This window comes from Poecilia mexicana, unplaced genomic scaffold, assembly GCF_051168715.1.
Source record: "Poecilia mexicana isolate PSO_F unplaced genomic scaffold, ASM5116871v1 scaffold_10, whole genome shotgun sequence".
NCBI classification, from domain to species: Eukaryota; Metazoa; Chordata; class Actinopteri; order Cyprinodontiformes; family Poeciliidae; genus Poecilia; species Poecilia mexicana.
The window spans coordinates 22,891,871-23,008,063 of NW_028263379.1; the positions used below are offsets into that span (position 1 = coordinate 22,891,871).

The following is a 116,193-nucleotide window of genomic DNA, read 5'->3' on the forward strand; positions in this document are numbered from 1 at the left end:
AGCGCTGCTCAGTATGAAGAGAGCGTGGAACAACTGCAAACAGTCCATCCAAACCGACAGCAGGGCAAGGAGAGACGTAAATAGAGAAGCAGCCAATGAACAAATTATAACGCTCGAGCTCCTCTTGAGATCCACTAGTCAACAGGTTTTGAAAAGTTTTCAACTGAGTAACTATTAGTGGTGTACTCCAAAAATCTAGTGTTTATGTAAGAGAAGCAGGAAGGAAAACCAAAATACATAGACAGGGCAAAAAAGGAAGAAAATCTCTTAGATGCTGCAAAAGACTTTAGACTGGGATGGAGGTTCACTTTCCAGGAAGATAATGACCATAAGCATACAGCCAAAAAATATGTTTACATTAATATTTGAGAATGGGACAATCCGAGTCCAGGCCTAAATCCAGTAAAAAAAAATTCTCACAGTATTTAACATAGATTTTCAGGCTTAAATCAAATCTGACCCAGCTTGAGCTATTTTTCAAATACAAATTTACAAAGAGTCTCTAGATGTGCAAAGATGTAGAGAACCAACAAAAGACTTGCAGCTGGACGTTACAGTAGAGGTGGTTGTATGCCAAACATTTGAGATTTTTATTTGCCAAAGATTTTTTTAAAGCCATTTGTTACTTTGTTTTATTTATATTATTTTAGGGATCTTAAAAAGTTATAGTTTTACTTCTTGTCTTGAGCTAAAATTAAATAATAAAACTCATTTCCTATATCTAAAAAGATAGGTATTTAATTTGATACATTAATCTAACACTGTATGCAAAGGCTATGTTGTATACTGGTTCTGCAGAAACATCTACGATTATTCGGATTTTGTTTTGTTTGACTGAATCAGATGTCGTTAAAGCCAGAGTATTCCTGAAATGAGACCTTTTATATTTTTCACTCTATTTACCAACACACATCTCAGAGCGGTCATGTCCAAAGTTAAAGGACATCATGTACTACGATGATGCTTTAAAGGTTTGTTATGTGTAACGTCAGATGAGCTGCAAAGATCCTGAATACAGGAAATAAAAAGGGAGGTAGTTAGAAAAGGTTTTAAACTGATGATGGGCCGAGGCATTTCTGTGTGTCGCTCCTCTAAATGCTGATGTGGGTTTTCACTTTGTGCTCAATGTTTCACACAGTCCAACAACATGTATGAGAAGAAACTGGTGACTAACCTGGCAGTATGTGTGAGTGACAGCATGACAGGTTCAGTGTCAGTCTGTGTTTAACTGATGGACACATACTGCAGTAAAGGAAAACAAAGGTAGAATCTGATGCCATTACAGGTTAAAATATTGTGCTAGGTTAAGACTGTTAAGGACAAGATGATAGACTAAATAGGAACTAACATTCCTGTAACTGGCTAAAGTGTCAGAATGGGCGTAAAATAAACGAATAACTCGGCAGCAATAAGGTTTAGGAAAAAAATGTTTTTGTAAAAGAGTTCATTGTGGGCTCAACCACAGACTTTCTGGACATACTGAAACATTCTGCCTCATAAATGTTACAACTTCAGTGCCAAACTGTACATGGCACAGTTATGCATAACTGCATGAGCTACTCGCACGTGGCAGCGATCGCAACAATACTTAATCGTGTGCTATAATATGCAGACACTCCGTCTCTACTAATGAAGATTCCCTCATGTCTGCTATGAATGCTTAAAGAAGCTGCAGATGATTACGGATCGACCTGTTTTCTGATTGAGCTTATATTTATTTGATCATTGACCATTTTAGTTTTATCCTCCGACTGTCTTTAAATCATCTGAGTTACTGTTTGCTGGGAAGCATTTTAGTCTTGCACTTGTACAGTTGTAGGTATAATTCCAGTTTCTTAATGGCACAGGTTGATGTGTTACTAGGCAAAACACTTCACTCCAATTTGCATGCCAATCTGTGTATTGGAATAAGGAGGTGTGCACATTTTTAAATCAAACTGGGTGCATGAGTCAGTTTGTGTGGACAGGGTTACTGTTAAAATGCTGTAGAAATCAAACCTATTTGCAAAATCTAGAAAGAAAATAAGTTTAATGTCCGGTTGTGATTTATATCAGTCTATTTTCTTTAGCAGCAGCCTCAGTTCTCGACAAACAGCAAAGAGAGCCATGTGTTTATCCTTTACAAATATTGTCTGTCGCAAGAAAACATAAATACCTACCGATGCGTTACAATTTACTATTGCAGGAATTTTTTTCTTAAGCAACAAATTGATTTTGCAGGCTTGGAAACTGTTTAAATGATACATATGGGATCAATAACAACTGATTAGATATTGGCTTCTTTACTACGACATGTCAGATTAGAGTAATTCAAACACAAACAAAGTCAGAGGTAAAAGGCCAGGGGTCGGTATAACAAAGAAATGGGATTGATTAAATGCCATGATAAAGGGAATGTATTTTACATACAGGACAATGCTAGAGCTCATGCTACAGTAAGATCTGTGCTGATGAGGATCGATAGATTGATAGATAATTCCTCCCAATCATATATATATATGTATCACGTTCACTCTCGGTTGTGGTCACCCCTGACAACCATCGTTTTCTGATGCCGTTTCTGAGGGGGAATCTTGCAAGCTGGCGATCAGACCTGAGACAAACACGAGACGGGCAAAAACGACAGCAATAAACTGAAGGTGTTACTAGAGTGATAAATATTTAAGTAACTACAATTATATTAATTGGTCTTCTGTGCCAGCAGATTTATGTTTCATGGGAGAGCAATGCCATGGGGAGTTTTTGCTTAACTTGGCCAAAATCCCAAATAATCAACGGGGGGGAAAAAAAGGAAAAATAAGAGAACACAAATTTGAAGTGAATCCAAACGATAAATTTACTATTTGAAAACTAGATTGTACAAGCTGTGGGTGTGTGTTTTGGTCAGCTGTCGTCGGCCACATTTAGCAAAACAGTCTGTGTTTTTTACAAAAGTGTAACCACACTTTAACTTAGCTGCAAACTGTCCCTGGCTAATAGACAACAACTTCACACCATCTCTACAGCCTTCCCTGATACCCAGCCAGGAACATTTCTACCTCAACAACACGCAGAGCACAGGTACATTAGATACTAATGAGACGTAGCATGGTGCTGGAGAATCATTTTGAAAATCACTCGATGGTGTGAAGCCTCATCAAAAACTACCAGAAAAATGACTTCCCTTTGAAGGTTTGCTGACTCATTAATCCAGTTTTGATACCCAAAACTTTGTCATTGAACATTCAACGTCATCTGTTGCGTTGGAAAAATATGTGCAAACCTCCGTTTGGTCTTTAAAGGTATTTCACCTCCTCCACTTACAGCACTTGTTACATCATTGTCTGTAAGAACCACCAGAGCTCCAGAACTCAATTTCAAAGAAAGCTTCGAATGGAATAAAATACCAAAAAGTGTAATAACATACAAGCATTTTAAATAATTTTCTACTGAAAAGTATGGCTCCTAGATAATCAAAGTGCAGGTACTGATCATGTGATTATTATTTTTATTCTGCTTATTTTATGTATCGTTTTTAACATGATAAGCTTTTGCACTATACGGCTATTTATTCTTTTTAAATTTGTAGCTTGACTTTTTAGATAAAAATGCTTTTTATTTATTATCATCATTCTCTTTTCTTTTGGAAGAAGCTTGTTCATTTGTTTGCAATGTGCTGTAATACATTACATTTATATTGATTGCACGTTGAGGGACTACAGATGAAAACTAGTCATTATGACCAACTCTGGCATATTATGTGATGTGCAGTGTCCCTTCTGAAATAAATGAACAACAGTAGGAATCTATAGCTTCTCTGCATGCATCATAAATACTAAATCCGCCTCAAGATGTTTATGTTTTAGCACAGCCATATGTCTCTCTCAAACTCCCATAAAAATTTCTTATACTTAGCTGCACTTTTATGTCAACCGAGTCCTCCTCCTATGACTTAGGTTTGGGATTATGCGTGTGCTGAGAGGAGCAGCCGTCAGCCAGTTTGAGTTGCGCCACTCCTTGTGTTGTAATGTAAAAAAAAAAAAAAAACAGTAACATTATGATGGCTCTGAGTATCTGTATGTTGAATATAAAGTCTTGACAATTGTCAAACATTGATCCGGATTTGGACATAGACCCAATTCACACCTTATGTCTGGGCTGGAACTCTGCTATTTGGAAGAAACTGGACCATGTATATAGCAAACCTATAACATCGATCAATTATAGACAACATTTAAAGCAAAGGGTTCGCAGTCATATTAAATAAATTATGATTTGTTCCGATGATGCTCAAATTAAAAGCATTTTTTGAAAAAGCAGAAATTCAACATGCTTTTCATTGAGCTCATATTTCTGTATAGTTTTTTTTTTAATTGGTCTAACATAATATTGTAATCAAATATAAGTTTTCAGTAGCTGCACACGGAAAATCATCATTAATACAAAACAAGGGCTTGAGATCAGTCTGTGTGTAATTAATCTATATAATGACTTTCATTTAGTGAATATAGTTAATGAAACATATACATTTTTCAGTATTATTCTAATTTATTGAATATGACTGTAGTTTGGCCCCCACATGATTAATTAGAACAGCAAAGAAAAAAAAAACACGAGCCAAATTATTAGGACAGCTACAAACTTCTTGTACAAACTTCAGAAATAAATAATGCAGCTACACATATTTTTAGTAAAGTGTTGTTTTAACATTATAGTTAAACAATGATGGAGTGGAGAAGACAGTCGAGAAACGTTCAGGAGACAAAGCCTCGGTCACTGTCAACAGGAACAACATCATCCTCATTATTCAATGCGCCATTATTGTGGAGTGAAGTAGAGCACACAGCAATTGCTGTTATACAATACTAATTAAGTGTAACATGAATTTCAAGTGACCATCACAATTTAAAGGTAAATTAAATTAATACATTTTGCAAAATCAAACTTTGATTAGATACTAATCTGTAAAATGAAATGCTGAATATCAAAGGAAGAATAAAATGAAAATTTAAAAAATGGACTTGGATGTGCAGTTTATGCAGTTTGCAGAAGATAGACCGTCTATCTTTTAACACACGTGTTCTGATATTGCAGTCATGTTTGTTAGCTTGAGTCCATTAAGTTTAAGTTACTTTGGGTATAAAAAAATGAATAAAGTTTAAAATGTGGTTGTAGAAAATGCATCCTAGGTATTGGAGTAAATAGGTTTAGTTTGTATCTGTTATTTATTACTTTAATATCTGTGTACTACGATGGAGTCCTTGTTCAGTCTTATTGTAAGTTAATAACTCAGCCAATGCACACCGAAGCAGAGGAAAGAACATGTCTGTGCCTTCCTTACTGATATATTCCAGGGCTTTTACACTGTAAAGTGTGTGTTTAAGTAGGTGACTTGGAATGTAGAGGAAAAGCACTTAAAGTGGTCAACAAGATTCGAAAAGTGCTACAAAAATTCAGTTTATTCACCATTTAACCCTCGGAGCACAAAGTGGGAAGGGGATGCATAAATTACGATGAACCCTCATCGACAAAAAGCTTTTCTACAGCATCTACAAAATTCTCTTGCCAAAACTATATGGCTGAACATCCATCAAAGATAAAATGCAATGTGCTGTGAAAGACTCAGGGTCAGCAGCCATTTTGGGGGATGTACGCCATTCTCTGTGAGAGATGTGGGCATAACCAGCAACACTAGCATTGATGAACTCCCGGAATATTCACTGATGAAGCAACCATCTGTTTGCTTAATAACCATTTTATTTCAGCATTGTAACATTGCATTCTGTAATAATTAGGCATGAGCAGGTTACAGGTTTGAAGGTGTATTGTGATGTTAAAAAGTCACGGTTTAAAAGCACAAAAATTTTCTGTCATGCTCTTCCTGCTGTATAAGCATTTTTTTTATGTCTGATCAGAGACATAAATTGCCTGAATTCTGCAAGTTCAGGCAAGTCGCCTCCTATCATCCCCATCTAAAATGAGTGAAGTCTGCTATGTGGAAATACTTCGGCTACTGTAAGATGACAGATGGTAACTTGGAGGAAGAACATGCAAAATGTGCTTATGGACATTTTTAGGTGGTGGCATCTCAAACATCAAAGCACGTGCAGGGGCACACCACCCGTCCCTATTTGCTAAATTAAATTAAAGTTCATGCTGTCTTGAAATGAACTATCTACCGTTAGCATCTGGCATTCGTAAAACAAATATCACCATGTAACCGTGGCATATTATGCTGGTCACAAGTTCTCTGCGTGAGTGTTTCTAGAGTTGCTGGGTTGTGTTTTGGATTAATTTTAAATGGAAGGCGAAATTACCGAGTGTTTCACCGATTTAGCGTTCGTTAATTTTAATTACCACAAGTTCTTCAGCTGAAAGCGCATTTTGTACATGCATTCATTCTTATGGTTTGTTGTTTCTACGTGCTTATAATTTATATAAACAAACTGATTTACGTCGAACTCCATCTCGAATCTCAACAATAAAAACTCCCACTGTCTTGATTAAAGTATGTTTTAGAACTACATTCACTGCTATGATAATCTTAGAGGCTTCACATTTTTACAGTTTTTAGCTGATTCAGTCTGTTTCCAAGGCTTGGATTAAGTTCCGGTCCCTGACGAAAAGAAACATTCAGTGAAGATCTTCACTGGCACAAGCTTTTTGAATATGAGTAGGCTTAATCCATGCCTGGGAAACAGAGCCTTTGAATATTGACTAGAGCTTAAGACTTTTATTTGAGTATGTGCAAACATGTTTCACTGTACACTGCATAAATCTTTCACAAATACTCCACAAAGCAACTGAGATCTTACCTTTAAACACTTTCATCAACTCAATCTGTTGTCTGACATCCTTCCATCAGACAAAAAGCCTATTGATTACATTTTTTCCCCTAGCAGAGGGACACATGCTTAAGCTTTCTAATAAACAAAACAATCTGGCCTTACTTCAGGGATTGCTAAACCTTCCCAAAGCCTCTTGTTACATTTAATTGTCTAGCAGGTGAAAACTCTAAATATGTTGTGGATACAGATCTCTGCAGAATTCTCTAACAAGCTGTCAAACACTAGATTGCATCAGACTTAAATCAGACGTGGCTCTGTGAAGTAGAACCACCACAGCCACTGCAGAAAGTGAAGCTCCTCCAGACTCCCCTATATCAAAGCTTTCAGTGACCCTGCTGGTGGTTGACTCACATGGCACAGATTTTAATAAAATCCTAGAAGCATGGTATGACACAGTACTTTATGTCTGGTCTTTTCTTCTTTTTCTACAAAAGATTTAAAACTGGTTTTTGTGTGTGTGTGTGTGTGTGTGTGTGTGTGTGTGTGTGTGTGTGTGCGCGTGCGTGTGTGTGTGTGTGCGTGGGGTGTGTGTGCGTGTGTGTGTGTGTGTGTGTGCGTGTGTGTGTGGATTTCTCTGTTCAGAGGATCAAACGTATGGTATATTTTATGTAAACTTTAACAAGCAGGTAGATGAAAGAGAAGTTGGGTATCTGTGCTGCTTTTCCAGCAATGCAACCCACTGCAAAGTAAATTCCATTTTAATTAAAAAAAAAAAAAAAAAAACATTTAATCTTGTCTTTTACACAAGTTTTGATCACAAGACTTCCTTGAACAAATAATGTCCAATAGTTTTCTGTTCTGACCACAGGAAAGTTACTCTAATTATGTCCTATTTGAAACAGAAAACTGCATTATTCTCTAACCTTTAAAATGATGCATAGCGCCCACATTTCCCACCAAGGTTGCGAGCATTATGTCACAATCAATCAAGTCCAGAAAGACAGAAAAAATAAACACTGAAAGCAAAGTGACAAGTATGAGGTGAACTCCTCAAATCACGACTTATTTTATGCTTTTTTTTTTTTTCATGTGTAGCAGTGTTTCAAATGTTTACTCTCTCTCTGCATAGTAAGAGAGACGGGGTAGTCAGCTGCTTTAGCATTTTAAACACGGCTTAAGTGCAGTGGTACTACATAAGTATGCAGCGGGCATTCACAGTTAGGTATTGCACACACAAACACCAGGACAATACACCAGAACATAAAAAACACAGTCACCCAAACTGAGGTGACAGCAAGATCTAGCTGTTTCAGGCTGTTACACGACATAATTAACATCATCTGTCTTCATGACACCAATATAAACTTTTATGGCAAAAACAGATTTTTTTACCTTTTTTATATGCTTTTGTTGTCCTGTGCCCATTTATACAACCATGGATTGCTGCAACTGTATTTCGCCTTTTACAACGGAAGGTGCAATAGAAAGAAAATCATCATGATAAAAGTTATCAAATATCTTACAACAAAAATCTGCTGACTTGCATGTGGGTATGTTATTCAGAAGTGAGTCAGGCTAGATCGCATCACTTAAAGGTTTAAAACAACTCAAAAACAAAATTATCATGTGGAGTCTACTTAGGCATTTCATTTTTTTTTGTTTCCAAAATTTATTACATAAACACTTGTGTTCATGTGTGGTGATTAAATACAAATCTATCCTTTTTTCTTTTTACACTACCGTTTCCACTGCATGTGTAAAGTTCATTTCCCCCAGACCCTGTGTCTTTGTATAAGATATAATTTAAACTCAGCTTTATGTTCTCCTTCAGCTCTTCCATATTCCGTAGTCAGACTTGCCTTTTTCACATCTAGCAATTTCTCCTCTCTGCCCAAAAACTGCAGCCACATTCAGTCAATGTCAGAATGTCCCATTGCATTAAGTTCCTCTGGAGTTCTGTGTGGGGTTGTTGTGTTGATTGGTCTTTGGTTATTTTATCAAAGACACATAGTTACAGTTTTAACATTGAGACTGCATGTACACCACATTCAAGCATGAGTAATTTATCTTGTTAAGTTAAAAATTATGTCTTAATAATTTAGAGATGTATTTAACCTTTTTATGCTTTCAATCTATCCTAAAATAGGTCCGTTTAACTTCCTGTTACAAATCTACAAACTGAATTAAAACAGTAAACTTTTAAACCATATACATTATTTCAGTCAAAACATATATGGACAAAGAACATATTGTTTGACATATTGCTTTGAATTAAAAACGCTAATTGAGAATAACTAGCTGTGGATATTGGCTAATTAGCTTGAGAAAGCTAACACTAGCATTAGCAATTCTTAGACTATAATTTGAGTATGTTTGTCAAGCATGGGAGAGCTAGCACTTTTGTTTTTAGCATGCTTACAGAATCCTCTGTTAATCATAATTTACACAAAACATTACACAGATCTGCTATTAATTATAAAAGAGACTGTCTTGGTGTAAACTATATGGCTAATTTATTATTGTACTGTGACATTTTATTCTTTGTTTTGGGGGGTGACTCACTAAAATTTGGACATTAATGATGTTGTAAAACAGTAAGGTAAAGTAAGGTTATTTTATTTATATAGCACATTTTCAGCAACAAGGCAATTCATAGTACAAGAGGACAATAACCCACTTGTCAGTGATATACTACTGGGTCTTGCACCAGAACTTTGAAAAGATACATTTGTGAGCAGTAAAACAAATTAGCATACATTAAACACTGAAATCTTTATCTGTGGTTTGCTGCTCACATCGTTTTTACTGTTGCCTTGACACGCTCATAAAATCTTCTTCAGCAAAACAGGCTGCAACACCATCTGTAATAATCATCTTAAACCTGGTAATTCTTTAAATATTTAATTCATATTTAAGTGGATTCATTAAACACATGGTCCACTGTGTGCTTTTATACTTATTGGTGTTAACATTTCATTGTATCTTGCTAAAGTAGTGCTACAATATAAGAAAGTTAAAACCAGCCAAATTGAAAACAAATCCATGCTACCACGGTGTTGCCTCAAAGAAAAGCTGCTTTTCAGACAGGAAACTCTTGGTACCTTTGATTTGTTGGAGTAAATAAGGCTGAGGATTCCTCTCAATCTGGTGCTGGAGTCTCTCTGCTGAGATCTGTGAGGTTCTTTGATGTGCACGTTGCTCGCTCCCTGAAGCAGTACAAACCGAAGATAAAGCTTTTGCACATGATACAGCCCTTCACTTCAAAGGTCTAAAAATTAATGCACAGGTGTGCTCAAATGTTGCGATAAGTCTACACATTTTAATGCAACTGTTAGTAAAAACACTTCTGTTCTTTTTTCAAAGAACATGTAGATTAATTGAAAATACTTGTCAATACTGTAAATACTACTGACACATTTGAAGTATTTGAGTTTCTACTGACAGAGTATTTCTAATGCTGTCAAGTAGGATGTGAGGAAATGCCTAGTTTTCAAAATCATAGATTTAATTTGTTTTTATCTTTTGTAGACGTTGTTGCCATCAAATTGTTTTTATAAAACTGAGAAATAGGACATTTAATGTAGGCGGTTTATGAAATACACACTGAATTTGATTAACACCTAAAAAAATAAATAAATACATTTTAGTGTTTACATTCTTATTTATTCTTCTATACAGAAGGCCGATAATAATTAAGGTTAAAACCTTTTTTTATTTTTTAAGAAGATGCAACAGTGCATTAAGGAGTGTCCTTTGTGCAGAATGACAGTGAGCAACAGTTCAAAGTTAGACAGTAAAGCCTTTTTTAAGCCACATCCACACAGATCAGATTTTACAGCATGTACTTCATTATTACCAATATCCATACAAACTAAGCAGATCTCAGGAAAAAATCTCATCTGAGCATTAAGACCTGCTGTGTGAACAAGTCTAAAGAGTGCAACATTATCAATATTATCAACGGTGTTGTATTTCAGTGCTTCATCCTATCAAACACTTAACCGATGTCACTCTTGGCGTTATTTTTTGCCAAGTAATTATGTCCATGTGTGTCCAGGTTATTGCGGAGACTTTCTCTCATTATTACATCAGTCCAGTCAGGTGATGAGCTCTTACAAAAGTCAGTCCTTATGGGTGGGGTAACCTTGCTTAGCAACTCAGAAACGTAACAGTGTTGGGTTTACATTTCCAGCCACTAAAGTCCTTCTAATAATTAAAAAGATGGTTTAGACTATTGAGGCAGTTTTCTGTTGATATTTGTCTGTTTATGTCTCTACCCATTGAAGAAATTCAGCTCATGGCAAAACATCAGACTAAAAACAACAATGCCGTTTCAAACAAGCCATCATCTCATCACTTGTGGATGATGACACTGTGCCCATTAAAAAGCTGATTCGTTTAATCCAACAGAATTCAAAGCAGCTGTTTGCCACTACTTGGATTCAGCTCATGCAAATAATGTGCCAGTTTTGTCTCAGACATGACTTGCGTATTTCTTCTCATGGGCAGGAGTGGCCGATGTCTCTGCTTATTTAATTCTATCGAAAGAGAAAGCAGAAATATTGAACGTTATTTTGCTGTAAAGCTCCGTGTGGTGCGAGCCACTTGAAAAACATGACACTTCATTTTAAAACCATTTATCTTCTGTGTTCTGTTAGCACAATGAAACATCTTTAAAACGAGGCTTTCACCTTGTTTTAGGAACACCGTCATAAGTCTCTTTATTCCATCTTCAAAAGGAATGGATTTCTTATTGAGCTGCAGTCCTTTGAACATCTCGTCATACTGGGCCACACCTTTGATAAATCCTTAATATTGACAACGATCCGTTTCTTTTACCTTACCCCGTCTAGGTGCACCAAGTTTGATATTCTTTCTGCTGACTCTTTGCTCTGCTTTACAATTTAACCTGCTTGCTTGTTTGTTTTACAGATCTGCCAGTGTATTGGATTTAGGATTGTTTATGTTTGTTCTAAAATCAAATTATATATTTTTTTGCTCGTTTTTTTTTTTTTTTTTTTATCTTTACCTAGAATCGATTTCACTCTGAATTCAGGAGAAGTGTCTTGGCACAACGGAGGTCATCAAAGCCATTGGAACATTTATAATGGAGACTGAATGTAATTTTTTCCCCCCACTGGGTCAGTCTAGCTTGACTTTAGCTGCTTCCTGGTAGAGCAAACTTTTCCTCAGTAAGAAATTCAGCTGCAAGGTTGAGATAACCGTGAACCATCATTAAGGTGGGTCACGGCTCAAGAGCTTTTGTATTTTCACCCATTATCTTTGACACCTTTGCATTGTTATGCCTTACTTTTTCTTTTTTTTTTTTTAAGATTTATATTTACAAATTTGAATTTAGCTTTTGTTTCTACAAGCTCCACCACCCAAGACAGTCAACTAGAACTGCTTTGGAATAACAAATTCTGCCCAGATGATTTATTTAAATCAGACAGCATACATTTCATACGTTTGTGAGGCGTTATGAAATCTTTGAGACAGCCTGAAACAAGATGTTGCGCTTCTTTTATCCCGATGGTCATATACATCCTTTACTCACTGGTAAACAAGCAAAAAAAAAAAAAAAACCTGTATTGGCACTTAGAGAAAGACAGATGAAACACTTTTATCTCCAACTGGGAATGCTCCCAGAGCTCTGCTGTTTTAGGAAGCCATTTTGTTGCAGGGTCTTTTTTATTATTTAGTTTGTTTCTGTCTTATCTCATTTACCTAGGTGATAAAAATCCACTGCTTCTTTCAGGCTGCTGCCTGGCAGTGAAGGCTGTCTGTAAAGGATTCTCTGCACCCAGTAAAATTAGGTGCGTTCCTTTATAATTTATCTACTTTTAAGCAGGGTTTTTGTAATTTTTATTTCGTTGCCTGATTTTGTGAAACAGGGACTGGGAAGATCTGTAAGGTATGTTGTGAGAAGTGCTTCTTTGACGCCTACTGAATTTAAAGTAGTTTTGTTCAAGGTTGAGTAAGTCCATTTTTGTGTAGCAGGAGCCATTTTGACACCATTTGGTCCATTGTGTCCAGACCAAGATGTTTGATTTTTGCTTCACAGATGTGTTTGGATATGTGCACAGTAATTTTAGGTAATTAGATACGTTTACTGCATCAAATTAACTCACTTATGGTGATTCATTTGCCAATATTAACAACTAGGCCATGCTTGGTTATTTTTTTCTGTGCACAGTGTAAACAATACATGGGAGAGTGATTGTGGTTATCTTTGGTTTCCCTCTGTTGGGAAGGGCAACGAGCAGGATGATTTGGAGGCACATTTTCTACATATATGTGCAAATCTTCAATATGACAATTTAACTTGGAATTTTTGCTTGAACCCTTTCATGCATGAATTATGATCCTTTGTGTCAGGATTTTTTTTTCATTTTTTTATTTTCTTAAGGCATAAAAAAGGTAGGAAAAAAATGTAAAAACAATGTTTTTTTTACTTTTTAGGTGATCATTTGTAATTTTCTCCAAATACAAAGTTGTTATTTGAAAATACATCAGTAGTATTGTTCTTTAGGGGTTATCAGATGTCACAATATTTTTTATTCCACTACTGCTTTTCTTGTCTGTCGGCCATATTGGATTTAACAAAAATTATTTCTTCCATTTGCAGCTGATGGCCAGTAGTTGATGGTGTATTTTATGATGCATTAGTGTCCACTTCAGTGGTCTGTGTGCATTTATACCATAAAAATCCACAAGAAGCACAAGAAAATGGCTTTTAGACAGCTGTCCACTATAGTAATCACTATGCATGAAATGGTTAAGTTGATATTTTGGACAAATATTGGACTCTTTCTATATTTCTTTCAGTAATTAGAAATGGTGAAGGACTTTTAAACTTTGTTTGCTCCACATGTGCTTTCATACGAGTCTAATTAAATGGAGGATGCGGAAGCAAAATTCTGTCAACATAGTGACGGCAGACCATCTGATTCCCCTGTACAATCACACACAAAGCTTCTGTTCTCAGAGTTCTGCTGTCAACACATCCACGTGCAAACACGGTTCGATAAATTGCTCTGATTTGTAGTTGAAAGCTGCTATGCAGATTTCAATCAGATTGATTGCTTTCATGGATGATTTCTTTTGCAAACCACTCCAAAATGCTGTAATTTTCAGCCAAAATCTCTTTCTAAGATTGCAACTTTCAGCTTCATCGGGTACCGGAAAATTCAAATGTATGTATGTGTGATTGTGATCGTGCATAAGCATGCTCAATTAAAGCAGGCCAAAAGGTTGTATTACTGTAAGTCTTTCCACCCTTTCTCATGCACACAGAGATGCTTGTGCACACACACACACTCTCTCTCTGAAACACAGATAAAAGCCTCACTGACACCGTAATTGTGTGGAGGTACATTCATTCTCTTCAGGGATGGCTAATTTAAATTTTTAATGCATTCAAACTCTGAGGAAAATGGAGAAGTGGCTTCACTGAATCCATGTGGGTCTCCAACCCTCCCACACCTACATTTCCACATCCCAGAGGAAAGGATGCAGCCCCGTGCAAAACTATAATGTAATTGGACATACTAAATGTTACATTATGCAGAATGTGTCCTCTTGTAAATAGCACTCCACTGTGCATGAACGATTGATTTGAACCAAAACAGCCGTCTTGACTTCAATTCCCCTGCCACTTGTCAACTGATATTTCGCAAATGTTTTTCCATCTGTTCATGTTATGAAACTGATTTGACAACATTTCAAGATTTTTGTGTGTTTATCAATGACATACACATTTATCATCCAATCTATTACTGTAAATCAATTAGTTTTGTCTTCAGGTACTAATGGAAAAGGGATTAATTTCTGTTTCCAAGAAGAAAAACAAATACAAAGTATGGATGAAATTTGACAAAAAAGAAAATGCATCAACCTCATTGTTTTGAGCAATGCCTCAACTTTTGCAATATTATCTGGCTAGAATAAAATGATAGATTCCCAGTAACTGAGGCTTTATTTAGTATAGACTAAGTATTTAGTCTGGTAAATATGTTAACTGTAATTATTACGACTTATATTGATTCTCTTTTTCAATATATGCATATATTATATACATACAGACGGATGGATCTTTTAATGAATGGGTTAGAGAATAAAATCATGAAATAAAAATTTCCCAAACTTTATTTTCCTTCCATATTTTTTCAGAACTGGAAAACACTTTAGTCTGATGCTAGACTTTCTCCAGTCTGTGCAAGAACGAGAAAAATAACTGTTTATTTTCCAGTTATTCTTCTCAGGAGATTAAAATATACATTTAGGTGTTTAATTCAGTCTCCACCTAAAACACCTACATATATAAACATAGTCTCCTCCAAAACAAATTGGAAGTATGCAGACTTTACAGCCAGGTTTTTGGTCTTGGGTATTTATGTAAACATTAGTCCTGGTTTTGCTTAGTTAAACATAAATCCTTTCCTAATGCTCCTTCAGCACAAATGATAATCAACCAAATCCACTGCCCTCATTAGGCAGAGAAATGCATTCTGAAGTTAATTTTAGGCAATGTAAGACTTAATCAGAGTGAATTAGTCGGATGAAGAGAGGATCTGGTTCCAGTCTTATTGGTATGAAATCAACCTTTTGTGTCTGACAAAGATTCCTTGCAGCCAAGAGAAATAATCACAACCATGAAGTTTATAAAAAGTCGAAGAAAGGGGAATAAAGTGTCATCTGATTAACAAAGAACGATAAAGTAATTCTATTTCATAGATTTTTCTGCTTTAACACAAGAGATTTAATCGTGTCAAAGCTCTTTGAATCTTTAAACTGTACTTTGTCATTAACACAAGAATTTAATTTATGATTACAGGTCTCACAATGTTAACGTTTCCTCATCGTTTGCATCATCATGGAAATTCCCACATACATGATCGGTGATTTACAGTCTTTTCAATGTCTTCTGACTGAGCAAATACTTGCATGGTGAAAGCAATGAAATATGTTTTTACCAAAAACAGAATCTACAAATGGGGGTAAAGCATAGATAAAACTCTAGCCTCATTTTCATAAATGGTCTGTGTTCAGTCTGGTCAGTATGCTGCACCATGTCACTGCATACCGAGACACTTGGCACAGGCTACTGCAATGTAGACAATGCTACAGTGAAAGCTGCGAGTACACACACAAGATCCAGTTTTCATGGGTTTCCTAAAAGCAGAAAATTGGGAGGGTTTAGGACTAGCTTGTTAAATTCAACACTACAAGGTAGCAGATTGTTGGCTTGATTCTTACTAAACTCACACACAATTGTTTTTATTTCCATTTTTCTTGCTTAACCTACATGAGTATGACTGAATGTTCAGTTTCAGCTTAAACAAAATTCAGTCATCCACATTATATACATTTCCCTGTTTATTCCTGCACATTACCTTGAGTATTGAAATTCACATGAAAATAATAAAGGGTGTTTATCTCTTCAAAGAGGAAGGGCAAGCAAATCCATCTGTAAAAATATATTTCCACAGATGAAAGAGGACCCAAAGTTTCTGAGAACAGTTCCCACAGTGAAAGAACTGTTCACTTTAATGATTATTTTACAAAGAAGTTAAGTTAATGGTGCTCACTGCATTACATTTTTACGTATTTATATTCATATTGTTGGAGCTTTTACGGTATTTGTACAAACATTCCTGCTTCTTCACTTTTTTTCATATTTTGTTCAACCTCAGACTTCAGCGCAGTTTTTAAGATTTGTTTTTGCTTTGTACTGAAAATCTAAAAGGTGTGGGTCGCATTTGTTTTTGACCTCCTTTACTGTGATACCACTAAATACAATATAAGACTTGTGTGAGAAGAAATGTGTGTAGATTGTGTTTGGCTTCAAATATATTTTGTATAATTTATAATTCTATACAATCCACATGTTTAACCAGTTTTGATACGAAACACAGTGATTTTTTGTGATCTCTGTGAATGATCAGAGATCACAGAGATGGGGCGGAGGTGATGGTTAGCGTACCGAAGATTCTGCTATTTTGCAGAAATAGAGGACAAATGACACTTTAATAGTCATTTCTTCACATCTCAGCATAGTAGCTTAAATATGGAAATATTATTAGATAGTAAAATATATGTAGAGTTTTCTCTCTATTCAGAACCAGTTTATATAATACAGCTAAGTGTCTTGATACTTTTGTTTACAAGCAGTTTATCATATGTCAGGGCAGCAGACAGTGTGTGACCTGGCTGCGACACACACACACACACACACACACACACACACACACACACACACACACACACACACACACACACACACACACACACACACACACACACACACTTCATGCAGCAGGGACAGAGGATCTGGACCATCGACGTTATATATGATGAGACGGTTAATGGTGTGCTCCTTTCTGGGGGAGGTTTCTTGCTTGTTGCTCCTTATTGATTATGCTTGAGTTTCTCATGTCCATTTTTTTCCTCTATTTGTTACATTTTCCTTTCATTTTGTTTCTCCATCACATTCATCATCTTCTGCTTTTTCAGGATCAGGTCATGATGGCAGCTGCAGGATTACTAATATGTTAAACACTTGGGTATTTGACATTTATATTTTTAAAAATGTTTTATTTTATGAATAATATTAACCTTGCTTAATGCAGATCATGAAAACTTTTCTGTGAATTTCAGATATAAAAACAACTCTAAATGTTTATAGAACTATATTTGGTTTCAAAAATGTATCTTTTGAACTGCATTTTGGAGTTGATTCGGTTCCCTTCAAAGAGTCATAAGTCCTATCATTCATTTAGTTAAAAAAATGCACTTCCTATAAAGTGAGTATTGGCAAAACCAGCTGTTATATTTAGGTTTGTTGTTGGCAGCTCCTCAAAGCATCTATAAAAGTAACTTGTAACTTAATTACTTTTGAAATCAAGCAGTCAGTAAAGTAACTTACTTTTTAAAGGATTAATCAGTAATCATTACTTGGATAAAATGTGAAAACGTCTAAGGGATCTGAACTTTTATAATCGAAAAAATAATAATGAACAACCATGTGGTGCTTACACGTGTTTCAGCCTTGTTTTGATGTGAAACCAAGAAGTTGTGCAGCGCTGCTTGTGGTTCAACATATTTATCTCAGCGAGTTCAAAATGAGACTCTGATCGTACTCTACATATTTAATGTCAATGTGTTCTAACATTCAGTCTGAAGTCAAATGTATCCCAAACTCCAGCCTTTAGTCGGTAAGTAAAAGGCTTAAAGATCTTCCACCACTTTCCAGTGGTGAGCAGACTGTGGACCTACTGAGAAGTAAATAGACTTAAAACATTCAAGCGCACACCCTGAGGTGGAGTCATGCGGAAAGCAGGGTCATCTCTCACTAATATCCTTTCCCTCTTGACATTAGCTGGTTGTCACCGCCTGGCAGGACGTCTTTATGTTGATTTATAAAAAACAGAACGACCATTGATCTTGTTCCAGGATTTTACAGGCTATGTCTGATCTCAACTGAGGGCCACTGCTGAGATGGAGCGCTCCTCTGGTTAATTAATGGTCTGCAGGTAAAATGGGAGGCGCCGTCTTCATCAGCCAGTGCAGTCCATTCTCTGGAGAGGAATCATTCTGTAATGAAGGGCACTTAGACCACCTGCCAGGAGACTACAGCCATGATTAAAAGTCACTAAGAGTTCTCTCAGATTCAATCAGATTCATCACAGATGATCAACCGAGACGTGGCATGGCGGTATCGCCAACATTTGCTTCTTTATTTAAATTGTTTAATTATAGATGAGAAACCTTGAGGACATGTTTGTTTATAATTACAGGACTGGTGGTGAAGCACCTTTTATTTTTTTTATTTTTTATTTTTTGGAGGAGTGTCCTGTCTCATTCAGCAAGTCTAAGCTAAAGTATCTGGAGTCAAACAAATCCCTTTGGTAATACCCTATTACTCCTGCAAGGAATACAGTAAATCCTGTCTATGTCAAGTCGTATTTCAGAGTGAATTGCTCCAAGCAAATATGCTGACAATACTTAGAACAGCAAATATGGAAGATGAATAATGCACACACTAATGAAAGGGGAAAACTAGAATAAGAACTTATTGAATGCAAAAGCCTCCTGGGATATATGTGTATGGAGCTTTAATCTGAATGAGTAAACTGTAATCAGTTTTCAGAGTTTGCTGCAACACTGCATCTAATTTGGGCCGAATCACTTCAATCCTGTTGCATCTGCAGTCACAGCAGCTGATCTGCAGTGTTTTGTCTTCGTCTCCATGAGATGCAGCAGCATTATTTCTGCCTTCTATAAGAGATACCACCAGTGCTACAAAGCTAGTCAATAAGACATAAAAAATCCATGTTAAAATATTTCTCCATTCATAAATGCATTCTTTTGTCGTTATGAAGGTAAATACTTCCTTGAGTGATGATGATACATTTCTGCACTCAGTAGCAGTGTTGCATAACAGATGGTATGGAGACAGTAAAGCCTCGCAATGTGTGAAGTATCACTTTTATGACAGTTTATGCTTTAGTCAGCATTATTATTTTTGTATGGTTTTGCCCCTGGAGATAAAAGGATTCTCTCCGTTTTTCTATCTGACTTTTTTCAGCATTACTATAAAGATTTTTAAGCTGAAAGCATTATTCTGGAAACCAGGTAGATCAGATTTTGATGATCTCTAGCTGTGCTGTCATCTAAAAGTTATGCTTTTGTTTTTTTGTGTGTTTTGTCGGTGCATTTGAATTGTTTTTTGTTTCCAGATTAAATCATCATACAAATTCAGTGAACTTCAAAAGTTACTTTGTCAGAAATATACATGAAGACAAAATTGTATCCACTAATGTATGGACATGTCATTGACAAAACAACATCTTAATCATATGCTTTTTTAACCACTAACAAGATTTTGGGATCAACCAGGATATTTACTTTTTTTTTTTAGCAGAAATGGAAGAGCTCATTTAAATGGGTTGGTTTACTAGCGATCTCTCTCAAAATCAATGCTAATGCAAGCCACATGTGACAGTGCACTGTGATGCTGGTGTTTGAGTTTCTAGTTGATGCCAGTCTTGAACCTTGAGTTTACAGTGTTTTTTGAACAGCCCAATCGATCTGAGTTTCTCCGAGTGTGGGTTGGCATTTGGCTATAGTCGGGTGCTCCAACAGAACAATGATCTCAAACAAAACTCAAAATTTAAAATAGCTGAACCAGAGCCATATTGAAGATTTGTGGACCATGTTTAACAGTCAAGTGTTTGACAGGAAATCATCCAATTTAAATGAACTCTTCTCAGTCTTCTAAGAAGAGTGATCAAATGATTGCAAAAGAATGTGTGCAGTGCAACTCTTTAAGAGTCAATTAACCAAGTGTTTATGCATCTAATATTTGAGCCTGTCTATAATTTTGACCTTGACTGGATTATAGAAAATATAGTTAAACCTATGAAATCGGTTTTACTTTTGAAATTTGCTAAAGTTGCTTTGTTGTTTAATGATCCCACATTGAAAAAAAAGTGTAGTTTAATCTTATTTGTTTGGTCCCCTGCAGATTTGTTTTGTTTTATCATAGGTAAATGTTTCACACCATCACACAAGCAACTTTTAAAATCAGACAAAGGCAACCAAACTGAATACAACAAGCAGATTTCAAATGATGATTTCATCTATCAGGGGAAATAAACTACCCAAACCAAACTAGCCCCAAGTTAAAAAAAAACACATAATGCTTTGATCTAAAGAAACTCACAGCTAGAACATTGTCTTCTAGCTGTGAGTTTCTTTAGATCAAAGCATTATGTGTTTTTATATGTTATGCATAACATAAACAGGTGCAAAGCACTTTCAAATGAATCAATCTGACTCAGCTAAACTGAATGCTCATCAGAAGCTACAATCCATAACAAAATAAAATCTGGATCTGTAGGAAAATGTTTAATGTTGCCTTGGTGTGCTGAATTTGAGCCTGACTGCTTTTCTTTTAAGTTGCACATTTGCAGACCATTCAAGCCGAAGTTGAACACAGAGGAAACACAGAATTAGAAAATTTGCATTTGTGAGGGCAGCTACTACAGTGCTCCAAATATAGCTGAGCTGAGTGTCCATCTGGTCTGCTGGCATTTGCATTTTTTATTTTTAGATTGGTTCAATTTTCACAATGTCTGAACAGCAATGATGAGAAACAAATCGACAATGGAGGAAGGTCATAATGAATTTAAGGTTTAAGTGTCTTGCTGGATCTGGGTGATTCCAATCTGTAGTCTAACTAGTTTTCTGTCAATCTGTTTTTAAACAATAGTGTAACTTTAACAGCATGCACCATCAAAGTGGTGCAATTATTTTCTTATATTATAGTGTAACAGGTTTCAGTCAATATTTATTTTTAGAAATTACATGAGTCTGTAAGGTAAAATAATACCTAACGAGTCAAATTTATACATTTTTAAATATGTATTTAATTGTGTTTGTTAAATTCTAATATATATATATATATATTAAGGCAATTTCATCTGGGATTTTCATCTTACATATTAATGTTAACAAAACTTATTAAAGCATGCAACCTTAATGAAAACATAAAGTCTGCATTCTGACAGATTGGTATTCAGAACATTACGAAGATAATTATGTTGGTTATTGTCAATTATTACCTCAGCATTAAGAAGCACAACTTGGTTTCAATTTTGCAACATTGTTTAACTAGCTAAAGCTGGATATAAATGTTATTATTCATTCACTACCGAATCTTTCTAAGCCCTTCTGATAGTTTCCAAACTTCATTAATGCAATCCATCCAAACAACTGGCGCATGATGAAGAGAAGACATGACTGTGCATGGAACGAAACAACTTGTTCAAATGTTTAGGTAAGAAATATTCTTTACACAAGGAAGCATTTTTTTCTTTTTCTTTTTTAATAACTCCCCCATTTTTAAATATTGAATTAAAAACTACTATGCTTGATTAAATTTTGAATAATTTCTGTGACAACTATCTAGTTTGGTCCGCAATCTTTTTACGGTGTGATGTGAAACTGGGGTCTAAAGTGTGTGTTGGCAGTTGACGGCTTCATAAACCTATTTGCCAATTTGAGGCTGGAACCGAACATGTGGCCAGTCTGCCTTTTGCCAAACGTCTCACTGGGCAAAGGTGCTTCTCCCAGCTAAAAGCTGTAATCCTTCTCCCTCATGCCAAGTGTGGCCAATAACTGTGTGGCTCACAGGCTCATCAGTCTGGCACACAATAAATCAGCTCGGTCTCCTGCAGAAGCCCAGGAGCCTTGATGTACATCACATGCTGCACTTGCATACATTCCTGCAGGCTTTCCCGTCTGACAGAGATTTGCTGGCTTTGCAAATCTAAATAATGCAAAGTTATTTGTATAGCACATTTCAGCAACAAGAAAAAAACAAACAAAATGCAATAATGAACAAATAGACAAATAAAAAATGACAAAGTAACCAACATGATTTCTCATGTGCTGCCATCAAGGAAAAACAAAAATAATAATTGTAAAATATTGTAATAAAATCTAAAAATTATATATGCTCCATTTATTAAGAAATAGCAACAAAGTAGTGTTTTTAGCGTTGATCTATATCAGTCTTTCTTAATTATCCTCAATTAGTTTACGTTATTCCCCTCCTAGGGAACTTATTTTTTTCATATGCTCACTGAATTAAAATATTATTGAGAACTTAATAATGTTCAATTGCTTATCCATATAAACTTCTGGCAAAAGCATCACCTAGTTATCAGAGCTGATGGATAAAACGAGACAACTTAAATTTTAAGCTGCTGGAGCTCATTTTGTGGTTTAAGTCTCAAAACAGTGTTCAAATTCAGGCCATTAACTCCGTAATATTTAATTAAGACTGCTCAGTGTGTGTGATTCTAGGAGAAAAAAAATGCAAATAATTCACTGAGATGTGCATTTTCACACTTAATTGTAAAACCTTTTGAAACTGCAAACATTGTTATATTTCCTTTTCAAAAAGGTATATATACTTTTTACCATTTTTGTGCAGAGCTTTGTGCAAACATTGCCCCTACTTTAGTTTGCTAGAAGAGATGAAAAGGGCATAACATTTTACATTCACAGTAAACTGGAAGGTTATATAGGCTTTGTTGTGTTTATTGGTCTTTTGTCAACTTTAAACCTAGCAATCCCCCAATGTTTTTTTGTTTGTTTGTTTGTTTTTGACTGTCATAAACTCTTCTAGTAGGGCTGGGCTTATTGAGCTAAATATCAATTCTATCAATAACAAGGTGAGCACTGGTATTGGACCAATACCAACATGATGAGGTCAATGCTTTTGTTTTCAGTTTCTCTCCCATATGTCAAGCAAATTACTACAATTTGCTCAGAGTTCATGTCAGCACATACAGGAATTAAAATGCCAAAAATCGAGAGCTTATATTTTCAATTTGAGAGCAGGATTTCATACCTTTGCAGTGCTTCCAAATATTAATATGGCTTTTGAAGAAAAGATTGTGTTCTTCTTTAGGTTACATTCAGATTACAGTTGCTGATTTATTTCATAAACATTGTGTATAGTGGGAGGTAAAAGGGGAACCGTTTTGTTTTCTGCTACATTGTTTAATATTCTAGTTGGTTAATTAAAAACACACTTTTTGGTATTGGTATGAAACTTGGTATCGGTGATAACTGCCCTGTGGTTGTATGGTACTGGATTGATACCAAAATTCCCAGTACTGCACACCAGTGTGCTACTTTTTCAACTGGATTAAACAAAATGCATTTTGATTATTTTGAGTACTGCTGCCACCTAGTGACTGGAGGCTTTATTTTTCAAGCATTAATAAGACGTGTACTAAAAAGTCTTCCTGTCTCTCCTGCCTCTAGTGCCCTAATGCTTTCAAAGAAAGCACTTGGGTATATTTTTCTTTATTCCATAGCTCTTAGAAAAGAAAATCCTACAACATTTTGATAATTTATGATTCATGAAAAGACTAAAAGGATAGCATCCGTCCAGAGGGGAACTCTGAATTTCTGAGAACGTCACATGATTTCTTTGAAGCGGCTCCTCAGGTTGCAGATTGTCTCAGGATCAAGGAGAAACTGACACGCGGTCCCTGTGTTCCTGCTTCAGCTGGTTTCTGATCCGTATTTGTTATCTGCTTGTGCGAGTGCCTGTGTGAGTACAAGCGCTTAGTAGATTTTTCACTGAGCCAAAAGCTGGAGTCTCTTATGACATAAAACTTGTGGCTTCAACAGATGTTTCTTTTCAGATAACAATCAAAGCATCGAATGTGGCTGTGAGGACAAAGCTGCCTCCTGCGATTATGCTCCCAGTCCTGCTTGAACCTGGGGAATACTTACTGCACAGTTACAGTCAGGACCCAGCTGATTGGGAGTCATGCACAGCTAAATGATTAATGAATTTGTGACGGCTTCTATTTTTGCAGCCTCTGTGAAAGCTGTTTGAACCCGGGAATCTTCGAGGATTCACCATCTACTCAAAGTCTGAAGCCGGCTAAGATGAGGAAATGGGGAGATATCGCAGCTGCTTGAGCGAAGGCTGTTTTTGAAAAGGAAGAAACTGCAAATCTGCATTTAATCTCCACTGTCTTACCTAAATCATCTCAAGCCGCTTGGAAAGGAGGACTTGAGCATGCGACAGGAGCAAGGATGTGACTTCATCAAGGCCGAAATGCGGCAGAAGCAACACAGGATTAAAAAAAAAGGAGAAGCATTCACACACCCACGCACAAACACACTGTGTTCAACACCCATCACTCTTCGACTGGCAGCTTCAGGGCCTCTTTGAGTGAGGGCTCTTTTTCTGATAACTTGAGGAGGGGAAAGGTGAGAGTGTAAGAAAAAGAAAAAAAAAAACATCGCTGCCATCAGCTGACAGGTCCACCACATTGTGATGCATGAAGGAGGCAGCTCTAATGTGACTAACTGCCTCGGGTTTGGGCTCTCACAGGAGGCTGCAAGGCTAAGCTGTGATATAAATGCAGTGAGAACACAAAATCTCATTGTGCAGAGAAAATCTATTTATCTGAGAAAGTACCGAATGCCCCCAAACGAAGCCATTCTTCCCTTTACAAATACTGTGATTATCCCTTCAGACAGTGATTGACGATGTATGGTAATATGAGGCTACTATTTCAACTGTTAGCCAAGTATTTCAGCTCAAACCAAAAATTAATCATTAAAATTAGCTGGAAAAGATCTGCCATCAGATAACAGTCAATTGTTAAATAATCCTTATGCATCATAGAGAAGTGATGCATTTTTTAAATGGGACAAACCCTCGTATTGGAATCTATCACACAATACTAGCTAATCCCATGGAAACCAGTTAAATTTGTTCCTTATGCACTGTTCCATCAATATTAATGAGGTAATATATTACAGAACGTCAGTCACGTTGGCTGCAAAAGGAGTACTTTTACATTTTAACTAAATATAGCTTACAATTATATACGCTTCTGTACTTTTACCAGAATATGATGTAACATGCATGAATTTTACATGGCTAAAGGACCTAAAAGTAAAAGTACTGATACATTTTTTCACATTATAACCACAACCTTCAGTGTATTTTATTATGATGTTATGAGACAGACTAACACAAAGTAGTACATAATTGTAAAAGTGGATGGAAAGTTGCTCAGATTTAGTCAGATTGGGTGGAAAACATCAGTTTTCAAGTCATGTTAGAGATTCTAAGTTTGGTCAAGCCAGGAGAGGAACAAAAAGGATTAAGCTACGCACAAAAGACAAGGGAATGGTGAAAATGTCTAAATACCAGAATGCCCATGCACACCTCCCAGCAAAGAGGAGTCACAGTGGAAATGCATGAGACGTCATAGCACAACAAAACTCTGGATTGCAGCAGTGTTGCTGTTTTTTCTTTTATCTGTGGCCGCCAGAGCCTGGACACATGCGCGTGAAATCCTTTTCCTCACTGAGTTAAAGAACGCATCTTTGAAGAAACGTTGGATCCAAAATTAAATAAGGGTCTGTTTGCATATTCAGTTACAGCATTCTGTCTGAAAATAAGCTTATGGATGGATTATCAAATTGTGAGTCTATATCTGGTTTAAGGCACCATCTTGATAGTCTATCAGTTGTTCAAAAGGTTATTGATTTCTAGTTCTGGTATTAAAAAAACTGAACAAAAAACTACTTTATTGAAAACATGCTATTTTCCCTTCAGTTTTTCATGAAGTACTGCTTATTTGAACACATAGCAACAGCTGTTCATTACCTATCAGAGTTAAAGCAATCAATCCCAATTCCTCAAAAGAAAACTTTGTTTCTTAATCATACCTATTTACAGTAATCTGTAATATCACAGCATCATTTTATTGGTTATTATTCTTATTTTCTTCTAAGTAGTTTATTAATTTTTATATTGTCATAGTTTATGACAAGCCCAGGTAAGGATTTCAACTCGAAGTTGAAGCATTTTAGGAAATTCTTACATACTGGCAAGAACCTGTGTGTTCATTCAGTGCATTTGTGCGAGGCTTGCTGTTTGAGAACGCCAGGTCGTGAATTCACTCCTTCATCTATTCTTCAAGTGTTTTATTATAGGATTTCACTAACCACTAAGAATAAGTCAATATAGATTCATGGTGACCCTTTCCCTGAGCTAACAAGTGGATTTAAACTGTTTTAGCAAAATGCTCCACATGGTGCAATAGATCTCTTCACTTTAAGGGTTCAGGTTTCCACTTAAATTATCACCTCTCTGAATTTTTTCTTTATAGCTCAATATTTTTTGTCAGTAGTGGTACATTTTAAAAGCCAAGCAATCTGCAGTCACAACTGGGACTGTGCCGAGGAAAAGGGCAACTTTGACGTATTGATGCAGCGTTAGGGGATGACCTGCTCGGCTGCCACTGATCAATGTTCACCTCAACCTTCAGTGTTCGCTGGGATGCAGAATCTTATGCTGCATTCAGCTGCCTGGTACATCAACAGACATAAGTGTGAAAGTCGTTGCCGTGTCTGTTTGTTAAAATTAGTGCTGAGCCTCAGTGATTCAGTGCAGCTGCCTTTGATGATCTCTGTTTTTATGGGAATGTGTAAAAGCGTGACGTTGACGGGACACGTGTCGGGAATGCTGAGGAGGCAGAAGGGATGTGGTGATGCACAGCTTTGCAACAACAGCACTTCATTTCCTAATCACAGCCCTTATGAGCTCCTCTCAGTTGTTCGCAGGAAATTTATGGTTTCTGCAGAGTGCAACCTGAGCTGCTTTGCATATTCTCCATCAGCTTCGGGGGAAAGCAGGAACGATCACTGGTTTGCTCAACTACGCAGGTAAAAATCAGAAGAGGCAGTGTTTTTTTTTTTTAATTTCCACATCTGAGCTAAGAGAGAACTACAAAGCATGAATTCGGGCAAACTAATATCACAGATTATTAAATATGTTTCCTCACATTACTGCAGGAGAAAAATATATATATATTCTGAGTGCATTTTGTAAGCAAAAGCACATTCAGAAGAATTTGTTTACCTTAAGTGAACATTCTTTCAGCTTTTCAACAAAACGTTATGTGCAGCAATGCTGTGTTTTATCAGTTAATGAGGTGAAAATGGGGAAGTTAACAGCCAGTCAATAACAAACAATTGGAGCTAATCTTCCAATTAAACCAACGTAATGTTGCCTCAGTGTCTAAACCTAGTTCTCCACACAAAGAGCGTAGCAAGGCTTGAAAGTTGTGCTTGTAGCTTTAAACAAAGACCTTTGTCTTGATTTTTTTTTTCTCCTTTACCGTTTGCCTCTCTCAGCATGAACAGTTTCATTTTAGGTGGAGAGTAGCACTCTTTGAGTCATTAGGTCCTATCTGTGCGTCAGCATGTGAAGATCACTTCAGAGCTATCAGAGAGGATACATCATCTTGTTGAATTGAGAACAATTTCCTGACATGTAAAGCAGAAACTTCTCATTATGCTGCTGTGACAGTTAGTCTATTGCACTTCATTTAGACAAATCTCTCTGTAGATCTACTCACCGGTATGGGCTATATATATATAAAAAATTTTTTTGCTTTTTACATAAAAATGCTCTCTGTTGTAAGAAAAAAAATATTTTTCTGAAGTTCTTTATGCTTAGAAGCCATATATTTACATATATTGTGGCACAAGACATTTTTCCTCCCCCTTACATTTAATCAGAGTAAAGCTGTCCTAATTTTGATCACTTTGCTGAATCAAGATTTTTTTTTTTAAATCATTTTCTTAAAATTCAGAGCATAAAATGTTCTTGTGAGCATTTCAGCTCCGCTCAAAAATTTTCTATGCAAATTAAATCAGGGCTTTGTGATGGCGACACCAAAGCACTGGCTTTGTTGGCCTTTCTAAGTAATTTGGAGGCGTGAAAATAATTGTCCTTCCTAAGGATAATTACCCTTTAGGAAGACCCTATTGTGTTCAAGCTTGAACTTCACGGCTGATATCTAGGGATGTGCGTTAGTATTTTCACAAAATGTTTTGCACCGATGATGCCATATGTTTTGTGAGATGCACCAGGCTCCCCTGTAGCAACACATGCATAAAACCTGAGGCTGACATCTCTGCAATGAACAGCTGGGATGATGTCAGGTCTGAACGTTTCCCCCTTTTACTCTCTATAATACTCATTATGTCCAAACACATACACTTTTATCAGACCTCAAGACATATCTACACAAATCAAGCTGGTTTTTTACCCAGGGCACATTAGTAAAATGACATTTTTAATATCGATTTTGGAGTAGAATTTTTTTTCCCTGAGGTGCCCTTCGGTTCATGTCATTTTCACCCTCTTAAGCACCAACATCTTCACAAAGTCTTGAGTTTTCTTTTTTATGGGATTGTTTCATATACATTTAGATTTAGCATAAGGGCACGTCCAACTCTAAGACAAAGGGCCAGTCTTCATCCTGAATAATGACGGGACTTTCCTATGCATTTATACTAGCCTATTATTGTTTGATGATTATGGCATATTCAGGCATCTGGGACTTTTCAGAGGAAGGACACTTCTAGTCTGTACTTCCTGATAGATTTTCTAAGGCTGTCACACAAGACGGCACTGTCCTTCAGGTGTTGCCTTAAAATACATCAACAGGTGTGTCTCTCCACTCAACTCAAATGTTGTGAATAAATCAGAACCTCACCAAGTGGACTTTCTGAAATTGTTGACTTTGTAACCATTATTTTTGAAAGTAACAATAAAAACTTTCATTGCTAAAAGGTTCCTGAATACGGTCATAATTCCTGGAATTTAGCAGCCAGGAATAATATTGGCAATCCTGATTACCAATCAGATGTTTTAGTTTTGATTAAATGTTTGATGATTATAAAAAAAAAATAAATAAATAAAAAGTTTGGTGTTTATTAAATGAATGGTTTCGACTGCACAGTTTATAAGAGTTATGATATAAAATAGCACATTACAAAGGAAATATTGCTGATCTTAAAATTTATTTTGTACTGCTTCACATTTATGTCCTTTCATTTTTATATATAAATAAGAAAAAAATCTATTTCAAGAAAATAGTTCCCTTTCTGCAGATTTCTTGCAGTGCTCAACATTGTTAAAGGTCCACTGACAGTGTTTCTGTGACCCTTTCTGTGTAATGGCTTTCTCTGGATGAGCAATAGATGGCCTCGAGCGCTCTATCGGGCCAAACCTGTTATGATGCAATGCTTTTTACCACTTTCCCTTAGACCTGACTTTTTAAGAGGTCAATGGAGTGCTCTTTGAAGCATAAAGCATTAAGTTCTAGCTTATGCTACTGACTTATAATTGGCCGCATAAGATGACACCAAAGTGCTTCAGTATATCAGAGGACCCATGTTTCTAGTGAGATTTGTGCCACCTGATTTTAGATGTGATGCGATTCATTTTAATTCACAGAGCTTTCACCGAACAGATGGAAGGACCATTGAGAGCATGCACTGAGTGACACGAGAGAATACAATGAGATGCAAAACTGATCAAATTTATTGCAAAGTTTATCTTTTAAAAATATCTAGAGGAGTTGGAGGAAATAGTTTAATGCTTATCTTATTCAGAAGCTGCACCAAGGAACTGAGCCGCTATTCTTCTTTTATTCTAATCTTTACAAGCAACTGACTTATTTGTACGCACTATATCAGCAAAGTGTCACAAAAACATGATTTAGTTTTGTTTTCTTTCTGTGTATTGCTCAATACAAACATGAAGGATTCAATAATACAGCCACTGCAGCTGTTCACAGATGTTACAAATGAATAAGAACAAAAGCAGCAACACAGGCAGAATGCAAAGTATTGGTAATAAATCATCCAGACTGCAAGTTGTATCTTTTAGTTCAATTTACTGATATAACACCAAATCACAAAGAAAGGTAATCTTTAGACAGTTAATATGAAATTCAGTCCAAGTCACTTCATTCAATTGTCATCACTGCTTTCGAGTTCAGCACAGATTCACATTCAATAAAATAGCAAATCCAATTTGATCCAATTTTAACGCAGTTCAAACCAGCCTTTGTCGTTTTTTCGGTTTTTATAGCACCTTTCCAAAGACATTAGCATATTTTAGCCCATTGCAAACATAAACTTCAACATGTTTTAGTGAGATTGTCGTAGACCAACACATAATTTAGCATATAAGGAAAATTATTCATGGTTTTCATTTTACAAATAAAATTCTGAAAGGAATTGTTTACCTGTGTGCCCTTGTACCCGACATTGTGTAGAACCAGACAATACGAATGTGCTTTAATTTAACTTTTTATGGTAGCTCTGACTGAGTGATTTTGGTTGTTGTCCTCCTTGAAAGCAAACTTCAGTTCCTACCCATCTCTAGTTTTTTTTCACCCTCTGACACCGTTTTTTCTTGTTTCTGTATTCAGCTTCACCCATTTTCCCATCATCTAGTGTCCAGCTTCCATGTCACTAGTGAAGAAAAGCATGAAGAAGCCACCACTGTATTTGGCAGCAGGAATGATGTGCATTTTGGATACAGGCAAAAATCTCATTTGGTCTCTTTCTCCTGTTTGCTGCTACCCCATATGTAGCAAAAATTATTTAAAAAAAAAAGTTATATGCATAATTCAAATGTAATTAAGTTCTTCAAGTCACCTACACTGTTTGATAATAAGCTGGGAGCTTTAAAACATACTGTAAACAATATGTGTTTATTTTACGTATATGCATATATATTTGATTTTTTTCAGATTTTCACTTATCACCTTCCGCTTTCAATCACAATTGTAATTTAGAACCTGTTTTGAGAATATTTAATAAAAAAAAACAAAGTGTTGCAGACAGAAGGAGGAGGACCTGAAAGAGAAGAGTAAGGGAGAAGATTAATCATGCCTTAAAACTGTAAACATTGATAAATATCCAACTAGTTGCAGCATTTTGTGGGTGGGGGGCGCAGATCTAAGATTATCTTGTCCCCAGTCCAGGCAAAGCTGTCAGCTGGCGTAATCACAGACATTACTTCAGGAAGCGAGTCTTCTGAATAACATGTTCAATTCATGTTTAATCTAATTACTTTTAACTAAAATCAAAACACACAGGCCTTTTCTGATTTGAGGCTAAATTTCATAATTGTCTGCAGTTGTCAAACCCTTTCTATGCAAAATATGTATGTGTTATAATCATGCAAGGGCAATGGTTGAATGCATTGTGATTACAACAGCAAATGGTTGCTTGAACTACAAAAAGTGATGAGCAAACAGCTGCTGATTACAGGAAACTGTAGAAAGCAGTATTTGTTTTGTTTTGTTTTAATTTGATGTGTTGATAAATTCATGTCGCTGTACTCTGCTAATCTTAAATGGATATTCTTGTGAAATCAATTCCAGTTTTTCAGACCAAGTTTTACCGAGCTCGACCAGTTACATAAATGTTGTTATTGTAGCTTTATCTTTAAAATAGTCTAATAATAGGCTGTCAAATTAAGAAACTGATAGCAAGAGGAACAAAACTTTGAGATAACTTGGATATTTACATTATATCCGCCTTAATGAGTTGCCTTGTTGTTCATTTGTTCAGTAAATAGCAAAGCACACTGTTATTAAATTGTTTTCCCTTCCCTTATAAATGCAAATCATAAACTGCTTGACTTCACTGCCTCCTTTGTTGCTTTGTTGTTACGCCACAGCAAAGTACACCATGAATAATAGTCCTTTTTTCTGCACAGAGTAAGCGGTGGTGGTGTGTGGGTGTATTTTGGGAGCAGTTTGACATTAAAAGATAAAAAGGGAAGAGTGCAGTGAAAGACGTGGTTAGTCACAGGTGTTCTGGCTGCTGACGTAAACTCCTTATGCTGGGCCCCGGGTACAGTCACGTAATAAAGGACAGATTCCAGCGCATAGATGGGTGGGCTGTAACAGACACCATGAGGTGTACATTCAAGTACAAGTTATAGAGGTACAATGCATTGCAATGCTCTCCATCTTAAAATACACAGCAGCATTACTTAGGGAAATTGGATGTGTCCATGCTAAATCCATACACAGACTGATTTCCTTACAGATGGCAATAGAACAATGCCATGTGGATACAAAAAAAACCTAAAGAGTAAAGCAAAGTCTTTTTAGTAGAATAATCAATACAAAAAAAGAAGAAAAAAAAGAAAACAATCCCCTGTAACTGCTGTTATTGAACTGTGACCTACAGAGCCGTACGTACAAAATAAGTTATTGGATGAAGTAATAGGACTCCTAAGTGCCCCAGTAACACTTCACCCTAATTGTGAACTAGAGTTACAACTCAGGAAAAACTGAAAGCACAGTGCAAGTACTGCACTGTGCTTCAGGAATAAGGTAAACCATATTCCTGTGCACAAAAGATTTAATTCATGGTATATATATATTTTTTTCCAGATTTATATATATATATGAAAAATTGAGTCTGCATTAAAAAATAAATATGCAGTCAATGTAATCAGTTCATTTCACCTCATGTCAGATTTCATTCTGATGAAGGGAACAGGACTGTCTGAATAAATCCATTTGCAATCTTTTTCTTTCTTTTCCTGAAGATTTAAATGGGCACTTAAGTAATTTAATGTTGCACTTGCCTTCATGAGGGGCACTCAGTGATGCTACAAGGACTTGCAGTGATCTGGACTTTAACTACGGAAGTTATGATTGTATCTTGGTAAAGGACATGCACCACAATATTTGCAGATTATCTTTGCAATTGACAAGAGGAAAGACAGACATGAAAACAAAAATCTGTCAAAGCAATAAATGAAAGCTTGCCACCTTAATCAATACAGTTACATAAAAGCAAATTCACCACTGATTCAGATTTTTACAGGATTGCAGGGTTTCCCCCAGAGTATCATAAGCCTGGCGGCCCGCCATGCTTTACTAACCCCGCCGCCAGGCTAAGCGTTGCTTGTTTACGTTTCTAGGAAAATAAAAATAATATTTTTTTATTTTTTTAAAGCCGGGCTGCAAGCGTCTCTTTTGCTCTTAGCATTTTACTAGCAGAGCAGATTTATTTAAATAGCATTTCACTGGAGATCTTTTCCCGTAACATATAATTACACAGTAATACTTTTACATTTCCTTTCAACTTAATATCTTTTAATACAAAAACAAGGTGGACCGCCGGTGGACAGCCTCGACGCCCCGACCACCGGGCTTAGCAAGTTTTCTGGGGGAAACCCTGGATTGCAATAAAAAGTGAAATCATGCACCTCAATAGAGTCTATTAACACGATCCCCCCCCCCCCCCCCAAAAGACCATTTTCATAGTGCTGGAGTTTTTCTTTGTAAACTGTTATTCATTTGGCTTAATAATTTTCCAGTCAGTGGACCACTGTGTTTGAAAACAGGAAAATTTCAACCCGGATGGCTGAAGGTAAAATCTTCAGCACTTTCTTTTAAAGCAGCCAAGTTCTCACAGGAAATATAAAATAATCTTTTAAAGTAAGATCAAACTTTTGTCTATGGGAGCCTCTTTTGTAAATTTAAAATAAATTAAAATGTAATTAGAAAGTGTTTACTGCCCATCCCTATGCAATTTATGTAATTGAGAAATCCATTCACACTGCCTGCTTTCCCTGACAGGAGTCTGGAGAACACCACAAAACAGTAAATATAATAAAAGTGGCTTGTCTTACATCTGTTTATTGATCTGTTTTATTCAACCAAGAACTCAATGCAGCTCTGAGGAGAGCAGCCTGACAGTGCAACACTTCCTCTCCCCTGTATTTTTTGTGCCCTTTTTGTGTTAGTGAAACTTCTGTCCAGCTGCCAAATATCCAGAGGAAAAGAGAAAAAAAGCACAAGATTTCCAAGTCATGATGAAATGTAACATATAGCAGCTCGGGAAGATAAAGCACATGTTTTGGTCACGAGTTAAAGGCATCTGAGTTGGTTACCGTTATCTTCAATTTGTGTTATTTTGCAAGTGAAGACTTTAACAGTCAGCAGGCGCATCAACTGGAAAGAAGTGATGATGAGGTGGTGTGGGAGGAGATTCTTATTAAACGCAGAGCAAAGTATTTGCCAACAGGATGAGGTCAAATACACAGGGATCAGAGTTTGTCATATTGTTGACTTTTGGCCACATAAATGTGAAATAATGAAATACAAACCATTAGAAATCATACAAACACACAGCCTGAAATGTACAATTTCCTACCACTTAAATGACGTAGCCATTTTAGACTCCGTCTTTTCACCGAACCCACTGATGCATTCATATCAGTCACATGGTTGAAGTGGTTGTCATCAGTTCTCAGGGTTGGAAAAAGTGTGAGGAATGTCCTGTGCATTGACTTCCTCACCTTTTGACAAATGCCACGTACCCTGTGTTTCAGTAAACTCTTACGATTTCTATTATCACATGCTCATGTTGGATAATGTTTAAGTTTATGTATGGTTTACCTTATTCCTGTACTAGCCTTGTGTCTTTTCTCCATTCCCCTCTCAGGTTCCCATTCTTGGCTCATTCCCAGCTGCAGCCTTTTCGCTAATCACCCACCTGCTCCCTGTTCCAGTAATCAACATCCCAACACGGCTGAACACAGATATTTACATACATTATATCAAAAACAAATAACCACTTTTTTTCAAAGCCTTATATTAAATAAAACTAAGCTTTTTTCTGTTTTGGGTCAATTAGGACTACTAACATTATTTCTATTCTGGTCAAACCAGCTAAAGTGAGCTGAACGCCTTAAACTTGCAAAGAAAACAGTATTGGCCTGACGAGATTCCAAATAAGAAGCGTGAAGGAAAAAAAAATCATGTGCAGTAAGTTGGCGTCCAGTCGTTAACACACTTATCCTTAAAGGGTCGCAAGGGGTGCTGGTGCCTTTCTCCAGCAGTCAGCAGGTGAGAGGCGGGGCACACCCTGGGCAGGTTGCCAGTCCATCGCAGGGCAACACAGAGACAGATTCACACCGAAGGAGAATTTAGACAGACCAATTAACCTAATAGTGAAGATTTTGGACTGTGGGAGTGTAACACAGTAGTGAAGAGTACTATTTTAAATTAATTGGCCAATAGGTTCGGCTATCAGAGCACAGTGGGGTGTTTAGATGAGACACAAAGGCAGTTGGATGAATTTAAAAGCAAAATAAAATTACACACAATGAAATGCATAAAACACTAGTAATACTTGGTCAAGTGCTAATTTTTAGTTTTAAATATTTTGGGTGCATCCTGGTAATCTGAGTTCTAAACCGCGATAAACAGATTAATCAAATTCAGTTCCAATTCAGATTCGACTCAACACCGTTCACATGAGGAGAATTTCCTACACAGCAGTTTGTTATAATGTCCCCAAAAAAAACTTGTCAAAAAGGTAATCTCCAAAATTCCAGGATGAAACAAAAGGAATGAAAAATGTCTGTCAGTGGTCTCACGCATAACCAACTATGTGTGAAGATTTGAGAGATACAGGCCTACCACAGAGGACGGTGCAGCAGGACTCCAAATGGAAAAGAAGGAATCCAGTTCCTTCTCCAAGTCCAGGTGGGAACCAAAAACACAGGAGGAAGCCACCTAAAATCCTGACCTGTCAAAAGACAGGACCAGCAGAAATATAAAATTGTTATTAAGCTGTTCTAGCTTTAATCCATAAATCAAATTTCTGTATGCATCAATTTGTCATTAAATTGCTCAAATTTGCAATAAAACAATTCTCTTTTACCTCAATGCAGTATTTCACAGTATTATCAATTCACTTTTTTGTTAATTCCAAAATCTTTTTTCAAACACAATATTAAACATTACATTTTACCCAAAATCAGTAAAATTTTACATTTGAATAATTACATAGTTCAGATATAGGCTATTATTCAACAAAAATGTGATAAACAGAACAAAAACCCAAACGAAAGGCACAGAATATGCTCACCGATCTCAACGCGACACATTTGGGACAACAATATGGTGGCTCTCAGTCCGGACACGTGGGACACTAGATAATGTAACAAGGCATATTTTCGTGCTTTCAATAACTTTCATATTATTTTATATGGAATATAAAATAATTTTATATTTTATTGAATATAAAATTATTATATTCAATAAATATAATAATTTATTGAATTATTATATTCAATAATAATTCAATAAATTATTGAAATAAATTGAATTATTAATTTATTAATCATTCAATTTATTGAATTATTAATTCAATAAATTGAATTAATATTTATTAATTCAATAAATTAATAAATAATTAATTTATTAATTATTTATTAATAAATAATTAAGTTCATATTGTTCATCAATAAGTTGATGAACAATAAATAAGTTCATCAACTTATTATGATGAAATAACTTATTTCATCAATAACTTATTGATGAAAGTTATTGATGAACTTTCATCAATAACTTTCATATTATTGATGAAAGTTCAATAATATGAACTTTCATCGTGAATAAAGTAAACATATACTATATTTTAGTCTTTACCTTCAGCTGAACGGAGAACGAGATGAACTTCCAGGAAACCAATAGCCAATTAGAGCTAACGAGGCTAACGAGGTAGCTCAAACAGTGCTCGGCAGAAAAAGTGAGGTTCAGTCTGTTTACTCACTTCACTACTTCCAGCTCAGAAGTTGGATGATAAACAGTAATTCTATTTGCAAAAGGGTTTGTTTCGAGTTCGTTTCTAGTATTTTTTCAGTCTTAAACAACACGGACTCTCACGCTGCACAGCTTAGCAGTTTCTTCCTCATGTCGGATTTCTCCCGCACACACAAACAATGCTGCAGACACGGGGAAGAAGGGCGGGACCTACAGCGGCAATTTGCATTCTGATTGGTTGATACACACTGGAAACTAAACTTCACTTCCTATTGGCTAGGTAGACTACCTAGCTTCTTTAGCTTCTATTTCTCAAGGAGATATCCCCCATTTTATCTCCAGGTAAATCGGAGTACCTGGAGAGAATCCACGCATCAGTAAGTGGGTGCGTTGCACGCAATCTACAAATATTCACCGCGAAATTGATTACAGGAGCAACAGTGGTGCAGACCACCGTATTTAAATGAGGGATTTGCTTGAGTCACTGGCTGTCATGATGGAGAGTGTTAGAAAGCAGAGTGGACATTAAAGAAAAATGAAGTAGAAAGTCATTATACTGGATGTGTAATAATAATAATAATAATAATAATAATACAATTCATGTAAATTAGTGTACAACTTATTTTATGTTTTTTAAATGTTCCGAAATATTTGACAACAATGACTTCAGTCATTGGCAAACTCATATTTCTTTGAATGCCAATTCACACCTACTTTTAAAAATATAGATGCAAATACAGCATCAATCAATCTGGTTTCATAATTTGCATTGCAGGTGGGAGATCATTACTTTTGCCTATCCTCCTCCCCAGTACTTTGCACTTTCTGATGATCAGCATTGTATATTCATGAAGGCAGGCACGCTAAATTTATTGCACCTGCGATTCTCCTCATTTTACTTTCGCAATTCTGTTTGCGAACAGAAAATTCAGTTTGCGCGTTGTTTGTAGATCAGGTTTGTGTATGATATCAAGCTTGAACATGTTTTTTTGTTGTTTTTTATACACAAACATTTTAGTGGATCAGGCTGTGTGTGGATGTGGTTTTGTTTTTGTTTGTTTTGGATTTTTATATTTTTGCTGTGCATGTAATTACTTGATTTTAGCTTTGTGCTTCCTAACTCTAAGTCATTGTTGGATACACCTCTTTACCTACACATGTTATTACCCCGTGGTGCTCTCAGTTGTTTCCCTGCTTCTACGTTTTCGGTGTCTTTTTCCTTTCTGTGTGTGTACTTGCGAAACCCATTCTGACCAACCAAAATTTTATGCATTCTTCACATTGTTCCAATAATAAGATCAGGTGAATTGTTGGGCCAAAACCTGGGTGGAAATTATCTCAGTAATTGGTAATAATTCCAAAGATAAGAAAGTGTCAGGAGTCCCAAGACGGCAGCCTTATCTGTGAGATGTGCAGGGAATTAAAATGTGCAACCATCCAGCAACCACCAATAAGTATCTCAACAGAGTCTCCCTCAAGCACACACACTCACACACGCATATGCACACACACATAGTATGTGCGACACAGACACGCTTCCTTTCTGTGAAAAAGCAGTAAAGGCTGTATTAATTAGTTGCCCACCTTCCCATTCACTGATCTCCTTCAGGCTTTGTTTTGCCTTTGTATGCATTGGGTAATCATGTATAATTGTCCTAGGGTGTAAACATCAAGCTGCAAAGCAAGCTCATAATGAGCTTCTCATGGTCTGTGCAACTTGTCCTGTGGCTTAAACTCACATACATATTATTTTAAAAGGTACTAGTGCAGATAATAAGAGACGATATCTAAGGGTAAGTCTTATTGTCCTTTGTAGTCACGGGTTTCCATTGGAAGACAAACATATGCATGGCCCTTTGTAAAGCAACTGTGACATTTTGGTATACTTTCCTCACTTTGCCATCTACTCAGCATACAGTATGTTTTTGACCTTGCTGATGTTCATGTAAAAAGAAAGGGGTTCCTAAAAACTGAACTTTTACATTGCATCTGCAGGAGTGATGATGTTTAATGTAGAGGAACCTTGGATTGTTAAGGTTGTCATGGGTACTGCCTGGTAAAATGTAGGATGTTTCAGTGTTTCCACGTGTAGAGGATATTTGCAGGAAAAATAGTTGGACATTGTTAAATTTGTCGTTGAGTGTTTCAGCTGCTCTAACTGTGACAACACCACTACCAGTTGACTGTAGGCTATTCAGCAGAGGGAAATTTTGAATGTATCGCATTACAAAAATGTAGTGAGGTCCTACGAGTAACCAACTCTTTCACTAATGTTTGTAGAATCAGTTCACTTGCCCAGTTGCTGCCCAAGGCATGCAGAGAGCCTGGTTGAAAGGATTTCTAAATTATTTTGTGATTAAGTTCTTAATTAGTTGCACACGCTTAGTAGCTGCTATGAAACACATACAGTGGTGGAAGGCTCTTTGCTGATTCAAACTCATTAGCTAAAAAGTGTGGTGACTGAAGAATTTAACAGAAACCCAACACTTACAAAATGCAGCAGCATGAAAAGCAAAGTTGTGTTTCTTCCATAGGTTCAAATACGTTAGTGTGTTTGTTGATTTTGTTCACATCAACCATGATGACACTTTGTGTAGTATGGCTGAATGAACTAGCAAGCACACTTTAACAAAGAACGACAGATGCCGGGACAAATTCAAGTTTATTGTTGCCTTACTTACCAAACTGCTTATCAATGATTTACAAGGTGTAAATGATTTAATTTTTAGAGAAAATGTCACCGACATTCTACTATGAAATCAAGCCACAGTTTTCATAAATGTGTCATGATTTATTATGCAAACACTGGTAGTATAAATAATACAAGAAAAACTAAAAACATTCAGACATTTTTATATACATATATATATATATATATATATATATATATATATATATATATATATATAGAGAGAGAGAGAGAGAGAGAGAGAGAGAGAGAGAGAGAGAGAGAGAGAGAGAGAGAGAGAGAGAGAGAGAGAGAGAGTTTGCTGCAAATGGATTGTATGTGAAGTTCTACAAAGATGCAAAAACACAAGACAAGTCAGTAGGATTGCCTTAAACTGCAAGTATCTGAGCTTGAAAACAGCTGGACCACTGAGATACCACTGTGCCTGAATATTCCACCTGGTTTATTATGAATATCCAAACTCAAAAAAAAAAAAAAAAAAACACTTTTCCCCGAATCCTTCTCATGTGTCAAGAAGGGCAAAGCCATGTGCTATCTGGAAGGAGAAGAAAGCCAAAGCACCTGCTCTTATTACCATAGCGCCCCTGGAAGCATTAGGATGCATATTGACAACAGGACCTTGTGCAATTACAGGCTTTATCTTCCTGCCTGACAAACTGTGCGCTTCATTACGAGCTTTTAGCTGACACCTTACCTCAGCCTCCCCCGCTGGATGATCACTTCTAATGCGCAAAATGAAACGGCTAAGAGGTTTGTTAAATTCGTCTGAATTGTTTAACCATCATCTTCTTTTTAAATAGTTATTTAAAGCTTCCATTAGCAAGCAGATGCAGAGGATGACAGCTGAATGAAGAACACTGATGGACACAGAGGAAGAGCATTAAGTAAATGTGCCAACTACTCAAAGACATTTCGAGCGAAACATTATGAGAAACAAGGCAAGTTGTGATTCTGGTTATTAATTTAGGTGCTTAATTTTCTTTCTGAGGAATAAAGAGGTCAAGTTAACAAGTTAGATTTTGTGCTTTGTTCCCAAATGTGTTTTAAACACATTTCTTGTTTAAGACAGAGAGGTTTGTCCTGGTAAAACAGGCTACTTGGTGTTTAGACACAGCATCACTTGCTGAGTATGTGGGTGTTCATGTAATCTACATTAATTTTTCACGATTTCCCAGGTCTAACAATGGCACTGGCCTTTTGTTTTTTTTTTTTTTTCATAATGTCTGAATTGAGATTTGGACTGAGATTTTCATCCTGGAAACTAACAAGAAAGCCAACATGCAATTTTGGGATCTTTGAGAATATGTCCTTGCATTATTTTGTCTTTTTTCTTTGAAAATTTCCTGAAAACATTATTTATCCAAATAATTTTTGGGACAATTTGTTGCTGTGACAGGCTTGTGTGTGTCCATATTTTTTATGTTTTGCATGTCTCCTCATGCTCTGTTATGGATTGGTGACCTTTCCACAGTACCTTCCATATCGACAATATGATAGTTAACACAATTGGAGATTAGTGTTAACTATCATGCAAACATTAAGTGGGTATAGAAAAAATCTTGTTTAATGATTCATTATTAACCCATAAATTGTAAGTCAGGTTATGTATTATTCTTTTCAGTCCAGCGTTTAGAGGCCTTAGCTTTAAACCTTAGTCACTTTAATTCATCTATTACTCATTCAAACCTTCAACCGTCCTGCAACCACACCCTGCCGTGTTAAATTAGCCAAGAGATGGATCAGTCCAAGTACTGGATTTCCAAAATAACCTACATTAGGTTGTTTTCACCCAGCTGTTTTTACTGTATTATCTTTTCTTGGCAATGAGCTTAGGCTGCCTACAGTCCTCTTAGTGCTCTGGTTTTGGTAGTTCCTCATCATTGCAAAAGCTTTAGTGGTAGAAATATTATAGCATGGACTTATAGTCTTTTCAGCCTGGTTTTTTCATAATATCAGAAATCCTTGCAATTGCCTATTGCTTCCTGCTTCTAACAAGCTAACTTCAACGGGAGAGGATTCTTTCTAACCACTCATTTCCTGCCAAGTGTGAGGTATTGCTATGAAGAGAATATTAAAGTTTGTAGGCTGATCAGGGAAACGTCTTCAGTTCAAGTTGCTCTCTAGCAAATTATTTTGAGCTCCAAAGACAAAGAATTTTTTTTTTTTATTATTGTCAATTGTATTTAAATATAAGTATGGGCAAGGAGGACTGCTGATTCATACTTCAAGCTTTCATGCTTGTGTTGTTAACTATGTTTTTAATTTCTGCCTTCATTGTTTGTTCTACCAATCCCAGGAGACTAAACAAAGAGACTGGCTTCCTTCATTTTTGCCTCTCTGCTTAAAAATCAAGGTTTACGCAAACGGGTTAGTGAGCTCTAATTACAAATAATGACTGCAATGAGACGTTGCATGTGGTTACCATAGAAACTCTGCAGATGCCATGCCAGTGGGTGTTGTGTTGATATATGGATGTTGCGTACAAAATGCTGCCCGTTAATTAAATATGCCAGAGCTGCAAATGTTCAGACATATCCGGATGTGCTGCAACACACGTCTTTTTTTTTTTTGTTTCCCCTCTTTATTAGGACCGGTTGTCTACATAATGTTTGTGTAACCAAGCTTAAAATGAAAGCAGAAATATTTTTCTCAGTATTAAGTGTGCATGGTATTGTCATCTATCTAAAGGAGTGCAAACTACAGGCTGTGCTTGTTGCCTCCATAAGGAGAACAGCCATGGTCTGCCTGCTCAAGACAAATGTATGAGCTTCACATGTGTAGCGAATATCAATTACTTTAATGGACTTTTAAATCCATAGCACAACCAGTCTCACTGGTTGCAAAAAGTCCCATCTGTCTCTTCACTTATCAATAAAATTAATTAATCCAAAGATGAATTGCTGACCTTTGCATGGAGTTCTTAACAATTCCTATAAAAGGAGGCAGAACAGATTTCTTATTATTTTTATGGCTAGTATTTATTTAAAGGATACGCAAGAGAAATCAGTTTACTGACGCTTTTAAAAACAAAAAAGTACATCACATTGATGAGCTATATAAATGATCTACCAGACAAGCATTTCTAAATCTAAGATGCACAACTTTTTTGTTGCCTGAGATAATATTTCTTGTCTACAACTTAGATATAAAATATCTGTTTGATTATCAGATGCCAGGAGGAAGATTGCTCTGGATGATCTATTTCAGAGTTTATCACTTAGGGGAGTTTGGTATGAAATTAGGAAAAGATTAAAGGTCACTGGAGAATCCACTCGCATTCACATCAGCATCTGTTCTGGTCATGAAGGGAAAACGCCTTTGGGATCTGACACGTTTTCTGTATCAGCAGACAGACGGAACCTTCTGCATCCTCACGTGGCTCCTTTACATTTGTCTCTTTGGCTTAAAGACTAACTCAAGAGGACAGCATTGCCTCTGTCTGCCCCTAGTGGTCACTTTCAGATAGGACAGTGGTGTCTTAGCATCACTTTAGGTTTTGGGTGGTTCTCCACTTTAAACTTGAACCAGGTTATCAAACCAGTTCAGAATGACCATAATATTCATAATATCCAAATTCATTGTAGTATCTATTGCTACTACAATGAATTTGCTGCTCTTGGTGACTTGGCTGGATTCATTTATTCTTTGGTTAAAGCTGTAGTTCTGATGATAAAGACATAATTTATTTTCTGGGGAAGTGCGTGCTGTAATGGTATACGCAATGGCTGTTGAATTCCTGATCTTGCGCTCCTTGCTGCAGGTCTCCCCCCATGTCTCTGTGCGATTATTACCATCAATAAAGATCAGAACTAGTGCCACAAAATCTAAAAGAAAATAATTTAAAAAAAAGACATTTTCATATAGCCAAATGGAGGTAAGCCAATTAGAAGCAAAATATGTTTGAAAGCTGTGTGACATTAAAGGGACCTTGAATTTGATCAGTCAAGAAGCATTTTACCAAAACCAAACAAAAACAATCTGCTTCAGGACACAAACAAATGTGTGTTTGGTTAATTGTGGAAAAAGAAATTTTATCATGCTTTGTGGCAGAACAGTTGGGCTTTGCTTTCTTACACCTTAAAAAATGTGAACCAACAAGCATGAGTAGAGCCACTGAAGCTGAATAGGGTTATTAGTCTTCTGCTCTCAGGCAACAAATTTGTGTATTAGATTTTACATCCTCCAGGGTCAGCTCCATGAAGCAGAGCTCGGCTTGACTATTACAGAGAGTTTTTGAATGTGTAGCCGAGTTCCTCTCTTGTGTTTGGTTCCACAAGCAAAGCTACTTTGTTTGAGGCAGAAATGTAATTGTTTGCTTTTAAGTTGGTGGAACTCTGAATCACATCCTCTGGTGATGCCAAGTATTTCCCTTGGTCTGTAATTAGAAAGTGTGGTCAGATACCATGATGGAGCATGATCAATGATTTTGTGTGAGAATACATGCACTCAAAAACATAAGTCCAATTAGTCTCTGCAGTTTTCTTGCACTCAACAGCTCCCTTAGCCACCCAGGTAAATCATCAGTTTCGCATAAAAGCAAAGGCTGAGCAACTGTGCAAGAGATTTTAAAACTTCCTCAAAGCTAAGTTTAACTAAATTACTTTCCATTTTAATTAAAATTACATCTAAACACAAAATTGAGCATCCTAAAGCTTGAGTGTGAGTTGTTTCCCCCTCAATGTTGTAATATTAATGCAGCACTGCAACACAGATTCCATTGCAAGACAGTCTTATTGAGGTGCTGCAGCAAACACCAAACCATACTTTAGGAAACGAAAGTACAAATAAATATAAAACTATTCCTCAAGAAACATTTTCCTGCAACTATTCTGACCTGAGAGAAGGTGTAAAAAAACGTTCCTTCAAACAATTAGCACAACTGAATCTTTAAGGGTAACAGAAAACAAAATCTAGGTTTGCATTAGTAAGAAATATAATCAGGATTAGTGTTCCCAAAAGTGGGGAAAGCATGGGTCACATTACTTGGAGGTGGCTTTAGCAGTTTTCAAATAATAGCACTGTGGGTTGATTTCCTTCAGCAGTGTTTGACCTCAACTGACCAATGAATGGTAAATAAACAAAACAGCTTAAAGACCTATGACCCATGATAGATACCATAATGGAGATGGATGTGAGGAAATGTAGGCCACCAGTAATATTTAACCTGCTGAGGTCGGAGTAGATAGCAGCATCGAAGGATCAAGTGCCTCCATTTGAAAGAAAATCAAGGTCAAGGTTATCATAGTCTATCTGACTGAATTCCCTTCTCGGCCCTAACATACAAAGCATATATGTGTGTATATATATATATATATATATATATATATATATATATATATATATATATATATATATATATATATATATATATATATATATATATATATATAAAAACACCAAACAAATATTGAAGTCATTCTGAAGTTAATCAAAATAAAAAGACATTCTGTACAGATTTACTCCTCATTGGCAAAAACAGTACTATAATTCTTTCAAAAGATTGAATCATTTGTTGAGTTTCCCTCAAAACTCTGATATCAAAGGACAACCAAGTGCCCTCTGACAGCAAGATTACATCTGGACATCAAGCTATGCTTTTTGCACCACTTTTCAGTAGCTAAACAATACACAGTCTTGCAAATGGCTTTGAGTGACTCCAGTGAGAGGTCTGTATCAACGCAAATGCATTATAGCTGCAGGAAGTCTGAGTATTTGTATCCTGACAACCACTATTATATAAGCAGCACTATACCTATATGTGTTATTTTCCCACCCACACACATGGATATGTTTCAGTTCTCCATTTTCATTTCTTTACAGACCTTACAGTATCTGAAAAACTTTTTGAACAAAACACAAACTCCTAACAGAAACAAACTAAAGAATAAAGAACTCAATAATAAACTGAACTGTAGTCTTGGGTGTTCTTTTACATTATGTTTGATGTCGTGTACTTACAATTGTTTTATAGAACAGTTCACTAAAAAAAAAAAAAAAAAAGCCCTCCATAAGTAGCTTGATGTGAGTATGAAGAACTGAGTGTCTCTCCTTATTCATCTCTCCACAGATACACACACTGCAACCTCGAGTGTGTTTGTGGGAGTTTTCATGCTGAAGGAGAGACCTTCTTTCCAGACGTCAGCACTCAGAGATCGTAAGTAAATGCTGTATTTTCCGTTCCGTTTTGTTTTAACTCTACCAAATCCCTGCATTACTGCGAGAATCACTGAGTTAATATATTGCAGCGAGACGGTTTAATCTAAAGCTAAAAGGGCTATTAGACAGAGCGTGGGTTATGTGTGAGGCAGTATCCTATCGCCGTCTCTTTTATTTTGACCTGACAGAAACACAAAGGCAAATAAAACCTAATTGCACAAAGACGAACTGCCAAATCCCCCATCAATGAGCCACATCCAAAAGCTAAATATTTTTCTTAAACGTATATCCTCTTTGTCAGCGTCTGATCATACAATAACAAGCTTTTCAAAGTGCACCGTGAGCACCAGTGATTTACCCTCTAACACTCTCAGCCTTGCCGTCTTTCTTTAGAGGCATTATGTTCATCTAGTCAAAGCTGTGTCTCGATGGAAATCCCCTGTTTTTATGACACTGCAGTAAAGGTGCGATTACTTCAACAGCAGTGATGTGTGTGCTTGTCCGCTGCGGCTTTTGCTCACATCTGCAACTCTGCATTGATTCTATGCCAGAGAGCTGAGCGCCAGGGCCGAATGGGGTCCTCTGTGATGGCCCAGTGTACCTGCCAGTGCTTAAACAGAACAAGGGACTTTATAATTATGCTGTAGGGTAAAAGTTTGCAATCAATAGAGTAATCAAATCTGAAGCAACCACAAGCGTTTAAAAAAAGGAATGCACTTTAAATCCATTTAAATGAAGATTACAAATGCTTTTTTTAAATATTTTGTCTGCAGCAGACCAGTATTAAAGTGTTTCAAAGCATCCATTAATCTTTGTGTTAATCCATCAGTGAAGCCAACTCTGTATTATGCAGAACGAGTAAAATGCTTTCTCTAATTACCATATTAAATACAATTTCTGGAAACATCAAAAACATTTTGCTCATCCTCACAATGCTTTAGCATTATAATTAATTCACTGGCCCATTTATTGTCTCGTCGTGGTTGCCACTTAGCGTAGGTAAAACCTCTTCTGAGCTGAATCACTGCCACGAATCTCACCCCGCTCTTTAATGTAGATCAGTGGCATGGAAAATTGAAATGGAAAATGTTCCTGCTTAAGTCATAAGTCATGTGTCCAAATATAACATTCACATTTAGAAAATCTGAGCGAGATCTCATAACGGTGTATCTACTTTCAGAAACTGTCAAAAAAGGAGAACATTTCTGGTTTCATGTGATCAGCTGATAATCTTTTTCTTAATGCAACAAATTGAGCTTGTAAAAAAAAATAATGATATAAAAAATATATATATAAATATAAAAAATAATGATACCTGCTGTGTATGATCATGTAAAAAAGTTTTGGCTGAGTAAGAAATGTGTTGTACATTCTTTAGTAGGACATTTCTTTAAATTAGCAATAAACTAGACTGCTGGCTTGGAGATGCTTTGCAGGCTTATCTTTGGTATCTTTTTTTCTTGCACATGACCATATTCAGCAGACTCATTTTTATCATGCAACAATGCTAAAAGAATTGTGATCTTGAAAAGCTGTCACATTATTGTCGTGTGGTTGTGATGCAACGAGTGAAAACATAAATACAGGTGGGACTGAGCAACACCCAACATCAGTGCATTTACTGACCAATAGGTACTAATGTGATCAAATTAATCTACAAACGTTCCCTTATCTCTTCATTTCTTGCTTGAAAGGAATCATCATAGGTTTTGGAATTCCCGTCCGCTTTACGAATCATTACACCTGCAATGTAGCAAGAGAAATATGGTATTAATCTGCAATAAGCAGTAGACCAGAGTTAAAGTGCAATTTTATCCATCATTTTTTAAATTATATTACTCTACTGCTTTATGCCATACATAGGCAATTACAGTTATAATAAATATGGCACAACAGGACTATGGAGCTGTACGACCTTTTTAAAAGTGGTGGACAGCACAGCAGGGAGACTCACCAACTCACAGGCATAAGAGAAAAACTATTTCATTTTAGGAGGTAAACATATTTGACATTTTCCTCTAGCTGTGCCCGACAAATAAAGTGCCACTCTTGAATATCTCAGTGTTCCCACTGGAAAGGAGAGGCTAGTGTCCTTCAACACTTCCCGCTGATCTGAGCAAACTGTAACGAGAAGAGAAAGCCGCAGAGCACTTGGCAAGCTGATCAAACAACACCAGAAAAGACATAAAAAATATTGTGGAAGGAATATAATAAGCAAATGCAAAACTATTTCCATTGTTAACAGAAGAGAGTTTGATGTCCTGCATCTCTCTGAGTTCATGAGAGACCAAGCGAAAGAACAGCAACATCTTAGTCTTTAAGGATCCAGCACTGGTGAAGGCTGTGGTTAATAAGCAACTGTCAAACAATCAGGCATATTTTACTTGTGACAATAAGATATTAAAAAAATGTAGAGCTAGATCTTGGCCCTTACATTAGACCAAATTCAACCAAGCATTTGCAGATGCAAAATGTGTGCAGTCAAGAACCTGTGCGCGCTTCGACTTCTGAAATGAGGAGCAGACTGGGGGCTAAAGTGGCGGTGGTGGTTCATCACCGTCCTTGGGGAAGACACTTCCCCCGCCTTGGTCAGACGTCCCGATACTGCCAGAGAAAAAATACCATCTGCTGAAAGCTGGTCATAATTTTGGCTCAGCAGCAAAAGAAACTTTTCTTTCATGAAGGGGGATTGAGATGATGTAATAGTTGTTGTTTTTTTAATTCTCACATTACTATAATCTAGTAATTTTACAAACGAAATGTTTTACAATTTTATTTTCAACAAATGCTTATTTCCAAGTTAATTAGTTAAAGGAATGCATCATTCCATGCGGTCAGAGGGCCACTATCAGTGTGTGTATGTGTGTGTGAATGCATGAATGACTGAGTGTAGTGTAGAACGCTTTGGGGTCCTTTGAACTTGATAAGGTGCTATACAAGTACAAACCATTTACCATGCAACTTGCAGCATGACTTATTGATAAAAAAAAAAAAAACATTTAGACACTCCAGTCAGATATTTTTCTTAAGGACATGGACCTGGATGCCTTGTTTGATTCAAATATTAAAATATATTAACATTTTTCCTCAACATCTATAATTCCTTCCCTGGGATCACTGTGTTTTTGGCTAAAGAGAGGGCAGTGATGCGTGTGTTTTCTTACAAGTGTATTTAATGCAATCTGCTTTGTGAATCCACTGCAGAAAGAAAAACAAAATCTAATTGCAGGTGTAATGCAATTTAGAAAATTGATGAGATTGCTGTGCTTCATTAAGTCTCCCCCTTTATGTCTGAGACATACAAACATTTAAAAACAGCCTCCCAGTACAGCTGTTCCCCGAACCGAGCCCGTCCCAACGGGTTCCTCCTGAATGAGTAAATGCTTTAATACTGGCTCAGGTAGAAATCCCATCAGGTCAAGACGTGTCCCGTACTATTTCATTGCATCGCTGATGTGGCAGCAGACCCAGTGCAACAATTGCATCAATAAAATTGATCAACTCGAATTTACACTGTGAAGGTCTCTCGAGTCGTGCAGGAGGATCATCCTGCCACGCCGACTCCATATGCCCTGTTCAAAGTCGCAGCAAACAGCAGCAGTCAAATGAATCCATCAAAGGCCAGACTGGTTTTTCCTTGTGGGAAGCATTTACCCAGATCAAAATGAGCAGACAGCTTGTCCGCCTCTTGTAGCTTATTCTTATCTTACGCCTGAAAGACTTGCTCCACTTTATCGGCGGCCTCTCCGTGCGGCTACAAAGCTTGACGTTTACAACTCGCTGTTCCATTCTCCCTCTGCTTTAATCCTACATCTCCTTCCTGACTTCTGTGTACCACCACACATATGTTTTGTTTTCTCCTTCTGCTCCTTGACAGTTGAACGCTCTGTGATGGTGAACCCCAAGAAACCGTTGAACACAACATATTTATCTGGCCCCTTGAGCTCAGAGACAGTGAGTTCCCTTGGATTTATTTATTTCTTTTTTTTCCCCCCTCCACTGTTTAGAGAGAGAGAGATTGCCAGCATCTTCAGAGTGATCACACAGCTGGGCTTGTGCCAACGAGGCACTGGAAGAAGAAGAAAGAATGTGGTGACATCAGTGTTGCTAATCAAAGCCGTGTACTGCGAGACTACAGTCGGCCTATGAAAAATAGGCAGTTGCTTCCTTTTTCTGCGAGCCGGACTGGATTAAAGCCAGATCTTTTGTTCGGCAGAGATGACAGAGGGATCTCTGTGCCAACATAAAGCCGGATGCGTGCGACCTTACGTGTGTGCATCTTAACGGGTTGTGGGTGTGATCGTCTGCCGATTCATCAACACGGTACGCGTCTTCAGTCACAACAGTGACGCTGAGCTTCTCTGTCACGCTGGGTAACACAGCACTCCAATTAATCACAGAAAAGTACCACTAATTGTACTATTCCCAGAGTTTCATCTTGACATCCACTTTTCCCAGTAAAAAAAAGAAAAAACCACTGACACAAAGCTACACGTAAAAAGGCTTGAAGGCATGGCGGTAATGAGTAAGCAAAAGTGGCAGTTGACAAATGAAACCAACTATGAATATGATGCTGTCGGTATAATTAGACCTACTCTCTAATTTTATACAGCTTTCATCCTAGTGTTGCTGACTTTTTATTTTTATTTTTTTTAATCTTCGTTCTAATTTTTTGTTCTCTTTTAATTTGTGGCATAATGAATAAAGAGTTGTGGGGCACAAAGTTAGAGTAACGGTAAAATCTATAGTTTGTTACAACCAAAATATAAGGTTTCTGCCTCCTTTGGGTGGTAGATTGTCTTATTTTGGCGATAAAATAGAAGCACCAATAAAAGCCTGAGGCTGGTATAATAACGTCTGGTATGGATGAGAAGCTGCTAAACATAAATATACAACGATTGGCACTTTTTACAAAGTACTCCTGTTTAATTTCTTCTGTCAAATAACAAATAAAGGTTTAAAAATCATTCTGTACACGAGGTTACGCTTATTCTGTACAATTCAACTGAAAAATAAAAACATACACAAAGCAAACAACCTGATTGCAGAAGTGAGCACAACCTTAAGCTACGACTTTCTTGATGAACAGCTCGATTCAGCTTTAGCATTTCTTCGAACGTCTATCAACATCCAGCATCTTGACTTGCAAATGTTTTGCCCACTTTGTGCTTCAAGGATTCTTCAAATCTGTGAGGACATCTTTGGGAGACCCCATAAATTCTTAGATTTAGTTCTGGACTCTGGATTTGGGTGTAGGCTTGGACAAATTGTAACGCTGAGAAACACACATTTATTTTTTATCTCCATATTTCCAGCAGACTCAAAAGATCTTGGGTCAGAACTGACTGGTATTTAGAAGCGTTTACAGTTTTCTCTCTTCTGAAATAAACCCTATTTCTGAAAAATATACCTGGCTGGTGATGCTTCCATCACAGTGTTTTACTGTGGGTATTGTTTTTTTTTTATTATTTATTTAGTATCGTTTTTCTGCCTATGTTTTGGACATTTCTGCAGCTCCCAGAGCTTTATTGTCAGGCTCTCTGCAGGCTTCCTTACAAGTTTCTGTCTTTCGTCATTTTTTGAACACAGTCCAGGTTTTTGTATTTTGTTGTTCTCTACGCCTTTTTTTTTTTTTAGTTGCTGAAGACTTTCTTCCATGTGCTAATGAATTTGATCGATTTCTTTTGTATCCTTCTCCTGATTTATATCTTCATACAATGAGATTATTTCTGATCTTTTGCACCCTCCCTGTAAACTTTGGCTTTTGCGAAAGGATACAAATGAGCAAATATTTAATTGTGTGGTTTGATTCAAAGCAATTTGAATTAAACCACAATAAAATGGTTTTAAATAAAGGAAGCCATTTTATTGTGGTTAAATGTTTTTGAACACAATGCCAGCAACACGTTTCAAAACTCCTGGCAAATTAGCATGTTTACAACTGTGTTGCATCACCTGTTTCCTTCTCGCCCTGTTGTAGAACTGAGCCACTGTGTGACTTCACTTTGTTGCAGTCACACTTTTCTTTAAGAAGAGGCAAATATAAGTGGCTCACTGCAAGCAGGTACAGTTTTATTACAGAGCCTTGCTTTGGCTTTAAATTCAGTTAACAGATTTGTATGCCCTCCTGTAGAAGAACAGAGGTGGATCCAAATTCAGATTCACAGTCAAAGGGAAAGAAGTGAGGAGAAAATAAGCAAAATTGTTAAGTAAAATAAATCAAAGTTAGGGTTCTATCAAACTAGAACGTTATGTAACATTGTAAAAATGGGACACGGTGTGATAAAAAAAAAATCAGAGCTCATGAGGTCAATTCAGGCCTATTTGCACCTTCGCTTTGAGGACACATGATGTCTTTATGTGCCTTTCTACTTCATTTTCTTACCTCAAAACAATCTTTGAACGTAGCTTTTGTAAATCAGCTAATTTCTATTTGCGGTTCAATATTTTGACCATTAATAATGAACTACAAATAAAAATACTGAATTCTTATATCTAATTCAATTTAAGCTGCGACAGACTGGCGACCTGTCCAGGGTGTACCCCGCCTCTCGCCCGGAACGTGAGCTGGAGATAGGCACCAGCACCCCTCCCGACCCCACTGAGGGACAAGGGTGACGGAAAATGGATGGATGGATGGAATTCAATTTAAGTCTAGATCAATTTTGGAGTTTTTTTTTTTTCCTGTATTTGTTTGATTGTGATCTCAGTTTAGGCCAGTCCACATTATGAAACACATTGTATTACAACCTCAGCAAATTCCCGCTGGAAGATATAATTTATTAGGCCGGAGCAGCTCATTCACTCCGAAAACTTTTTTTTTCTTTTTTTAATGTTTTTTGCTCCTATTCTCTCCTCAGTTGATTTGGCTATTTGGAGGCCTGATTATGTGCAGAACTCACAAAAGTGTGCAGACATGCCTGTTGTACAGAAATGTATGCATTTTAGGAGTTTTGCAAAAGTCTCAACAGAAATAGCTCAACAGCGCCCCCTGGTAACATTAAAAAAAACCTCTCCTCATATATCTTACTTTATCATAAAGATATGAAAATTGATTAACTTATAGAACTTTCCAAGATCTATCCAAAACCCATGCTCTAAAACCAACAGAAGGCCAGCCATCTTGGAATGAACCTACGATTTTCAATGTTTTTTTTACCCAGTCTTAGCCTCTGCATTTGATCAAACTCCTTCCAGAGGTTTTTATCAATCCGCGTGAAAATCTGTGTTTGCTCAAAAGGCACCAGAGCCTCCAAAGTTATCAAAATCTTAAGTTTTCACGTCTGTTGAAGGGCCGTAGTCAAGCCTCAAACTTCAATTACGCCCCAAAAACTGAAATTGTCGCAACTCCTGCAAAGAATGGCACACAACTTGCTGTGGTTGGTCCTCATCTGGCATCTAGAAAATCTCAGTGATCAAGCTCCGTGCTTTACTTTGAATGGTGTACATTTGACTCCCTAATCCTGATCAACATCAAACTGTGCTCAGTGACAAGTTGGTATAACTCAGTGCCCAGTGCAGAGACATCTGGCAAAGGGGTGTGGCCATAAAGCCCCCAAGACAATGAAGAAAAACTAACTGAGCCATACAATTTTTATTATTTAATAAACAGAACAAAACCACAGCTGATGAGCACAAAACACAAATGCAGTGTCACATACAACGTGTTCTTCTAAAACTTTGATGTGTTGTTATGAATCAATAATGTATCCACACAGATGTGAAAATTTCTCGGGGCAATAACACAACCCAGTAAATGTGATAAAAAAAAAAAAAAAACACATCTCTGTTACTTCAACTTTCTACTTTCCCATAGTCACTGTTGAAACTTTTTTTTTTTGGCCACTTTTCTGCATCTTCTTTGCATATATGTTTTTCATTACTTTACTGAGCTTTAACTCTTATTTTTGCGATGCAGCCGTTAACTGTGTTCACCGACTACGATTCTTTGAAATGTTCTTGAAGCCGTGCATAAATCTTCATGCTCGTTTTCAATGTGGTGTTGCCTGTAGCCCCAAAAGATCATGTCCATTCAATAAAGCTTCCCAGCATATGGAAATTTCTCTGAATTCGCTAACGATCTTCACAATATCACATGCGAAACAAAATGAGCCCGCCACAATCATTCGTAAATCATCATCTTAAATTATTTAGTATTTTGGCCTCTGTCTTCTAGATAGTGAACTCCTTCCTATCATTATAATCGTCTTTTTCTTGACTTCGTATCGAACCTTGAAAACAGAAGTGAAAATATACAATGTTTTAATGTCCTCAAGAAGGAATGACAGCTTTCAGTTCAAGACTTTACAAAGGCTCCAGTTTACAGAATGGAGTAATAAGTCCCCACAGTGCGCTAAAAGTATGACTACTTCTGTTTTTCCTGCTTTATTCTCTGGGTTCAGCTGTACTCTTTACACCATGTTGAACACATTCACGCAGCCAGTTTTTCGAGAACTTTGAAACGGAATAATTGCCTTTTTGTACTTGATGAACTTGAAGTAGCAGCAGAACTCTTAAGGGCACCGTCTAATGGTGGAGTCTTTGGGAAATTACCTGCATTTTTGGGGTATTTTTAATGCCCAAAACAAAATCGACACTTTCCATCTAAGAGGAGAGCTTGCAGGGAAGATGAAACAGCTACAAGAGCTGCTCTGTGTGTGTGTGTGTGTGTGTGGTTCAGCTGTTATGCACACAGAGGCAGTCCTTGCGGACACCCATTATCGATAATCTTTGCTTTCCCCCTAACTTTACACTTGACAACAACACCTTCTGCATCATCGCTTTAAGTTTCAGCTACGTTTAGAGCTGGGCTGATGAAGCCACAGCTTGGTTCATTCTAAACAAAGCCAAAAAACAGCATGAATGTTGCTTTTAAGATCTTTGAGAGGCAATTTTCTGACATGATTTTTTTTTTTTTTTTAAACAAGATTTTGTTTAAGAGGTGATTTTAACGTTTGCATTTACAAACACAATTTTAAGGGACCACCTTAGGTTCACAGTTTCAGACTCCTTTTGTTTACTGATGCATTGCAAAATGTGAATCAGTCCAGTTGTTTTGGGAATTTGGCCGTAAAACTATATGGTGTAAGAGAGAAATGAACAGATATCAATAAGGAGATGCCAGGTTCCATTATAAGATAATCGATGTGCTGAATAAGGTCATGACCTATATTTTTCAAAATTTTGTGTCAGATAAAATATGGAAAATTGATGAGAATTAGATTATGATGAAGCTGTGAACTTCCAACAAAATGTTTCGGTGGTAACCCCTGAATGCTGCATAGTTTTCTAAATAATTTAGCAAGAAAAGATGGAAAGGAATGAAAGTGGTTTGTGAAGAGGGCTGAAGAGGACTGGGGCAATTAGTAACTATACATCTGATGGGAATCTGCAAGCCTGCTGCATTATTCACCACAACTGGAAAAAATGACCTCCACGACAGCAACATGGACGATGTAAAAGTGTCTTGTAAAAGCACAAGATTTCTATGAAATCCAGCATGTGGAGTTTAGATTTTTGGTTTGGGTGGAAGCAAACCGGTTAGACACGGGTTTGCATCCACCCACAGCAATATTGGATTAACATGAACAGCCACTTCGTTCAGATCGGCACTTCTGTCTTTACAGTTGAGGATTGTTGTTTACAGTGCAGGCAATGTCCAGTAAGCTTCATAACGGTGGAGCTGCCGTGTCGCACGCCTCATGGCCAAGCGTTCACAATTGGGTCAAATCTAAAACTTCGACAGAGTCCGTGCCTCCAGGAGTCAAACGATTCTCGATAGCTGAGAGCCCAGACCCTCAAAGTGCAGTACGAGGGGCGCTTCCCAGCTTTTACCAGGCTGGGAAGCGATACCAGAAGAAAACAATTTATGGAGTAGTGAAGATGTTCGGAAGGCAGTAAGATTAAAACCTTCAAAGAATATAAAATATTTGTACTAGTTTCAGCTCCACTTACAAAACTAATCCTTTTTCTTCTGCCTCTGCATCCATGTTAGAATCAATCAGTCAACTGTCCAACATTGCATTCCTTGACATCTACCTAGAAGTTGTTTTTCTGAGTACACACGATTAGTTTATTAATCTCCTCCCCATATCACATAAACCTCTCTAATACCAACATGGATGATGTAAAAGTGTCTTGTAAAATCACGGTATTTCTACGAAATCCAGCATGTGAAATTTAGAATTTTATCCTTTTTTAAAAAAAAAATTATAATTAAACAATTGCTGAAAAGGAAGTGTTGCTTCTTATCATTTACTTCAAATGATTTAAATAGATTGTCAATTGTAGCTTTAAGGCAGAATGTCAATGAAACCTGTCACATACTTGTCATTTTATAAGCATAGCTCAACATGTAAATTTAACAAAAATGTAGCAACACATATTGAGCTTTTCATGCTATAATGTCAGAAACATAAATGTAAACTCAAGAGGCAGCAGTTTTCAATTCAAAGCAACAACGCTGCTCAGCTAAGCAACAGAACAAGATGTTCAGACTTACTTAAAGTTACCAGAGGCTCCATTTTCTTGAACTCTTTTGAGATTAACAAGCTTGACAGCAGAAAACAGACACAGAGAGACAAGCAAAGTGAAGAAGAAGAAAAGGAAAACAATGTCAGATTGGTTTGGAAAAACAACAAAACGATGCCGCAGATTCGTACAACAGCAGCCTCCGAGGACATCCGAGCAGTCGCGTGCACACACACACACACACACACACACCCACACACGCACACACACGCACACAGACACACACACACACACACTTTCCATCCACGATCTGACGTGCAAAGTGCTCTCATAAGATGAGAGGAACAGTAATAACCTTCAGATAAGAGCGTCAGTTTTGTCAATATTAATGGACTTAAATAAAATAAATAAGGTGCAAAGTTTGTGAATCAATGTAAATTACTGCAATAAAAGGAAACTTGATGTAAGATGGCTCTGAATTTGACAGCGTGCATTTGTCTCCAGGTATGCCTCGGGAGCGTTCGGAGAGACGAGCCGGCGGTATAAAATGATGATGATGATGATGATGATCTAGTCTCAGGTGTTTAACGCCGGGTCTGGTTTTCAAACTCCTAGCTCGTTCTCCCCTGAAGCTCACGGCTGCACAGATGCCGCTTTGCTGCATGTTCCGCTGGTTGCTATGGCGACCGCTGACCGAAGACAACATGTAAATTATGGCCTTCCACGTCGGAAGGTATTTTAAAAGAAGTGGGAGGCAATTATTTTATTTGGAGAACATGTCGGAACGGGATTACAGGCCAGGCGGCTCTCGGCTGTTGAAAGGAAACTTGCTGAAGATTTCTGAACACCAGCAGCGGCGAAACAGCCAATACACAGAGGAGGTCCGGGTGAATTATTAAAAATTCAGCTCTGCTATACAGCCTAACAAGTATGTGATTTTGTAATGTTTTAAAAATACACACACACACACACACACACACACACACACACGTATATGTATATATATATATATATATATATATATATATATATATATATATATATATATATATATATATATATATATATATATATATAATAATTCAGTTGTTCTATACATTTTTAAAATATGTGCTAGAAACAAGTTAGATTTCCAAAACAGATTTCCAGACATATTTTTATCTGTGTTTTTGCTAGAGTTTATGCACAGGATTTTTTTTTTTTAATTAGTCACTTATTTAAAATATTCTTAAAATTCAGAAGAGGGAATAGTTCTGCTACATTACACATTTATTGCATTTGGCAAATAGTTTGTATATAAAAGTCCTGTTGTCTCTATATTCAACATATGAATTGTTTGGTTTACTTCTATAAAGGCCATTCTGTATTTAACTCCATCTTCCTCCCACAGTCCAAAAAATCTGATTGTTGGGTTAATCGGTTAATCGAAATTATGTGTGTCTGTGTGTTGCCCTGTGATGGGCTGGCAACCTGCCCCTGGGTTTAGCCCGCTTCTCGGCCAAAGACTGCAGGAGGAAATCATGACCCTGCAAGAATAAGCGGGTATAACACGCTTCAGCATTGCATAGATGCAGAATTTGTTGTTGTCAGTGTGTTGATGTCCTTAAAAGTTGTCTGATCCCCGTTTTGTCTCCTCTTGTACATTTCTCATGCAGACGGACAGACTTGCTTGTGCGCGTTTGTTTTGTGGAGATTTCTGGAGCATGAAATAAGCTTTCCGGGAACAGTGACGACGAGCCCGGATGGCGTCCCCTGGTATTTCTTAATACACACAGCTCTCACATTAAAATTGTAAATGTCAACTCAAAGCTTCTGGCTATACTTCTTGGTTTCCTCCTGGTTATGACTCTTCATGAGACGGCGAGATGTCGCCGGGATAATGCAGCCGCGGGCCATATTTTTTGGGAATGAACAGTGAGCGAAGGGCTCGGGGTAAAAGAAAATCTCACATATCGAATCAACACAAAAGGCAATTCTTACTCTTAAAAAAACTGAAAAATGGGCTCTCGGTGTTCTTAATTTCCACCCTTTTTCAACTTTTTCTTCCTCCCTCTCACACTCAAGGGTGTGCACTGTTGTGTGTGCTGGTTTTGATGCGAGTGAAGGTTCTTTCATGTGCTCTGCACTGATGAGCCAGGAGCAGCTAGCTAGACGATAAGAAACATATCTGAGCTCGGCACCTGTTCACCTGTCTCCTGACTGACTACACAAGCTGATTGCAAGGGAAGTGTCATTCATTGTCAGTAGGGAAAACTGTAATGAGGGGAAGTACAGGTGGTATGCAGACTTAGAAGTTCAGTTTTGCTGCTGTTTCTCTGCAAATATGTCACAAACACTAATCAGCAACCATACACAAACCATCACTGCAAGTACTTTTTCATTTTTCAATTTTAGAGATAAAGAGGAAAGTGTAAAGTTTTGAAGATTAAGCTGCACACAGCCCAAAAACCACTTATTTATAACTGTGGAACCAAAGGTTGCTGCGTTTCATTCATTGTAGCTTATTTTACCATGGCAAAAATGGCTCTCCCAGCTACTATAGATGTATTTGTATGCACATACACAATGAAATAATCTGAACGACCCCCTTTCGTATTTTGCACCTCACGACCTGGATGAACTCAGAGAGCAAGATCTGTCTTTTTGGACACATTATTGCAGCCCAGTTTAAATCTGAATGTTTTGACAGAAATTTAGTTCAGACAGGAAGGAGGTACTATGCACACCTTTTAACTTTTACACATAATTAAATGTTTGCTTAAACCTGTGGAGTTAGTTTAACTTAGAAGTTTCTGCAACTTACACATTTACACAGAAAGATATTAGATTTTATTCATCGTTATCAGTCAGTGTCTAACTTTTACTACTACTTAAGATAGTCATATTTTACACAAAGCGTTTTTTTTCTGCATTTGCTTTGTTCCAGCCTGTGCTTCATTACTCTAACTGGTAATAAGCTAATTAGTTTTCCTTCACATTTCCTCTGTTTGCCCCCATTTCTATCGCCTTGTTGGTTTTTATGTATCTTGGCTTCAGATCTTCGTTTACAGTCAGTCGTAGCTTTTGAAATATAACAAGCGTCTCTCTGCTTAGGGCGGTACAAGACAGCGGGTAGCATAATATATAAAAAAAAAAAAACAAACAAAACTTTCATTTATACACTGAGCAAGATTTTTGGGTAAGTGGCCATCTGTGTTCTGCAAAGTCTGTGTTATGCATATATTTCCATATACCACAAGTGAGTAAAGGTAGTGGCTAAAGAAAAAAAAAAGCCTATTTTTAAAAATAATGATAACTTTGGTCATGGGGATTAAAACTATTTAGGATGATCAAACTTTAAATAATTCTGAATATAGTTTATTTAAAACACAATTGAGATTCATACAACATTACAGACTTCCAAGGACAGTTGATTGCTTTAAATTGTATTTGAGAATGTCAGGGTAAGGGGGTTGAATACAAATGCATGCCACGCTTTTTAGTTTTGTATTTGTGATAAAAAGTCAAATCTTTATATTCTTTTTTTTATCATTCCATGCACTACTTTGTCACATAATATCCCAATAAAATACTTGGAGGGTTGTGGTTGTAACATGAAAAAAAAAAAAGAAAAGCAAAAGAAGATGTCTGAATGTAAAAGGGGTCCAAATAGTTTTGCAAATCCCACTAATTTGCAGACAAAGATTGGTCCAAACACCTGCAGGCAGGTTTTTGTTATCCTTTTCACTTAGTGGGGACATTAATCTACATAAAGAGAGATATTTCATTGACGTGAGCACTCTCTATGTCGGCAATACAGCCTCATAGTCTCTTTACAATGGTCAACAATTTCTGATTTGTATCCAGATGAAATACATGCATTATTTCATACATTTACAATCAAATACATATAGTATGAGTGATTGCAGCATCATGGAGAGACAATACATTTCCTGCATTTCCCAGCCGTGTACGTCATAGCCTTAAAAATCATAGCCTACTCCTACTCCTTACCCTTCACATAAACCTTCACCTCTTTCAACGCTAATCCTAAAAAGTGCACTTACTCAACTTGTAATTCCAGTGCTAACTTCAAATCCAAAGCACTCGATAGGCACTCGGTGCACAGGGACATCAGCTCGGTCCTCTTGGTCAGCATTTTTGACAGTTTACAGTCTCCACAGGATTATGAGCACGCAGACACAGATGTGTAAACAAACACTGATGCATAAATCTTTCAATGGACCTGTCATAGCACCACCACTTTGCAATCAACACTGGTTTTCTCAAACTTCGCACACATGGCTAAGCACCGGCTATCACAGCGGCGGAGAAAGGCGGGGACGATACGAGCTGTGACAATTAGCAGTGACAGGGTCTTAGCCTCGAGGAGCGAGGCAGCGAGCAGCTAGTAACTACCTTAAAGCCACTCCACCTCTGCAAGTTTACGGCTGACTCAAAGATGTGAAATTTACCATAAAATGCTGAGGCAGACAGCAGCATTTTCTCCTGCCATTTGTCAGCTTGAGCTCCCAGGACTTTATAAAGACACATTACGCTGTCTGCAATAAGAAGCAAGGAAGTAAAAGAAGATACTGCAAACTTAAGGGATTGTTGATATTACTATAAAGACAGTACAGTTGTGGTGAAAAGGCTGCATATACCCAACCAAGCAGAAATGTTCATTGAAATATATATTTTAGGGGTGCACAAGTTTGAATTTAACGTGGATTTTCTTCAATCTACACAATTAAAGTTAGACATTTAACATTTCACCATAAAAGTGCACCTCTGTTTTCTATTCTGGTGAGAAATCTTGTCTCAGGGAAGAAGATTTATTCTGTGGCATAATAAATTCATTTTAATGTAGTGGGTAATATTTACGCTCGCTGTAGGTGTACAGACGAGGTGCAGCTTTTATTTATTTATGCGACACTGCGTAGACGAGAGAAAATCCACAAGAAATTCAAACTTGCACACCCAGTTCTCGTTATTCTTATTCGTTGAAGTGGGTTGGTGAATTCTTATTCTGTTGAGAACATAGCATGGTTCAAATGTTTAATTAAAATGGGAGGATAAAATGGCATCGATACTGATGAGTGTAAAACATCTCGAAAGAACTGCAGCTTAAATAAAATAGATCTCATTTTGCTATTTATGATCCATCTTTACTAATTTGCCAACATGAGAGCAGAAAAGCGTGATCTCGTAAAATGGCCCTGCAGAAAGCTCAAAATGATGCGCCGCACACCAGTATACCTGCAATCTTGTTGGTAATCTCCACACTGGTATTGATTTTCACCCCCCCATACTCGGTGAACACCCTGTGGTCGCTGATACAAAGCGATCTTATTGACCACACTGTTAACAATGGAAAAAAAAAAAAAAGTGCTCAATTTTTGGCTAGTTAATCACAAATCCTAACAGTCTATGATAAACTATGATAAACATTGGTTTACTTTCTGTCAGGTGCCTTTCAGGAAAAAAAATAAAATAAAAATCTGAGTGTTTTTAGCAAGGAAAATCTAGAGGCGTGTAGATGTAAGGAAGTAAATGCAATACAAGCAACCTGTGTTGGTGATGAGGTCTATAAATCATGACTAAAGGTGAACAGTGTCAGAGCAGCAAGCACCAGGACAACGATTACATATTATTCTTTTCCAAATATGGAACCCCATGACTAATGTGTGCATGAAGACTGGGCATGACAGTGATAAACGCAATCAGAACTGCATGCAGTCAGCAGTTCTGCTTCAGTACAACAGTCGAGACTCCTAAAACGTGCCCAACCACAGAAAGCTGCATATTCATCTCCTGCCTAAGGTGCATTAAATGGATTAAAGCACCAAGAGCAGCCAAGCATGTATTCATTTCCTCCACACTGAAGGTGAGAGCAGACAACCACCAGAATATTATAGAGTGCCTCAATGTCTCAGGACCATCTTTTCAAATCAGAGGGAAGATTAAATATCTTTTTATGAAGTGAATTTGTTTGTTGTTGTTGTTGTTCTTTTAAGTTTTTAAAAGCTTTTCCACCTTATTTGCAGTCACACAAAACAGTTGCAACATTGAAATGTGAAAGGTTTATCAGTCACAATGGACATTTTTTCTTTTCTAGAATTGAATGGGTGGAAACAGATGGGCTTTTTGGACAAACTTTAGCTACTTCATTACAGAGAGTCTCTGATATTTCCCTTTGGATAGGATAGGCTTTCTTGGTCTGCTGTGTGTGACAGGTCATTAACTTGCTAATGCTTTCAGCTACTGTGCAGTTTCAGAAACACCACTCCAGTGGATCAGGGGTACTGGTCATCTGAGGATTCTGGGGTTCTGGGTCTGGCCAGAACCTGACACACAAAGATAGATCAATGTTGTAATGAAGAGTGAAAACAGAACAGCACCAATGCTGGATAATGCAGGAGATTTATCTAATTTTGCGCAGTAAGTTGCTACTGTTTGTCCTTATATTAATGGCAACTGTAATGTTTTTGCTCTGGCTCAGTTATTTAATTCAATCTGCTTGAATCAAATCAAATCAAGAAAATCAAATAACCAATTTTGATTCCCGGCATAATACAATGCAGAAAACGCAAAAACAAATCCAGTTCAGCTACCTTATTCATGTTGCCCACGATGCTTTGCATGCATTTTAGACGTTACTTTCTACAATTATACTGGAGCACCATTCTGATGGGAACGTTAAATGTTACACTTTAAATGGGATAATATGGTTAGGTGAAGTCAAGTTTGTTTGCATAGCTTTCAGCAACAAAGTGTGTACCAAACTGATGCCCAGTGTCCTTCAAAGATTTTTGAAGATTCTGGCATATTCACATCAATTTCTATGAATGAAGAAGTTCAGAAAATAATTGATAACGTTCAGAAGTGTAGTACTTGCACAGTAATAAGATTGGTTAAGTTTTGTTGATCGAGGTCAAGTCCAAGCTTGTGGGCTTTAAAACAGATGAAGAGCCCAATCAGAGGCTTAATGGCACACATCACTGGGCTTGGGAATACTATTAGGAGAAATGCAGAGGCAGGCCGTTCCTGTGTTGATGATGTTGAACCCAGGCATCTACAAAATCATTTTAAAAAAATCAAAAATAAATCAAAAATGTAATTTAATAGTAGGCTAATATCGCATTTTCTAAAATTAAATAAGGCAAGGTAAGATAATTTTATTTAGCACATTTTCAGACAAATTTTCCAAAATTTACCCAAATAAATGTGGATAGTAAATTATATCACTATGTGTAATGAATATGTAGATCATGGATTTCAATTTTTGAGTTGAAGAATTATTTTTAACTCACTTTTTCCAATGGTATTCACATACGATAGCACAAAGAAGCTTTTTGTTCTTGTCAGAGAACTAAAGCTGCTACATAAAACACATGCTACGTAGTAGGAAAACCTAAATTTTCGGCAAAAGGGTCGTCACGTTCAGTATATAGTGTCCATTAATGGGCTGTTGAACACGTTTCATCTGCTAGATAGAGAGAGACGCATTACAGAAACCTGTGCTGACACATTAGAAAAGCACAGAGAATAAAAAAAAAAGAAAGAACAAAAAACTGCTCGCCACAGCAGACTTTGGTCCAAGCTATGTGGTGGATGAGTGGATCCTAGCTGGGCCAAAGCGTGCAGGCTGCAGGAGCATAGCATCTCAGCAGGCTATATAATTACACACCCTGATGGCACAGCCACTTGGTATTCTCTGCACACCCACTAAGACATACCAGGCCTCGATAAGTCAATGGTAAGAGAAGGGAACAGGAAGCAGAGGGAGAACTATTACAGACGCTTCAATCAGCGAGACCTCTGACAGCGGGGAGCCTGGGTCATGAATCAACCCCTGACTGTTGCGTGAACCCGAGGCATGGAGCCTTTTGACAGGCAGAGCCAACACGCTGCGCTAGAGGAGGAAATCTGACATTTTACATTTAATCTCTGATGAGTGGAATCACCTCATCAGGTAAATAAACAGCAGCACTCGTCAGGCTTGAAATCTATTGGAAAGCAGCGACAACAAACACAGAGCATGCTCTGTGTCACGCTGCAGCTGGGCTAGGAGACCACACAAATCACCTCATTACAGAATTGTTCTGGATTGTCCTCGGCTTGTCATTATACGTTTAAGTCAGCAGCGAGCTGTCGCACCAAGCTTACTGATATTCTCTTTTCAGCTCATTATATGTTGCTGTGTGAAACCGAGCAGAGAAGCTGCTAAGACTGTTTTCTGTGCAGTTAAACACAATGTATGAATTAATATATTACAGGCAGAGCGTTTGTGGAAATGCATGTTTACACTGCGGGAAACGGATATTAGGCCGAGGCGCAAACACAGAATGTGTGGATAGTGTGGGAAATGAGCTGACAACTGCAGACTGCGGAAGGAAGGAGAGCACTTTATAGGTAGTTACAAAAAGGGCGGAGCAGGGAGGGGCATGTGGGTGATATCTCATGGCTCGGAGAACACCAGAGAGAGGGAGGGCGAGGCAGCCATGCTGTACTTCTCGGAGAATGAGTGTCATTCTGAATCGTTCCGCTGTCAAGCAAGCTGCAGAGAACTGTTTGCTTCAGTGAAGGGTGACAGCAAAGAGACAGAGCTGCTCTGCTGCTGTCACGGCCACTCTGCATTTCACTTTCCAGACGTGGGCGGCTGCATGATAGAAATGGCTATGCAGGCTGCTGGACCTCTGCGGCCATCCGTGCTTTTTTTGTTGTTGTTGTTGTGTATGTGGAAAAACTACACCATCTCTGTCTGGGCTGTGAACTCTGTGAGATTCTCATGGTATAATGGCCTTGAAAAATAACTGTTTATTTTGATTTGCGCACAAAAGAATTGGATTGGAAACACCGCTATTTTTGCTGCGTCTAATGTAATGTAACATACTGACATGATGTAAAAATTCTATAAAAAAATTATTCCACACTATGTTTAATCAAAGACGGAAGTTTTAGAACAATGTTAATTTATAGAGTGGCATGTGAGATCCATTCGTTTTCACAGAAACATTTCAGAAACAGCCAATATGTGATGCAAATTTATTGCAACGTCACTGCTAATCATTTAACTGTGCATTAATGTTTCCTAAAAGTTTCTGATGCTCAATTTGGTGGCTAAGTGTAAAGACATTAAGAAACTACATGCCATGTATGCTTACAACAAACCCAAAGCAGAAAGAAATAACACTCTTGCGTACTTCATTACTTATTGCAAGTCATATCATTATCACATAGCAAGCAGCATTCACCAACATCATTACATATTGTTTGTTTTGGTAATATTTTGTGGTTCCTTATCAACTAACATGGAACATTTTCAGCTGAAAGTGATACGCTACTCCACACCTCAAACAATTCTGTTTTCCACAGTACCTTCTCTGGAGCCGCATTAAAATGACTTCAATTTGCAGGAATGACATGAAAAGCAGTTTTAATGGATCACATTTTAAAACCTTGGCATACCTTGATACCGGTAACCAGCCCATTACTACTGCGAACAAGCCCCCAATAAGAAACGTCAATTAGGAATCGAATTTGCAAGGATCCGGTGTATTAGCCTTGACTGACGACCTTGCCTTATAACCAGCATTTAATACTAATGCCTCAAATATACTATCCATGAAACTTAGAAAGAGAGAACTGGAAAAGAAATATGCAGTAAAGAGTTACATGAGAGAAAAAAGTTTAACAATATGCAGAGACCAGATAAAGCTCGGTGTTGGATTTATGCCAGAGTACAAGTGGCTTCAAAATGTCTCGAGAGAAAGCGGTCTCCTCTGACTTACTGACGCATGCCTCAAAAATATCATAGGACAAACATCTTGAGACAGAAATCATAGATCCAAAAGAAACCGTCAGAGAAAACAGATCTCCTCCCCGTCACTGGGAACTGATGGCTGATCATTTATATCTTGGTTTTTCATCTTGTAAGCATTCGATTTCTTCCCTGTAACTCCATGTAGTTTTATGACTGTGTCTGTATTGCTGCCCTTTTGCATCACCATGCCATGACTTTAAAAGATGCAAACATATTCAGGGGTGCTGGTAAGGGGCTACAATATTGAAAAATAGACTGGTTTAATTAAGAAATAGAAGAATATTACCTACAACACTTATACAATATTATCTAAGCATAAGCTTAGTTTAAATTTTAATTTAAATGTCCTTTTCCATGCATTGCAGTAGCAAGCAAATCTGAGTTTGAATGTTAGAAAAACACAAATTTATTTATACATCTTTGTTTGTGCCTGAAACTGACCTTCAGTTTCATGGGTGCATAAAGTAGAAGATTTTCTCTATTTTGACAATATCCCAGTGTGGAGACGATTTAGCTTTGCTAATATAAGACGGATGAACCAATTCCATCCGTCTTATATTAGAAACCAGCCGCTGCTACAAATTTAAATCTGCGCACACTGACCAGGCTTTGTGACTTTATAATGGACCACAGGTGTAGAAAAAAAGTAGTTGAAATACTTTGTGGTAAAAATACATTTCAGCCTACTCATTGTGGAGAGAAAGGTGTAGATATATTTAAAAAATAAAGTCCACATCTCATGGGTTTACAAATGACTACGGCTTGAAACCTGCTGCCAAGAAAACACAACAGAAGCTTGAAAAACCCCAAAACTGATCCCTAACATGAACTTACCAACGGTAGATTGTGGGCCTAAATCTGTCTAAATATTTTAGAAAGGACCTAAAAGGTGAATCATAATTATGTTCAAGTGTGAATATTCCAGTCAAAAATGATTGACCTAATTAATACAAAAAAAGTAGGAATATTTTCATAGACAACAACCTGCTAAAACTTGAATGTTGTTTAAATAGGATATAGGATTTTATGTTTCAGTAAATGTTGTATAGTGTTTTAACAAGTGCATCATTTTAAAAAGCTTAAGAGGTTCTGATATTTTCAGCAATCTTCATACTTTATGTTGGCTGAAGCCATTTTTAACCTCAACAATAAAACAGCAATTGAATATTATGGTAATTTCTTTGTACTTCCAGTGACTGGATAAATGACTACAACATTTTTCAGTTCTCTTTCCAATACTGCAGTCAGCATGGAACTAAATAAAATATCTAAACATTTGATTAAAGCGTGATTAAAATACTCCTTTTCACAACTTATCATTGGAAATTAAGGTTCCATTTACTCTGGAAACAACTCGTTTGGCAATTATTCTCTCAGCATAATCAGGTTTCTCTTTCAAATTAACATTCTCCCATGTATATATAAAATTTATTTTCTTAATTCAGTTATTTTTTTGATGAATAGCTTTACAGAGATAAGCAAATTATCAATGACTGAATGAGAGTATAGTTTGAGTAAAAGGTAAAATATTTAAACATAAATCGTTTTTCTTGTCAGTGGCTTGGATTTCAATGGGACAACCTGTGTAAATTAAGGTTAAATTAAAAAAAAATTAATCCAGCTTTTCCACAGATCACGGTCAGGGACAGTGTGTTTTTATTCAATGTCGATCATAATATGTGCTTAGCTTTCAACAGAGAGAACCTGTGCCTATGGAGGAAAAAAGTATGAGATGCTTTAAGTCTTGTCACTTTCATCCTTGCTAGCATCTTCTTATTTTTAAAAGTACACAACTTAAGATAAGAGAGAGTCTCTGAGAGTATTTTTTCATCTTGAAATGTTTCTGATATTTCCCAGTAATAACTGTGATGGTTAACATGCAATCAAATTGTACATACACTTGTATGTAGTGTTTCACTGTATTAATGGACTTAGATATTTACTAGAGAGAATTAGTGAACAGGCAACATAATAAAGACCAACACAGCAGACAGCACATGGACATAGTTTGAAGAAATACAAAAAAGTCACAAAATGCCACATGTCATGTCAAGAATACAACAGTCATCTGAAAGAAGACGCTGGTCACATGAGAAATAAAAACTGATTTGCAAATCTGGTAGACACGGCCCAAAACATTTGCACCTCTAAATGCAGCAGAACATATTTCTACAAAGTATTAACTCAATACAACAAAGACGAGACATATTTTAGATGTTACTTGTAAACTTTTTGTTGTTGTTGTTGTTTGTTGTTTGTTTTAACCATTCATTATTTTTCCTTTCACTTCACAGTTATTTGCTCCCTTTGGTTGATCTATCAAAATAAAGAATAAATTAAATTAATTGAAGTATTTTGTTGCATGATGAGAACATTTGAAAACAATGCAAAGAATGACAATATTCTCAGGCACTATAACATTAAAAATACATATATCACTTCTTAGTTCAGAGATATACATTTTTTGCATAATGAGGAGGGATAATTGTGTGAATAATCACACTTTTAAGGGCACAGTAAGTGACGATCCACGGCGCAAAGCCAGTGGACGAGTCAAGACTAGGCAAGTGAAAGCAGCAGCCATGTGTGGATGGAATAGACATCTAAGATTTACTTTCCTGGCGATCTAACCCCTGGTAAAACATTTATCATGCTGCACAGCATGCCTGTTTATACATAATCTGCAAGTACAAACAACAGAACACCTCAAAAATCCTCTGTCACGATAACAGAACACAGCAAATGCACTCCGAGGGAGGTTTTTAATTATTGATGCGTGAAGTAGGCATATACATCATTTTGTTCTGTCCATGTTATGAGCTGTATAAACCGTTTTCACGGTTCATATCATGAGCAGCACAAACACATCACAAATGCCTAGCAATGCATGAGAGTTTATGTCAAAGTTAGTCCGCTGTCATTCATCATTCATCTTGATCAATGTGCTGAAAAAAAACAACAAAAAAAACAAAGTGACTCACCGGGGAGGGAGGAAAAAGACAGAGAGAAAGTTTGGAGTTCAGAACAGAATGACAAGACGCCAGCATGTTCGATGAGTTACAGCGTCTACGAAAATCCTCCTGAGGGACGCCTCTTCCCGCTGTCTTCAGTTGCAGCTAAAACCAATTCTTTATGTTTAGTTATTTTTTCTGTATGTATGAGAAATAGTCTTAGATTTTCCTTGTTTTCTCCTCCTTTGCAGTTGTTGTTTATGCCTGCTTTTATTACCTTCTCACCACTCCTTGTCAGCTCACAGTCAACTCTTGAAAATCACTTCATGTTCAGTAGTTTGCCGTTGTGATGACTGACAACAAACCATTAATGCTACTTTCTTTGAACTGTATGACTAGACTACGTTATGTTAATAACCTGTGCACCAATACACAAACATTAGAACTAGACCAAGAAAACTGAACAAAATTCTGTCGTTTCAATAAGTGACATTTTCCTTTAGATTGCATGCATGTTGGCGGTATAATCATTACTTACCCGGAGAACACATGGCACCGGCATGTACTATAGGATGAAGGCAAGGCCAGCGTGGGAGTGTGATGCTCTGGGCAATGTTCAGCCACCTACCTAAGCATTGTTGCAGATCCTTTTACACCCTTTCTTGGAAATAATACATGGCCGAGACCTCTTTCAGATGGATAATGTGCCCTCCCACAAAGCAAAAATAGTTCAGGAACGATTTGAGGAGAAAAATAACACAAAATGTCTTAGACTTAAAGCATCTGCTGCTAACATCTTGTCACCAGACGCCTCAGTCGATCTTCAGAGGTTTGATGGAACCCATGCCTCAATGGTTTATTGCTGTTTTGTATGAAAAAGAGGGCAAAACGTTATTAGGCAATCAGCCATTATGCAACACTAAGGATGTTTGAGTAGTAATTGTTCCCATGGAGGCAGGTAGACAATGTTAATTTATGAAATGAAATTTTAGCATGACGTAACATTTGTACGGCATGGTTCTACATTGAGTGCTCAAAGAACAAAGCGGACCATTGTGTGGTTAGACAACACAATTGAGAAGTCACACAAATGTCTGTAAACATTCAAGGGATATCTTCAGCAAAACTTTTATAAAACAGCTGCAGTATGTGCAGCAACTTCAAAAAGGGAAGGCGATAAAAAGGTTTGCAGAGCTTGATAAATGGACTTAATCTGGCTCAATCTGTAAAGGACATTTGTGCAAAGAGATAAATGAAGTTAGTGATGGGAGTGAGGTAATACATAAACTGTGGGTGAAACCTGGATCTCCACAACATGATTTATGATTATTTTTCAAAGGAAAGCAATGACATCTGCGTTAACATCAAGACAACTAAGACTAACAGAGATTCAGTTCTTAATATTTAGTGGGCAGCAGGGAAAGGGAGGATATATCCCTGTAAATCTATTCCCATGAATCAGAAAAAAACCTAAAGCAAGTTTAACGTAAAGAAAAGTTAAATCATTTCAAGTTTAAAAAGGGCAATGCGGGCGTCTCAAATAATAAATCTGTCTTCATTGGCGCACTGAATAAAACGGAAGTAATGGCGGGAGACAGGACAGGATATTAAAATGATAAAACAATGGGAGTTGCATCCAATTTTAGTCAGAGGACTGCCAAAGATTTTAAATGATCCAATTGTCCGGATAAAACACACCGCGGAAACTTGATCCGAGAGGACCCACGGGACTACTTCTAACATCACTTTTCCAATTGAAGAAGGAATAGGTTTTGCTTTCTTGTAGGATTCATGCGTCTGTCAGGGTCAGCCTTCACATGTAACAGGATAAAGTTCACTCCCAGTGGATTCTTTCGTTTGAGTCTTTCAGTCCAAACCCTCAATTACTTTAAGACACAAATCTCAAAACATGTCAACAAAAAGCCACATTTCTGAGTGAAACTTGAAGCTCAAAGCATATTGAAGTCAGGTCCCCACGTTGTGTTTATATTTGTAAAACTACTGGAGGCCAAACAGGTAGAGACTTTTTTTTTCTTCTTCTTCTTGTCTGGGAAGGCTCATTTCACAGTACAGTGGAGAGATTATTGTCTTGCCTCCTTAGTAATACTAATAGGATTTCTCCAATATCAAGGATTTGCTGCATTTAATACGAAAAGTTGGAAGCTTGAACTCAAGAGTGAGGAAGGATTTTTCTGTGATGCTGTAGTAAAAAAAAAAAGAAAAAAAGATATGTTTGACCTAAACATAAAATATTAAATATATCTGTTTGGTTAGCTTCATTCTCATTCAGTTAATGTAATTCTAAGTGTCTGACCTAACATGGAGAATACCAACTATCTCTGTACATAATGAATAATAAGTAATGAGCAATTGTCTGCGTTCCAAAGTCAAAGATCCCATAAGATGCAGTTATTCGCTGCTCTCCCCAGTTTCCAATTAGTGCCACCCAAATCCCAGTTTTCAAACGTGATTTCATCTCTGCAACAAATTACAATTTATAATTCTGGCATTTACATTTACGAAACACAGTTAATCAGTGGGTATAACAATTAACAGTCGTTATTGGGGTAAAACGAGTAAAAAGAAACTCCTCAAGCGTAACAAGAAAGTGGTCGGATAATTAAAGGTGCCATGATGAAGTGTCATGCTCACTGGAACTGAAATAGATTCCTTATATCTGTGACTGATGTATCAATTAAACAAAGAAACGGCAACTACTGCAAGGCAGAAATCAGTATTTTGTTAAGTAGTTTTATTTTGAAAGCATTTGTTTCTGTGCCTTACGTAGCCATGAATCTCAGTCCTGTTGTTTGGACGACAACTTGAATCAGCAAAATTCTGAGTAAGACTAACCATTTTCTTTTTCTTGAAGGTCCTTTGCTGACTCCAAAAATGTCCAATGCGCACACTAACACTAAAAGAGCAGGGTGAGCAGTGGCTCACTTTAAGTCCTTAAAACAGGCTCCAGTGAGCAAGGTGTGTTTTTTTTTTCAGTAATATTTACCACAGACAATTCAGTAAAATATCTGAAAATTCACACAGCTCAAAATGCCTAAATTTCTTATCTATCGTATATCACCTCAAACCAGTTAATATCCATATTAAACAGTCAAAATACCCAAATAAAGATGTTTAAGTTTTTGTTAAGTTGAATGTGCAGCAATTTGTTGAAATGTTGTTTTGTTGCCTAATTCTGATCTACTTAGAGATTGTATTTTAGTGATTTGTTGCCTTTGCATTTCTGGGTATGTCTGTGAAATGTTCTGTTTATTTTTGTGTTTCTGGTTCACCCTGTACTTTCCCTCCACATGTTAGTTACCTATTGTGCCGCAGGTTTATCCGCTTTCTTACTTACCTGTTATTATTGTCCATCCGGTGTCACAGGAGCCTAGTCATTGTAAGTCAGCTTATAATGGTAGACCAGCAGTGGGAACTGGGCAAATGAGAAGGAGACTTACTCACTTACAACATCCTTAGATAGGCTGGCAACCAGCATGCCTGGGCTGGTCACTTGTGATACACTTTCTTCTTTAAAGGAAACTTTATCAAGAAAAAACAATAAGTTTCTTCTGGCATACAATACCTTTTAAGTGTCTTGCTCTACATGCGTTGACGTGTTTTTGTGATGAGAATCCAGGGCATTCTGCTTTCCAGTATTATCAGAGTAGGATGCGACAGTGTCAGAATTATTTGAAACTACAAAAAAATAAAGAATTCTTATAAAATACAAGCTGGTTATTAACAAGTGTCCTGTATTCACACAGAATCTTGTTGTTGTTGTTTTTTTACCTTGATACTCAATGGTTCTCAGTTCATCTGTTTCTCAAAGACCAGCCGGTATTCTTATCGACTAGATTTATATTTGAACACTTTTATGAAAGTTTCCTACTCATTTTGCAGCAAATCTGTAATTCTACCAGGTAAAGGAAATTTATGTAAGTATAATTAAGTAACAAACACAGCCGTAAAATGTGCTCATGTTTTGTTATGTAATAAGGAAAATCTGATGATCTTCCTGCACTGCTGCTCCTTACCCTAATATAACTAACATATGGCCACAGGTGAAACAACATTTACTGCACTAAAATTCTCTGTTTTAAATGGAGCTAAACAAAGAGTGTTTAATAGTATGAATGTGTGATTGGAATTGATTTAGATTTTTTTTTCTTTTGATTGGTTTAGAAAACAAGAAGCAAATCTCATGTGAAGCTGCTGTTTCCTCACAGTTGCACAGACACTTTATGTACCCAGGCAAATTTATACGTATAAAAAAGAAACTGAGGATAACGCTCATAATAATAACAAAAAACAACAAATACAAAGACCTCAAGATTAATTAAAATTTCCCTGGGGAACATACATGCTGAATGAAAATGCGGCAACCCTTGTTACGGCGTCAACGACAAACGTGCTTGAGTTCAGGCCCGCAGGGATAATAAGAGAAAGGTCGGTTTTCCACACCCCGAGGCTCGGCGAGCTGCTGCAAACCCTGACGCCTGAACAAAGCAGGTACGAGAGGCTCTGACCTCCAGTGCCTTGAGGAAATGCTGGCATCTGTCCATGGTTGCTGCAGAGCAGTCAAAGAGTGTCTGGTTAGCTTTCTTTCTCATACATCCCTATCGCCGTTCACCCACTAGCCCTCCGTCAACCACAGCTTCAGCGAGCGTAGTAAAGCTGTAGCCATAGCAACAAGAGGGCCTGCCAATGTCCTTGGGGATCATTTCTTGACAGAATTCCCCTGTGTCTTCATTTAGCGAAAGGTTGCTCCCTCTGCTGAGTAACTGTTTATCTTTGCAGACGTGTACGCTGCGGTGGCCGTTGGCCGCCTTTATCATCCTCCCATCTGTTAGGTCCTACCGCTCCACTCGTTCTGGATGCTGAAACTAATCCCCCCCAAAACTTGTGATAGGAATTTAAAGCTGCCAACTCCGAGTTCCATCCAAAAAGCCCCGGGACAGTAAACAGGGCGAAGAAGGAAAAGGGGGAGGAGTGAAACATCTTTTTGGATAACAATCAGGTTGGTGGCAGAGCACCGTTTCAGCTTTATTTTAGTTCCAGTGTGTTCCTTACTCGCTGCAAGGTCATCTTCTCATCACTGAAATTACAAATCAGGCTCTGAAGGTGTTTCTGACTTAACCCTCTGCAATCGTTGCACGTCCCTCACAAACCGCCAGTCAGAGGGAAGATGTACGGGACGGGTTTGCTTCCAGTAACAGATGGTGGAAAGAAAATGACATTAGAAGAGAGTGGAAGGATGGGAAACATCAGCTCCGCCAGAATAAATTGGAAGTATCAAAACGACACAATTCCTCTTTAGAGGCAGAACAAGCAAGAGTAGGATCTTTGATCTCCGTTGTGCACCTTTGATATGTCTATAGCAGGCCAGTGAAAAAGACACGAACTCTGAATACTGAAAGATTCTTTGAAATTAATATTTTATAAACAGATGGGTTAAAACATATTTCCATTTTTACAGATTTCTTCTGGATTTTTTTTTTGTCACCCTCACATGTTTCAGATCATTAAATACATTTTTTTGTAGCATTCAAACTCGATCAAAGGCAATAAAAAATGCAGTTTTTAGATGTTTTTTGTGTGTTTATTACAAGAAAAAAGCAATCCCAGCTAATCTAGCTTAATGTGAAAAAGTAATCACCCTCTCCCCCGCCCATCCCAGACCGGTGGCTTTTACAATAACCATTTGTCATTTTGCTCCCGTCAAAGCACAACATTTTTAAAGTTCTGCCACAGCATCTCGATGAGATTCAATACTGAACTTTGTCTAGGCCACTCCAAAACTTTCATTTTGCTTTCTGAGCCATTCAGAGTTTGCAGACTCTGAATGTGCAGAAGAATACAATACTGTCCTGATGCATAACCTACTTGCTCTTGAGCCAAAGACCACAAAGTGTCTGTCAGACATTTTCCCTCGGGATTTTCTGTCAAAAAGCAAAATTCATGACTTCATCAATTATGGCATATGATATAGACCCATAACTGGCAAAAAGTTATGGGTCAGACAATAACACCACCACCTCACCACTGTCAACATGAGCTCCTTTTTCTGAAGTTGTGTGCTAGTTTTAAAAAAAAGATACCATAACAAGAAGTTTGAGTTTTCTCTTGTCAGCCCACCGAATGCCTTACTAAAAGTGTTGTGGATCATCGAGATCAAGATGTTTTCTGGACAATTTTCTTCTTTTTTTTTGGTTAGAAGTGTTTTTGTCTTAGAGCTATAGTTTCCCACGGGTCTAATTTTGCCAAGACTTTTTCTTATTGTTAAAATATGAGCAATGACCTTAACTGAGACAAGAGAGGCCTGCAGTTCTTCAGATGTGTTTCTGAACTCTTTTCTTATGACTAGTTAATGCGCTCTTGGAGAAATTTGGGCCTGCCACTTCTGAAAAGGTTCATCGCTGGTTCACATTTTCTCCAGTTGAGGATAATAGCTCTCAAAGAACTATCTCAAACTGGAGTTGAGTAGTCTGCCTCATTTAACATGTGTTAAAAGGTGGGATTTGACACACTGCAGCATTCCTGATGTATATCGCCCCTTCATAAATAACTTTGTAACCTCATCGACACTGACAGACATAATTAACTTTGTTTCTTTTCTGATTTTGAATTTAATTTGATCAGTGCATGGCTTCATACCTTTCTTCCTGTTGTCAGACATGTTCCATTTAACTGATTTCTTGATTCTAAAGAGGCATTATTTTGTCACATATAACCATATTTTTTTTTTACTTTAAAAAAATAAAATCATCATTTGAAAAAAATTACCGTGGTTGTATAGGTTTTATTAATGGCAAGTAACAGGTCAGTGTGACCAGAAAGCAAAGCCAGATAAAATCCTTGAGGGTGCAAAAATTTTTCCCCACAATATTGTACATGATTATTTTTGAAATAAGAAATGTTTTTAATGTAATGCATTTCTTGATGTGGAATAAGCTTATTTAACACAGTGACACAAGGCAGAAATTAATGATGCATGACGCAACTGTACATAATCCATGCCCCCCTGTAGCCCTGCACAAGCGCAACATCCTAGAAGAATATAAATCTAAACTATTGACCATTTTGACTCGCCCTCCCCTTTTTTCACTGACTGTGGCACTCAGAGAGATATTGGCTCTCAACATTGTGTCCCTGCATAACAATCCCGGGATAGTTCAGCCAAGCTTTTTGTCTGCATCTTTCTATTCCAGCCCATCTGCACCATTAACATCACAATCCGCGTCTCATCTTGAGTCAGCAATCATCGCGGATATGGGCATAAATATCTGGTTTTGCTCTCTCTCACACAATAATTTCCATTTTTTTTTTTTTTTTTTTTTTTTTTTTGTGCCCCAAACATTTTCAGTAGCCTTGCTTTCACGGCCACCCACGCAGGCATCTGTAAAAGAGCATGTGTGGTTCGCAGCATTCGTGCGGTCCACGCAGGCAGAAACTGTCAGATTCCGAGCCCTTAATGTGTTACATCCTCTGTGTGCTGCCGGTTCCTCATAATTGCGGGTTTTGCTGCCAGATACCTAAGGCAAATATTTTTCCAACATCGTTGACTCTGTTTTTATTTTTTTTTTACTTCGGTTTGTTTTATGTGGAAAAACTTTACGAGGCAGATTGGTTGCGGGTGAGAAAACAGAACGTCTCACCTGCTTGTTTTTATTTCTGCTTTCTTCCCGTGAAACAGGTGGATGATTGCGACACAGAGAGCAGCCTTTGCAGCGCGACCCCGTCCCATGTTGCTCCCTCCTCTCAGGGAATGGCCAAGGTCCAGGATGGACACACGAACGCATGTGAAAGGTGGAGATTGTTTGCAAGCAGCCTATCAATAAATCAGCAATAAAACAATCATTGTTTTATTCCTGTCCAGTGGTCAGCTGGTGGTGTTTTTTCAAATAGTGATGCTTCCTGAACCTGCTCAGATTTTCACAGTTTACATCCATGAGATTCATCTGTCATGAAATTTAAAGTGGGTTTAGCTTCCAAACAAAACAGCTTTAGTGGAAGAATCTGTTGATGGGACACATATTAGTCAGACTACACAAACCTTTACAGAAGTGAAGGACAAAAACATCAGTGATGAAGAAAAAGTATAAAGTCCAATTTGCAGTTTGTCTTGAAGAGCGCACAACCAGCATGTGGCAAACATGTGGTTGAAGCCAAAATTAAATGTTTGGGCCCACATGAAAAGTAACATATTGCATTTTGCAAACTACATTAAACTGAATTCATGATGAAATGAGGTGGTGGCAGCATCATGTTGTGTTGATTTTTTTATTTTTTTTTCGTTAGCCAGAACGCTGTTGTAAAACTGAGATAAGCACTGACCAGTCCAGTAACAAAGGTTGCTGGAGGCTGCTTAAGACTTTAAACTGGGTTGGAGGTTCACCATTCAGCAAGATAATTACCCTAAACATGCAGCCAGAGCTGCAATGGAATAATTTAGATCAAAGCATATCCACACAAATATGGCCCAGTCAAAGACCAGACCTAATTCCCATCAAGTGTCTGTGAAAATATATGTTCACAGATATATACAGTCTGTCTGAGCTGAGCCAGAAGTCTCTAGATGTACAAAGCTGGTGTTGACATTATCCAAAAGACTGCCAGCTGCATTTGAAGTAAAAGATTATTATCAAGATGTTGATGCGGAAATGCTGAATGCCACACTTTTTAATGTGCACATAATGTCCCAACAAAATACATCCCAGTTTGGGATTGCAAAGTGACACCATGTGTTCAATGTGTGTCAAAAAAAAAAAAAAAAAAAAAGAGCCTGAACTTGCAAATTCTGAATTTCTGAATTTGCATTTACTTCACAGCACTGACATGTTAGAGGAGAGCCACGATGGTATGGACAGTGGCACCCTGAGTCCTCCTTCAGCTCGACAGGTTACCATCAAGCGCCACCCTTCTCAAGGCTTCGGCTTCATAGCAGGCAGCCAGAGGCCTGTCATCGTTCGCTCCGTCTCTGCCGGTTAGTCAGCATGTATGTTTGGAAAAAAGGGACACCTGACGTGAACAAGAGGGACTTCGTCAGATGAGAATATATTTTTTTTTACTGTATGTCTTTTCTCAATAGACGGCCCCTCCTTTGGAAAACTTCTCCCTGGAGACCAGATCTTGGCCATAAACGAAGAGACGGTGAGCGACGCGCCACGGGAGAGAGTCATAGACCTTGTAAGGTAACATCCTTTACTGTCCCAGGAGGGAGGGAGGGCGGGAGGAGGAAGAGGGTCTTAAAGTCAGGGGACCAGCAACAATGGCAAATGGGAACAAAAATCTAAAGGCTCGGGTAAAGAGGATGGACTGAAAAGAACAAACAGTTTCTCACAGCATCAACAGCAAACCTGTGGATGACTCAGTCCTTTTGCAGCCAAGGAACAGCAATAAAGCAGCAGATAAAAACTGTTCTTTCAGTGCTGCACTCTGTGTGGCATTATCTAACTCCGTCCACTCTCTGCTGTCTCTCAACAGACGCTGCAAAGACACCATAGTTCTCACTGTGCTGCAGCCCCATCAGGTAATACAATGGGGTGCTCTCCCTTTCATCCCCTCCTCCCTGAAGATTCCTCCTTGTCCTCGTCAGTCGCAGCTCTTTTTCCCTTTCCGTTTGAATCGTACGGCTAAGCAAAAGTGCAGTGTTCTGTTCCAGTGGTGCAGAATGAGGACGTACATTAGTATTCATGACCTTGCTCTGTACACTGTAATTTCTTTTCCTGGTAACCCTGCACAACAACTCCAAGTGGGGACATAAACAGCCACATGAGACTTTAATAAACAAGAGTTTTTATGTGGATGCATCATTCCCTGCAGAAAACAATAGAAATGTACAATTCATCTTGGTAAGAACCAGCAGAAGATTTTATGTTGTTTGTTACATAAAGATAAAAAAAAACAAACAAACATTAAAATAAAGCATCTTATCATTTGGAAGCTAGAGTTATGATATGTCTACATACAATTCTAAAGGTTAGACAAATCTCAAATAAAGAAACTTTTGTTTTTGTGGATGATGCTTGCATTTAAATCTTGCACTTGCAACTTTACACCCAATTTATTTGCTGGGTCTTTAATGCATGTCTTTTTAGTGCAAGTCATGACTCACTTGTAAGTAGTACATCAATCAGCAATGCTTCACAGAGTAACCATCACTCTCCTTATGTTTTTAGTCACCTAAGTCTGCCTTCATAAGTGCAGCCAAAAAGGCCCGCCTGCGAACCAACCCTCCTAAAGTGCGCTTTTCAGAGCAAGTGTCGATCAGCGACCCGGACTCAGTAAGTTTTAGCTGCATTAAAATAATTGCTGTTACCCTTTCGTCCCCTTCTTTGCAAGCTTTTTATTTTTCAGCAGGAATCATTAAAAAAATATAAAAAAAGAGCAAAACCATCTCTCTCTTCTATCTCTACTTTACGTGAGTGCATCGGGCAGAGACGAGAAGTTTGGTCAACCTTTTTGACACTAAATAAATTGCTTTTTTTTTTTCGTGACAGATTTTGCTTCTCTCAAGTGCAACTTGTGACTCTTTTGTTAGTTGTTTGAAAACAGCCAAAAAAAAAAAAATTAAAAATGCTCCAGCTTTTCAGTTATGAAGGACATGATGACAATCCTAAGTGCTTAAATAGAATGCAACTGGATTTTTCGCCTATCATCCAGAAGTCTTTGGTTCTGATCATGTGCTGGGAGCTCCAAGCTTATAAATGGTAGGTGAAAAGATTACACTAATAGGGACAGTAAGGACAAGTGGGTTGCTGACCCAAACACACGTCCTGTCATATTTATTTTTGGGTAGCTGCCCAGAGAAAGTTGTAATGTAAGGCACTAAGCACCCTTTAGTGAGGAATTTTAAGCAAAACATTTAGCTCTCTAGTAAATTATTAAAAAATGTCTTCCCTAAGTTTTAAATTTACCTCACTGAAATGTGCAGGCACCCTGGCCAACACTTGCGGATTCTTCCAAATAAGACCAATATGCGAATTGTTTTACTCACATGTTTCAGAATGTGAATGGCTGTGAAATCAACCAGCAAGGCAAGTTAAGGCTGCATTTTAAGTGTTAGAAAGGAGGAACATGAGGCGACCCTCTATGATTGCTATTGGCTTTTCATTTGAAGTGAAAATGGCTCCACTCTTTCCTCCTTTTTCTCTCTTTCTGTACGTTCTGTATGTTCCGCACTGCACCGGGCGTTTGTGTTTGGATGTTTTCTCCCTGTGGGGAACGAGTCTCTCTCCAAATACCCCTATCACACAATTGCCTATCTGTCTTGCATTTCAGGGGTGCAGGAAGATGCGCAGCTTTCAGTAAATAAAGCACTACCACAGAAAATGTGATCGCCAGCTAAGCCAGCAAAGCAAAGATTTTTTTGGACATGTCAAAAACTCATGAAAAATTGCACGTGATCATGTCTGAAACATGAGATATGAAATTATTTATGAAATGTGCTGCTCAGTTGTCACAGTAATTAATTACCCCCTAACATTAATAATTGCCATGCTAAGCTATGCAGATACTCTGTCTATGCTGAGGATAAATACAAATAAAAAAAACTTGACTGTGAATTCCACACATTTCATCCTAAAACACTTGTTCAGCAAAATGTACTTCAAGTTTAAAACCCACAAAATAAATGTTTTTAATACAGGAAAAAAGCTACGAGACAGCAGCTTTATCGTAATCATTCAACGTTATCATTTGCGCAGAGAAACAACGCCGTTCCTTGCTAACGCTCACACCTTCCAACCAGAGAAGTTTACAGTGATGATTTTTAAATAACATTAATGCTGCAAAGTTCACAAAGATGTCAAGCATCATCAATTTAACAAAGGACCAAACATTTTTTAGTTTGGTGGAAGAACAAAGACAGCAGTATTGCTCATCACAATACTCCTGTCAGTCACGATTCTTTAAATAAAGCAACAACAGACTCTTGTGGAGCCACTTCTGTTTGGCTTTTTCATTACACCTGACTTCAACATCTGCTCTGCCCTGACAGGGCCATATCATGGGAAACAAGCTATTAAGACAATTAACAGTTTTTTGTTATTTTTTTGAGCAGATATGGAGGATGGAGTTTGTAAAGGGAAGTGATGTAGCTGGTTTTAATGTTTTCACCAGTGTACTGTAGTTGTAACGAGAAAAATCAGTTCACTCTCTGCTCTCGGTTCGGGACATGCTCTTACATTACAACTGTTCTTTGATGATCAGGAGCTGCCCAGGTGTCTCCTATGTCTCACCTTTAGGATGAAAGAAAGTCATAGAAAGTAAGAAATAGAGGAAATGCTAAGAGAAATTCTGCGATCTTTGTGAAAACTTGTTAAGGCTTTCGAGACCCTCTCTTGCATGTCATGAAAAATCTCTCTGCTTTGTCGTATTACCTTTGGATTGCATTTTTTTTTCCTGATAACAAATCCAGGAAAATCTGTTCTACATTCTGAGAACAGAGTCATTTTCTTCGAAATTCTTTTGCATGAGGTAAAATAAGTTGACATTAAGAGGAGAGTTCCTTTTTCATCTGATACAAGTTAAGAAAAACTGCACTGCATATCAGATCTTTTCTCTGTCAGAGTGCTCCGAGTAAAGGCAGCAAGGTTGAATTTAGCCCCTGATTTATGACTCTCCTCCATCCAGTTTTCTTTACATGGCATAAATATTAGATGTGTAAGCCGGAGAAAATTAATAATCCCTTCTTTGATCATAATACTATGCATAGGATAGCTGTCTTAAAGCAACAGCTTTGCCCCTTCTCAGTCAAGTAAGTTAAAAGATCTCTTCCTTGTTTACTCAAGGCGTCTTATCTCTTCTGCTTTCCATCGATTCCCACCGTCTGATGCCGACCAACCATTACATTTGATTATGTTCATTCCCGATCACCTTTTTAACTTATTTCCACAGCCTTCTTCAATCTGAACAACCCGTTTCTCCTCTTCGATCTTTCTTTCAGACGATGCTTAAGGACGACTCCTTGCTGCTCATACCAAATGTGCTGAAGGTGTTCTTGGAGAATGGACAGATTAAATCTTTCACGTTTGACAGCCGCACCACTGTCAGGGTACGTATGAAGGCTGCCGAGCTGCCGTGACAAAGAAATTCAGGTAATAGTTTTATTCTAGCAAAAAATAAATTGACATTATATCATTCATATATATATATATATATATATATATATATATATATATATATATATATATATATGTATGTATGTATGTATAGTGAAAACACAAAAAGCAGCTTTTTTTAAAAGGCTTTCTTGGTTTTAGGTGCCAGTTAGACAGAAACAGGCTTGAGAGGGGATCTGTACAGATTAGACAAAAATCATTCGTACCCCGGGGGGATAGATGTGAAGCAGTTTCTACCAACACGCTGTTTCCAAGTTGCGTTTTGTCAAAGTTTGGACATAAATCTGATGGAGCCTCTGTGTAAGGAGATGAAGATTAAGGAGGGTAGCAAAAAAATATGAATGAAAGCATAAGAGAAGCTGTACATCAAGGTTTCATTTACAGCCTCCGGCGACATCACTCATTTTGACCCAAAAATAAATAAATAAAAAATTGATTACCGTGGTTTTATCAAGTAGCCTAATATAATTATTTATTTATTTATACTTTTATATCATAAATGAATTTGTATAGATATAGAGTTCTGTGAAATATAATTCATCAGCATCTGTCTTGCAGTTTTTATGCAAGGAGTCATTAAATGCAATATTGGGAATTTTTCTCATTCTTGAGTCCTGTCAATTACAAACTGTTTAATTGTTTAAAAAACAAAAAAGCCAATTAAAACAACTTTCTTCATCCTCCTAACATAAAATACAAATATTAACATTAAGGTTGGGAATTGGGACATTATCTTTGTACGCCAGAGGTCGTATTTATTTCTGTTCCAGCCTCTAACATGAACTTGACATCTTGTATTAGACTTATTAAATGCGCTCTATTAGATTTCTCGTATCCCTCGCCGTGCTCATGAAGCGCGGGGGAGTCACAAAGGGGCACTTTTAAGGAAAGATGGATGATGTGCTCTCCTGTCAATCTAATTAAATGGAACTTCAGCATAATAAAAAAAATAAAAAACTCAGATCAATATTGCGCTGCCACAGATTGAATCAGTGGCACCGCAGGAAAACTCGTTGTCTGCCCATTTTAGGGTTTCGACAACTTGCGAGACTTTCACTTGATTCTCTGTCTATTTTTTACCATCATTTAAAACAAACCGAGCTTGTCAATTCCTTTCAAAAATCCTTGCATTTCAAAAGAAACCTGTTCTAACGCGGCCTTTCTTTTGCTCTTAACGAGGCTCCGTATTGACATTCACAGGCAGATTACAGTGACAAAACACAATTATAAAATCCTTTTAACAGTCAATTTGACTTAAATATGGCGAGCACACAGAAGTTCAAAAACTCTTTCCTCAGGCAAAGCCCACTCCCAGATATGGTAAGCACAGAGTTTCCTATTAGACACCTGAGGCAATTTCTCTGCAGATATGATAAGCAATGAGTTTTCTATTAGATAGTGCTCTCTGAGAAAATCTCTGCATCGTTCACAGATACTGATCTGCAAAAAAAGAGCACATTTTTTTTGCTTTGAACATTATTTCCTTGAAATACATCTGCTCAAAATGTGGAATAATGAAATTTCATAAAAGCTTTCTATTGCTCAAAGCAAAACCTGCATAACAGAATAAAGAAGTAAGACAGTATACGCTCCTTGAAGGGATATCAGTTTGACAAACTGCATCTGAAATTGCAGCGAACGTGGAAGGATTTCAGGTGAAAATGGTTCCCATGGATCAATCCATTTCTGTTGTGGTGCAAATGTGATTTCCTCTTGAAAATGCATTCTGCTTCCATCTGTTTCCTTCCAGGACGTGATCTCCTCCCTGCAGGACCGCCTCTCATTGCGCTACATTGAGCACTTTGCTTTGGTGCTGGAGGCAGGTGGGCTGGACCAGAATCAGAGGTTGCATCTGCTGCAGGAGAATCAGCCACTGACACATGTAAGATTCCAGTAATCTGGACTGGCCAGATGTGTGCAAAGACAGTTTGAACCAAGCAGCTTGAAGGCATTGGCAAAAGCAACAGGAGACACTCAACCGTAATTGCTGGACAAAATTCACAAGCCAAGCGGGTCATACAGACAAGCACCCAGAGAAACTAATAATAAAATAAGATTAAAAAAAGAAAAGTAACAGGAATAACTCTTCCTGTGTTTTATATAAATAAATAAATAAAACACCATTTTCACTGTGAAGCATTGTGGTGGCAGCTTTATGGTAAACGTAGGATGCTTTGACAAGTCCAAGGACTCCAAACTACTTTACACTGCAGTCAGTCATTCACCCATTCATACAGTGATGGTGGCAAACTATTCTGTAGCTGCAGCTGCTCTGGGCTGAGGCTGCTGTTCAATTAGTGTCACCAGGCTTTCTAACCACCACCAACCAGTCAGTCATTGCTCCATGGACCACAATGACTGAGGCAGACAGAGCAGGGGATTGGACCAGCAACCAAAGCCCTACCCCCTGAGCCACTGTCACCCATCGTCAGTCATCTCTGGGATGTGTTTCTTAGGCAGTCGCAGAGTTTAAAGGAAGACAAATGGATCTGAATACAAGATAATACTGGAAGAAAACTTGTTAGGCTACAGCAAATGTTTTTCACAAAGTATTGACTTCTGGAGGAATTTTAGATTTTTATTTGTAAAAAGAAATTTACAGGAAGACACTTTCTTCCCCTTCACAAATATGGACTCCTTTGTGTCGGTGTGTCATAATCCCAGTCATAAACGCGTTTCACTGTTTAATTCATGACTTTACTTTCCTGTGCAGCTGGGTGATTTATTAGAAACCTAGCACAGAAATACCCCACTGTGACCTTGCAAAGATAAACACTGCATTCAGAAAACAGGCCCACTTAAAAAAAAAAAACCATGATCCAGTGTTATGTGACTAAAGATGTTGCTGTTATCTAGCTGATGGAGCCCTGTTTCCCCAGGTGGTGCACAGAACCTATTTCCAGGGGATGAAGTGTCTGTTCCGTGTGTGCTTCTTCCCCAAGGACCCTGCAGACCTGTTAAGAAGAGACCCTGCTGCATTTGAGTACCTCTATATACAGGTAAAATGCTGGATTATTGGGGGATTTAAGCAGCACAGTCTCGTGGCGCTGTTGGACTGTTGTCTCTTTGATGTGCAGTGGGAGCCACGTGGGAGTCAAAGCTTTTAAGTTCCTCCTTTTTTTTTTTTTTTGTCTAGTTTGCTATTGGATTATGTATACCTTTGTTACATTTGAATGATGTTGGAGACAGAGATAAAAGAAGATAATTATAAGAATATGCATAAGGTTTTAAACATGTAGGTTTTGTTGTGTGCTCTTTTTTAAATACTTTAAAGACAATTAATTAAAGGGACAGTTCACGAATTTTGTATCAAGGATATGCAGCAACTGTGTGCTAATATCATTCACAATATATATTTTTTATCAATAAGAAAATGTTGAGAGTTTTCTACCACCTGACTCTGGTTCATAAACCCCGACAGACTGAGTTCAAAAAAATATTTTTAATTATAAAGAGGAATCCCGAAGTTCTTTATAACATTTCAATCCAAGCTCGAATGGGGAGTATTCTAGTTTCTGAAGAGAAATTTATGTTCTCACAGAGTCGCAATGACGTTATCAAGGAGCGCTTCAGCATGGACTGGAAATCTGACGTCACGTTACGACTGGCTGCGCTCCACATCTACATCACTGTGTCCTCTGCGAGGCCTAATCAGAAGATCTCTCTCAAACATGTTGAGTAAGTCCACGAAACAACTCCGTTAATGCCTCTGTGCAGCATATCAATGAGCCCCACAGTAAAGTCTGCTCATTCCCTGTCTAAATGAATAATAATTCGTTCTAAGAAGTATTAAAAGTTCTAATTATTCAAGGACCATTTTCCCTAGGTAGTTATCCATCACAAAATCCATTGCTTTGTGAAATTACATCTCACTAAATTCCCCCATTTATTATTCCAAACCTTAACTTAGCAAGTAATTAGTTAGTGCTATCATATCCACAGTAGCAGATCAGATTCGCTGTGCTTGTAATAGACTTCAGATTACAAAATGAAACCAGGGATTGAGGAGAATGTTACTTACCCTCACTGTGCCTTCCTGTGGAATGAAAGAAAAAAATGTTGTTTTTTTGTCCTTTCAGATGTACTGTCTGTCTTGTACAATATCTTCTCCTTTGTGTATTGAAAGCTGCCGTGTTTTTGCTCTCTTGTCTTGGTCACAGAAAAGAGTGGGGACTGGAGCCTTTTCTTCCACTCATTCTCCTTCCCACGGTGAAGGAGAAAAATGTGTGTAAATCTTTGTCTCAGCTGCTGAAGACATACCAACATCCACCACCATCAGGAAACAAGGTGACTCTGTTAAAAAAAAAAAAACTTTTTTGCATTGATTGTAACAATTCTGCTACTTAAAATTGAAAAATGCCAAGCTGACACACACTTGATTGCAATCAACATAATTTCTCAATGCATCACTGATTCTTTGCAGGAAATAAAGTTGTTTTTTTTTTGTTTTTTTTTACTTACGTGGCTATGACTGCTAGATCGCAAGCCGTTTGGGCATGCTCTTCAGCCCTGCACATATACCAGTTGCATAAGAGTCTTATTATCCAGAATAGTGTCTCAACAGCGCCCCCTAGAGCATTTAGGATTTATAGTAGGAGTATTTTACTTTGACAGATGAGCTTTTTCTAATTATCACTATGCTGGCAGGTTCCGCCACTCCAGGGAAAGCTGCAGTACATGCGAATACTCAACGATCTTCCTCCTTTTGGTGGAATACTCTTTCACACAGTGGGATTGGTAATATATGTTTGAATATTTGCATTTAAGAATACAAACAAATTACTTCTTTGCTCAATAGATCCTTATTTAAAATATTTTGAAGCCTTCAAATCTTTTATTCAGACCTGTACAGTGTATATAAAAATATGTAAAAGGTATTCCAGTGACGGAATATGTGACAACTTGTTATTTTATCTTTGTTTTAGGACGAAAAGCAGTCTGCCACAACACTACTAGTGGGGCCTCGACATGGAATCAGTCATGTTATTGATCTCAAGAACAATCTCACAACCGTTCTGGCTGAGTTCAGTAGGATTTCCAAGATCCAGCTTTATAGAGAGAGTCAAGGAGTAGCTCGTGTTGAAGTATCAATTCATGAGGCCAAGGTAATACAGAGTAACCTGTGAGCATCTACACAAAAACAAAATCTTTTTAAAATGTGTTTTCACACAGTAATAACACAAGAGTTTACGAACAATTGCTCTAGGGCAGTGATTCTCAAATGTCTTACAGCAAGTACCAACATTTTTGGAAGAAAGTAGTACAGCAGGACTTAATTGTTGTGTCCGAGTAAAAAAAAAACTAACAAAACAGCCAATTAGGTGGAAGTGCATGAAGGACACAACAAGAAAACTCCAAAAGTTTGAAGTTTGAAATAACAATAAGGTACCTATGGTATCTAGAAGTCAAAATCCCAAGTGAGGAGACAAAAGGTTCTTCAAACCTCTTTTAAAATTACCACTGTCCATCTATAATTTAGTGATGGCAGAGAGGAAAATTATTCTCTTCTGATTCTTTTAGAATTTTTTTCTCATATAAATTTTGTAAGGCATACTGGACTTTACACAATACATTTGTGAACATGTAGCTACAATTTTTAAAGTACAAAGTGTAGAGAAACATAGACAGCTAACTCCAAGTACCTTTTATTGCTAGTTGTAGTTAGAAAATCACTTTGCAAATCACAGTGGTTTATGATTGGTTGTGTTTGATATAGCACTTCTATGTTTATTTATATTTCTAATGTACCAAAGTACTTGAACTACTCAGCAGTTTTAATGATTAACTATACAATAAGTAATTACCAAACAAAATACTAAGGGCCCCTAAAGATTGCTTGCAGTTTGAGAACCATAGCTCTGGATCTTTGTAACTTTATTTGAACAGACTATTGTAAAATAATCCATCAATATTTCTATCTCTTCTACAATCTTGCAGCCTCTGGTTTTACTCATGGAATGGCCTGATGCCAGTAACTTTGCGTGCCTCATTTCTGGCTACTATAAGCTATTTGTAGACCCCAAACGAAGCATCTACATCCGTAACTTTGGTCAGTCTCAGCTGACCAAGCCAGGTAAATATAATAATAGTTTTATGCAAGCCATATTTATCAAATACATATATTCGGTAAGTATTTTAAGCAAAGATTAATCAAGCATGTAAATGGAAATCAAGAAAACATTTTTTTTAAGTGTTGAAATTGTTAAAAATAGATTTATAGGTGTGCATTAGGTACTGTCTGTAATTATCTGCATTATGTGTCAAGTCTACGTGGAGATTGATGAACACTGCTTTTTCACTGAATGAAGTCATTTTAACAACCTGGTTTTCCCCCATCTCATGGCGCCCTCTGCTGTCTCTTCTTTCATCTTCATTCTAACTCATTGGACTGGAATGCCATTTTGCTTTCCCAAAACAGAGTAACATGAAATCTGCTTTTTGCTGTAATGATAAACTTTTAGCGTTCAGTCATGAACAGATCTTCAGCCATCTGCTGCATCAGTTTGTAGTCTACATCTAAGAAGATTCTTACCATCTTATCATTGCATTACATCAGAATCTAACCCTCCAACCTCAGGCAATTTTCAGCCTTTAACATTCATTTCTGAAGTAAATAACCCCCATCTGACCACCAGCTGTTGCCTTTGCTTATCCATCTGGATCTTCTCTATCCCAACTAGTTCTTCACACCTCAAACTCTCCACTGCTCTGACCATTCTATCCTTAGATTACAGAAGTTCCCACCATCCCCATCCGCGAGCTGGGGCAGCTGGATTGCAAAGTGGAGGGCGGCGAGGGGAGGAGAGGGAAAGTTCCCACAGAGAGTCAGGAATTTCAAGACCCGTGGTTCCTGCAGAACCTCAACATCTAGGCTTGTGTCACATTCACCTTAGAGAGCAGCAACAGTTCCAGGAGCTCCAAGTGCACCCAGAGACCGAGCTCGACATTAACGAGAACTTTATTTCTCATGTGCCACCTGGTCGACCTCGTACCAAATCAGATCCCACACAGGAGACTACAGAGGAAATAGTTGGGGCTTTAGAAAGCCCAGCTGTAGAGAAGACAGGATTTCGAGTGAGGGCCCAAACAATGGGTCAGTCAAAGAAAACGTCACGGTACTTCTGTGATTCCTGCAAAGCCAGGCTAAAGGCCGAGGGTCATTCAGCTGCAGCAAACAGCAGCGGGAGCTCGGGGAGACATTGCTCCAGTGCTTGTGCCTCTCGAGATGTCGGGGCGGTAGACCTCATGGCCCTCCCACCTCCTGGCAATGAAGAAGAGGAGGAGGCAGATGGTGGAGGTGAAAAGTTGCAACCACCACCGCCTGCCATTGCTGCCCCACCACCTGGCTTCAGGGATAACAGTTCTGACGAGGATGATCCGAAAAGAGCAAAGAAGGCCCGAACTAGCACTAATATTGAGATTGCTACAGGAAAGCAGGCACAAGCTAAAGAAGACGTGCCTGTGACACTGATTGATAATGTGACCACAAGAACAGTTCGAGACCATGCCCAGGAGCTTGACGATGCTCTGGTGTCCACCTTACAGGCGCTTGAGGCTTTGGCAGCTTCAGAAGACTACCCGCATCATCCTCAACAACCAACACAGACTGCAGGTCAACAGCCTCAGTCATACTACTGCTCACATTTCACTTACAGCATCATTTTCCTGATCAGACAGATACCAAATTAGCAATGCATGGTATTACTGATGTACTGTTTCCTATATGCATAGAGCATTTGTAGTTATCTATTTTTTCTACTCCAAAATTATAGCAAAAACTCAAAATGTTCCAGAGTATTTTTACGAAAAGATAAGCTTTATATAAGCAAACAAGATATTCATCAAACATTGTATGTCACAGTGAGACCAAAAGAAAGAAAACATGTTTAAGATCGCTTATCAGGATTATTTTTTATAAGTAGCAAAGCTACAATATTTCCAAATTAAAGAAAACTTTTAATCTGCATGCAAAACTGTAATGCTTATCCTATGAAAAAAAATCCTGCACAAGGTATATAAATTTAGTGTAGAACAACTGGTCGAAGATAGTTACTTCAATCATTTATTCCATTTGTGACCCACATCCATATACTTCTGTGCAGATATTTGTTCTTTGATTATTCTAACTGTGCTTTGTTGGTGTCGTCCTCAGGGTTGATTGTCTTAGCTGCCATTACACCTGAGTCATCACTGGATTCAGGTCATGAGACCAACTCCTCTGAATTGACAGATGTTTCTGAGATGGTGTCGGCAATGAAGCAAAACCAGAACCAGGCGTATCTCCTAGCTCACCATATCAACAAGGAGCGTATTCTCTGCCGCCGTGACTTCCCCATGGCAATCCCTGGCTGCACTGCAAAGACCATAGGGACTGGGGCTTTTACTGTGGGTCAGATTCGTGCTGGTTGCCCACCCAAGCAAGTAATCCTGAGTAAGACTGTTCCCTTTAAAGTAAGCCCTGGCCAAGATTCAACAATACTTAGGGTTGTGACAGAACAAGGTGGCACTCAAGACACTTCTCAGACCGAACAGAAAGTAGAATTAAAAGCAATATCTGAATCTGTCAAAGCAAACACAATTGAGCCTGATTCCAAGAAATCAGAAGAACCTAAGAAAGTTAATCCGCCACTGACAACTCAAGTCAATGCTGATCAGACCATATCAAACTCTTCAGAAATAACCCAATCTCAAAATCTGTCTGATGGTGTGAAGATTAAGACAGCAGCACCTCTTGCTATAGACCCAATACACAAAGCCTTACCTAAAATTTTGCCTGTGGACACAAGTGTTTCTGTCAAGATCTCCTCTACTAATATGTGCCAAGAAGCCAAGACTGCCTCCAGTGAGACCATGAAGCCTTCAAGCTCTGCAGAACTTCTGCCGGTGGACGATCTTTTCTGCACATGCCCTGTGCAACAGGAACCCACACCTCAACTAAGGCTAAAAGACCCACAGGTCCAAAAAATGATAGTGTTTCAGTCATCCTCCCCCACAGATGACGAGCGTCTTCGAGCCAAAGGCCTCCAACTGGCAAATAATAAAGAAAATGCAACAAGAGTAGGAGCTGACCCTATTTTGGCAAAGGCAAGCCCTCAAATACAAAGTAAGTCATCCCCTCATTTGCCTGTAAAGGTAGAAAGGAAGGAAACATCTGAAAACAAGACTGAAGGTGCCCAAGTAAAATCCCACTCAGAATCACAGAATCAGAAATCCACCGTGAAATCCTTACCTATTTTAGATGATCTCACAACACCGAGTCCCAATGTGGAAAAAGTTTCCACTCTTCCAGCTAGAGACTCAAAGAAGCAGGGCAGTGACAAGAAGTCACAGCGCAATGCTCCTTTTTTGAGCTTTAGAAACCTTCTTTCAGCAACATTTCCTGCAAGAATGAGAAAAGAGACAGATGAACGAAGAGCACAGTTGCAAAAGGTTCGGCAGTATGAGCTAGAGTTTTTAGAGGAATTGCTGAAGCCCAAGTCGTCACAAGGGGAATTTATACCCCAAGGATCCTCTCCTGTGCCATCAGGCACTCCTTGTGCCTGCCAACTCCGTACCAGTCCTGTCCTTAAAGCTCCAGGCATATCCAGGGAGCAGCGACGCAGCTGTGACTGTAAACGAATGTGCAGGGGTATGCGACTACCTGACACACCAGTTGGCACCACCACAGAGACAAAAAATCGAGGCAGAGAGAGAAATATCTCAAAGACCCCTCCAGCTGTTCCCAAAACTCCTCAAACCCAAGGTGCTACAAGGAGACCTCAAACTTTAGAGATCAAAACCACAAGAATACGATCTACCAGTCTTGAGTCAAGAGAGCCAAGGGGAGACCAGAGCTCTTGCTTGCCCACCTGTACTTCTCGAACCGACTGCACGGGAGCTCCACAATACAAAAAGCTTCAGAGACGATACAGCATTGGAGAGCTAGACAATAGTTTGAACACACCTGTGTATGCTGAAGTGAAACCAAAACCCAAAAGTCTGGAGAAAGAAATGGAAAGAGTGAGGGCCACAGGATTAAGGCTCCCCACTCCTATAGAGCCAATTCATACTCAGTCTCATCAGGCAGAGGGTAAAGGGAAAAGGGGTGTCTTTTTCATTCAAGGAGAGGAACTGCTACGTGACACTAAAGAAGGAACTGGGGAGGTTTTGCTTACATTGCCCAGTGAAGACAGTGATGACAAAGACAAATGCTGCTCATTTTGTTTCTGTTATAGGAAGTGCGAAGCCGCAGATGAAAGCAGTGAGAAAGATGAACTCTCATATTCCATACCTCTACAGGTCCTTCCAGGAATGGAGATGGACTCGCGCACATTTCCTGTTGTAAGTAAAACACTCCAGGTCTTAAATGCAGAGGACTGCAGTGGGGAAGAAGAGGAAGAAGAGGAAGAGGAAGAGGAACCACAGACACAAGACATTGACCTAAGAACCTGTGGCACACTGGAAGGGAGCCTCGCACGTGTACAGGCTCTGCAAGGGAAAAGTTTCAGTTTACCTGACGGTTTTCTAAATGCTCAGCTGGATGCTAATGAGTTGCTAGCTATCCTTCGACAGTGTGCCAACAGCCCACAGGCTGACGGCGAAGCTCGTCTTCAGTCTTCACGGATAACAGAGTACAAACAGGAACTGGCAGTGCGGTTCAAAGAGTTCAGGGCATCGTGTCGACGAGTGGCAAGTGTCGAGAAAAGCCCAACACGAATGCTTGCTGTTGTTTCAGATAGCTTCCAGGTGTTATGCGAACTAACTCAGACCTTCATCAAACTGGTCAGAGGAGTCCGCTCAGACGCCCAAAGGCTACAGCTGTTGAGGAAAGTCGAGGAAGTTGCTATCAACTACACTTTACTTCTCCGTGCGGCGGAAGAGTCCATGGGACACTCAAGTAGTTTGCCAACAAAGACAGTGAGCCCTCAGATTTGCTCCAATACCAATACCATGAGCTCACTTACACGACCCATCAAAACTCTGCCTGCACAGTAGGAATGAACCTGGCAGGAACATGGGTGGCTACTTTAGCCAAATTCATTATTTATTTAGCTTTTACAATTTTTACTAAATCTGCAATTAATCATTCAATTACAATGCAACTCTTTCATCCCATGTTTACAGGCCCTGAGGTAGCCTTGTTTTGAAAACAGAGATACACCAAACTAATGCACAATGGAGCAAGAACTCTACAGCAGGCTGGGTGATACAGGGCTAATCACCTCATATGAACATTCGCAAGATGAAATATATATATATACTGTATATATAGAGACACATATATAAATATATGTATAGTAAAATATTTTATATACATATTATGTATATTTTAGTTGTGTCTATACAGCAAATATTATAAAATTGGTGAAGAAAATTAATTATAAATTTATTTAAAATATACTAAAGTAATATAGTTATAAAATTAACAATACATCAGTATATGTATGCGTTGGACTAAAATAGTTCAGAGATCTTGTCACGTAGCGACTTCTGTAAACCGAATAGTCCACAGGGTTGGTTGGTTAGGTGGTGATGTGTTTGTGGAATTTCTTACCTGTTGTAATGCAAACATGATCTCTGTTGGCTGTGCTGGCAATGTGTGACATACAATGTACAGACCAAAATGCAAGCAAATGAGTTGGAAACTGCAAAAACAATGAACAAAAAGTATAAAATAGATTATATTGACCACCTGGGGCCCCCTTTCTGTCTTTACAAAAAAGCAGGTATGAAACACAAATGTTCAGAAGCAGACAATGTAGCAGAGACCCAAGTCACAGTTTTATCCACTGTACAGTAATGAGTGCAATTACATCACTCGGCTGTAGAAAAGACTTTACCACGGTATAATTTGTAACACGAACTGTGTACTTTACACCTTTATCGATTTATGACTCACTTGCATCTCACTGATTGTAAATGACATTAATAAATACCTTTACTAGCAAGTGAGTAAGCCTGTGACTAGGATTTTGCACAACCTCAAAATGATTTTCGGAGTTAAATGTAACCTTTAATGTTTACATATGTGTGTTTTTGTTTCATCCTGCTGCTGAAAACTTTACTTGAGTCAACATTACAACAGTTCATCTCCTTAATGCTAAAGCTGACCTGTTTCAAGATACTCTTTAACTTTTATTAATATTTTAAGATATTATAATAATAAAATCTGCTTTCTATGTGCTGTTACACATTGTGCAATCTAGCAAATATTTAAACACACAAAGTAGTTTTCTATGTATTTTAATAAAACTAACACACCATTTCCTGTCTGAAATCTTTTTTTGTGTCAGATCCTCTGCGCATTGCTGAAAATGATCTTTATGCCTGTGCTGGCCTATAATGTATCATGGAGACTGTTAAAAGAAAGTACGATAAAACCAAATTATTGGTGGCATTTCTTCAGTACCAGTAAAAATGAAAAGAGAAGGTTAAATGATTATTTTGAAAAGATTCAAGAAACTTATTACCATAAACTGCATGTCAATCTGGTGGAAAGGTAAGTCTAAGGGTAATATGATTAAAAATAATAGACAAATAATTAATATCATACAGCAAATAAAAATTTTCACCACATATTTATTAATTGAAATTAACTGGTCAATCCAGCACTGGAATGAAATTTGGCTTTATAAGACACTACTTTCTGTCGGCACTCTCTTTTAACAGCTTTTTCTTTGCTGCTACTGTTGCATTTTCATAACAGTTATGTAATGTTCTTTTTCTCACTGTGCGTATTTTTTTTATCCCTTGCAACCTTCAGGGACACATGTTGGAGCTGGAGGTGATGATAATGTACAGATTTTTTTAAAATGGGAAAAACAGACAAAACTGAAAGAGGAACCATGTTCACATTTTGCAAGTGGTATCCCATATGGGAATATATAATTTTACACAGCAAATGTAAATGATGTGATAAAATATTTGAGAGAATAAGACATACTTTTAAATCATTACTTGTAATATTAAGATTTATCCGAGCCCTTCACTATTTTGTAAATAGGACATGTCTGTGAGGTACTTATTTGTAGTGTAAATGTAACATAGAGACTAATGGCAAAATCCTATATTTTGAAGAATATCAGTACAAAGCATGGGACATGTTTATTTTTATAAACAAGAAAATATCAGACAATGTTTCCTCATCAGCCTGAGAACATTTCAGCATTACAAGAAACATTTTCTGTGTTTACCATTGTTTCTGTTGCTTTGCTAAATGGACCTCAGGTCAATTTGTTCCTTCTCCAAATTGTGCATCCAGTTTGTGCCTCCTGTCTTTAGGTACACTACTGTGTATCCAAACATTTCTCCCGATGAGTCATTATTTTATTTATGCATGGAAACAAATAATCGTAAAATATTACTAAAAATATGAGAAACTTTAAATTACAAATAATGTTTTATATATATTTATAAACTACCCTGTTTCCATTTAACGTGATTGTGGTCCCAGTTTGGGCCAGTTGACTTTTTGAAGATTGTCCAATGAAGATCTTTACTCAAAGCAAAATGACTTTCATCTGCTCATAAATGTTTGAGTCACAAGATTTTCTTATAGTAGGTTAATTGTAGTTAAGATTAGGTTATTTTAAACTCTTGGTTGTCATAAAGACCCCAAGGACAGTATTGATGCACAGCTGTTATGTAACCTCTAGAGGCTACATAATAGTCTCTAGATAGCTCCTTTTCACACCCAAAAAGTTGACAAAAAAGTATAAATTGGCGAAGGAGTGAAATGACCAGCGCTGCACTCAGTTGATCAGTCTGTGTTTCATTCACATAATGATGACCACCATGACTTGGTCTTTTGTTTTTCTTTTGTAGACTTACTCATTCCTGTCTTAATTCACTGTCAATGATCTTGTCGACACTGTGGTCTTTTGTCTGTGTACAAAGTTACTTCATGTTTTAAGAGCAATAAAGAATATTATATAAACTATTTCAAAGAATTTGGAAATGCCATTGAATGAGCGAAGTTCAATTTAACATGCAATTTGTGTTGGCGCAAACTTTAACAAATGAAAGATTGACACAAAGAAACATACCCCGTTTGCCTTGGGCAAAAAGTGATGTTGACTTAAAAGTGTAAATTAATATGTTCAATCGCAAGCTGGTAGTAATGTTTATATATTGTGTTGTTGGTTTTATTGCTTAAACTTTCAAAACCAGCTTTTAAGCATCCTAACCTCTTTCTTGAGGTGATGTGAGAAAAAGTACCTAGTAACAGTAACCCGGTGTTCCTAAACAACAACTCTCAGTGCATTGTATTGGAACTCTATCAAGGTTTTTCTATTGTTGTAACTTTTAAGTATAATTCACAAAAGAAATGTTGATGTTAAAAAAACATACATATAAAATTTTAATTTTAATTAAAACCTTAGTGTAACACAAAGATAGAGAAGAAATTACCTAATAAATCAAAACTTTAGTGACTATAAAGATGATAAATGTTGACATACAATTTTTAAATAAAATGTCTTCGCAGTGGCTGTCAGAGGCTTACATCATCACATGCCTGAATGTCAATATTAACATAGGGCTTTTACCATGTTTTCTATAATTAGATAGTTATAAAACACACCTTCAATCATTTTTAAATTAAGTACATTGGTGCACAGGTTTGTATTTTTATTTTTATTTTTTTATCTCTAATCCACAGAAGGTCAACATGATACAGACAGGATAAGATTTATATGCCCTCTCCTAGTATTATAATGTCCAATAAAATGTTGCACCATTGCCACCCTTTGTAGGCCATGTGTTAATTTGTGTTCGTACACATATCACGTACCAGGATTTAAATTATCATTCACAAATTTTTAATAGTCTTAAAGTTGTAACTTTTTGTTTCACTTCATTTGTATAATGTTAGCTTGCTTTATTCATTCCAGCCTGGATCTATGAGCTGCAAGGAAACTAATTGTCCTGTCAAAGGATACTCCCACCTTAGCTATGGATCTGTGCAATTGCTTCAGGATTACTATGGCCCTCTTTTCTGCTTCTGACCTCTAAGGTCTTCACAGAACAACATTTAATATTTAGATAAATCACATGCAGATTATTAACTAGGTATAAGTAGGGGATTGCCTAGATTTTATCTTGTGGTATGACCATAAAAAGGGAGCATAAAACAAATGCACACACACTTTCTCATGTGTCTTTTTCTTCCATTCCACAGTTCTGCACTACTTTATATTGAGTCAGTCACATAAAATTTAAATGAAACGCACTGAATTTTGTTGTAATAATATGACTATTTGAGAAAAAGTCAAACTGTTTTAATATTTTTGCAGGGCACTGCACAAAACACATCAGTTTATTATTTTATGTGTATTTTGTAGTTTAATAGGCATCAGCTTGATAAAAACAAATTTACTTCAACCCCAAAAGGTTACAGTGTAGATATGGAAACACCAAGCCAGTCCCCAGATTCCTGAGCTGTATTTAGAAACAGAGCACAGAGGGGTGTGCCAGGTCATTGAAAGAAACACCAGTTTTATAGATCGGTTTATAAAAAGCGGATCAAAAAGGGCAACCTTCAGCATACTTTAATAGCAATGTTAAAATCATGACTTTTAATTCTGTGGATCTTACAAATTATTTTAAAAAATACCGCATAGGATTTAAGTAAATAAATAAATAAATAAATAAAATAAAAATAAGAATAGTTTAATCCATAACAGCTGCATTCTGACAGGATTTCTCGTCTTTTTCATTTGTTTCCTTAGTCAACAGCTTTCAGTGACCTCGCTCGCGCACGATACCCTTTTCAGTTTCCTTGTCCAGGATGACGTAATCGCGGCACAGCGTAAGCGAAAGCAGCGTGCGCGCCCCCTTCGACAATGAGCTGCACGCGCGAGGTGTGGGACATAATGGAGGATAGGTAGGGAAACTCTGCACGGCTCGGTAAAGAGTAGCTTATCAACTGTTGATATTTTTGTAATTGTTGCCCCTGACTCGACAAGCTTCTCGCTGCCGCAGCCCGCCCGGTGTCGAACGACGACCCAAGCGACGCAACAAAATGCCGAATATTAAGATTTTTAGCGGCAGCTCCCATCCGGATCTTTCTCAGAAAATAGCAGATCGTCTCGGTCTTGAACTGGGAAAGGTTGTCACCAAGAAATTTAGCAACCAAGAAACATGGTAAGCTTTCTTTCAATGTTGCGTTAGAAATGCTGATTATGATTAAATGTCGTAACCTAGCGGTTTGTTAGCTGTTTATGAGAAGCGGTGTCACGGTGAAAATTGCCGCGCAGTGTTTTCAGGAACTTGTAGTCCACGCATGCTTCAGAACTCACAATAACTTGTCTAATGGACAAGTGTGAAGACCCCCAGCATTCAAACAGTTTAATCCACTTAAAAACCAAAAGAGTAGTGTCACATGAGTCTTCATTCTTGTCTTATCGTCACTGTAACCGTTGATCAGGCCAGACCACATGGGGACACAAGCCATTGTTTATTCTGTTTCACAAGTCCTGCTTGCTTGGCTCAAAGTGCTGTTTGTTTACTCACTTCTCTTCCTCTGGTAGCGTGGAGATCGGGGAGAGCGTCCGAGGGGAAGACGTTTACATTGTCCAAAGTGGCTGTGGGGAGATCAATGACAATTTGATGGAGCTGCTGATTATGATCAATGCCTGCAAGATTGCCTCAGCCTCCAGGGTCTCTGCTGTCATCCCCTGCTTTCCTTATGCGCGCCAGGACAAGAAGGACAAGGTGGGGGTGAGGGATATTTGTCTACTTACTTCTGTCATGCCATTTGCCACCCAGAATCATGACAAGAAGCCCACAGACATGTCCACCCGCAGTCAGCCCTTGAGGCGCATTTACTTTCAGTTTTGCCTGATGTTATCAGCTCCTCCCGATTGCACTGCTTAGTTCCCGTTTTCTTTCATTTGTTCATGCTCACTATTATTTCAGCCTTTAAATCACATCGCATGAGTGGAATGCATAGTGCATGTACGCACGCATGTCACTTAATTTGAACAGAATCAAAAAGTGAATTTATTTTTATTAAATTATAGAGTGAATCAATTTTAAGTATTCATCAAATCAAGCGATGTAGTTCAACAGTTTATTTCGGTTTGTAAGCTGATGATGGATTATGAATAAGAACTTGAGTAAGTAAGTGCTTAATTACTTACTTATTAGGTAAGTAAATATTACTTACTTAAAAAGTAAGTAATACTTACTTATTAACATTATGTAAGTATCATTTTCCTGCATTTAGTGTAGACTTTTATCAGTTTCATCCTTTTACTGGTACGACTGAAGTCTAGTGCTGAGCCTTATTTTTAGAAATGAGCCATGCCTGCTAGATTTTTTTTTTTATTCCATGTGACTGAGGAGATCTGTTTTCATTGCAGAGCCGGGCTCCTATCTCTGCCAAGCTGGTGGCCAACATGTTGTCTGTGTCGGGCGCAGACCATATCATCACAATGGACTTGCATGCCTCACAGATACAGGTGGGTTACAGGAGCTTGAAACATGGATAGTCTAGCTGGATTTTATTCAGTCTTTTAGCTGTTTTTGTTTTGACTTTCTGTACCTGTTTGTGTCTTGCTTTTTTCTCTTTTATTTTAGCAGTAAACATGGCACAGCTAGTTTTACTTCCAGTTGCCGCTAAGCTGCAGGTTCTCACACCACTTCTATCCTAGCCTGCTTTATGAGGGCGTTTTTGTTGACTTCTGCCCAGTTTTACTTCTAAGTAAAATAAACAGTGTAACATGGCTTCATTTTAGTTAGAAACCATAACGACTTGGTGTCAGGTAAAGATCTTCACTTGTCCTGTCTTTTCTGTTTGACTCCGATGCTCATGGTGATACAGAGCACATATTTATTATCGTAGCGTAAAATCTGTTCAAAATTTGATTGATAAAGTTTTTTTTTGTCTCTGTAGTCATGCCAGAAAACACAATTAAATGAGACATTTTCCATAAACAGTCCTAAGGGTACTGATGGTACCTTTTTGGCTTGGCACACGTTGCACATATGCAAATCAAATTTTGATTTGCATCGCCTTGAATTTGCATAGTTGTCAGCAGAGTGAGAAGTAAATCCATGAGAACTGACCAGAGTGTTTGTTTATCTTTTTCCAGGGATTCTTTGATATCCCTGTGGATAACTTGTACGCAGAGCCAGCTGTCTTGAAATGGATCAAGGAGAATATCCTTGAATGGAAAAATTGCATCATTGTGTCACCTGATGCAGGAGGAGCTAAGAGGTATGCCAGGTTTAGCTTCAGTGTATTTTTTTATTTTTTTATTTTTTGACAGAAAAAAAAAAGCCCTAACAAACCATTTGAAGTGATTACCTTCAGCTTTGTGAACTCTGTGTCCTCCCTCTGCAGGGTCACCTCGATTGCGGACAGGTTGAATGTGGACTTTGCTCTAATTCACAAGGAGAGGAAAAAGGCAAACGAGGTCGACCGTATGGTCCTTGTCGGAGATGTGAGGGATCGCGTTGCGATTCTGGTGGATGACATGGCTGACACCTGTGGGACAATCTGCCATGCTGCTGATAAGTAAGCTGCGTCACATTGCTTTTTAAGTAAACCTTGCTCCTATTTAGTCTGCAATATACTCTGGGATCATTTTCCAGGTCTGTATATGTATGGAAAATGAAAATAGGATATTAAAAAAATATTTGTTTCCTGATTTTATTAGGTGTAACATGCTCTAAAACTTGCATCCATCCATCCATGATCTTTTGTTTTGTCTATTCATCCATCCATCTCTTCAACTGTTCATTTCTTTGTCTATTCTGTGTTCTACTGTCATCCATCTTTTCCTTCTGTCATTCATGTATTCATTCATATCTTCCATCCATCCCACCTACAGTGCAGTTTTGTAATTATCCTTTAAAACACATAAAAAAAATTGTGTCTGATTAGATAAACTGACATTTTGACATGAAAAAAATGTGGAGGGACCCTGAAGAAAGTGTGCAGCCCTACAGGAGGCCTAGGCCTTTGTTAATTAAGCTCAGGGAGAACTGCATTTGTTTTCAGCAATGCCCTGTGCTCTTTCTTTCACTCTAGACTCATCTCTGCTGGTGCCACAAAGGTTTATGCCATCCTGACCCACGGCATCTTTTCTGGTCCAGCCATTTCACGCATCAACAACGCCTGTTTTGAAGCTGTTGTCGTCACCAACACAATCCCTCAAGAGGAGAAGATGAAGCATTGCCCCAAAATACAGGTTTGAGATTAAAAAAATATAAAAAAAAAGACAGCGCAAGGGGATTTTATTTTGTGATTCAGACACTTGAGTTTGATGGACAGTTTTTTGCAATCTAGCTCTGGCAATATGTTTCTTTTCTTCCTCCTCCAGGTGATAGACATCTCCATGATTCTAGCAGAGGCCATTCGCAGAACTCACAACGGGGAATCCGTGTCTTACCTTTTCAGCCACGTCCCCCTGTAGCAACGCTGTCATCTGTGCTCAGTTAATACCAAATACGAGAAGAGGGAATGCCCCCAAACACTACCATTAACAGAGCTGTTCTGCTAATTAACGACGTTGACAACAACCAATGAATGAATCAGCCGTCATGTCTGTTACTAATGCAACCCCCCCCTCCCCCCGTCCGCCTGCCCGCCCGCTTCACTCGCCACCCTCCACCCTTTAAGTGGCACCCCTTGATGTTCAGGGAGCCGACGCAAGCTACCAGTTTTAGACAGGCTTATTTATGTGTATGGGTAAATGAAGTATTTATCCACTGTGAACTTTGTGTTTCTCTCAGTGCATTTAACTCATGGTTTTCTCCTGATCGTCGTGTCACTTTGTTGTCAAAGAGCTTCTATAAATATCCCCGGCAGGTTCCAGTGCTCAGGAGAAGCGTCTGTTATATAAAGCTGTTACATTGTGCTTTCTGTTACAATGAACGGGTGTAGTTTCTCTGTTGCTCGAAAGGATTACAGTTACTCCATTTGAATGTGCATTTAACTAGTTTACAGTGCCACTGAAGCTCCACTCAACCAAGAGTGCCTCAAAAGTCTGAAATGAAATTGAATTCCCCTCCAAGTCTTCTACTACTCTCCCTTTTCTTCTCCCTTTGCTTTTAGTTTTCTCACTGATGAACCGTTTTCAGGTGTCTTAGCAGGCTGAAAACGAGATCTTTTTAGGAGGTTTCTTTCAACTCTTGAGGTGCCCTCATTGAGTGGGGAATGCCCAGTGTCTCCAAAGTTTCATTTTTAATCTTTTATTTGGAGTCTAAAAATGAAGATAAAGAAGGTTTTTAGCTTGGGGTCTCTGCGGGCTGGAGCTTCCTTCAGAAATCTTCACCTGCTATTTTTGTGTTTTTGTTTTGTTTTGTACGTCTGGAAGGAAAAAAAGTTGTCATTAATGTGCAAAACTCAAGTTTTTGTGTTCTTTTACAGTAGAAAAAAAGGAATGCACCAAGTGTTTGAGCGATGCATTCTCAATAAATTTGAATATGCCAAAAATAAATCTCTGGTCTCTTTTATGCTAAGTTAGTCACTGTTGAGAGATGGAGCTTACGTTGCATCACATTGCAAAAGTTTTCAAACCAGCTGAGATTTTTCTGGTTTTCTTGCGTAACAGCCACAAACGTTTGCACTGTTCTGTCAGTGCAGATTTGCAAACGTGAAGAAAAAGTGTATTAGGCTTTTGAGTTAAAAGCTTTGCAAATTCATGGTTGGGATGAAAAAAAATAGATGGAGTGAGCTCTTGCCTGCATTCATTGTGGAAAGTATATTTATACTCCAAACACAGGAGCTTCATGCAGGTCTGGCAAGTTCAGAAGGCTTTCTCTGATTATCCAAGTCTATTTTATAACAAAATGCTTTTTTTCTCTTAGTTTATGCTTGCATGTGCAAAAATGAAAACTTTTTTTTTCTTCTTTTGTAACGTTCTTCAGACAGACATGCAGGAAGTGAAACTATTGATCTTCATTGCAGAAGCATAGCTTTTAATGAGTCGAGATGCCTTTCAAGTTATCACAAATGACATCATTAGAAGCGTCACCTACATCTGTAGTCACAATTCAAGATATCTCATACTTGGTAGTCAAAATTAAATTTTTAGATATCTGAATGAAGAAATTGTGCATAAGCCTCCCTGCGTATGAGCTGTACAAACAGCTGCCTGCAGAATCTTAGGTGTGCACAAAACTGTCAGACAATGCCACACAATGTAGAAAGAACTCATTAGTTTGGAATATGCAGAGAATGCAAACTTCCTGAACCTTAAAATCTGCAAAGAATTTTCTTTGCATTCTTTTCCGACAGACACATTGTACTCCTTGTTCTTAAAACGAGTTTGAAAAGCTGCTATACTGTTAACCCATTCCCAATCTGAAAATGATGGATTATCAAAAATCTATTTTTGATATATTTATCTCTAAGTAAGTTTTACCAAGTCATTATTTTGCTTTTAATATATCTGCAATTTAATTTCCACTAGCCAAATCTAAGATATCTCTAATTAGAATTATGACTAGTCAGAATAAAAAGGAGATATCTCAAGTTTTCTTTAGTCATAATTTAATTTATATATAATTCACAGATAGTCAGTAATTCATTGTAAATCTTGAACTGAAGACTCTATAGGACTGCAACTAAACCTGACATATTTTATGCTAGTCAGAATGTAATCATGTTAGGAAAAATTACTCAAACACGCATTTTGTGTCGTTAAAAAATAATAAATATGTCTAGTCATCGGACATGTGGAGTGTAAGTATGGTGAAGTCGATTTTATGCTTAAATGGCCTGCCATACAATAGGCATTATTTTATAGAGTTCTCAAACGAGGCTGCTGGTGATTTATCGTTTAGATTACATGAATAGTTTGTCAGCACCGTTATTATGTAAAATGTCTAAAGCAAAAAGGTCTAGATTAACACAAATCTTGTGTCTCACTCTGGCGAATTACGCGATGATGTAGTTGACTGATTGGTGACGTAACCAATCCGTAAATCGAGGTGGGCGGCTCTGAGACACCGGCGGATTAACCTCTAGCATTCTGTTATTTTTAAAGCCGCGCCTCATATAGAAACGGTAAGTCTCCTGTTTTCAAATGCTGAAATATTAAATTCGTCCATTGTGTCGTCCACTGGAAGTGAAACAGACGTTTGTGCGGCCTTAATTTAAAACAAAACAAAAAAACAAAAAAACGGTGCAGGATTTAATTGAGACCACATTTAGCCACTTCCATCTTTTGTGTGACTGACGACTGTAAGCGCGTTCATAAAAAAATTAAGTTTCGTTTCATGCACATGACATGCAACTTAACGTGATGGGGTTTTTTTCTCTTTCTTTTCAGAATCTTTAAATACGTTTCTGTGTTGTACGTTACCTATAACGATATTTACTTTTTGAAATAAGTGTTTAGATTGATTTAAAAACTAACAGAATCAATTGGAAAAAAACAGGAAAGGTGGGCACTCATCACCGGGGGTGAATTCAGGCGGAAGCTGGGCTAGAACCAGTTGTTCTCTCTAACCCAGTTGTTCCCAGACCTGGTCTTGAAGCTTCTCTTCTCCTTCATGACTTATGTGTCTCCTGACTTGCTGCCACACACCTAACTTTAATGACAGGGTGATTAACAGGCTTCAGCAGCATTAGATGACAGGCAGAGGAGATCACACAATCATTTGAATCAGGTGTCTCTGTTCCAGGTGAGCTGGAGGTCAAGGGGCCTGAAAACCAGGATTGGAAACTACTGCTGTAGCCATACAAGTTTCATTTGTGCATGGAAAATACAGCAGACTGACAGCTCCAAAGCTTTTAAGCCTTAACTCTAGTATTTCAGGAAAAATACCAGAATGAGAAATACTATTTATCTTTTCTAAAGAGTAATTTACAAATGTCTTTATTCCTGATAAGTAAGAATCATCACTGCTGAGTGCATGCCTGTTATACTTATTGGCAATTGACAGCATGCAAGCCTTGTTATGGAGACTTGACCCCTTTGGTGCCACTCCTTGCTACATAATTTGTGGTGCTAAAATTAATCTCGTCCAGTCTAATGGGCTATGAGTGGAATAAATGGGCATCTATGTTTAATAATATCTTTGACCCAGGGAAACACAATGTCTAAATTATTAATAAAATTGTTTATTTGAAATGACAAAAAAATTGTCCTAATTGCTTCTTTATGTTGTTTTTTTTAATATTGGATTTTATTTTATAGAATCAATGTACAAACATTGTGTTCTCTGCTGAGCTCGTCTCCTATCAGTGCAAGACTAACACGATTTGCAAATTTAATTTTCCAAGCTCTGGGATGGCAGGAAGCCCTGATCACGAACAAGAGGATAGAGGTTCTCAGAACACAATCATTCACCTTCAAAGCTACTTACACGGAGGAACCTCCAGCTTGCTGTCAACGCTCCCCACCGTTTTTGTCTTTCCCGTCTACAAGACCATTTTCCGTCAGCAGATCCACAACGCCCCGGTGCACCAGGCGGTGGGACAGCTCTACAAAGAGGGCCCTCTCAAGCTCTATCGGGGCGTGGTCCCACCGCTCCTGATGAGGACCCTGAACGGCACGCTCCTCTTCGGCCTCCAGGACACACTCCTCCGTCATCTTTCACCGTCAACCACCACCTCTGCCGCTGCCCTGCCTGCTCTGGCTGGATTTGGGGCAGGTGTTGTGGAAGCCGTGGTCTTCACCCCATTCGAGCGAGTTCAGAATGTGCTGCAGAATGGCCACAATGACAAGCATCTGCCGTCCTTGAGGAGTGTTCTCATGAAGTTGAAGGTAGAAAGGATTAGCCAGGGCTATTACAGAGCCTTCCTGCCCATCGCAGCCCGCAACGCCTTCGGCAGCTCCCTGTATTTTGGCCTGAAGGGGCCTGTGTGTGCCGTTGTGGCGGGACAGGGACTCTCCCCCCTGGTCTCCTCATTCATCTCGGGAACGGTGACCTCGATGGTAATCAGCTTGACTCTGTACCCTCTGTCTGTGCTGGTAGCAAACATGCAAGCACAGGTGGGAGGAGAGGTTAAGGGTGTCACTGCATGTTGGAGGCAGCTGTGGAAATCTCGGAATCACAGCTTGATTTCGTTGTATCGAGGAGGGAGCCTTGTTATCCTGAGGTCATGCATTACGTGGGGAGTCACCACAGCTATTTACGACAGACAACAGAAAGGATCCTCCTAAACGTGGATGCTGAAAGTTATTCTGCGTAAACCCTGCTTCTCATTAAGTGCAAATATGATAAAAGGCTTTGTTCTTCTGATTATGTCAAGTTTTAGTAGGTTTTTGAAGTCTAGGCCTTTCTTACAGAAGAAATTCTGATTCGTCAGAGTAAAACTCAGGTGTTCCAGATCTCAGTTAAAATTACTCCGGGACCTGTGACTGTGTTAGAGCCGTTATTTGAAAGAAAACTGATGATTGTTTTCACAGGAAACTGAGGTTGGAGGCAGTGGGATTCCTTTGTGCAACTTGTACAGAGAATTAAATGTTGAAAGTATTTCTCAACAAAGTAACTCTTGAATAGGAAAGTCTAATAGTGAATGTTATTCCGATTGCAAGTGAAACAACATTTACTTGCAATTGAAATGAATGTAATTTTACTGTTTTTTGTTTGTTTGTTTGTTTTTTGTTTTTTACACTTCCTTTAGTTTTCTGCAGTTATTCTGACTGGCAATGCTAAATGTCTTGTTCAAAGTATCTGTTTATTGGTGGAGCACCAACTTCTACATCCAGTTCCTGTTTAAATAATCATCGGTTTCTTTGTATATAACCACCCAATGCAAACATGGTTGATGAAACATCATAAAACATTTTTCTTTGTTTTTGTCATTTCAGTTGTAACACATTAAAAACTGGATTTATTCTTGGACCAACGTGGCTCCAACCTCTGGGACCAATTAATCTTGATTTGTTATGAATGAAATACAAAGAAAATGATTTTCTGCATGTTAAATGTGAACTGCTTATAACAACCTAACTTAAAAATACTGACTGATCTCTTTAAATCATTGTAGCACATCTACCTTGATGAAAACAACATGCTGCCTGTGTTGTGTCCAACATTGCAAACTAATGTCACTACTGCCAAGAAGCTTTGGTGAATATTTCTCATGTTCCTCAAGTCTTATGCAGATTATGGTGCTGGTTTTTTTTTAAATGCCTTTGTTCTTGTTGACTTTCATGGGAATTTGTGCTCATTGCAATGCTGTTACATATTTGTTAAAGATATAGTCTGACATTTTTACTAATAGAGTGGTTAGCTTGAGAACACAGCTGGTGTCTTTATTGAACAAATGTGATCAGATAACCATGAAGTCACTTAACTTAAATGTACAACAAACAAAAAGTAAAGAGTTTGCCTTTAAATGCATGTTGACTGAACATTAATTAAGACAATGCTACATGCAGTGCAATATCAAGACACTTCTATATATTATCCTGTAAGTAATGTTCTTGTTGTTGGTATGAGGTTTGTCAAACAAGGGAGCAGCTTAAGACGTGGTTTACAGGCACCCAGAAAAAACCAAGTTAACAGTAAATCATAATGTTGTAAACCAACTGTGTCAGTTTGACCTTTTAATTATTTATTGTCTTCCGCACTGTCAATTTAAATTAATCTTAAATGATTAGGAATTTTTATGCATTTTGTATCTGGTTGTTGTTTTTCAACTGATTTTTGAATAATAAACTCTGTTGGTCTTTAAAAGAAATCTTTAGTCCTTATTTACAGTTTTCATGTAGAAATACAGATAAAACTACATAATTACTTATAGTGTAAAAAAAAAAACAGCCATTTTTCACTGACTGACATAAATATGTTGCTGTACATTTCTGTGAAAAATTAGGACACCCCATTAAGTATTTACATTTTTTTTAAATCAAGAAATGTTCACAATTCAAAATCTAATCAAAATGTTTTTAAGTCTGGAAAAACAGAGAAATGTACCTGCAAACAGACAACAAAAATGTACATTGTTTCACTCATAAGACAAAGATTATCTACAAAAATGTGTATTCTACCTGAGGAGGAAGTTTGGTTTCTCTACCTCCTCATAATGAGTGTTGCTTCCTTTACTCACTTTCAGTTGAGATGTATTTGAGGGGTTGCTTGCCTGCACAACCAGTTTCAGATCACCCTATGTACAGCATGTCGATGAAATAAAAACCTGGGCTTTGACTAGTCCCTTTTGACTAGATTTACTAGAATGCTTTAGGTTATTGTCATATTGAGAGCACAGTCCTGCTTAAGGATTAAACTTTCTTGCAGATGGTCTCTCTGCTGCACAACGCTGATGCTAGTGTCTGATTTGTGGTTTATGATGTGACCATTTTTAAATTGCTGGTGTATTATTTATTTATATGTTTTTATGTTTGGACTCCATTTGACTATCTAAGATCTTACAGGTTTAGAGGTCAGATCTCAACCAAAAACATCTTAGGTGAACAGGTTGTTTGGTTGGAGATTTATATATTTTCAATATTTCCTTGGCTTTGGAACTATCATAGACTGTAGCAAGAATGAAAAGCACAAAAACGGTCTGAAGTGATTACAGAAGATTTGTGAAGAAGGGATACTTAGTCCAAAATATTATTTAGCTGCCTGTTTAAATCAATATTATTCTGTTCTTATTCTTCTCTCATAGCTATAAAAATTTATATACATATATATATTAATGTTCCCTACATAAACTTTGGGGAGTTGGTGTGTGTTTGGTTGTGTGTGAAGTGCAATTTCGGTGCATTTAAGTGCATTTATGCTGCAAGTATTGAAGTGCTGAGTAACAGTGAACCAGCACTACCACTTCACATCGGATCAATATACCATGCTCGCTTTTTTCCTCATCAAGATGCAATAGTAAACTAATCTTATCAATTATGCATTGCTGCATTTTCTTTCCATCATCCATTATCGGCTAGTGGTGTCATGTCAAATGCAGTCCACTAGATGGAGATGTTGTAAAAGATTAAATATTACAATTCTACGTATTAAAGTATGTACGCTTGTATGTACGATTCTAAAAACCGTCGCTTCTCTTGCAATAGGTAGGGGAGATAAAGAAAAAAAAAAAAAAGGTTTATCTAAGCAACAAATTGTGATAACAGGACGGCTGGTGGAAGTACACTAAAGTGTAATATGACGCATGTCCAGTTGACATGCTTCCCCCCCTGATGTGTGGGAGCCAATGAGAAGCAGAGCGATAGTGTCCATGTTGGCGTGCAGAAGGGCGTGTTGTCCCTATTTAAACTCCGAGCTTTGCACAGATTACACACAGGCGCATCTTACCTGGAGAGGACCGTCTCACAGAGCACCGCTGTACCAGGTAAAAAAAGAACAGCTTTTTACCATTTCTATCATTTGACAAATTAAACTTTGTGCTTTACAAAAAATAATAATACAGAATCAGTGTAATCTGAAATAAATAATTTTCTGTTTATGAGGTCTCACGAGTCTTTGCCAGGTGTTATATAACATTTTTGCTGCAGGCCACTATGTTTTAGCATGCGAATTGCACGGTTATACCGTTCAGCTATACCTGACACTCCTGCATTCTTCACTGTAAGGGAAGCTTGACTAATAAATGTCTTCACTGTAAGGGAAGCTAGACTAATAAATCACTTAATGCTATTGTTTTGTCGCATCGTGCATCCGCTTGTTTGTACATTTCATGTGGTTCAGAATTTAGCCATGCAGATAAGATTTTAGTGGGTTGGCAATATCCCACAAAGGTTGTGCCTTTAATTTGCATGCACAATGAATACTTGGGTAGTTTTTTTCCTGAAATAAGTATTAACCTAATTTCAAATTACACATTTCAATATCCACACACAAATGCAAATCAGTGGGCAGTTTCATCATTTTACCTCCCAATTCAGTTTACCTCACCATAACAGTGAAATGTGTGAACCGAATCCTAACAAAAGCTCTCTGTTGAGGTTTTTGCATAATATCTGACTAGCCTACGTGTTATGCCTTCAAAATAGACCTCTATTGAAATTTTTTTCTCAACCTCGGTGTAACTTAGTTTTTTTTTTTCCCACTCTCTATGGGCGTGCGCTGCAGATTGTTTGTCCATATGCGCCTCAGATTTGCATACGTCTTCCCCTCTTTTTCACACAGAACTCTTCCAAAATGGGCGACAACAACCCAGTCAATCAAGAAGTGGAGCAGTTTAACAAGCAGAAGCTCAAGAAGACGAACACAGAAGAGAAAAACCGACTCCCAACCAAGGAGGGTAGGTGTTAAAAGTGGAAGGAGAGCAGAGGAAGGGGGGGTTGTGAGAGTCTTGGGTTAACAAAAGTTAGTCTTGTCCACACCTGCTTCAAATTTTACCTTTTCTTTACTTGGCTCCAATGTGCTTCAACTCCTCCCTTCATAGCCTTATGAGAGGCAAACATTGCATCACAGATCAGAAGAGTGTACACACCCAACCACCTGAGAGCAAATCCCTCTTTTCTATGAAATGTCGATGCATAATGCCGCCCACAAGTGCATTATGCAAGTGATTGATTTATATGTGCCTGTTTTATCTTTTTACAGTTATTATAAATTTTATGACCCTGAAGAGCTTCCTTATTTCTTGATTAGTAAGAGGAGAAAATGTACAGGTTTTTTTTGTGTGTCTGTGTGTTTGTTTTCTTTACATAGCACTAAATAGCAACCATGCAGGAGAGTAATTCATTCAGGATCTCTTTTTGCATGTGAAAAGTGTCTCAAAATGTTCATTCTTTGCCACCAGGGTCCCAGAGGCTGATCTACCTCTTTCTTAGTCTAAATCTAGCCCAGACTGGTGTGTCACAGGGGAAGCGGGCAAACAGGAGGCTCTGCTGGCACATGTTCATTTTATGAGTTTCTTACTGGAACACTTCATAAAAGGAGGAAGATAAATGTATGGCCGCCATAGCACAATGGGAGCATTGAATTCACTGTCCTCTTCAAAACTTAATGATGGGAGGATTTAAGACCATAGACGCTAGAGTAATTAATGCAAAAATATTTGATAAGGATGTTCATAACTCTATGTACCTCCAGTCAGTTATTGAAGATGCTGCTCATGCCTGGTGGTTGGTTTAAAGTTTAGGTAATAATTAGCTGAAGGCAAAGTTTTTTTTCTGAATGAGTAACTTATATTTAGACTATTTAGGCAGCTCCTATGAGTTTTTTTTTTTTTTTCAACACAACCTCTGAAGGCTCGCTTTAAATAATACGTGATTTTTCTTTCTGTTCATATCTTTCATAAATTTTGTTAAAATGGCCCTTTGGACCACTGATCATTTTTGGCTTTCTGTTTTGGCGTACTGTTGTGAAAGCCATAGAAGAAGTTTTTTTTTTTTATGCCAATATTACATTTTGCTTTGCATTTATTAGAGGCAAAAAAGGAACAAAAAAAAGAGTAAAGAAAAAATAACAAACTCATTTACTTTTGCTTTCTTAAATAAGCACTCATTGCAAAAATAATACCCTATAAGACTGTTTGGCTAGTATTACATTTTTATCTGAGAAGACATTGTTTCCTCTGACACACCCCTGGTTGTGCTCTCCACCAATAGGTGTGTCAATACCAAGCCCTTTCTCAGTCAGTACCCACAGTGAAATTTGTCCTGTGTTGCTCTGACTTTGTCTGCCTGAATCTCAGATAAAATACCATTAAAATTAAGTTTAGAAAGAAGAAACCGACATGTGTAACTTAAGTATTCAAGGTGACTGGAAGGCCACAACTTCAAAATAGAAAACATTGTATGAAAACCAAAAAACATGTAAATATTTTTTAGTACTTCTTCTGCAGTACTTTAGAACTCACTTGATGCACAATTTGTACCTTATGAACAAAAGTAAATTTCATCCCATTGATCGCAGTATACATCCACTATTCGGCAAGAGAGTACATCAGAATGGAAACGTATGCTCCAAAGACCAAACAGAACCTGACGTTCCTCAAAATCCATTTCATTTCCTTACATTCTTCCAATGCACCAGTTTGCATAGTAAGACAGGAAACATTGGGACAGCAGTTTTAGATTGAAGTGCTAGTTTGTGGTATTTTACAGGAGCGCTTCTTCATCTGTGTTCCACGCACACCTGATCATTTCTGGAAACACAGAGGTTGAAACGTCTGACACTGGAATGTAGTTCAGAAAATGTATGTGGAAAACCATCTGTTGTGGGAGCTGCTATATAAACACAACTACTCTACTCCGGTAGAGTAGTTGTTTTTAGGGTTAAAATACTCTAGAATTTTAACCCTACCCTACTGGTTAAAATTCTAAAGTATTATAAATACCATAAACCTATATAACATATCTACAATCTAATGGGTTTTCATAGGAAAACCCGTTAGATTTTTCTTTAAAAAAAATTATGTGACATAATTTTTTTTTCTTTCCTGCATAAACCTTCTTTGACAGCAGGTTGTGAACAAAAATATTTGACTGTAATCTTATATTTTACAGTTTGAAAGCCATTCCCAAGATACAGTTCTCATCAATCTGTCTTTTGTGCTCACACAGAAATCGAAGAAGAGAAGAAGGCCATGAAAGAGGGGAACAACTGAAACACTCCTGCCATGATTTTTCTTCCTGCTTCTTCTGTCCTTCTCGATCACCTTGCTTGTCTTCCAGTTCAGAGTTCTACATCTACATCTTTACTGCTGTCTGCCGTGTTTTAGTGGAAATGGGTTTAAAGGTTGCTCAAAGCGACTGAATGGTCTCAACGTAATCCAACTTGTATCTAAATGTAACGGGTGCTTCTTGTGCTCTCTTTCTCAAGATTTTACACAGTGTTGAACCGAAGGCAGTAAATTGTGAGTGTTGGACGCATACTTAGACAAAAATTAAAATCCAAATGTACTGCAATGACGTAATTCACTGTTGCTAATACCAAAAGTATGCCTGTAAATTGTGCATTTAATGACAATGTAGAGAAGAATAAAGGGGGGAAAAAACATATTTTTGTTTTAATAAAAAATCTACGTGACTAATGTGTTGCTTAAGATGAGCCACTGTGTTATCTGTTCAAAATTCACTTTTAACATGTCAGATGTTGTAATCATTCAAGAACCATAAGAGTTTTGTCAAAACATGCCTCACATTTTCTACATTCCAACACTTTCAATCAGATGTTCTTAGATCTAAATATCAAGTAAACTGAGAACACACAATGACCTGAGATTTATTTTTGCACAGTACTTTAGTAAAATAATAATCATCTCATACAAAATTGCCACTGTCAGTTATTAGATGGTGCAGGATTCAGTTTAAAACCTTGTTTTGGTTTGCCTTACTTAATCTTATCTGGTAATCCTGGGGTTGATGTATGTTCTGTTTACTTTTTTTTTCTTAAAAAACATCGGTTATCTCCTTCGCAAGAGCTGGAACCAAAATATTTATGTTATTTTTGTGTCGTCAGCATTCTGATGAAGGTCATTCACCCACCCACAGGTCTGGGCTTGCAGGGACAGAAGAGTGGTTAAGATTATATTTCTATCTGAGCTGGCAGAACAATTTGTGTCTTAGGTTTTTCAGCCTAAGTTTTAATTTCTAAATGTAATGACATATTTTGTGACTCTTGCATTTGCTGTTCTTCCTAAATGACGGAATACACGGAACAGAGCAAACTTGTGTTTGTGTTTCTGCTGGATGCGTCCAGACTGATTTCTTCTCCCAGACTTTCTTTTTTGGCAAATAGCTTAAACTTGTGCAGGGTTTTTCCACACCATCCCTGTTGGGACATGCTTTTCTCATAGCATGCAAGTACATGACAGGAAAAATCCTCCATGCAAACTACTTTGGTCATTTTACATTACTGTGGAGTAAAATTGTCCCACTCTACTTTGCATGGTTGTTTTAATTCAGCATGAACTGAGATTTTTGAACATGGACTGCTGGTTTGAGGTCACAGTATCTCAGATTAATTGAAGTCCATACCTTGATTAGGCCATTCCAACACCTTCTTGTTACCTTTTGTTTACACACTGAAAGGTGCACTTGCCATGTGCTTTGAATCATTGTTTTTTTGTTTGTTTGTTTGCTCTTTTGCGAAACTAACAATAATCTAAATTCTTCTTTAGCTTTAGATTACAGAATGATGGTCAGACATTCTTGAGGACTTTTTGGCACCAAGCAGAATTTATGGGTCCATCAACTGCAGCAAGTCATCCAGGTCCTGGAGAGGCCTCAGGATACCATAGACCGGGGGTGGCAAACCGGCGGCTCTTTGATACTAACATTTCCCACACTCATAGAAGGCAGCACTGACAAAAGCAGCATAACGTGAAGGGTGTGAAATTTTAAGCTAGTGCTACAAGTCTGCAATAGTTGTCGGAGAGGTTGAGAGACTTTAGGTCAGGAGTGGTGAACCAGTTCAGCATTAAGAGCCAAATAAAGCTCATTATCACCACAAAGAGCCTCACAATACTTTCAAGATTAGCTTTACCGCATAGCTAGCTGAAACAGCTTTTTTCATAGCCCCTAATGCTTTAGTAGGACACCTGGTAGTATTCTTTTTTTTTTTTTTTTTTACAAGTGTCTTTAGATGTGGTTTATAACTGTTTGAACACAACTCTTTCACATGTGTCAGTGAAAACAACATTCACAGAAATACAGAGACCTGTTGAGGAAAGCTGCCATGGAAACAGATTTTATTCCTAAATGATTCAGCTTCTGTCTATCTATCGCCTAACCAAAAATGGCATTGAGTCATTCTCTTTTCTCTATTCAGGATTCATGTTTTGAATCCTGAAAACATATGCCAACTGAGACAGGTGACTTCTACAGCGATTCTCTTTTTTTTCCTCTCTTGGATCAGTCCTTGATGACCTACAGCAATAATTTTGGTATATTAGCCTTTTCTACAAAGGTTCAGAATTTGTTCCTTGTTTTCTGTTCTCCATCCTACTCACACTGGTAGGATGGAGTACTAAGAAATAATCCTTCCTAGGGTGATGTCAAAGACTTGTTTTTTATTGGTTCTAAAACCTACTTGGAAGATAATGTGTTAGATAGATTAGCTCATTCACAGCTGTAAGATGGTTCTATCTAAATATTTTCTCTATTTTAACGGTCTAGAAGCAATCAGGCCAGAGTTATGTGGTCAAAGATGTCTTGCTGAGGTTTGAGGACAGAGAGGAAGGAGGAGACTGCTTTGAGATGGTTGAAAAGTAACAGTAGTTCAAAGAGCCACACTGTCCTGAACTGGGCTAGCTAATTCCAAAATTGGATACTAAAAGATCAGAACAATGTTGCCTGGCCTGATTTGTTTCCATTTTAGCTGTATAATTCAAATGGTAGGGTTATAATATGTTGTAAAAAACACCAAAGTATGATGTCAGTCCCGTATTTCATCTGTTGTGTCAACAGTACAGCCTGGACGCAGTGATGTGAGAGTATAGGGGATATATTCTTGGCACTCTTAGGACCCTTTTTGGGTTATTTTTCAGACAATACAAATGATATAAAAAAAAACATTTCTGTCACTAATGGTTTGTGATTGGGCAATAAACAACTGCTATTTAATCATAATGACAAAAGAAAATACCCAAATGATCCTAATGAAAAGTTTACAGATGTGGACAGTTTGGTCTGCATGCTAAGAAATGGCCATCGACAGTAGCCATCCTTGTTGCTTGTAATTAGAACATGTGTATAAAAAGTAAGAGAGTTTCTGTGCTCATCAGAAACACCAGTAACCTCAGTGCAGCACTTTCATCTAGTGCTGCACTGAGGTTACTGGGGACAATAAAGAGTTCCCGTCAAAGAAGGCTGACTTCAGTTCATAAAAAATAGGCAGAGCTGAAAATGTGCATGTAAACAAGGCAGCTTATGAAACTGACATGGTTATACCAGTTCTGTTAGTAGGAATAAACCATAGATCAAGGGACATACACTTGAAAATGCAAAACTGCATGTAAACTTATGAACGTAATGCTAAATTATACTATTTTAAATGACTCACTTATTGTTGAACATCATAAGTAGAAAAAATGTCTGTTATTTTTAACTGATTGAATGACTACTGTGTATTTTAGTGTCTATCTGGTTACACACCCATAATATTTGCACAAACACCTGTAACTACAACAATGGGTGTGTACACTTTGAGAATCATATTGTTAAATGAACTTTTGGATCCCAGTGTGAGTTGTGGATGTAGAAGGTTCCTAAATTCTTGACCCGAAATCTAAATTAAATTTAAAAGTGAATCTTGGTACACATTTTTTGTTTTATTAATAGACAAAAATGGATAAAGGATACAGGTAGCCCAGCAGCTTTTGTTTTGTCTGTAGCCTATTCCAATTAGCCAAATAGCGATGATTTCATAAG

At 37.7% G+C, this 116,193-nt stretch overlaps 4 protein-coding genes across 6 annotated transcripts; all 4 read left to right on the forward strand.

Moving 5' to 3' along the window:
- The first annotated feature begins 49,202 nt into the window (after positions 1-49,202).
- frmpd3 (FERM and PDZ domain containing 3) lies at positions 49,203-93,296 on the forward strand. The gene is made up of 16 exons (XM_015001156.2): positions 49,203-49,568; positions 76,534-76,646; positions 77,669-77,823; positions 77,929-78,031; positions 78,324-78,369; positions 79,019-79,123; positions 81,787-81,894; positions 83,712-83,843; positions 84,841-84,960; positions 85,503-85,639; positions 86,122-86,248; positions 86,609-86,698; positions 86,887-87,066; positions 87,899-88,034; positions 88,689-89,573; positions 90,114-93,296. Exons 1-16 carry the CDS (start codon positions 49,506-49,508, stop codon positions 92,933-92,935), a joined length of 5,322 nt encoding a protein of 1,773 aa, XP_014856642.2. The 5' UTR covers positions 49,203-49,505; the 3' UTR covers positions 92,936-93,296.
- A 4,469-nt stretch (positions 93,297-97,765) lies between these two features.
- Positions 97,766-102,387, forward strand: prps1b (phosphoribosyl pyrophosphate synthetase 1B). 2 transcript variants are annotated; one of them, XM_015001161.2, is made up of 7 exons: positions 97,766-98,083; positions 98,470-98,659; positions 99,304-99,402; positions 100,036-100,160; positions 100,287-100,460; positions 100,977-101,136; positions 101,269-102,387. In XM_015001161.2, the coding sequence occupies exons 1-7, from the start codon at positions 97,962-97,964 to the stop codon at positions 101,359-101,361; spliced, it is 963 nt and encodes a 320-aa protein (XP_014856647.1). In that variant the 5' UTR covers positions 97,766-97,961; the 3' UTR covers positions 101,362-102,387. The 2 variants fall into 2 exon arrangements, with proteins under 2 accessions (XP_014856647.1, XP_014856648.1); XM_015001162.2 differs by having other exon boundaries at positions 98,470-98,653.
- Positions 102,388-103,649: 1,262 nt separating this feature from the next.
- LOC106926325 (solute carrier family 25 member 53) lies at positions 103,650-107,588 on the forward strand. The gene is made up of 2 exons (XM_015001165.2): positions 103,650-103,958; positions 105,180-107,588. The coding sequence occupies exon 2, from the start codon at positions 105,187-105,189 to the stop codon at positions 106,060-106,062; it is 876 nt and encodes a 291-aa protein (XP_014856651.1). The 5' UTR covers positions 103,650-103,958; positions 105,180-105,186; the 3' UTR covers positions 106,063-107,588.
- A 1,454-nt stretch (positions 107,589-109,042) lies between these two features.
- On the forward strand, positions 109,043-112,865 carry tmsb1 (thymosin beta 1). Of its 2 annotated transcripts, none has more exons than XM_015001164.2 (3): positions 109,043-109,199; positions 109,997-110,111; positions 112,384-112,865. In XM_015001164.2, exons 1-3 carry the CDS (start codon positions 109,062-109,064, stop codon positions 112,425-112,427), a joined length of 297 nt encoding a protein of 98 aa, XP_014856650.2. In that variant the 5' UTR covers positions 109,043-109,061; the 3' UTR covers positions 112,428-112,865. The 2 variants fall into 2 exon arrangements, with proteins under 2 accessions (XP_014856650.2, XP_087865799.1); XM_088009673.1 differs by having other exon boundaries at positions 109,146-109,188; positions 109,994-110,111.
- The last annotated feature ends 3,328 nt before the right edge of the window (positions 112,866-116,193 follow it).

Excerpts from the sequence above, each read along its gene's own strand:
- frmpd3 (XM_015001156.2), top strand. The coding sequence starts at position 49,506 with ATGGTGAACCCCAAGAAACCGTTGAACACAACATATTTATCTGGCCCC. Across the intron at positions 77,824-77,928 it reads CGTTCGCTCCGTCTCTGCCG|ACGGCCCCTCCTTTGGAAAA; the intron begins GTTAGTCAGCAT and ends TTTTCTCAATAG. Across the intron at positions 84,961-85,502 it reads TTGAGTACCTCTATATACAG|AGTCGCAATGACGTTATCAA; the intron begins GTAAAATGCTGG and ends ATGTTCTCACAG.
- prps1b (XM_015001161.2), top strand. The coding sequence starts at position 97,962 with ATGCCGAATATTAAGATTTTTAGCGGCAGCTCCCATCCGGATCTTTCT. Across the intron at positions 98,084-98,469 it reads TTTAGCAACCAAGAAACATG|CGTGGAGATCGGGGAGAGCG; the intron begins GTAAGCTTTCTT and ends TTCCTCTGGTAG. Across the intron at positions 100,461-100,976 it reads ATCTGCCATGCTGCTGATAA|ACTCATCTCTGCTGGTGCCA; the intron begins GTAAGCTGCGTC and ends CTTTCACTCTAG.
- LOC106926325 (XM_015001165.2), top strand. The coding sequence starts at position 105,187 with ATGGCAGGAAGCCCTGATCACGAACAAGAGGATAGAGGTTCTCAGAAC.
- tmsb1 (XM_015001164.2), top strand. The coding sequence starts at position 109,062 with ATGAGAAGCAGAGCGATAGTGTCCATGTTGGCGTGCAGAAGGGCGTGT. Across the intron at positions 109,200-109,996 it reads ACAGAGCACCGCTGTACCAG|AACTCTTCCAAAATGGGCGA; the intron begins GTAAAAAAAGAA and ends TTTTTCACACAG. Across the intron at positions 110,112-112,383 it reads CCGACTCCCAACCAAGGAGG|AAATCGAAGAAGAGAAGAAG; the intron begins GTAGGTGTTAAA and ends GTGCTCACACAG.